The following is a 144,179-nucleotide window of genomic DNA, read 5'->3' as shown; positions in this document are numbered from 1 at the left end:
CAAGACTATTCCCAGGTATGTCATAGCTGGAGTGACATTGATGCTGGTTCCGCCTACTACCACAGCCATGTCCGGCGGCGGTGGGTTCCTCGGCCCGTGGAAGAATAGGGCCTCGGATTTCTCCAACGCGACGTTTAGGCCCAGCGCGCGTATCCGGCGAACCACTTGAGCGACGGAAGCGGTCGCCAGGATGACTGCTTCGCGGTAGGTCCTGGCACAACAGACGACTTCTGTGTCGTCGGCGTAGCAGATGACCTCTGCACCGCGAAGCATTGCGCCGCGGAGCACTGAGTCAAAACCGATGTTCCACAGTGTCGGCCCTACCGCCGAACCTTGTGGAACGCCACAGTCCACTTCTTCTATGTCCCATCCATTCTGTGTAGGGAACTGCACGGAGCGTTCCGAGAGATAGCTGCCCATGGTACGCCGCATGTATCTCGGAACGCCGTGGTGTCTTAATCCGGCTTTAATGGTTTCCCAGGGCAGGGAGTTGAAGGCGTTAGATATGTCTAGCGACACAGCCAACACTACCCCGCCCCGGTTCACCTCTTCCTCTGCAATGTCTCGGAGGCGCGCAACCGCACCGATCGTTGAGCGGCCTGAGCGAAATCCGAATTGATTCGGGCTCAGGTCTGGGCCGACGCTCTCGAGGTGTTTGACGAGTCGCGCCACAATCACCCGCTCGAGAATCTTGGCAATCTCGTCTAGTAAAACGATCGGACGGTACGCGGATGGACTATCCTCCGGACGCCCGGCCTTACGAAGAAGAACCAGTTTCCCGGTCTTCCATCGCCGCGGTACTCTTCCCTGGACTAAGCAGTTAGTCAAAATGGTGAGTACCTGCGGCTCCAACTCTTTCATGGACAGGAGCAGGACACGTCCCGGGACTCCGTCAAGTCCGGGCGCTGTGTTCTTTAGTCCCATTTTGTGGACCGCCGCCGCCAGTTCCGCAGATGTTACAGGCGGGATGTCTTCCTCAACTTCCCATGTCTCATCCGGTTGAGCCGCCACCGCTGGGTTCCGCTCGACCCCAGATGGAAATAGGGTCGAGACGACTCTGTTGAGCAGTTCCGGTTCGAGACTTTGGGTGATTGGCGGGGCAGCCGGACGGAGCCTCTGCCGTACCCACTTATAGGGTTTACCCCAAGGGTCCTCGTCGAGGGCCCGTATCCACTCCTGCCATGATGCGGCCTTTGCCTCCGTGATGCCCTTACGGAGGGCTTGGCGTGCTGCACGGTAGGCATCATATATGGCCTCCTCTTCTTCGGGAACCCTATTTCGCCTTCTGCGATAATGTGTGTAGCGGCGGCGTGCCGCTATGCTCTCCCGCCTCAGCTGGTCGATCTCTGGGCACCACCAATAAGTCTGGCGTCGCGGTTTGCGTGGCCCGACGCGTGGCATAGAGGCGTCGCAGATGTTACGCAACGCCTCATTCAACCACTCCGCACATTCTTCGACGTCGTCAGAGGGGAGTCGAGCCCACGACGTAACTATCGCGGCCTCCTCCAATAGCTCCCTGTTGAGCTTCCCCAGAGACCATCTCGGGCCGCCGCCGGATGACATTGCGCGGCCTAGCTCCGATATTCGAGCGGACACATCGAAGCGGATGTACCGATGGTCCGAGATGGTTTCCTCTTCAGCCTCAACCCTCCAGTTGGCGATTCGACCGGCAAAGTTCGGACTCGCCAGCGTTACATCCACAATGGACTCGCCCTGCTGTCTAATGCAGGTGCTAACTGCCCCTCGATTGACCACTATTAGTCCCGTGGACCCCAGCCAATCTTCCATCACTCGGCCTCTTGCATTCGTCGCCGAGGAACCCCAGAGCGAAGACTTCGCGTTGAAGTCTCCGGCGACGACTACAGGACCGGATGCTCCGCCTACGATGGGAGTCAGCCGTCCCAGAAATGCCTCAAACTCGGCGAGAGGCCTGTTGGGGGAGAAGTAGACCCCCACCGCAGTGAGGGCCCCCATGCTGGCGACGACAAACCCCTGGCCCTTGGTTGTCTTCCTTGATGTTGGAGGCACAATTCCGGGGCCAAACACTAGAGCGACCGTTGAGTCCGCGCTTCCCACCCAGTCATTTCTGGGGAGCATGCGGCACGGCTCCGACACGAACGCTAGGTCAATTGACCACTGCGCCATATTTTGAATCATAAGATCCTGAGCATGGGCGCAGTGATTCAAATTGCCCTGCAGAAATCGGTGTGTAGCCGTTATTGCTGCTCCATCTGGGCCACTCCGGGTTCAGTAGCCACCGTAGGTGTTGTGGTGGACTTCTGAGGTGCCTTGCTCTTTTTAGAGCGTTTCCTCTTCTTATTGGTCGCTTCTTTGCCGCAGACTTTGCTGCCAACGCTGTGGTCCGCCGGCTTTCCACTCGCCGCGCAAAGCGCACAATGTTGTGCATTTTCGCACTGTGCAGCTGCGTGGCCCGGCTGGCCGCAGCGGAAGCAGAGCCCGCTTCGGTCGACTTCATTCGGGCACGTCGCTCGGGTGTGCCCGGTCGCATGGCATTTGTAGCACCGCATAGGGCGCGAGGTCAGCAGCACTACGCGCACCACGGTCCACCCTACGTACACCCTTTTATTGGGCGCCGTGACCTTCTTCGCGGCTTCGACCGGGCACTTCACCCACGCCATTCCGCGTCCTCTTCGGTCCCGCTTTATCTCGCCGACCTTTACGTCGGCAACAGCACACTCACCTGGCAGAGCTATAGCTTGTGCTATCTCTGTTGCGTTGGCGGAGTCGTCGAGTCCATGAACTCGCAGCTCGACGCATTTTTGAGGTCGGGAGATGCGAACCTCTTCGCCTTCCATCACCTCTCTTAACTTCTCCGCCAGCTTGTCCGCCCTCTCTTTGCAGTCCGCGCCCGAGACCTCGTACAGACGAGCCCCGGTCACGGCCTGTTTGAACCTCATCAGAGGAATGTCCAACGCAGCAAAGTCCAGCCGCTGTTTAGCCTTCTCGAGGACGTCCTTGTAGGAGACGCCTCGCTTTTCGGCTTCAGGCTGCAGTGTTAGCACCACTGCTGCCGATTTGGGGACGCGGAGTTTGTCCCCCTTCTTTTCCTTCTTCTTTTTAGACACCTTTTCCTTTCTATCCTTCCCTTCCTTTGGTGCCTTTCCCTTCTTTCTAACCACCTCTGTCCACTCCTGTTGTGGTGCTGTCGATGTTGAGGGGGCGTCGCGTCTCGCGGCTGCCGCTTCTGCAGCGGCAGCAGACTTCTTAGTCTTTTTCTTCTTTTTCAGGGCCGGGCCCGGGTTGAGTGGAGGCGACAGGGTCGACACCGCGGGCTCCGATACCGCTGCCGTCTTCGGGGTCTTCGACGCAGACGCTGATGGTGCGTCTTGGACCTGCTCTTGCCTCTTGTCCGCGGCAAGGGGCGGCCGGATTCGCGGCTGTGGTAACAGTCGCGCCTCTAGGCCCTCGAGCCGCGCGTCCATGCGGGCGCTCGATACGGCTATCGCTTCCCGCACTGCCTTTGCCAGCATTTCTTCCAGCGCCGGCGCTGGAGGGGCGGGCGGAGGCCGCACATTTGTCAACTCACGTTTGAGCGTCGTGAGTTCTGCCCGAAGTTCTGCGAGGTCCCTGGAGAGGCGTTTGTTTGCCGCTTCCAGGGCCCTCGTCTCCTCTGTTTTGGAGTGCCGCAGCAGCTCCGCAGTCGCCTCTTGAATCGCCCTCATCGCATCCTTGAGGTGCTTAACGAAGGGGCCACTGAGGTTCTTGGACTTCGAGGCCACCATGCTGATCACCTCTAGGCTCTTGGTGATGGTTGAACCTAATTTGGCCGAAGTCACCTCCTCCTCTTCTCCGTCTGTCATTGTCACGTCCGAATATCTGGAGGCTTCCGACAGCCGGTGGGACCGTTGCTGTGGAAGCTCCTTTGCCATGTCCGAGACAAGCCGCTCTGCTTCTGCCTGTTGAGCCCTGCGCTCTTCCAAACGTTCAGCGGCAGCCTTCTCCATCTTGGTTTGGTGTAAACCAACGTATTGGCCAGTAGTGGGCGGCCTGCCCCTACCGCGCTTAATGCACCGCGGGGCGGGTGCGCCCTTATTCTTATCCAGGTCGTCTTCGACGTCGCTTCCGCGCCTCTTGCGGAAGTGCCGTCTCATCTGTTCCCTCTCCTTTTCGGTCTGAGAGTTGGTCGTCTCATGACCGCTCTCGCCATCGTCTGAAGTTCCTTCTGAGCCGAAGAACTTGCTGCTCTTGATGGAAGCGGGCGTTGTCGCCCGTGAACCTCCTTCCGCATCCTCAAACCGCTCTAAATGTACGACCGGTATACGAGGGTCAAGCTTTAAGGTGTCATTAGCTTGCCTCGTTCCTACTACCGTCGCCTTCGCGACCTCCTTCTCTCCCTCCATTGCAGCGGTGGCGCCCCCCGTATACATGGGCCAGACCCCCTCCTCTGAGGGGGTGCGGGATTCTCCAACATGGTTGGAACCCGCCCGGGGAATATTTTTCTCGTTGCAACTTTCCATGGTTCGATCAATTGGGGGTGAGTCTGCCCCACATCCTAGGTGCGTAGTCACCGACTCGCCATGCACCCCGTCACCGGACGTCACCAGCTTAGGGTTCGGGGCCCACGGGCCCATCCATCACACAATCACTCACTGAACTTCACACACAACCAAACAATAGTGTAGAGAAGAGTACAACATAAAGGAAAGATAGTGAAGAAAAGGTGGTGAAATACAGCATAAATAAAACAAATCAGAAACAAGAGAAGAGTATGCTACCACAAAGAAGAGAAAGATAGTGAAAGACCGGCGTTCAGCCATCCTGAGTGCCTCACCCCGTGTAAAGGGCGGGGCGGCGCACCCAGGCGCCCAGGGACACGAACGTGGACGGACCGGTATCGCCCCCAACCTAACCTAACCTAACCTAACCTTTTTTTTTTTTTTTTTTTTTTTTTTTTTTTTTTTTTTTTTTTTTTTTTTTTTTGAGGAGGGGAAATACGTTACGTATCCCCCGCCCCCCCGGGGGAGGGGGCGGGGGTATGTGGGACTCCCTACACAAGGTTTACCCACTAAAACCCCCCCATGCCCTCCTTCCAGCCGTAAGATGCGGGTACTTTTCTAAGACTTCCGCGTCCTCACGGCCGTTCGCCGCATCCGGCACTACTCCGTTGCGGCGGCTGGTGTTCTGCCGCCGCCTTTCTTCACCGAGAGCTCCCCGGGCATCTAGGGAGCTTTTCTCTCGGCGCCCTTGGTGCGGGCGGTGATCCCCCGATCAACCGCCCGCGGGCCTATTGCTCCACCTCCATGGCGGGCCGGGGCTGACTAACCCCGGCACCACCGGCTCCAGGCTCATGCGGCCGAGCCTTGTCGGAGGGAGCTCCTCTCCTGCGGCGCTTTTTCGTAGCGGGGGGCGGCTTCTTGGCTGTTAAACAGCCGCCGCTTCCCAGGACGTGCCCGCTCTCCTTGCCGAGTGCCTCGCAGAAGAAGCAGTTAGGTTGCTTCTCCTGGCACTCGGCGGCCTTGTGCTCCGGTTTTCCACAGCGGAAGCAATTCCGACTGCGGTCTACCGGGCACTGGCATGTCGTCGCCAGGTGGCCGATGTCAAGGCATCGGTAACACCGCATAGGCCTCGCGGCCAGCAGTGTCACCTTCGCCGAGACCCAGCCCACTCGCAGCCGCCCCAAGCTGATCAGCTTCTTGGCTGCCGCGACGGGGACGCTCAGCCATAGCGAGCCATCGCCCCACCTTCCTTTCTTTATGGGGCCCGACCTGATGGAGGTAGTCGGGCACCCCCCTTCTCTGGCAACCGCTTCTAGCACGTCGGCGGTTGTGGCCGAGTCGTCCAGCCCGGCGATGCGCATTTCTACGCATTTCGCCGGGCGACCGATCTTCACCTCTTCCGGGTCCAGCACCTCCCGCATCTTTGCGGCGAGGGCGTCCGCCTTCTCATTAGCCCCCTGACCAGGAATGGTCAGGACACGCGCGCCGGTTTGGGCCTGGCGGAAGCGGAACTCTAGCTTTTCGATGCCGAGTTCCACTATTCCAGCCGTTGCAGCGTCTTTGGCCTTCATTAAGACGTCTTTGTACGTAACCCCCTTCGCCGCGGCGCTCTCCATCAGCGTGACGGTGATTGCCGCGGTTGCGGGGGCACGAAGTTTCGCCCTTTTCTTCTTCTTGGGGGCGGCCTTAGCTGGAGTAGCCGCCCCTTTCTTCTTCTGTTTGGGCCTGCGCGGACCGACTGTGGTCCACGGGGCCTCGGTGGGAGGGGCGTTGGTGTTCTGCCCCCCCTTTGCCGCCTCCTGAGCGGCCATTGATGGCCGCTTCTTTCTTTTCTTCTTCTTGTTGGGCTTTGCAGCCCTCTTCTCCACAGGTGCGGCGGGCGGCTGTGAAGGAGCCGCCGCGCCGCCCGCCGAACTCTCGTCCGGGGCTTTCGCCGGTGCCGTCTTCTTCGGCTTCGGCGTCTTCTTCTGTGCCGCCGTTGGTGGGGCGCCGGATGATGGACCAGCACTGTCCGCCGCCAGCGGCGGTCTTCTTCGGGGCTCCGGAAGGAGCCTGTCCTCCAAGCCGGCAATCCTTGCATTTAGCATGCTGCCGAAGGTCTCAATATTGGAACGTGAGACCTCCGACAACATCTTTTGCAGGTCGTCAGCTGCGGGTCCAGTGACGCGACGGCGGAGCTCCTCCAACTCCCTGCGCATCACGTTCACTTGGCGCAGAAGACGGTCGTTCTGCGCCTCCAGTGCCCGCATCTCCTCCGTCTGACCGCGACCTCTCATCTCATTGACGGCCGCCTTGATGGACGCGACCGCCTCCTTGAGGGCACGCTGGTACGTCCCTTTCAGATTTGAGGACCTTGTGGCGACCATCGTCACCATATCCAAGGCCCTCTCCACGCCTGCCGCCAGGGCCGCGCCTGTCTCTTCCGTGTCCTCGGCCGGGGCAGGGCTTGCGCGAAGGGCGGCTCGCGCCTCCCTCGCCTCTCGCTCCTCCCGTGCCCTCCGGGCTACCTCCTCGACTTTCGCCCTGAAGGCAGCCCGGCGTTCCTCCTCCTTCTCCTTGTTCAGCTCCGCCTGAGCTTTTCCAAAGCCGACGTATTGGCCGGTTGTTGGTGGCCGGCCACGTCCCTTCTTTGCTTTGGGCACCGCCCCTTTACTGATGGGCAGCTCCATGTCGTCGTCCGAGTTGCGCCTTTTCAAGTGCGTCCTAGCCGGTATTGTGGGAAGGCCCTCGGAGTCCATCGATATGTCTGAGGCAGTATCGTCGGAGTCCGCGGGCCAGTCGTCACTGTCACGTCCGGTGGAATGGTCTCGTCCTTGTGGAGGCGGTATTGAGAATTCGCGCATCACGTCGCGCAGAACGACGCGAGGTGAGCGCGTCAACTCTCTACCAACCTCTTCGTCACGTCCGGTAGGAGTAGGAGCGTGGGGCTGCGTCCTGAGAACATCCCGGTACTGCAGCACAGGCGGCAGGTTGGGTAAGTCCCGGATTGGACAACCCCGCTCCTTCTTTCTTTGTGCCAGTCTCTTCACCCGCTCCACGCCGTTAGGCTGGTAAACGGAGAAGTCGACGTCCTCGTCGGTTATTGCATCCGCCACCGGCGCGGTTAGGTGCGCCGGCTTCGGACAATCGCGCGTAGTCGCGCCCTTTCCATCACTCACCGCCGCAGCGGCCTCCTCTACCTCCAACGTATTTTGTGCCGGCCCCGTATACGTCCGACAGACCCCCTGGTTAGAGGGGGTGTGGGATTCCCTGGTGTCCACCGGACTACCAAGACCCACCCGGGGAGTAGTTTTCAAATTACGTTCCGCCATGATTTGATCTTTAGAGGGAGATTCTGCCCTAGTGCCCTTGCGACGTAAGCCACCTGCTCGCCACGCATCCCAAGGCCGGGCACCACAAACCGGGGATTAGGGACCCACAGGTCCATCCATCCACAAACACACACACATATGTACACAGAAACACACGCTTGGTGTAAAGAAGAGTGTAAACAAAACGGAAAGACAGGGTAGAAAAGATGGTGAAAGGTAGTGAAACAAAAATAAAACAATACAAACGAAGAGTAAACTATAAAAAGAGAGAAAGACAGGAAAGACCGGTGTTCAGCCATCCTGGATACGTCACTTCGTGTAAAGGGCGGGGTGGCGTACCCAGGCGCCCAGGGACACGAACGTGGACGGACCGGTATCGCCCCCAACCTTTTTTTTTTTTTTTTTTTTTTTTTAGGAGGGGAAATACTTTGCGTATCCCCCGCCCCCTCGGGGGAAGGGGCGGGGGTATGTGGGACTCCCTACAAGAGGTCTACCCACTAAAACCCCCCCAGCCCTTCGTCATGCGCCTTGTGCGGGAGGGACGGGAACCGCGGAGCGACTACAACTCCGCCCCTCCCAGCGCGCAGCCGCAACCGGCACCTTCTTCACGCGGCTTGAGCCGCGTACCTCACCGAGAGCCCCCCGGGCTATAGGGGGGCTGTCTTCTCGGGACCCATACTGTGGGCGGGATCCCCCGATCACCGCCCACGGGTCTAGGCATCCGTCTCCATTCGGGCGGAAGCGGGCGGGGCCCGCACGCCGCTAGGTCTCGACTTTTTGTGTCGAGCCTTTTTGGTCGGCGCCTTGTCTTCTCCGGGGGCCGGCTTTGACGTCGATGGGCATCTACCCAGCTCGTGCCCCCTTTCGGCCCTGCCAGCGGCCTCGCACAGGGCGCAGTTTGGTGCTGCAGCCCCGCACTCCGCCGCCTTGTGCCCCGGTTTCCCGCACCGAAAACAAGTTCGGCTACGGTCCACCGGGCACTGGCACTTGGCAGCCACGTGGCCGGTGTCCTGGCAGCGGAAGCAGCGCGTCGGCCTCGCGGCCAGCAACGCCACCCTCGCCGACACCCAACCGATACGCAACCGCCCAGAGCTCGAGAGCTTCTTGGCGGCCGCGACTGGGAGGCGGATCCAACACGACCCGTCCCCCCGTGGCCCCTCTCTAATCGCCCCCAACCTAACCTTTTTTTTTTTTTTTTTTTTAGGAGGGGAAATACTTTGCGTATTCCCCGCCCCCTCGGGGGAAGGGGCGGGGGTATGTGGGACTCCCTACAAGAGGTCTACCCACTAAAACCCCCCCAGCCCTTCGTCATGCGCCTAGTGCGGGAGGGACGGGAACCGCGGAGCGACTACAACTCCGCCCCTCCCAGCGCGCTGCCGCAACCGGCACCTTCTTCCAGCGGCTTCAGCCGCGTACCTCACCGAGAGCCCCCCGGGCTATAGGGGGGCTGTCTTCTCGGGACCCATACAGTGGGCGGGATCCCCCGATCACCGCCCACGGGTCTAGGCGTCCGTCTCCATTCGGGCGGGAGCGAGCGGGGCCCGCGCGCCCCTTGGCCTCGACTTCTGTCGGGCTTTTTTGGTCGGCGCCTTGTCTTCTCCGGGGGCCGGCTTTTTAGCAGATGGACATCTGCCCAGCTCGTGCCCCCTTTCAACTCTGCCAGCGGCCTCGCACAGGGAGCAGTTCGGCCTTGCTGCCCCGCACTCTGCCGCCTTGTGCCCCGGCTTCCCGCACCGGAAACATGTCCCACTACGGTCCACCGGGCACTGGCACTTGGCAGCCACGTGGCCGGTGTCCTGGCAGCGGAAGCAGCGCGTTGGCCTCGCGGCCAGCAACGCCACCCTCGCCGACACCCAACCAATTCGCAACCGCCCAGAGCTCGAGAGCTTCTTAGCGGCCGCGACTGGGAGGCGGACCCAGCACGATCCGTCCCCCCGTGGCCCCTCTCTTATTGGCCCCGCCCGAACATCGCCGGCCAGGCACTCCCCTTCAAGTGCGACCGCTTCCATGATTTCGGCGGCCGTCACCGAGTCGTCAAGGCCGGCGATGCGCATCTCCGCGCTTGCAACCGGCCGTCCGACCTTCACTTCTGGTGGCAGGACTGTCTTCAGCCTCGCGGCAAAGGCATCCGCCTTCTTCTCTGCGCCCTCACCGGCGATAGTGAGGAGGCGCCCTCCAGTTCGGGCCCGGCGGAAGCGGACTTGCGGAATATCGAACTCCGCGATGTTCACCGCCCGCCGGGCCGTCTCAAGTGCCTTGGCGTATGTCAAACCCGCCTTCACGGCCGACTCCTCTATGGTCAGAGCAACGGCCGCAGTGGCGGGGACGCGAAGCCTTGGCTTTCTCTTCTTCTTCGGGGCGGCTGTAGATGGTGTAACCGCCCCCTTCTTCTTCTTACCCACCTTGGTCCAAGGGGTCTCAGTACGAGGGGAGCTGGTGTTCGCTCCCCCTTGTGCCGCCTCCTGAGCGGCCATTGACGGCCGCTTCTTCTTCCGGCCCTTCTTGGCCTTGGGCGCCTCGGGCGCGGCAGGGGCCTCTTGCGGGGCCACTGCGGCTGGCTGCCGTGTCTTATTTGGGGCCGGTTTCCCCTTGGCCTTCTGCTTCGGGGGCCCCGGCGTCTGTTCCGGTGGCGCCTCAACGCTTTCGACGGCGGCCGGTGTGATACTCCGGGCTCTGTCCGCCGCGAGCGGAGGTCGCAGTCGAGGCTCTGGGAGGAGCCGACTCTCCAGTCCGGCCAGCCGAGCGTTCAGCATGTTGCTGAAGGTCTCTACGTTGGAACGAGAGACCTCAGACAACAGCTGGCGCATGTCCTGCTCGGCCGGTTTCATCACCTGACGACGTAGCTCCTCTAGCTCTTTGCGCAAAGACTCCACTTCCTTCTGGAGCCGCGCATTCTGAGCCTCGAGGGCCTTCATTTCTTCGGTCGCTCCGCGGCTTCTCATTTCGGCGACGGTGGCGCGTATGTCGCTGACCGCCTCCTTAAGGAGACGCTGGAACGTCCCCTTGAGGTTGTTCGACTTCGCTGCGACCATGGAGATCGTTCCCAGCGAAGTCTCAACACACTGGGCCAGAGCGTAGTTGGTCTGCTCTGGCATGTCTTCTTCCATGGCGGCGGGGCTTGCAAGGAGCGAAGAACGCGTCTCTCGCGCCGCCCTGGCCGCCTCGGCTACCTCCTCCTCGGCCTGGAGTCGAAGGGCCTCCTCTTTCTCTCTATTGAGATCGGCCTGCGCCTTTGCCAAGCCGACATATTGTCCGGTCGTTGGCGGGCGGCCGCGTCCTCTCTTAGGTTTGGGCACCGCTCCTTTACTGAGGGGCGGCGCCATGTCGTCGTCAGAGCGCCTCTTCCGGCGCGTCATATCCGTGAATGCGGGCAAGCCCTCAGAGTCCAGCGATATGCCAGACATCTCACTGGAGTCCGAGAGCCAGTCCTCGCTGTCATGTCCGTGTAAGTCACGTCCATGTTGGGAGACTCGACCGCTAGGGGAGTCTCGACCAATTTCGTCTTTTCCGGTACTTGGAGGCGGCATTTTCACGTCGCGTGTCAAAAGAACACGCGGCAGATCCTTGTCGCCTCTCAGTTTCTTCTTCTGCATTAACTTCAGCATCCGCTCAACGCCGTTGGGCTGCGGCTGGCTGAAGTCAATGTCCTCATCCGTTAAAAGCTCCGCCGCCGGCGCGGTAATGGGCGCCGGCTTCGGGCTGTCGCGTTTCTTCGCGTTGTCACCTCCTCCTAACGCCGCCAAAATGGCCTTCTGTCTCGCCGCCTTAGCGGCCTCCGCCTCACTCGACGCACTTTGTGCCGCCCCCGTATACGCGCGGCAGACACCCTCTTCCGAGGGTGCACGGGATTCTCCATTGCTGGTACCCGCCCGGGGAGTATTTTTCAAATTGCGCTTTTCCATCTTGGTTTTCCCATTTAAGGCTGGGTCGACCTTGTGCCCTAATGACCTGGTACTCTCCGAGTGGCCATGCAGCCCATCGCCGGGCACGAAACTTAGGCTTCGGGGCCCACGGGCCTATCCGTCACACAAACACACACACACATATATACTCAGAAGCATACGCTGATGTAGAGAAGAGGTGAACAAAACGAGAAAGACAGAGTAGAGAAGGTGATGAAAAGACAGACAAAATAAAATAAACAGCAAACGAAGAGTAAACTATAAAAAGAGAGAAAGACAGGAAAGACCGGTGTTCAGCCATCCTGGATACGTCACGTCCGTGTAAAGGGCGGGGTGGCGTACCCAGGCGCCCAGGGACACGAACGTGGACGGACCGGTATCGCCCCCGCCCCCAACCTAACCTAAAAAAAAAAAAAAAAGTATGTGGGACTCCCTACACGAGGTTTACCCACTAAAACCCCCCCATGCCCTCCTTCTGACCGTCGTGGGGCGCGGGCACTTTTATAGACTTCCGCACCCCACACGTCCGTTCGCCGCATCCGGCACTACTCCACTGCGGCGGCTGGTGTTCTGCCGCCGCCTTTCTTCACCGAGAGCTCCCCGGGCATCTAGGGAGCTTTCTTCTCGGGGCCCTTCGTGCGGGCGGTGATCCCCCGATCAACCGCCCACGGGCCTATGGCTCCACCTCCATGGCGGGCTGGGGCTGACTAACCCCAGCACCGCCGGCTCCAGGCTCTTTCGGCCGAGCCTTATCGGAGGGAGCTCCTCGTCTCTTCCGGCGCTTGGTGCTGGGAAGCGGCTTCTTCACTGCCCCCCAACCTAACCTAACCTAACCTAACCTAACCTAATCTAACCTAACCTAACCTAACCTAACCTAACCTAACCTAACCTAACCTAACCTTTTTTTTTTTTTTTTTTTTTTTTTTTTTTTTTTTTTTTTTTTTTTTTTTTTTTTTTTTTTTGAGGAGGGGAAATACGTTACGTATCCCCCACCCCTTCGGGGGAAGGGGCGGGGGTATGTGGGACTCCCTACACGAGGTTTACCCACTAAAACCCCCCCATGCCCTCCTTCCAGCCGTGAGATGCGGGTACTTTTCTAAGACTTCCGCGTCCTCACGGCCGTTCGCCGCATCCGGCACAACTCCGTTGCGGCGGCTGGTGTTCTGCCGCCGCCTTTCTTCACCGAGAGCTCCCCGGGCATCTAGGGAGCTTCCTTCTCGGGGCCCTTCGCGCGGGCGGTGATCCCCCGATCAACCGCCCACGGGCCTATGGCTCCACCTCCATGGCGGGCTGGGGCTGACTAACCCCAGCACCACCGGCTCCAGGCTCTTTTGGCCGAGCCTTTTCGGAGGGAGCTCCGCGTCTCTTCCGGCGCTTGGTGCTGGGGAGCGGCTTCGCAGTGACGCAGCCGCTACTACCCAGCACATGGTCCTTGTCCTTGCCGAGTGCCTCGCAGAAGAAGCAATTGGGCTGCTTCTCCCGGCACTCGGCTGCCTTGTGCTCCGGCTTCCCACAGCGGAAACAGTTCCGGCTGCGATCCACCGGGCACTGGCATGTCGTCGCCAGGTGGCCGGTGTCGAGGCATCGGTAACACCGCTTGGGCCTCGCGGCCAGCAGTGTCACCTTAGCCGACACCCAGCCCACTTGCAGCCGCTTCAAGCTGACGAGCTTTTTGGCGGCTGCAACGGGGACGCTCAGCCAGACAGAGCCGTCGCCCCACCTTCCTTTCCTTATTGGGCCCGACCTGATGGAGTTGGCCGGGCACCCACCTTCTCTAGACACCGCCTGGATGACCTCGGCGGTCGTAGCTGAGTCGTCCAGCCCGGCGATACGCATTTCCACGCATTTCGCCGGGCGTCCGACTTTTACAACGTCAGGGTCGAGAACTTCCCTCAGCTTCTCAGCGAGGGCGTCCGCCTTTTCTTGGGCGCCCTCACCAGGAATGGTGAGGACGCGCGCACCGGTCTGAGCTAGACGGAAGCGGAGCTGGAGCTTTTGGATGTCCAGCTCTGCCAGTCCGCTGGTCGTCACCGCGTTCTTAGCCTTTAAAAGGACGTCACTGTATTTGACGCCCTTCTCCGCGGCGTTCGCCCCCAACGTGAGAGTGATCGCCGCGGTGGCTGGAGCACGGAGCTTGGCCTTCCTCTTCTTCTTTCTTGGGGCGGCTTTAGCTGGATTAGCCACCCCTTTCTTCTTCTGCCTGCGCGGGCCAACTGTGGTCCACGGGGCCTCAACGGGAGGGGCGTTAGTGTTCTGCCCCCCCTTTGCCGCCTCTTGAGCGGCCATTGATGGCCGCTTCTTCTTCTTTTTCCTTTTGGACTTTGTAGCCCCCTTCTCTGCAGGCGCAGCCGGCGGCTGTAAAGGGACCGCCGCGCTGCCTGCCGAACTCTCGTCCGGTGCCTTGGCCATTGCCGACTTCTTCGGCTTCGGCGTCTTCTTGGAAGCCGCTGTTGGTGGGGCGCCGGATGATGGACCAGCACCGTCCGCCGCCAGCGGCGGTCTTCTCCGAGGCTCGGGCAAGAGCCTATCTTCCAGGCCGGCGAGCCGTGCATTCAGCATGTTGCCGAAGGTTTCGATATTGGAGCGCGAGACCTCCGACAACATCCTCTGCAGATCGTCAGGTGCGGGCCCAGTCACGCGACGACGCAGCTCCTCCAGCTCCCGGCGCATCGCATTGACTTGGCGCAGAAGGCGGTCATTCTGCTCCTCCAGTGCCCGTATTTCAGCCGTTTGACCTCGGCCCCTCATCTCCGTGACGGCCGCTTTTATGGATGCGACCGCCTCCTTGAGGGCTCGCTGGTACGTGCCCTTCAAGTTGGAGGACCTTGTGGCGACCATCGTCACCATTTCCAAGGCCCTCTCTACGCTACCCGCCAGGGCCGCGCTCGTCTGCTCCGTGTCTTCTGCGGTCGGGGCAGGGCTAGCACGAAGGGAGGCTCGCGCCTCTCTCGCCTCCCGCTCCTCCCGCGCCGCCCGGGCTACCTCCTCGACTTTCGCCCTGAAGGCAGCCCGACGTTCCTCCTCCTTTTCCCGTCTTAGGTCCTCTTGGGCCTTAGCCAGGCCGACGTATTGACCGGTCGTTGGTGGCCGGCCACGTCCCTTCTTGGCCTTGGGCACCGCTCCTCTACCAAGGGGTGGCGCCTTGTCGTCTTCCGGGATTCGCCGTTTGCGGCGTGTCCTGTCCGGGTCTGTGGGCAAGCCCTCGGAGTCCATCGACACGTCGGATGTCATGTCGTCGGAGTCCAAGGGCCAGTCCTCACTATCATCTCCGGTATCTTCTCGTCCTTGGGGAGGCGGTAGGGAGAATTCACGCATCACGTCGCGCAGAACGACGCGAGGTGAGCGCGCCAACCCCATACCAACCTCTTCGTCTCGTCCTGGAGGAGGAGGTGTGCTGGGTTTCGTCTCGTGGACGTCCCGCCACTGCAGCACAGACGGCAGGTTGGGTACGTCCCGAATCGGACAACCCCGCTCCTTCTTCCTTTGCGCCAATCTCCTTACCCGTTCCGGGCCGTTAGGCTGGTAAACGGAGAAATCGACGTCCTCGTCGGTTATTGCGTCCGCCGCCGGCGCGGTTAGGTGCGCCGGCTTCGGAACCTCGCGCTTAGTCGCGCCCTTTTCATCACTCGCCGCCGCAGCGGCCCCCTCATCCCTCATCGCACTAGTTGGCCCCTCCGTATACACGGGCCGGCCACCGTCCGAAGACGGCGCATGGGATTCCCCGACCCCTGAGGAGTCGAGACCCACCCGGAGAATACTTTGACTGGTACGATCTTCCATGACTTCAACTCTCCGACACCCCGGGTCGCGGGCCCGTTCGTCACACTGCGGGCGCAGCCAAACGTACAACAACAATCACGCACACAAACACACGCCATACCGGCGTTCAGCCACCCCTCCCGTGTCACCGTGAAAATGCTCACGATGGCACGGGGGAGGTGCCCAGGGACACGACGTGGACGGACCGGTATCGCCCCCAACCTAACCTAACCTAACCTAACCTTTTTTTTTTTTTTTTTTTTTTTTTTTTTTTTTTTGCGACGGGAAATGCATTGACGCATCCCGGGGGAATTGGGGACTCCCCCACGGGTATGTGGGACTCGCTACGGCCGTAAAGATGGTAAGGCGGCCGCAGCCCTACCCACTAAAACCCGTCGGTACTCTTCCTCGTTCCACCTTGCAGGTTCACGGGAACGCGCGAGCTCAACTCCATGGCTCTGCAAGCGTGTCCGCCCGCGTGCTAATAGCAGGCTCCTCTTCGTTGGAGCAAATCAGCTCCTACCGCCGAACAGAGGCCCTACCAGGGCTTGCATAGGCAGTCCGTTCTCTGGTGTCGCGATGCGCGAAGAGTACACAGCGCATCGCGACCCTCTCAGGGGCTCGTTCGCTGGGCGACGGCATCCCCATACCGTCGCCCGAGTTCCCCATCTAGGACGGCAAGTTGTCATTTTGGATGACGCGTTGTCGCCTTGGCCTTCTTCGTCGTTGGGGGTCCAGCGCCTCCCTCTCTCTGTCACGCTCGGCCTCCTCCTTTGCGGCGATTACTTCTTCCGAGAAGTTCTCGACCGCCTTCCACTCCAGTTCACTGCGTAGCATGGCGCGAACCATAGCTGGCAGTGATATGTCCTGTCCAATCGCGGCCGTTAAGGCCGCGCGTTGTAGTATCCATGAGGGACAGGCCGTTAAGGTGTGCGCGGCCGTGTCCCTGTCCTCTCCACAGTGGTGACATCGCGTCGTCTCCTCCCTCCCGGCGATCTCGCACAGGTACCGACCGAAGCAGCCATGCCCGGTCAGCACCTGCGTGAGGCGGAACGAGAGTGCGCCGTTCTTCCGACCCAACCACTCCCTGAACACTGGGCGGATGGCCAGTATCAGGTCCACGCTCACTCGTGGCTCCGAGAGCCGTTCTTCCCACTCATCCAAGGCCCTGTCGTTGGCCTCTTCCCTCCACCGACGTACGGCGTCCGGGAGGGGGTTGCTGCCCCCCGCGCGGACTTCTGCGCTACGCCAGTAGACGTCGGCGAGGGTTTTGGCGTCCAGGTCCCATGGGACGCTTCCGGCTAGCAGGCACGCAGCATCCCGAGAGATGGTGCGGTACCCGCGCACTGCCCGCGTCGCCATTATTCGTTGTAGCCGTCCCAAGGCCTGCCTGTTCACAGCTGCCAGATCTTCAGCCCATATCGGCGCACCGTACATCACCATGGAGCGTATCACACCCATGTACAGGCGCCGACAAGTAAGGCTCGGGCCCCCGAGATTCGGGAGCAGCGAGGCCAGGGCTCCTGCTGCCTTTTTCACCTTCTCGGATAGCCGGCGGAAGTGCTCTTTGAAAGTCCACCGGCTATCGAGGACCAGTCCGAGATAAGTCATGGTGGACGCAATCTGGATCGAAGTTCCTCCAACTATTATTGCTAGGCCAGGCGGCGGCGCGTTACGGGGCCCGTGGAAAACGATAGCCTCCGTCTTGTTCAGCGCCACCGTCAGGCCCAGCGCCTGGATCCTGCGCACCACCTGCGCTACTGCTGCCGTCGCCAGGATTGTGGCTTCGCGGTGCGTTTTGGCGCGACAGACCACCGCAGTGTCGTCCGCGTACGCGACCAGTTCGACGCCGGGTAAGTTGGCACCGCGAAGCACATGGTCAAATCCAAGGTCCCACAGTTCCGGACCGAGAGCCGAACCCTGTGGGACGCCGCAGTCTACCTCCTGCTCTTCCCATCCATCTTCGGTAGGGTACTGCACCGAGCGCTCCGACAGATAATCACCGATGGTTCGGCGTAAGTATCTGGGCACTCGGTGGTACCTCAGGGCCTCCTTTATTGTTTCCCAAGGCAGGGTGTTGAACGCGTTGGCGATGTCCAATGAGACAACCAACACCACCCCGCCCTGAGAGATTTGCTGCTCCGTGATTAACCGAATCCGTGCCACCGCGTCTATTGTTGATCGACGAGACCGAAACCCGAACTGAGCATCGCTCAGGTTGGGACCAACGCTCTCAAGATGACGGTTGAGGCGTGCGACGATGATCCTCTCAAACGTCTTGCAGATCTCGTCGATCAACACTATGGGACGATAGGCAGACGGTTGGTCTTCTGGTCGACCGGCCTTTTTGAGTAGCACGAGTTTGCCCGTCTTCCAGCGACGTGGAACTCGCCCCTGTACCAAACACAAGTTCAGTACGGCGAGCACACGCGCTTCCATGTGCTCCATCGCTAGCACCCATACACGACCGGGGACTCCATCCAAGCCAGGAGCCTTATTCTGAAGGCTCATTTTATGTACCGCCACTGCCAGTTCTCCGGCTGAAACTGGGGGGATTTCCTCCTCCTCTTCGGGCTCCGCAGTTGGTGGTGCCATGGATGGTGGGGACCACTCGGCCCTAGGTGGAAATAGGGCCGAAACGATGGATCTGCAGAGATCCGGCTGCAAGGACTGAGTGAGCGGTGGGGCAGCAGGGCGAAGCTTTTGCCTCACCCACTTGTAGGGTCTGCCCCACGGGTCCTGCTCAAGAGTACCTAGGAATTCCTCCCATGCCGTCTTCTTGGCCATTCGGATGGCATCGCGCAGATTGTGACGCGCTGTGCGGTATCCATCGTAGATGGTCTCCTCCTCCGTCTCACTCCTGATTCGCCTTCTTCGATAACGCAGATAGCGGCGGCGGGCTGCCACACATTGATCGCGGAGACGCTTCAAGTCTGGACTCCACCAGTACGTCTGGCGTCTTGGTACGACCGGCCCGGCGCGGGGCATTGAGGCGTCGCAGATGTTGTGTGCCGCCTCAATCAACCACTCCGTGCATTCCTCTACGTCCTCTGATGGTAGAGGCGCCCATGACGCGACGGCTGCTGCCTCCTTGAGGAGGTCGCGGTCCAACTTCTTCAAGGACCACCTCGGGCCTGCACCAGGTGTAAATGTGCGACCCGGCTCCGTCGAGTGAGCTGAGACGACGAAGCGTATGTAGAGGTGGTCCGAGAGAGTCTCAGTGCGACTCAAGACCTGCCACTCGGTTATATGCGGGGCGATGGCTGGGCTGACCAGGGTGAGGTCCACTATGGACTCTCCCTGTCGCCGGACGCATGTACTGGACGCACCGCGGTTTGCCAGGACCAGGCCGGTAGTGGCCAACCAATCCTCTAAGAGTCGACCTCTCGCATTTGCCGCCGGGGAGCCCCACAGCGGAGACTTCGCGTTGAAGTCTCCGGCGACAACTACGGGGCGACTCGACCCCTCTACGACGGCGGTCAGGCGAAGCAAGAGCGCCTCAAACTCGGCGGTCGGCTTGTTGGGGGAAAAGTAAACCCCCACCACGGTGAGGGTCCCCAAGATGGCGACAACAAATCCACGGCCCCTTATCGCGTTCCTCGACGAAGGAGACATGATTTTGGGACCAAAGACTAAGGCGACCGACGAGTCAGCGTCTCCCAACCAGTCGCCTCTTTCCAGGACGCGGTACGGCTCTGCAATAACGGCCACGTCGATCTCCCACTGCAGAAGAGCCTGAACCCAAAGATCCTGCGCCTGGGCGCAGTGGTTCAGGTTGCCCTGTAGGAATCTTAAGGCGGCCGTTATTGGGCCTCCATAGGGTCCGCTCTGACACTAGGGGCCGCCGTAGATGTTGTGGCGGCCTCTTGAGGCGCTCGGCTCTTTTTGGGGCCTTTCCGTTTTGCTTTGGGGACAGATTTGTTGCAGCGCTTGCTGCCCACAATATGGTCCGCCGCTTTCCCTCGTGACTCGCAGAGCGCGCAGTGCGGTGGGTTCCCGCACTGTTTGACCGAGTGCCCGGGCTGTCCGCAGCGGAAACAGAGTTCACTGCGGTCTGTTCCTGAGGAACATGTCGCTCTGGTGTGTCCCTCTTCATGGCACCGGAAGCACCTCATGGTGCGCTGGGCCAGGAGGGTCACCTGGGCCACTGTCCAGCCGACGTAAATCCTGGCAGGCGACGCAGTCACCAGCTTGGCGGCCTCGACCGGGCACTTGACCCAGGCCAAGCCGCGCCCTCTTCTATCTACGCGGATCTCGCCGACTCTGACATCTGTGGGACGACAACCGCCCGATCTTGCGACGGAAGCTGCGATTTCTGTCGCTGTTGCAGAGTCGTCGAGACCCGTGATTCTCAGCTCCGCACATTTCTGCGGCCGAGACACTCGTACCACGTCTTCACCGACTATTTCCTTTAATTTGCCCGCAAGGGCGTCGGCCTTCTCCTTGCAGGCCGCTCCCGAGACCTCGTACATACGAGCCCCGGTCACGGCCCGCTTAAATTTGACCGCTGGGATATCAAGTGCAGCCAAATCTAGCTGTAACTTCGCCTTATCAATGACGTCCTGGTAAGTGACGCCATTTTTCTCCGCGTCCGGAAGCAGAGTCAGTACTACGGCTGCTGATTTTGGAGCGCGGAGTTGCCTTTCCTTCTTCTTTTTCTCCTTCTTCTTCAGCGTCTTTTTCTTGTCTTCCACCTTCTTCGGTGCCTTCCCTCTTTTGACTACCTCTGTCCATGAAGGAGAGGCTGGCTGTGTCGTAGCTACCGCCGTCGTTGCATCGCTTCTCGCGGCTGCAGCCTCGACAGCAGCAGCAGACTTTCGTCCCTTCTTTGTCCTTTTTGGTTTAGGCTCCGGGTTCGTCGGAGCCATCAATGTAGAGACTGATGGCTCCGGCGGAGGCGGGGTCTCTTTTTCCACTTCAGGTAGCTGCGGCCTTGCGACTGATGTGGAGGCAGCTCTCTCCTTCTTTTTGTCCGCAGCAAGTGGAGGGCGTAGGCGAGGTTCCGGTAGAAGTCGGGCCTCGAGCCCTTCCAAGCGTGCATCCATGCGGGCGTTCATCACGGAGACCGCCTCGCGCAGCGCTCGCTGTAATAGCTCTTCCACATTCGGCTCTTTAATAGGAGCAGACTGTGGTTGGGCGTCAGCGAGCCTGCGCTTGACGGCCTCTAGTTCTTTCTTCATGTCCTCTAGCTCTCTGGAGAGGCGTGTGTTCTGCGCCGCCAGGGCTCTCGTCTCTTCCGAAGCTGACCTGCTAAGAAGGCTAACGCTCGCTTCCTTTATGGTACAGGTCGCTTTTTTAAGGGCCGCGATGTAGGTGCCCTTAAGATTCTTCGACTTCTGAGTCACAGCGGAGATGGCGTCAAGGCTCTGCGTTATTGCCTCGCCAAGTTTCGCCGTTGTGATCTCGTCTTCCGCCATTATACAGTCTGAGAGTGAGGACTCCGAAAGCCGGTTGGACCGTAGGTTCGGGAGTCTCTTTGTCACGTCCAGTAGTTCCTTCTCTACCTCGACTTCAAGTTCCCTCTGCTTGATGTCGAGGAGATCCTTCTTGGCCTTGTACATGCCTACGTATTGCCCTGTGGTGGGCGGTCTTCCTCTTCCGCGTTTGGAGGAGGGCTTTGCGGCCGCTCCCCTGTTTTTCTCCGGGCTATCCTCGAGCTCACTACCGCGCCTCTTGCGCCGGAAAGTGTCCCGGGTCCTCTCCCTCTCACTGTCCACGTCCGGATTATGAGAAGCGGCGGACTCATCGCCGCTCTCGTCACTACCACTTCCGGGTCTCCTAAAGAACCCGGAGCCCATGCCGGTGGGTACGGGCGTTGCCGCTCGTGATCCACCCTCGCTCGCCGTCAACATTGCCAAATCGCATTGCCTATCATTGTCCGTAAGTTCGTTGCCAAAGTCGTCATTCCTCCTCCCCTCCTTCAAAGCATGTTTGGGGCCCCCAGTATACACGGCCCGATCCCCCGCCGAAGCGGGAGTGTGGGATTCTCCGGCGTTGCCGGTACCCACCCTGGGAGAATTATCCGCATGCTTGTATTCCATGTTTGTGTCAGTTAGGGGTGATTCTGCCCCGGCGCCCTTGGTACGTAGCCACCTGCTCGTAATGCATCCCACGGCCGGGCGCCATAAACCCTGGATTAGGGGCCCACGGGCCCATCCATCACTCATTCACACACAGATGTACACACGCAAAACAAACAATGGTGTAAAGAAGAGTGCAAACAAAAAGGAAAGACAGGGTAGATAAGATGGTGAAAGATAGTGAAACAAAAATAAAACAATACAAACGAAGGGTAAACTAAAAAAAGAGAGAAAGACAGGAAAGACCGGTGTTCAGCCATCCTGGATACGTCACTTCGTGTAAAGGGCGGGGTGGCGTACCCAGGCGCCCAGGGACACGAACGTGGACGGACCGGTATCGCCCCCAACCTAACCTAACCTAACCTAACCTAACCTAACCTAACCTTTTTTTTTTTTTTTTTTTTTTTTTTTTTTTTTTTTTTTTTTTTTTTTTTTTTTTTTTTTTTTTTTCCGGAGGGGGAAATGCATTACGCATACCACCCAGGCGCAGGGGGCGACCCGAGCGGTTATGTGGGACTCCCGTAGCTAATGAGACCACGGTATACCCACTAAAACCCCCCCCCCATCTTCCGCCACGCCGCATATTGACGGGGCCACAGGAACGATACACACATCTGCGACCCCGCCAGCGGCCCGAAGACACCACGATGGGCGCACAACATATGCGCCCTCCTCCTCGGCCCCCACCAAGGCTGTAGCAGACGCCCCCCGAGTCTGCTACTTGGAGGCCATGTGGCAGATCAGGTCTGTGGCTCTGCCACCGACCACACCTCGGCCGCAGAGGATAGGGCAAGCGGCGCACCGTAATACCTACTTGCCTCTTCCTCTGCGGCCCCACCAATGCCGTTCAAACGGAACGGCCCCGCCAGCTCGCAGGGGGGGTAGGGAAAGCGGCAACCTACCACAATGCCTCTCCCCCCCGCGATCCGTCCTCGGCCGCAGAGGATAGGGCAAGCGGCGCACCGTAATACCTACTTGCCTCTTCCTCTGCGGCCCCACCTCGGTGCGCATCCGCAGCGGACTCCTCCAGTCCGCTGGGAGCGCCCTCCTCGGGCCAGGCGGCGACACCGACCGGCCCTGGTTGCCTCTTCGCTTCACCGCGGTTGTCCAAGCCGCGGTTACTAGAGCCCCACCGCCACGACAAGGCGTGCAACCATCGGGGGGAACCTAACCTAACCTAACCTAACCTAACCTAACCTAACCTAACCTAACCTAACCTAACCTAACCTAACCTAACCTAACCTAACCTAACCTAACCTAACCTAACCTAACCTAACCTAACCTAACCTAACCTAACCTAACCTAACCTAACCTAACCTAACCTAACCTAACCTAACCACGGAGGTACCAGACTTGACCTCGAGATTGACATCGGTATTAAAATAGAACAATCAAAGTTTGCAGAAATAATCAGTGATAAGAAAAGTAGAAATAAATTTCTAAAATTTTGTAAAAATATTATAATTGCAGTAAATAATAGGAATAAATTATAACATTAAAAAAGATGTAAAATAAATATTTTAGACATATATGTTTGGCATAAAATATACACATAAAAAAAAAGAAAAAAAAAAAAAAAAAAAAAAAAAAAAAAAAAAAAAAAAACTCGCCAGTCTACACCCTAGTAGCCAACTCTAACAAAAGAATATACAGAAAATGAAGAAAACATCAAACATTGTATCTTAAAGAAAAACTATAACCTTGTATTTAGTATCTAAGCACCAATGAAAATGTTGTCAAAAAATTTGTTGTAAGAAGTTTACTGTACTTTGATGTCCGAAAACTGTTTGTGAAAATAGAATATCATCTGATGACTGATACCGTAATACCGTATACCTAATTGTAAAACATTGAAACAGACACTGTCGACACCTACATCCATTTAGAAAGAAAACTATCTCTGGCCCATACTCGCCAGGGGAACATTGCTAAAAAAATTCTAAAAAAAACCTAACCTAACCTAACCTAACCTAACCTAACCTAACCTAACCTAACCTAACCTAACCTAACCTTTTTTTTTTTTTTTTTTGATGCGCAGGGGAAACCCATCATGGGTCCCCCGGGTCGGGTATGTGCCTCAGTTAAGCTGAAGCACCCCGGGGGTATGTGAGACTCCTACTCACTAAAACCACCTGCGGTTCACCTTCAGCCGTATAAAGGAGGGATGTCCCGGATCTACCAAGAACAGGACTCCCTCCACGACCGGCCGGTCTACCTCAAAAGGGGACCGGACTTCCACCAAAAATAAGGGAACGCTTAGGCAAACTAAAGCGTTCCCCTCGGCGCCGGGACTAGCTTAGCCGGGCAGGTACCCATCCTGACCCGGAGCCCCGTGGGACGAGAGTTATTGGAGGTTCGCATAGCGACGCCTCCGCACTCCCGTCCTACGCCGGCGGAGCGGCAGAGAGGTGGGATCGTCCTCTCTGTCCCGCTCCGAGGCCTCTTTCTGCGACATCACAATTTCGCAGAAAGAGACCGCCGCCTGCCAGGCCTCATCGCTCTCGAGCATGCAGCGCACCATGCTCGGGAGCGAGAGGTCCCCGCCTAGTACTGCCACGAGATCGTGGCGCTGCACGGCCCAACGATCGCACACCTCGAGGGTATGCTGGGCCGTGTCCTCCGCAGCGCCGCATTCATGGCAGGCTGGCGTTGGCTCTCTCCTGGCGACCTTACACAGGTACTCACCGAAGCATCCGTGCCCGGTGAGCACCTGTGTAAGGCGGAAAGTGAGGGGTTTTTTCTTGCGGCGCATCCACGCCGCAAGAACTGGACGCAGTGCCTCGGCGGTACGTTGACCGTACCGGGTCTGCGCCAGATCCTCACCCCACCTCCTCAGCAACCACTGCTCTCCGAGTCTCCGGAACCGCCTAAGCTCCTCCCACGAAGGGGCTTCGCCATTCGACCTCCCCTCAGTGATGAGGAGGTTCAATTCGGCGAGCACCCTCGCCGTGAGCTCCCATGGCGGTTCCCCCGCCAGAGCAGTTGCTGCCGCCCAAGAGACTGTACGGTAGCCCCTGATGACTCTCACCGCTATGACCCGCTGCATTTTGTGCAGCAGGGCCCTATTACGCACGGTGAGAGCATCCACCCATATTGGGGCACCGTACAAAGCCATACTCCGGCACACCCCGGAGTACAGCTGCCGACAGGCTTGGCTGGGCCCTCCCACATTTGGCAGGAGTCGACCCAGTGAGGATGCCGCTCTTATGACCTTCGGTCCCAGCTGCTGGAAATGGGGACCGAAGGTCCACCTTCCATCCAGGGTGAGCCCAAGATACTTGATGGTGGGGCTCACCCTGATCTCCTCGTCTCCGACACGAAGTCGTGCACCTGGTGGAGGCCCCCTTTTACCGGGTCCGCGAAACATAAACATAAGGGCTTCGGTCTTCTCGAAACGGACTCGAAGCCCTAACCGTCTTATGCGGCTGACCACCAGCGATATTGCCGATTCGGCCAGCCGCGCCGCCTCTTGAAAAGTCCTCCCCCGGGCTGTAATAAAGGTGTCATCCGCATAAGCGGAGACACCTATCCCGGGGAGGAGGCAGCATCGCAGGACCCAGTCATAGCCAATGACCCACAGACCCGGCCCAAGTGCCGAACCCTGTGGGACACCGCAATCGACCTCCACCAACACCAGGACCCCGTCCCGGTTTTCCCACACGACCTCTCTGTCGGAGAGCCAATCTCCCACCAGCCTTCTGATATACAAGGGGACACCGAAGTACTCCAGTGCCCCGAGTATCACGCTGTGAGGAAGGCTGTTGAAAGCATTGGCTATGTCGAGCGACACCCCCAACACCACATCCCCTTCGCGTTCCGCCTCCTGCGTCACCGACCGTAGGTACCGCATGGCATCGACGGTAGACCGACCAACCCGGAAACCGTACTGATGATTAGACAGTTTCGGTCCCGGGCCCTCCTCCAAGTGCTGAACGAGTCGTGAAGCCACAATACGTTCCAGTGCCTTCCCGACCTCGTTCAGCAACACTATCGGTCTTACCGCCGACGCCTGGTCCGGTGGCCGACCTCCTTTAGGCAAAAGGACGAGTCGGCCTCTCTTCCATCCCTTCGGGAACTGCCCAGATTGAAGACACTGGTCAAACAGTTCCCGAAGGGGTTCCTCGAGATGCACGAGTGCCAATGATAGCACCTTCCCGTGCACCCCGTCCGGACCCGGCGCCCTCTTCTTGTCACGGAGACGGGACAGTACCATCTCCATCTCCTGATCGGTGACGGGTGGCGGAACACCCTCCTCCAAGGCCAAGTCCGGCGTTGGCCGAGCCATTTGAGGCGGAGCAAATTCGGCTGGGGGGGCAGGGAACAGTTCCCTGACGATGCTCCCCAGCAGCTCCGGTTGGAGCGATTCCGTCAACGGAAAAAAAAAAAAGTATACCCACTAAAACCCCCCCCCCCATCTTCCGCCACGCCGCATATTAACGGGGCCACAGGAACGATACACACATCTGCGACCCCGCCAGCGGCCCGAAGACTCCACGATGGGCGCACAACACATGCGCCCTCCTCCTCGGCCCCCACCAAGGCTGTAGCAGACGCCCCCCGAGTCTGCTACTTGGAGGCCATGTGGCAGATCAGGTCTGTGGCTCTGCCACCGACCACACCTCGGCCGCAGAGGATAGGGCAAGCGGCGCACCGTAATACCTACTTGCCTCTTCCTCTGCGGCCCCACCAATGCCGTTCAAACGGAACGGCCCCGCCAGCTCGCAGGGGGGGTAGGGAAAGCGGCAACCTACCACAATGCCTCTCCCCCCCGCGATCCGTCCTCGGCCGCAGAGGATAGGGCAAGCGGCGCACCGTAATACCTACTTGCCTCTTCCTCTGCGGCCCCACCTCGGTGCGCATCCGCAGCGGACTCCTCCAGTCCGCTGGGAGCGCCCTCCTCGGGCCAGGCGGCGACACCGGCCGGCCCTGGTTGCCTCTTCGCTTCACCGCGGTTGTCCAAGCCGCGGTTACTAGAGCCCCACCGCCACGACAAGGCGTGCAACCATCGGGGGGATCGGGGGGAACCTAACCTAACCTAACCTAACCTAACCTAACCTAACCTAACCTAACCTAACCTAACCTAACCTAACCACGGAGGTACCAGACTTGACCTCGAGATTGACATCGGTATTAAAATAGAACAATCAAAGTTTGCAGAAATAATCAGTGATAAGAGAAGTAGAAATAAATTTCTAAAATTTTGTAAAAATATTATAATTGCAGTAAATAATAGGAATAAATTATAACATTAAAAAAGATGTAAAATAAATATTTTAGACATATATGTTTGGCATAAAATATACACATAAAAAAAAAGGAAAAAAAAAAAAAAAAAAAAAAAAAAAACTCGCCAGTCTACACCCTAGTAGCCAACTCTAACAAAAGAATATACAGAAAATGAAGAAAACATCAAACATTGTATCTTAAAGAAAAACTATAACCTTGTATTTAGTATCTAAGCACCAATGAAAATGTTGTCAAAAAATTTGTTGTAAGAAGTTTACTGTACTTTGATGTCCGAAAACTGTTTGTGAAAATAGAATATCATCTGATGACTGATACCGTAATACCGTATACCTAATTGTAAAACATTGAAACAGACACTGTCGACACCTACATCCATTTAGAAAGAAAACTATCTCTGGCCCATACTCGCCAGGGGAACATTGCTAAAAAAATTCTAAAAAAAACCTAACCTAACCTAACCTAACCTAACCTAACCTAACCTAACCTAACCTAACCTAACCTAACCTAACCTAACCTAACCTTTTTTTTTTTTTTTTTGATGCGCAGGGGAAACCCATCATGGGTCCCCCGGGTCGGGTATGTGCCTCAGTTAAGCTGAAGCACCCCGGGGGTATGTGAGACTCCTACTCACTAAAACCACCTGCGGTTCACCTTCAGCCGTATAAAGGAGGGATGTCCCGGATCTACCAAACACAGGACTCCCTCCACGACCGGCCGGTCTACCTCAAAAGGGGACCGGACTTCCACCAAAAATAAGGGAACGCTTAGGCAAACTAAAGCGTTCCCCTCGGCGCCGGGACTAGCTTAGCCGGGCAGGTACCCATCCTGACCCGGAGCCCCGTGGGACGAGAGTTATTGGAGGTTCGCATAGCGACGCCTCCGCACTCCCGTCCTACGCCGGCGGAGCGGCAGAGAGGTGGGATCGTCCTCTCTGTCCCGCTCCGAGGCCTCTTTCTGCGACATCACAATTTCGCAGAAAGAGACCGCCGCCTGCCAGGCCTCATCGCTCTCGAGCATGCAGCGCACCATGCTCGGGAGCGAGAGGTCCCCGCCTAGTACTGCCACGAGATCGTGGCGCTGCACGGCCCAACGATCGCACACCTCGAGGGTATGCTGGGCCGTGTCCTCCGCAGCGCCGCATTCATGGCAGGCTGGCGTTGGCTCTCTCCTGGCGACCTTACACAGGTACTCACCGAAGCATCCGTGCCCGGTGAGCACCTGTGTAAGGCGGAAAGTGAGGGGTTTTTTCTTGCGGCGCATCCACGCCGCAAGAACTGGACGCAGTGCCTCGGCGGTACGTTGACCGTACCGGGTCTGCGCCAGATCCTCACCCCACCTCCTCAGCAACCACTGCTCTCCGAGTCTCCGGAACCGCCTAAGCTCCTCCCACGAAGGGGCTTCGCCATTCGACCTCCCCTCAGTGATGAGGAGGTTCAATTCGGCGAGCACCCTCGCCGTGAGCTCCCATGGCGGTTCCCCCGCCAGAGCAGTTGCTGCCGCCCAAGAGACTGTACGGTAGCCCCTGATGACTCTCACCGCTATGACCCGCTGCATTTTGTGCAGCAGGGCCCTATTACGCACGGTGAGAGCATCCACCCATATTGGGGCACCGTACAAAGCCATACTCCGGCACACCCCGGAGTACAGCTGCCGACAGGCTTGGCTGGGCCCTCCCACATTTGGCAGGAGTCGACCCAGTGAGGATGCCGCTCTTATGACCTTCGGTCCCAGCTGCTGGAAATGGGGACCGAAGGTCCACCTTCCATCCAGGGTGAGCCCAAGATACTTGATGGTGGGGCTCACCCTGATCTCCTCGTCTCCGACACGAAGTCGTGCACCTGGTGGAGGCCCCCTTTTACCGGGTCCGCGAAACATAAACATAAGGGCTTCGGTCTTCTCGAAACGGACTCGAAGCCCTAACCGTCTTATGCGGCTGACCACCAGCGATATTGCCGATTCGGCCAGCCGCGCCGCCTCTTGAAAAGTCCTCCCCCGGGCTGTAATAAAGGTGTCATCCGCATAAGCGGAGACACCTATCCCGGGGAGGAGGCAGCATCGCAGGACCCAGTCATAGCCAATGACCCACAGACCCGGCCCAAGTGCCGAACCCTGTGGGACACCGCAATCGACCTCCACCAACACCAGGACCCCGTCCCGGTTTTCCCACACGACCTCTCTGTCGGAGAGCCAATCTCCCACCAGCCTTCTGATATACAAGGGGACACCGAAGTACTCCAGTGCCCCGAGTATCACGCTGTGAGGAAGGCTGTTGAAAGCATTGGCTATGTCGAGCGACACCCCCAACACCACATCCCCTTCGCGTTCCGCCTCCTGCGTCACCGACCGTAGGTACCGCATGGCATCGACGGTAGACCGACCAACCCGGAAACCGTACTGATGATTAGACAGTTTCGGTCCCGGGCCCTCCTCCAAGTGCTGAACGAGTCGTGAAGCCACAATACGTTCCAGTGCCTTCCCGACCTCGTTCAGCAACACTATCGGTCTTACCGCCGACGCCTGGTCCGGTGGCCGACCTCCTTTAGGCAAAAGGACGAGTCGGCCTCTCTTCCATCCCTTCGGGAACTGCCCAGATTGAAGACACTGGTCAAACAGTTCCCGAAGGGGTTCCTCGAGATGCACGAGTGCCAATGATAGCACCTTCCCGTGCACCCCGTCCGGACCCGGCGCCCTCTTCTTGTCACGGAGACGGGACAGTACCATCTCCATCTCCTGATCGGTGACGGGTGGCGGAACACCCTCCTCCAAGGCCAAGTCCGGCGTTGGCCGAGCCATTTGAGGCGGAGCAAATTCGGCTGGGGGGGCAGGGAACAGTTCCCTGACGATGCTCCCCAGCAGCTCCGGTTGGAGCGATTCCGTCAACGGGGTCGACTGGACGCGGAGTTTATCCCGCGCCCTTTTATACGGTCGACCCCAAGGGTCATTATTAAGACCCTCTACCAGCTCCAACCATGCTGCCTCCTTAGCTCGGCTCATGGCCAGCTTCAGGGCCTCTCTTTTTTCCACGTAGACCCTGTGCAGCCGGCCATCCCGCTCTATGTCCTGGGGTCGGCGCCGCCTGCTGCGTCCATAAGCGCGACGCGCCGCATTACAGGCAGCGCGAAGGTCTGTCAGTTCACTCGACCACCAGTAAACCGCTCGACGTGGAGGGGGTGGACCATTCAACCTCGGCATGGCTGCCCGGCAGACGTTTGTGAGTACGTCTCCGAAACAGCCAGCCATTCCATCAACCCCTTGACCTTGCCACGTCGACGGAAGACACCAGCGGCCGACGATCGCGGCCTCCTCCGCCAGTTCCCGATCGAGCCTAGACAAGGCCCAACGTGGGAACCTGCTACGACCCCTGGACAACGCCGGACTTGACCTGGAGGGCGGAGACACCTCGAACCGAATATAACGGTGGTCCGAAAGTGTCTCCAACTCCGTAATCACCCTCCATCCTCCAATCCTGCGTGCGATATCTGGCGTGGCGAAGGTCAGATCTACCACTGACTCTCCATTCCATCGCACGCAGGTCGGGACCGTCCCGTGATTGATAAGAGACAGCCCCGTAGCCACCGCCCATTCCTCAACCTCCCTCCCTTTCGGATTCGTGATTGGGGACCCCCACGCCGAGGACTTAGCGTTGAAGTCCCCCGCCACGACTACCGGGAAAGGAGTCAGCCTGCTTATGAGCGGCACCAGCACATCCAGGAACCGCTCCAAAGCCGCCAAATTTTGATTCGGGGAGAAATAAACGCCTACTATGGCAATCTCTCCCCGGACCACAGCAACGTACCCCGGCCCCCTCATTTTAGGTATGAGAGGGGGGCCGACACCTTGCCTGGATACAACGGCAACGGAGCCATCCGTGTCTCCTGCCCAATGTGGCAGATGAGGCACAAAATACGGCTCCGCTACCACCACTACATCAACAAGCCACTCCGCCATCGACTGCAGGAGGAGATCCTGAGCCGCAGCGGAGTGGTTAACATTCGCCTGTAAGAAACCGAGATGTCCTGGCATTACTCTGACATCTCGGCCTCAGGCGCCTCCTGCTCTCTTCCCGACGGTCTTGGGGGGAGAGCTTTACCACGAGTGGATGGGGGGTTACACGCCTTCCCCGCCATCACGTGGTCTGACTTACGGCCAGCATCTGCACATGCAGCGCAATGAGGCTCCGATGTGCAGGTGCTGACCTTGTGTCCGGGCTTACTGCAGCGGCGACAAAGCTGGCTGCGGTCAGTCTTTGAGGGGCACATGATGGAGGAGTGCCCCATCTCATAGCATCTGAAGCAGTGCCTGGGTCGCATGCCCTCATGCTCGACCCTGACACGGCTCCAGCCGACACAGAAACCGCCCTTGCGCAGCAGTTCCTTACCCGCAGTAATCGGGCAGGACATTCTCGCAAATCCTATTCCGCGAGGACTGCGGAAAATATCTCCAACCCAGACCCGCTCGGAGTCACAGCCACCCTCTTTCGCCACCGCCGCTTTAATATTAGCTGCGTTGGCAGTATCGTCCAGACCCGTCAATTTAAAGCACGCAGTCAGGATGGGTCTAGAAACCACTGCCACATCTGACAACACAGAGGCCAGCTTATTCGCCAGCTGATCCGCCTTGTCACGGCTCGTCCTACCAGGGACCTCGATTAGACGAGCCCCCGTCGCTGAAGTCCGAACCCTCAGCGGCCCCAAGCCAAACTCCTGCGGGTCCACCGCCAGCCTGGCCTTTGTGAGGGCCTCACAATAGGACACTCCCGATTGTTGAGCCTCCGGACGCAATTTAACAATTATCGCCTCGGATTTCGGGAGTGTCAACTTCTTGCCCTTGGGGGCACTTTTCGGTGCCTCCTTGGCCTTTGCTTTGGGCTTCTTCTTCGCCCCCTTGCGACGGACGACCTCGGACCACCCTTCAGCCGTCTCCGACTGCTGTTGCGGTGCAACCACTACCGACCCATGCTGCGAAGGAGGCTGCTGCGCAGCCTCCGAAAGACTTTGTTCGCCCTGTGAAGCTCCATTAGGAACAGAAGGGCCAAAATTGGTCCATTCTGTCTCCTTAGTCCTCTTACCCTTGCCCTTGCCTTTGCCCTTCTTAGTAGGGGCGTTGGTGGGGGCAGGGCGCGTCTCAGGACGGACCGGAAGTGGAGGAAACTCCTCCCGCTCACGTGGAGAAGCCACCACAGGAACCGATTGATTGGAGGCTCTTGGCACCCCAATAATTGGCGACTTCTCTCTCGCCTCTCGCCTAGAAATCGAAGCCGTAGAGACCCCGCTGGCTTCTTGTGTCGCTCTCTTTTTGTCCGCAGCCAATGGCGGGCGAACAATTGGGGGAGGCGGCAACCTATCTTTGATGGCCGCAAGCCGGCCGTCAATCATGTTGCCGACCATACGAGCTATGCTGCCCTCGAGAGAACTCAGCTGCTCATCACTCAGCGTAGGGTTACGCTGAGCTACTGCCGCCTTCTTCGCCTCTTCGAAGTCGCGCCGGTATGCGCGGACCTCCTCCTTAAGGTTGGCCACCTCCCTCTGCAGCCGATTATTGTCGGCACGAAGACGACGCGTCTCCTCTACCTCTGTCCTCGTCGCCAAAGTCTCCAAAACAGACCTGATGACACCAGTGGCTCTACGGATCTTGCTAGCATATCCACCTTTGAGATTGGTGGATCTGCTAGCTATATAGAGGATGTCATCAAGCCCCCCAACAGCCGTGGACATCAAGTCATCAGCCGCCATTTGGTCCACATCTAGGTCCAAAGGACCCGGCCTCTCACATGCAATCTCCTTCACCGGAGACTTCCGGAAGGATTGCTTGTCCAACGAGGCCACAAAATCCTCCGCCTTTTGCGCCTCCTTCTCTGAAAGTGCCTGTCGGGCCGCCGTCAACAATTTGGCCGTCCCGCGGCCTCTACCACGCCTGGCAGCAGTGACCTTCTTAGCCCTGCCCAAGGCAGCATCAGTCCCTTCGGAATCGGAGGCGGAACGCTCCGAGTAAAGGCGTTTACGAGTCAGGTGTTCCGACTCCGACACCGAAACCGACGCAGAGGGCATCGCCCAATCCTCGCCTAGAATTTCTCCCAGGGAGATTCCTCCACGGACTGTGACTCGGCTCGTTGATGTCCCAGCCGCAGCCCCATAGGAAAGGGTCAAACCCCTCCGACCAGCACACCTATCGGAGTCCATTTCACTCCCGCTCCTACTCCTAAATTCCTCATCCCCCTTCTTCTTAGACCCCCCTCCTTGACTCCTACCATCACCCCCTGTCATGTCAACCTAAAGTCAACAGACAAAAATTAAAATAACCTACTCGTCGGACCTGGAGTATCACAAGGCACAATAATATGCCCTGGTGTACCACAAGGAACGACACTAAAAACAACAAAATAGAAAAAATAAAGTAAACCTAACCCTAACCACCAAAAAATAACACAAAAAGTAACCCACAACCAAAATACAACTAATAAAAATATATACAGAAAATAATAAAAGTTGAAAAAATCAAAAGTTGATTTACTCCGCCACCAGATGGCGTGGAGCAAAAATTCAACTGTCGAAAAATCGCCTGAGACAGCCTCTTTCCAACGCCACCAAGAACATGAAAATCCCTTGAAGGACATAGGCTCCGCCCAAGGAAAATCAAGTTCAACCTAACCTAACCTAACCTAACCTAACCTAACCTAACCTAACCTAACCTAACCTAACCTAACCTAACCTAACCTAACCGGAGTTCCGCTCCGAGCGTGGCCAGAGACACACGCAAAATCGCGCGCTCCGCATTTAAATTCAATTTACGCGGCCGAAAGTGCAAAAGTGCTTAGTGTGATATATCATTCGACGCGGAAAAACGTGACTAGTGTATCAGCGAAAACCGCGTCGAAATTGGACCAACCTACACGGAAAAAACTCGGAAAAACCCGATTTTTCGGCTACTTCCGGCATTCAGACGCGTGCGGCGCGCGATCTGTCGCGACGACCACCCCGTTTTCTTACTCCAGAAGACGTGCAAGATCCCTGAGCTGCTTCCCCCAAAAAACCAGATTTTTCTGGCAATTGGTTGAGGAGCAGCAGCCCAAAAACCAGGAGAGGACGCAGAGGTGCGTGCGCGGGGAAGTGCGGGGGAGGAAAGAAACATACACTACTCGAAGCGGGACAGCAGGGGCTATTCAGAGCCGTTTTCCGAATTTCAATCGGACTCATAGATCCGGAGATAAACGGCTCTCAAAAAGACTTAAAACTTAGGACACCTAGATCTCGCGATTAAAAGCGACAACCTAGGTTTTTTATGATTTTGTGCTGTGGGACACTGTGAGGACCTGCCGTGTGCAAAATTTTGTGGCGATCTGGCGTTTGGTTTAGCTGGAAAACCAAAAATACTAAAAAGTCTAGACCGTGACCTACGCGGTCTAGACTTGCAGGAGACCAGCGGACCGACCTCAGGAACACTCACCGGCAGCCAGAAACTCCAGGAACCAAGTTAAGTGGCAGTTTTATACATATTAGCAAGTGAAAAGGACACAAATTTTAACAGTTAATTTTAATTGACTTCTAGTAGGGCTAAGAAGCCCAAATTTGATGTAAATATAGATAGATATACATATTTTAAAACTAAGAAAGCCCCATTAAATTTAAATTAGTATTTTAAGTTTTATTTAGTATATAAGGAACAGCGAAATTCCATGTAGAAAAAATACGGAGGCCGTGCCACGCCCCCTACTAAGGAATTTCGCTTATTGCAGCCCTAATACTAAACGCACCTAAGAATAAAACAGATAAAATATAGATTGAATAGTACTAAATATAACTGCCAATTTGCCAAATTTCATTTAAATCTGTTCAGTAGTTTGGCAGTAATTACAATTCTACGTAAGTTTTTCGTGACGTCAGGATTGAAACTAGGTCACGAGAATTAGGGCTGCAAATGACGAAGTTTTCGCCGGTCGAGAATTAATTGTATAGTCTGTGTCTGTGTTGTGTCAGCATACTTTTACTTAAGTTAACCCATACTTACATAAAACATTTTAAGGATAAATAAGTTATAAACAATATATAATAGTACACAAATAATAATTCATTAAAATTCGGCCATTTAAATACTAAAAAAACCGGCCAAGTGCGAGTCGGACTCGCGCACCGAGGGTTCCGTACAAACCTGCAAGGTTTACAAAGTTCGTTCATTACGACAATCGAGTCATAACTATGGTATTTTTATTGCAAAATGAAATTCATAACATTACAATGGGGAAAGATGGAGGAGCATAAATTTAAGACAAAGATCTCTTTATCGTTTAAGTAATCCTTTATTTTATATTAACACATATCATTTATCTATAATATAACTGAAACACTTATACTAGCCTTGCAGCAGACTTGCGAAAGTTCTTTTATTAAAGTTATTTATTTACTAAGTTTTTTAGTCACTATTTAGAAATCTGGTTCAAAAATATTAATTAAGTATTAAATTTGAACCAGACCTGTAAATGGTGACTGAAAAAGTTATGAATAGTACCACATTGAACATTGAAGTTCGAAAAAACGTTATCAATAGTTGTACAACTTCGTGTAGTGCTACTGTTTATTAACGGAAACATGTTTATGGATGAAAAATATGTGGAAATTCCATTTTGGGGATTCATTCTAAAATCTATATTGAATAGTATAATAACTCGCGGTCATTGCTGTAACTACAATTATGTTTACAATCACAATTTTTTTGGTGGTATAACTACTTAAAATTTTAAGCTTTTCGGAATTTTTCTGTTACCTGTGCTGTAAGCTATTGCTTCTTACCAAATTTCGAGATTCTATGTCAACGGGAAGTGGTCTTTAGGTTTTAATTCCCTTGCGTGTAGTTGCGAGTTTCAAAATATGCGGTATCAATGGTTGTACTTTTGCGTTTTGCGTTTTTGCGTTGACTTAGAATTTTTTTTTTTTCACGGGTTAAAGGCAATTAGATCTAAGTATTTGATATGAATTTCAACTTGATAGCTCTACGCGTTCATGAGGAAAAAAGTAATAAGTTTATATTTATTAAAAAATATATATTTTGTAATGTAACTAAAAATTTAAGGTTTTCGGAATTTTTCCTTTATGTGTGCTATAAAATGTTGCTTCATGCCAAATTTCAAGATTCTAGGTCGACTGGAAGTACCCTTTAGGTTTTGATTCCCTTGCGAGTACTTGCGAGTTTCAAAATATGCAGCTTAAATTGCTGTTTCTTTTGATTGCGTTGACATAGAAGTTTGATTTTGTTACAGCTTAAAGGTATTATAGACTTGAGTATTTGGTATGAATTTCAATTTAATACCTCTACGCGTTTATGAGGAAATGGGTAGTAAGTTTAAAATTATTAAAAAAAAATATATTATGTGATGTAACTAAAAATTTATGGTTTTCGTAATTTTTCCTTTATCTATGCTATAAGACGTTGCTTCGTACCAAATTTCAAGATTCTGAGTTCACGGGAAGCACCCTGTAGGTTTTGATTCCCTTGCAAGTGTCGAAAATTTGCGGCATAAACGGCTGTATCTTTTGATTGCGTTGGCTTAGAAGTTTGATTTTTTCACAGCTTCAAGGGACAGTAGACTTGAGTAATTGATATAAATTTCAGCTTCATACCTCCACGCGTTCCTGAGAAAAAGGGTCTTGACAGACGGACGGACGGACAGACGGACAACAAAGTGATCCTATAAGGGTTCCGTTTTTTCCTTTTGAGGTACGGAACCCTAAAAAGGATAAAACAACATTAAAAATAAAAAGTATCTACATAAATAATACAAATAATACATTGACGAATTGAATTTAGCCTTAGCACTTAAAATAATACATAATAAATAATTGATTATTCAACATTCCCATCAGGTTCGTTTCCGCTCATTTGTTAAATACACCCAAGTAGTGATAACCTTATTTTACCGATAAGACAAACAACCAGCCTTCTGATAATTGACTCCGCCCACAAAGCAATGGCCGCCGTCGCATAGTCCGAGGTGTGACAGGGAATTTTGCCTCCTTTAAAAGTCCATAAATTAAAACACAATAATTAAATAGTAAAAATATCCTAAAACTAAAATTCAAATTCGAGTTTAAATAAAAATAGCATAATAAAATAAAAATAGCATAATAATTAAATTAAAATAACTAAAAATAGTAAAAACGCAAAGTTAATTAAATTAAAAACTAAAACATTTAACTAATTTAAAACGTTAATAATTAATATAATATACCATTCATAATATATAATTACTCATAAAATTAACATTAATAATAAATAAATAATAGTAGATAACAACTCTCAACACCCGGACTACATTCCGTAGATCAAATCCGATAACGCAGTCAACAACACCATAAGTGCGAGCGGGACAAGTAGGGCTGACGCGCGTGATATCCGTCTCGCTCACTGCCCCGCCCACCGACGCGCCCAGGGCTGCGGATCAAAAATTGTTTAACTTTAGTAAATAAAAAATTAAAATAATAAAAATTAGGAAATAATTAAAATCATTTAATTGCACTAATAATAATAAACTAAATTAAGTAAATCGCCATAAAAACATAAATAATAGGTAAAATATTAGATAAACTAAAAACAATATTTTATTAAAATTATAACATTAATTAAATTAAGTAAGATTAAACCCTAAAATAGCTAAATATATTTTTTACATAAAACGTAAATTACACAATTAAACACATATATTATAAAAGCATATTAAAATATACAGTAAATAGGACATAAATAGTAAAAGTATTTAATTACAGCACAATAGAAAGTAAGGAAATCTCAAAATTCCCATCAGGATACTCCCGCTCATTGATTGCGTAACACAATATATTCTCGCGTGTGGCAGCCCTGACACGCCCACTTGGCGTCAAGCGCTGTGTGTGGTCTGGTAGTTTGAGAGCCGCCATCGGGTGGATTCTGTAAAAATAAAACGGATATTATACTAGTTAAATAAATATAAACTTAAATAAAAGTAAGAATAAATAAATAATATAAAAACAAGTAATCAAATAAATCGGGTTAAAATCGTAAAATATAAACAGAAATAACATTGAGAAATAATAAAATCGCGGGATATTATTCTACAAAAAATTATAATTAAAAACAGATATAAATTAAACTACTAGGCTTTTTTAAAATATATTAAAAAACATTAAAAGAAACTAACTTAAGATAAAATAATCCGGAAGACTACCGGCTCTTGAACTATAACAGATCGAAGGCGATAAGAAACGGTTGCGTTTTTGCTATTTTAAAACCATAGGCACTTGAATATTTCTCAATCTGGTAGAATTATAGAACATTGCTTTTTAAAACTAGTAGGCGAAATATTATTTTAGTATTGACTAAGCATTAAGCAAATCGTAAAAAGTCTTGCTATTAAAAATTTTAAGGCGCAAACATTTTTAACGAATACTTAAAACTTTAGTTAGACGTAACCACGTGTGTTGGACACAAACCATTGACAAAGACAGACAGGGTACACGATTGTTAGTAAGTAGGTGACCTCGACCGGCGAAGGCCGTCCGTTAAACCGTGTTAAGCGGTATTAGGGTTCCGTACCTCAAAAGGAAAAAACGGAACCCTTATAGGATCACTTTGTTGTCCGTCTGTCCGTCCGTCCGTCTGTCAAGACCCTTTTTCTCAGGAACGCGTGGAGGTATGAAGCTGAAATTTATATCAATTACTCAAGTCTACTGTCCCTTGAAGCTGTGAAAAAATCAAACTTCTAAGCCAACGCAATCAAAAGATACAGCCGTTTATGCCGCAAATTTTCGACACTTGCAAGGGAATCAAAACCTACAGGGTGCTTCCCGTGAACTCAGAATCTTGAAATTTGGTACGAAGCAACGTCTTATAGCATAGATAAAGGAAAAATTACGAAAACCATAAATTTTTAGTTACATCACATAATATATTTTTTTTTAATAATTTTAAACTTACTACCCATTTCCTCATAAACGCGTAGAGGTATTAAATTGAAATTCATACCAAATACTCAAGTCTATAATACCTTTAAGCTGTAACAAAATCAAACTTCTATGTCAACGCAATCAAAAGAAACAGCAATTTAAGCTGCATATTTTGAAACTCGCAAGTACTCGCAAGGGAATCAAAACCTAAAGGGTACTTCCAGTCGACCTAGAATCTTGAAATTTGGCATGAAGCAACGTTTTATAGCACACATAAAGGAAAAATTCCGAAAACCTTAAATTTTTAGTTACATTACAAAATATATATTTTTTAATAAATATAAACTTATTACTTTTTTCCTCATGAACGCGTAGAGCTATCAAGTTGAAATTCATATCAAATACTTAGATCTAATTGCCTTTAACCCGTGAAAAAAAAAAAAATTCTAAGTCAACGCAAAAACGCAAAACGCAAAAGTACAACCATTGATACCGCATATTTTGAAACTCGCAACTACACGCAAGGGAATTAAAACCTAAAGACCACTTCCCGTTGACATAGAATCTCGAAATTTGGTAAGAAGCAATAGCTTACAGCACAGGTAACAGAAAAATTCCGAAAAGCTTAAAATTTTAAGTAGTTATACCACCAAAAAAATTGTGATTGTAAACATAATTGTAGTTACAGCAATGACCGCGAGTTATTATACTATTCAATATAGATTTTAGAATGAATCCCCAAAATGGAATTTCCACATATTTTTCATCCATAAACATGTTTCCGTTAATAAACAGTAGCACTACACGAAGTTGTACAACTATTGATAACGTTTTTTCGAACTTCAATGTTCAATGTGGTACTATTCATAACTTTTTCAGTCACCATTTACAGGTCTGGTTCAAATTTAATACTTAATTAATATTTTTGAACCAGATTTCTAAATAGTGACTAAAAAACTTAGTAAATAAATAACTTTAATAAAAGAACTTTCGCAAGTCTGCTGCAAGGCTAGTATAAGTGTTTCAGTTATATTATAGATAAATGATATGTGTTAATATAAAATAAAGGATTACTTAAACGATAAAGAGATCTTTGTCTTAAATTTATGCTCCTCCATCTTTCCCCATTGTAATGTTATGAATTTCATTTTGCAATAAAAATACCATAGTTATGACTCGATTGTCGTAATGAACGAACTTTGTAAACCTTGCAGGTTTGTACGGAACCCTCGGTGCGCGAGTCCGACTCGCACTTGGCCGGTTTTTTTTTAGACCAGTTCGCTTCCCTATTGGGGCGTCTGTTAGAGTAGTGACTTTGTATATACATTTTATATTGTGACGTCTGTTTTTACAGTTTTAATTTGTAATTTTATATATACATACTCACAAGATAATTGACCGGCTGTCCCCTATTGGGGCAACCGATTAGGATAAGTAGTGTAGTGTTTCAGTGTGATATATTTTAAAGTAAATTTTATTATTTTAGCTATACATTATATATTAATTGACAATTCAATTGACTGGTTGATTCCTATTGGGACAACAGATTAGTATTAGGACTTTTAAATATTTTGACAAAGAAAATTTTACACATTATTTACATAGACTCACTACACTTTTTATATTTTATATTTTTAAAAATCGACGCGTTTCCCCTGTATTTGATATAAAATGGCAACGGTCCGTACCCCGAAAGACGCGAAACCCCCCCAAAGAAATAAAAAACGATCCGCTCCCGAAATTCAAATACATGTCCCAAAAAATCCTCCTATCGTACAAAGCCCAGTCGATCCTGCAGAGGCTCTCCTGACAGAGACAAGTGGCACAATTAAAAATAGTATTTGGCTGCTAAACCAGACCAGAAACATGAGAGGTGATTTGAGGTCTGGTCTAGCAGACAATCTGGAAAAATTGGATAGAAAAATGGAGGAGATAAAGGAACTATTCAGGGGAGGCTCGGCAGGAAAAGCAAACGAGAATAACATAGAGAAGAAAGATATGGAGGTACAATGCGAACATAAATTAAATTGCGACGAATGCAACTGCCACGAGCTGTTGGTCGCAATGTATCAAAAATTAAAGGAAAAACTTCATGTAAATATGGAAGAGTTAAGGGATTTTATGGCAGGTAGGATAGACGAATATGTAGAGAAGTTAAACGATAGAATAACATATGAAACTAAGAAGGACACCGCTGAGGTAGTGGAGAGTTATGCGGCTAAGGCAGCGAAGGAGGTGGTGAAAACCTCACCTTCGAGATCGGGGCCTGTAACTGTCCACTCCTTAGCAATTACGGATAAGGAAAATGATCTGACAGGACAGGAGATAGTGAATAGCGTAGGGAAAATAATAGAAGCGAAAAAGGAAGGATTTCAGGTAGAGAGGATCAGAAAAGGGAAGGGGAGGAAAGTATTAATAGGATTTAGAGACAAAAATGAAAGAGACAGAGCAAAGAGAAAGTTAGTGAAGTGTGCGGGAGAGAAGTTTGAGGTAGAGACAGTAAGAAACAAGGACCCCCAGATCATACTGTACGGGGTGTTGAAGTCGAATACGGATGACGACATCTGTGACGCAATCCGTAATCAGAACAAACACCTCATACAGTACGTTCTGGACGGAGATGAGGATAGGGTACGCGTAAAATATAGAAGGAAAGGAAGAGACCCTCACACTGAGCATGTAATACTTGAGGTGTCTCCGGATATATGGCAGTGCTTCACCAAAGCAGGCCGCGCATATATAGATATGCAGAGAGTGAGAGTCGCCGACCAGTCTCCCCTAATACAGTGCTCGCACTGTCTAGGGTATGGGCATGGAAGGCGATTCTGCACCGAAAGCGCGACCCAAGTGAAGTGCGGCCATTGTTCCGGACCACACCACAAGTCGGAGTGTGAAGGGCTGAAGGCAGGTGTAAAACCCTGCTGTGTAAATTGTAAAAAGGAGGGATTGAACGCGGAACATAGTGCGTTTAGCGCGGAGTGTCCGATTCGACGTAAGTGGGAAGCCATAGCGCGAGCGGCGGTGGCATACGAACCAGAGGACGAAGAGTACGTGGAGCCCTCGTGGTTAAACAGTACTCAGAACACCTTTAACGTCACCGAATAACCGTCGCCGCTACGTGATATTGCCATAGTAATGCCATAAATATTGTTAGTATAAATGCTGGTAATTTGTAACAGCAATAACCGTTAAAGCCAAATCAACTTATAATTAGCTATTAATATATGAAAGTAGTGTATGTAATACATATATTTAAAAAAAAAAAAAAAAAAAAAAAAAAAAAAAAAAAAACGCAATAAAATCTTGTATGTATTTGTACTCCAAAATAATTAGCAATTAATATATGAAAGTAGTGTATGTAATACATATATACTTAAAAAAAAAAAAAAAAAAAAAAAAAAAAAAAAAAAAAAAAAACCTAACCTAACCTAACCTAAATGCGGTTTTGTTTTGAAGTAGGTCTCTTAAGATAACCTGACTTCGTTCGAAGAGTAACTACACGTACTATATTGTCTTTGCCAGGATGAGTGGCAGTCACTCTGCCATAAAGCCAGCGACAGGGAGGCATGTTATCTTCCTTAATGATAACAGAGTCACCAATTTTGAATTGGTGAATGGACGCTGAATTCGCTTTATATCGCACTAAAAATTTTGTGAGGTATTCTTGCGACCATTGTCGCCAAAAAGCCTGAAGCATGCGTTGAGCGTGCTGCCACCTCCTTAATGAACTTACATTTAATGTCTCTAGGTTCTGATTAGGAACTGTTACCAGTGGTTCTCCGATGAGAAAATGTCCGGGTGTCAAAATGGTGTCTGGATCGTCCTTGATCACAGACAACGGACGAGAGTTCAGACATGCTTCCACTTGAGCAAGGACCGTTGCCATCTCCTCGTAGGTTAGGGTGGAGTTGCCAACGATTCTTTTCAAGCGGTACTCTACCGATTTTACACCTGCCTCCCACAAACCTCCAAAGTTGGATGAATGGGGGGGGGTATAAAATGCCATTCACAATTATTGACTGCTAATGCTTCGGCAACTTCTGTGAGCAGCTGCTTCTGCTCAGTTATATAAAGTTTTTTGAGCTCAGTTGATGCTCCAATAAAATTCGTGCCATTGTCACTCCAAAGATTTGAACAATGCCCACGTCTGGCTACAAATCTCTTGAAAGCCTGTAAGAAGCCTTCCGATGTTAGGTCACTTACAACCTCTAAATGGATGGCTCTTGTTGCCACACAAATAAACAAAGCGATAACCTAACCTGCTCATTCTTATTTGGATTGGGCCAGTGTAGTCCACTCCACTGCGGCTGAACGGTCGAGATGGAGCGATCCTAGCTGTAGGTAGTTGACCCATCAAAGGTGTTTTTGAGATGGCGGCGTTTTTGACACATATGACACATGAACGGTAATGAGATTTTGCCATCTGTTTGCCACTAATGATCCAATATATCGTCTGAACGAGACATAAAGTGGCTTGCGGTCCTCCATGAAGAGAGTTTTTGTGGGCATCAGCCACAATGAGTTGAGCAAGGCGACAGTTTTTAGGTGTTATGATGGGATGTTTTCGCGTGAATGTTAACAAACTTAGACCCGCACAATTGGTCGCACGTTAGCTCTAAACATAACGCAGCTGACTGCGCCTCTCGCTGTCTAAGCCCAGGAAGGCTATAGGCTTCAGATTTGATGACTGGAACGTGAAAAGAGCTTATATAATTTGACGACCTCTGTGACTCAGCGGTTGAGCGCGTGGTAGCTCATGCTGGGGGTCGCGGGTTCGAATCCCGCCGACGGACCAAAAGTTTTCGATGACCTTAGGTCATGGGTGTGTATTAAATATTATATTGTGTATCCATACTAATATATTTTATCACGCTAAAACTAATAAGAGCGAAGAAATAGTGGAAAATGTGGAGAAAATGGGGGAAGTTATTTGAAAGGGCTTATCTCACGAACTACTGGAGCAATTTTTCTGTTATTTGGCACAGATAAGAAGTAGACCACGCGAAGGATCATAGGCTAATTTTTGTAGACTAATTTGACTGTGAAATATCTAATTTACGCGGGCGAAGCTGTCGGAACGTTATGTTTCGCGTGGTCACGACATCACGCGTAAACGGCTGGACCTTCAAGTATTAGCTTCATGGGTTGGACCCATTTTGCTGAAATTTGGTATAAAGATACTTTGAGTTCTGAAAAAGAACATAGGATACATTTTGTCCCGGAAAAATGTACGGTTACTACACAATATAAGTACTTTTATGATTTGCGCGTAAACTGTTCAATCTATTTTGATGGAATTTGGTATGGAGATACTTTGAGTCTCGGGAAAGGACAAGGAAATCAAGGAGCACTAATTTTGTCCCGGAAAATGTACGGTTCCCGCACAATAAACTTTTATGGTTATCGCCTAAACTATTCAATCTATTTTGATGAAATTTGGTATGACAATACTTTCAGTCTCGGAAAAGGACAAGGGATACTTTTTATACCGGAAAATATACGGTTCCCGCACAATAAACTTTCTCGCTTCGATTCTCGCCTAAACTATTTAATCTATTTTGATGAAATTTGGCATGGAGATTGGAGATACTAACAACACAATATACTTTACTGATGTGCGCGTAAACAACTCAGTCGATTTACGGGAACAACTATAAACTAAAGTCCACACGGACGAAGTCGCGGGCAACAGCTAGTGTTCTAATAAAATGAATGATAATTGCAGGAAATTGCTTTAGACAATCTTCCGAGAGCATCATAGGCCTTTCTTATATGACGGTGCTTTAATCGTCGACTTCTATCTACATCGTAATACAGTTCAAAGTAATCAGGATCAAAACTATGTTAAAAACTTGTCAAGTTACAATACAATACAATATTCACACAACACACTATAACAGCACATCTTATAGTAGCTAGCAATCACATTCCTAATTAAATACTGAATTGGGTCCCATTAGGAGCTGCAGGATAACTTCCACGATTAATGTTTGACTGTCTGACAGTTGCTTGCAGGCGTGAAACAAGTACTGTCGTGACAGTTTGAAGTACTTCTTAGGAGTCTTTTCGAAAGAAGAAAATATCTAAATCCGTTCTCGTTAATTTGTAACAGATCTCGCTGCTTAACGGTCACGATTAGTTTATTTTGTACCGAGTATTGCCCATACATCCTTGTTTGTGAGAAAACCCGCATGTGGATTACAAAAATCGAAACAGATTATTATTACATATCCTTAAAACTGAAGAAGACGGATTCCTACAATAGCCGTAAAGTATAAAATAAAAATATGAGCAATGTACATAATTTAACGAATGTTAGGCAGGAATTTATCACTTGATATCTTCCAAAACGACCGCTGGTCGTTCTTACGTCTATGACGACTTAAGACGTCCAAAAAAGCTAGCCAGGGACAGTCAGACATTATTATTTTTTGTTAATGAAGAAAGTCTGATTATTCCTGACTCTTGGGTCCTGTCCTCTACGATGACTGATCTGATGCTGGTCTGAGACTGCTGGCTGGGGGTGAGTGGACTGAGATGATCACCGCGATATGATGGTCGTCCGACTCAGATTCTATAAGTTGTCCAAAATAAAACCCAACCAATATGCCTTTATGCCCCAAAGGTGCACCGAAGACGCCCTCTATAGGTTAGTGAACCACATCAGAAAGAAGAAAGAGAAGGAGAAAATTTCTGTTGTGTTATCGCTGGACACAGAGGGCGCCTTCGACAATGCTTGATGGCCAGCTGTAAAGGTTCGGTTAGCTGAAGTTAGGTGTCTGGGGAACCTGAGGCGGGTGATCAGCGGTTACCTGAGTGGAAGGAGTGTGAAAGTGAGATGCGCAGGAGTGGAAGTGTGCAGTAGGCAGCAATGTATTTACCCGAATAATCATGTAATAGTCGTTTATCGTCAAATCGTTTTGACATATTTTTTCGCAAAAGCCTATTGCCCAGTTTTTGGTGTAAAATACAATTTTAAGTATTGTTATGGAATAAACACACAACTTTTTATATCTTTGTAAATATCCACAGAAAAATTCTGAAAAAAATTCACATGATGTATTTTGACTTCTAGATGCCAAAAATCGCATAACACCAAAAACCCCACAATAGCACATTGTCTGATTATTCGGTGGGGGCGTCGACATAAAAAAAAAGATACATACAGCCGAACGTATTACCTCCTCCTTTTTGGAAGTCGGTCAAAAAATCGCCTTCGTTGGCAACACTGCGCAGCGGCGCGGCTGCACGGTTAGTTGCAGTGCGGGAAGGGTGGACGAATCGCGTGCGCGCGTATTGTGATTTTATTACTTTAATAGTTTATCTACTTTTTTTTATTATAAAGAGGAAAGATTTTTTGTATGTATGTAATCGATAAACTCCGAACTACTGAAACGATTTCAAAAAATATATCATCATTCATTAGAAAGCTACATTTAAGAGGAGTCCACACCGCCCTTTTTTAACCCCCGACAAAAAAGAGGGGTGTTATAAGTTTGACGTGTCTGTCTGTCTGTCTGTCTGTGGCATCGTAACATCCAAACGGGTGGACCGATTTTGATCTAGTTTTTTTTGTTTGAAAGCTGACTTAATTGAGAGTGTTCTTAGCTATAGTTCATCATCATCAGCCTGCTCCGTGCTGAAAAATCGCGGTTCATCTGGTTCGTGAAGGGCCGATTAGCAACTTGCAGTCGTTTGGTGGGCTTTATTGCATTCTAGTTCATAAATGTCACGCATTTATGAATATTTACACATTGATGGAAAGTTGACCTGATGCTGCAGCATCACCTGGTAATCAATAGGATACCCAGCTCCTCACCAACTAAGAGCAATGGTTTCGTGTTTGGGCTCATTTTAATTGCGACAACTAGTAAGACGTAGATAACCAATAAATTTTTGCATGCTGCTGCTGCAGCATCACCTGGATTATATAGGAGCCGAGCTCCATGTGAACCCAAAGTGGAGATTTCATGTTTGGACTCATATTGACGGCCTCATCCAAAAGGACATTCCTAGATGGTATTCATTGGGATATAATATTATGATCCTGTTCTATCAACAGAAACGAATTATGCTGCACTATAACCAACACAAGTTTAAAAAGAATGAAATAAAATAAAATTAAGAAATTTAAAAAACCCCCGCCAAACAACTTTATACGTGGGAGAGCCATGCTTCGGCACGAATGGGCCGGCTCGACCGGATAAATACCACGTTCTCACAGAAAACCGGCGTGAAACAGCGCTTGCGCTGTGTTTCGCCGAGTGAGTGAGTTCACCGGAGGCCCAGTCCCCTAACCCCTACCCTATTCCCTTCCCTACCCTCAACTATTCCCTTCCCTTCCCTTCCCTTCCCTACCCTCCCCTATTACCCTATTCCCTTTTAAAAGGCCGGCAACGCACTTGCAGCTCTTCTGATGTTGCGAGTGTCCATGGGCGACGGAAGTTGCTTTCCATCAGGTGACCCGTTTGCTCGTTTGCCCCCTTATTTCATAAAAAAAAAAAAAAAAAAAAAAAAAAAAAAACTTTAAAAAGTAATGAAATAATATATTTTACTGACTTTAAGTTTAAATAATTCCTAAGTGTAAAGTGATATTTTAGTCCATAATTGTTGTCAAAGTGTGTCAGGGGACCGCAGCTAATGTAGATAGTTTAAGGGTCAGTTCACAGCGAACCAAATCGAGACAATCAGTGACATGGCGATACAAAATGCAAAAGACACTGTTGGCGGTCCCCCGACACACCGTGACAACAATTATGGACTAAAATATCACTTTACACTTAGGAATTATTGAAACTTAAAGTCAGTAAAATATATTATTTCATTACTTTTTAAAGTTGTTTGGCGGGGGTTTTTTAAATTTCTTAATTTAATTTTATTTCCATACAAACGTTGTCCCCTGTTTCCTCCCTGGATAATGCTAGTAGAGTTATAATTTTTTTCCGGAATATCTACGGCCACTACTACAATGTCCCTATGTTTTCTTTTTTTTCATAATTTAATTATTAAATAAGATATGAACGTTCAAAAACCCAAAAAAATTGCCAGATTTTCCGCTGTGTTCAAACATCCAGAAAACAGATTTGGCTAGATTATACAAAAAAAATAAAACATAGGAACACAGCTCAATCCTTTTTTAACCCCCGACAAAAAAGAGGGGTGTTATAAGTTTGACGTGTCTGTCTGTCTGTTTGTCTGTGTGTGTATCTGTCCGTGGCATCGTAGCATCCAAACGAATGGACCGATTTTGATCTAGTTTTTTTTGTTTGAAAGCTGACATAATCGAGAGTGTTCTTAGCTATAATTCATCATCATCAGCCTGCTCAGTGCTGGACAACCAGGGTTTATCTGGTTCATGAAAGGCCGTTAGCAACTTGTATTCGTTTGATGGGTTTTATATTTCATTCTAGTTCGTGGCATTTGTGAATATACGTATACACATATTAATGGAAAGTTGACCTAGTGCTGCAGCATCACCTGGTAATCAATAGGATCCAACTCCTCGCCAACTTAGAGCAGGTGTGTCGGGGGACCGCTAATGTAGATGTTTGATTTGAGATTTCACATAACATTATATCCGAACCGAATGGAGATAATCAGCGACTTGGCGGTTGTAGGTTGTAGTTTACTTGGCGGTCCCCCGACACACAGTGACAACAATTATGGACTAAAATATTACTTTACACAAGTTAGGAATTATTTGAACTTAAAGGCAGTAAATATTATTTCATTACTTTTTAAAGTTGTTTGGCGGGGGTTTTTTTAAATTTCTCAATTTAATTTTATACTATTGTCGAGACGTATAGCATGCGCGTCTGCTGTCGTACGCACCGAGCGCTCGCCTGCTTGCTTAGCACGGGGATTGAAATTTGTTTCCACTTTCCGATCTTCGTAGACAAAATATAACTATAGTTTTTTTGATACAAAATCCTACGTTTAAGTAAATAAGGTCGTAGATTCATTGTCAATGTTATTTTATTTTGAAGTGCATTTTGCGAACTGTTTTTATTACCCATTGTTTAGCGTGGGAAAATTGATAATTCCACCCTCAAAGAATCTACATTGCCAAAGTGCTAGACAAATTGTGTAACATTTTATAAAATGTTTATAAATCCGAGCTCGCAAAACAATAGGTCGTAAAAGTTGCTCGAAAAACTTACATAAAAAATGATTATTGTTGCCGATGAATCTACGACCTTATTTACTTTAAATCAGGAACTATTTTCCACGAAACTATAGTTATTTCTTGTTTTTATCTATTTCTTCTAGATCGACAATCCCGTGCTGGGACAGCATGTAGGTGTTGTGTTAAATTATCAATTAAAATAATATTATACAGGGTGCAATTAAACCTTCCTTAAAATTTTTTTCCAGGGCTTAGGTATCATTAGGTAAGTCCATTTAACCAAAAAAATTTGGTGGTATTTTTTTTAATGTCTGTCTGTCCGTCCGTATGTCACAGCCACTTTTCTCCAAAACTATAAGAGCTATAAGATTGAAATTTGGTAAGTAGATGTAGTCTGTAAACCGCTTTAAGATTTTGATACAAAAATAAAAAAATATTTAAAATTTTAGGGGTCCCCATAGATACAACTGAAACAAAAAAAAAATCATCTAACCTATGCGTGTGGGGTATCTATGGATAGGTCTTCAAAAATCACATTGAGGTTTCTAATATCATTTTTTTCTAACCTGAATAGTTTGCGAGAGAGACTCTTCCAAAGTGGTAAAAGGTGTGTCCCCTCCCCTCTAACTTCTAAAGTAGGGCATGATAAGTCTAAAAAAATATATTATGATGTGCATAACTCCAAAAACTACCAACGAAAATTGGTTCGAACGAGATCTAGCCAGTAGTTTTTTTTATACGTCATGAATGGTAAACCTTAATTTAACTTCCATTAAATCAACTGAAATATGAAAATAAATCAAAAACCTCTTAATTTCATAAAAATAAACCTTATTGCTACTGCGGAATCATTCATGGGCGAGTCCAACTCTCACTTGGCCGGTTTTTTAGGATAACTTTCGGAAGCTATTTCTCAACATTTTAGTACTGAGTGATTATAAAAGATAAAATACGTGTATTTTTATTTTTAACAAGGGTCAATATATCAAAATTTGACAGGAAGGTTTTATTGCACCCTGTATAAATATGTAAGCTGTACACAATTTTGAAATCACATAAAAAATATGAAAACCTTACTAAATCGAGATAAAAATGTGCAAGGTAGAACTTTTGAACGTGATTACGTTTAAAAAAATGTGTAAGTACTTTGTCTACTCTTTCTTGACAAACTGTAAAATGTAGGTTTGTATATTATTACTTTAAAACTTAGTAATTTGTAACTTAATTTATTTAGTTTTATAAGGAGCGTGAACCAGCAACAAGATAAACCTGTCAGGGATTTTTGTTGCTCTATATTAAAATGTATTGTATTTGTATCTTTTATATTATTTTGGTTAATAAATAAATAAAAATAAAATTTGATGTACTACGAATTTAACCTTATACAATTATACATATTATACATCCTTAAATATGAGAGTCCGACTCGCACTTCACACTTGGCCCGTTTTTGAGATAGAGACATAATGGCAAACTTAGAGAAGTACGTATTTGCCATACCTACTTAATTATGGATTCTCCTCAGGAAAGTTTCTGAGTTTTATCCTCGTAAAAACGAATTTGGCTCACTATAAAAATATGTTTGCATGAGTTAAAATATGACGACACGCGACATGATGTTATGTACATCATGTCGCGCGTTTTTTTTACACCTATACCTTTATACAATACCTATACACATACAGACAACATAATAATTAACTTAAATTCTAGTACTTGTTTTTCAATCCCACGTTGTATGGGGAAGGCCTTTTTCAAGTTGTACGTAGAGAGTTAATTTAACGGTTTTCTTATAATTCAAAGATTAGCGATGCGAAAATACTTTAAATATGATTTTCAGCGATTGCCAGCACCTTTCCAGTAAAATACTATTGAAATACCATATTGTAGGGTCACGGCAGTGCCCAACCAAGTCTCGAGTGAACGGGCACGGCCGTATCATACTTTTAACGAAGCTACTATTTACCTCTCCTATATTTTGGATCTTATCAAAGGTAGGGATTAAGATTTTCGGGCCAAGACTAAGTATTAGAACAAGCTTCACCAATCACCTCCAAATTACATAATATTGTATTAATAAGTATATCAGGAATTTTTAAAAACAGTAAATGGAGGAATAACCTTTACTATAAAACCTATGCCAACAAATCTTTATTTAATATTTTACATTTTTATTGCTGATTGCCAAATTAGTAATAGGTAATTAATCTTAATTGATGTTTGGCATACTTTATCCCTGTAATTAAAGTTTAGCGCCAAAGTTTTTAGCTAAAATTGTTTTTTTCTGGCTTACTATGTTTAAGTCCGAATTATCTTTGCAAATTAAGGTTTCCCTGTGGTCTAACTTACTGGAAAATCTCTCAAAGCGACGACGAAACGACAACGACAAAAAGTCTTTATTATATATATTCTATTATATATTCTAGTCACAAAATACAGAATTCATCTCAGATAACCATGTAGTTAGTTGACCAGATCAGACCACGTGGCAAATGCGGAAGGTTGCTTTTCATGAGTTTGGAATATTAATCATGGTGTCATTGATGTGAGGTGTGGGCCGAAGCTACGCGTGCAATGACCAGGAGAGGGACCCCGTGCTCTGCTTGCTGACCGGTCGTTGTAGCCTATGGCTGTCCCGTTCAAGCCAGACACGGGTTCGACCGGCGCGGAAGCCTAACGCGGCTTATGGTCAAGGCGACCCGGTTATGCTTAATGTCTGCTGACGTGGTGCGGAGGGGCGGGGAGTGTTGATGATGATTGATGTCCAGAAGGATGCGTGTTCTTGTCGGTGGTCATCAATTTAACGATGTTAGTGGCGGCCGAAAAGGAAGATCTTCCGACCGAGCGAGATAGCATACTCGGTCAGGCCGAAGCCCACTGACGTCATTTCAGACGTTGTATATATCTTGCCGTTCTCCGAAACTTCGATAGCGTGATACAGGAATGTTAGTCGAATTGTTGGTACCGCCACACGGCACACCACAATAGACATAACGACTTCTGTCTACTCTGGCCACACACACAATAAATTATCTCGCGCTGGTGCTGATAAAATAATTTTAGTGAACTCAGATGAAAAAAGGGGGGTTTTTTTCATCTGAGTTCAGTAAAATCACGTGTTTTGACAATTCCGCAGTGAGTATGCCATCCACAGCCAGCTATGGAAAGCCATCATTCGTCCTATTATGTGTTACCAACATCAGTCTCTCAAACAATGAAGAACAATCTGCCGCATTTGTCAGACTGCAATACTGGAATACAAAATGGTTTCACATCATAATTGATGAAAACTCCTTTGCATGAATATTTATAACAAATAATTGAAATAACAATGAAAAAAGCGTAACGACGAACAGTAGTAGTTAGTACGTAAATAATGACTTTAAATTGCAAAGAAAACTGATGAGCGTCATACCGCTGCAGGCCATAAAAAATTTTTTTTAGTAAAAATACTGTATGCCAAACATCGATCAGTATAAATAATTACTATAATTTTGACAATCAGCAATAAAAATATCTAATTCAAATGATATTTTCAGTTTATAAAACAAAATAATGATTTGTTGACTTATAATTGATGTTTTATGACAATAGATATACTTTGTGATTGTTTTAGAAACGAAAAATTCGGAAAAGTGTTTTAATAATATTATGCAATATTATTAAAACACTTATTATACAAAAAAATAAGCTGTCATTGTTCTATACACTGTCTTCAAAAAATCCTGACAGGTTTTTAGATAAGTATTCCAAAAATACAAATATGCCTAAGACTTTGTTGATGGGTGTATTTTATCAGCAACGGTCCATACAAGTTTCAATGTTTTGTTACTAACTAGTGGCTGACTTGCCCATCATCAAAAGTCCACGGTACTTTCAGCAGACTTAGAACCCTTTGAAGCTGTCCACACTTTATTTTGAAAGCCTTTGATCACATAATAAAGAAAACTATGGTCAATCGCTGAATGTTGATTGAAAACTATGAAGTAAGTTTAACAAGACTTGGCTTATATGAAATTTGAAAACTTTTTGCGATGGATAGATTGTTTGAAGAGACTTGGCTTTTTTTTCATTGAATAGCTTTGGTAGGATTTTCAAAATATTATGTATTATTAATAATAAATATTTTTGTGACAATTAGTTTTTAATGCACTTTAAACGAAACTTTTACTTTAAAATATTAATTAAAACTATACAATATGTTATAAAAATAAATTATTTGTATGTATGCCTTTAATAATTATCAAAAAAACGAAAAACCCGAAAAACTCGAAAAACCCGAAAAACTCGAAAAACCCGGGTTCCATTTTTGAAACCCGGGTTTTTTCGTGATTCCCAAAACCCGGGTTTTCGGGTTTCGGGAAAACCCGGTCTCGATGCCCTAATCGCATGCCTTTTAACTTGTCGCATAGTGTGACATGAAAAAATAAAACAACATTCTTATTAAGTATATTATTGCTTTATATAAAGATCGTGCCAGCACATCTTTTTATAACAGTTAAACTTTCAACATGATAGATATAAAGTGACACGAGTAAGCGTGTTTACAGACGCCGCTGCATACGCAATACACATCCTTGTATTTCTATGGGCCCTTTTCACACAGCGGTGCCGCAGTTTTCAACAAACATACGAGACTAGTCGGACCCATCACCCATGATCGCGCCGCAGAACCTGCGGAGGAGACACCGCAGGTTCTGCGGCGCCGCGGCGGCGGAAAACGCTGCCACTGCGGCGCCGTGTGTAAACACGCTAAGGCGGCCCCTAAAGTCTACACCTACGATAATTATAGTGCAATTAAAATTAAACTAACTCAAACTGTTCAATATAAATCCTATTATGCAATAATATTGCATAAAACGTAATAATAGGCAATAAAATTGATCGTCTCGGGGCCGCCTAAAAGTAAAAAGGGAGTTCTTAGCTTAGTCATTGACAGCCGTACTGCATATATTTTAGTATTATTATTGCTAGTATATTATTAAACCTACGACCGAGAACCATATTATAAATTATTATCAAAATTAGAAAAAATCTCCTATGAATACCACACATAGAAGAGCACTTTGTGGAAATATTATGTCTTCTTAAATCAAGCAGTTGGTAGACCTAGTGTTTTTCGAACTAATCTTTCAGCAATTTTGTTAAACTGCTCCCGATCTTCGCGCCACATTTTGGCTGCGTCCACGTTGGCCCCACTCTCGTCATTTGGCTCTGCAAAAGAAGTTGACGATTTTAGAATCTCTACATATTATTATAAAATAAAGTCGATGTTTTTCCTCATGTCCCTTTGTTCGCTTTAATATTTAAAACTACGCAACGGATTTTGATGCGGTTTTCTTCAATAGATAGAGTGATTAAAGAGGAAGGTTTATAAGTATAATAACATTCATTAAATAGTGGAGAAATACTGTTAATTTTGAGGTTTCTAATGTGATGTTGTAATGATAATGTAAATAATTACATTTTTTTCCGCTTACATTGCAAACGCAGGCTGAACTTTACGAGATTTGTCAAAATAATGTACTAAGTATATAAGAAAAGGTCTACAGAAAACTCCGCGATGGTATAATATGTCTATCTCTTATTGTATGCACACCTTAACAATTATTCGTCACTTTAAACTACGCTCCCAACGCTTTACTTCTGCGTTAAAATTGGCGGCCTCACCCAGATATTCATCATCATCATCATATCAGCCTATAGTCGTCCACTGCTGGACATAGGCCTCTCTCAATGAACGCCAAGATCACACCCAGATATTATTATAAAATGGGAAATAATAAAACGAGCGAATAAAAAATTACTTTGCGACTGATGATGTCTGATGACTGTTTTAATAACTTGAGCGGCATGAATTTGAGTAAGCGACTAATATTGATTTATAATAAAATCCAGAACGAGCTTACATAAAGTGGATTGTGATTAATCTATTTCAGATATTAAAATTCTATCCGAGCGACTGTATTACTAAGTGAGCGACTGGAAATACATAGCGGGCAACTTCAATATTAAAGATAGATTCAATTTTTCTAAGTAAGGTTATACATTACGAACTACTAAAAAGTTCACTTTGAACTTTTGTGAGCTGCTTTATTAATAAGATTATTGGTTACTGATATTCTATTTGAGGGTTTATATTTTATATTTTGATACGTGTTTTTAATGAAAATCTCGAGATAGAAAGGATTTGATACTTTGATTTAATGGTCCTAAAATATGGATTGTTCTATTTGTAGCACAATGTTGCAAGGAATCAGCTGGTTAGGGTTCTGTAAGGCTAAAAGGCTAAAGTTTAAAATCATGCCCAACTATTTTGGTGGTGAGATGGGTTGAGGAGGGATGGGTTGGATGAGGAAAACCCCACCTTTTTTTTTTTTTTCTTCTTGTTTCCCCTATACATAATACAGGACAATTATTACATGTTTTTTCCTGGTTACATTGTTATTGTTTATGTTCCTTACAACTATATTTTTTACATTTATAATTATTTCTTTCCATTTATATTAACATTATTTTCTTATAGTATATTTTCCTACATTATCTATACAAACAATATTCTGCTTTATACAGCGGTCTCGTATGATCACTGTGGTGACACGTGTATCCGATTCGTCGCAATTTTTTATTACAATATAATTTTTTATAAATTACATTTTTATGCAATAAGTGGTTTCCATTTTCGGTAATGCCAATTTTTATTCATTCTACCTTTTTTATGCCGATTTAATTACACTTAATAATAAATATTACATATTACAATGAATCATAATCATTACAATACAATAAAATAATAAAAATGACAAAATGTTTAATTCAATAATAGCCATGATAAGAACATAATAATAATAATATATATTGATTTATTGCATTTACATTTGTCGTATATGCTAACATATACATACAAAGTTTTTGCGCATCTTATAACAATACAATAAAATCTAAATATATATTATATATATATATATATATATATATATATATATATATATATATATATATATATATATATATATATTTTTTTTTTATATAATATCCCTTAATACATACATTCATAACTAGTATTTATATAATCCATAATTATTTTCTTTTTTATCCATTTATATTTGTCTAATTTCAAAATTCTAATTTCTATATTATTTTACATATACTTTTTGAATACATTTTCGGCTCATTATTATTGCTGCTTTAAATTCTCAATATCTATCGCCAACAATTTTCTAAGGCAATACTTGGCACTACTGTGCCCCCACCACTACCACTACTCCCACCCGAGGAGACCCTCCATTTATGAGAAATTCGCATTTAAAATGTGTTTACGAAGTGTTTTCAAGGCATCGCAAGGCTGCGGTGAGTGGGGGACGATATTAAATTTCTTCCAAAACTATATAATGGATTATAATATAGTTTTGACTTTTGGATACCTTGGGAGGTATCTTGATAAAAATTAAGTAAAATTATTAAAATTTACTACAGCTGTATAGTAATTGTATGGGTTTGGCTAATAAATATTTGGCTTCTTCTTCTTCCTTTTTTCTTAGTTGGCCTTTGGCTCTGATACATAATATTTTCATTATCGTTTTACTTTATCGTCATGTCTAAAGTCTAAGTCTAAGGAACTCCGTGTTGGCCCTATACGACTTTTTTGGGTTAGGTTAGATGGCTAAGGCGGGAGCGTAACGCAGCGAACCTCCCGCCTTAGCCATCAATTACGAAAATTTAAAAGTAGAGTAGCTCCAAAACGACGGGGCTCCTGGTGTGGGGTTAGTAAAGGGGGGATTAAATTTTTGTTTTAATGTGAGCTCAGTATACTCAGCTCGTTAAAGTATTTATCAAAGTGGTTTTTGTATTCGAAATACTTCATTTAAGATAAAATGCCGCTCAGTATAAAAAATACATTTGCCAAATATTGAAAAAAATGCAGGACGTAATGTTCACACTCAAACAGATATTAGGTCGCTCAAATATTATGGAGCTGCTCATTTTGAATTTTAAGTAACTCAAATAAATAATTTGTGAGTTGCTGTTCTGTTAATTTCTCGTCACTCACTCTCAGTCGCTCAAATAGTAAGTCTATAACCCAAATTTAGTAATTTTGACACTTAAAATAAAACCGTAATTTACAGACACTCAATGAAATACTACCCTTATAAAATTGCGCAGCTTCCTTTCAAGTAGGTAGTTATTAAGCGATCAATAATAATTTTATGCTTGTATTTAGAACGACACTAGTAATATGCAGTGCAGTGCAGCACACTCACCAGCCAGCATGCTGACAACTGATAGCAAGATCTTCTCAACGCTCTGTACGGGAGACCACCGTTCCGCGCTGCTCTCATACCCCATTGGATCGTCCCCCGGAGCATGGAGAATCGATATGCACACTCGACCATCGGCATAGACTGAAAAATACATTTATAAATTATTATACAGACTAGTTTATCCCACGGCTCTGCAAGCGAAAATAGATTATTTCATGGTTGACACTTCATCAGGATAAAAAGTAACCTCTGCATTTCAATAATCTTTAAAGAGGTATCAATACGCGAGTGAAAAACTTTAGACCCTTTTTTTTACAAAAAAATGTGGAAACATAGGTGCATGAAATTTTGTACAGATAGTTTACATGTAAGGCAATATTGGCTTGATGAACTATTCGAGCCAATATTGTTTTAAAATTGTGCTTTTATCATAGTACATTGATTTAATAAATAAAACATTACACACACTACACTGTGCACCATACCATCTTTTTAAATGACACTGATAACGGTTACCTGGTGTCTACTTTGTTTTATGTCACTTTAATTAATACTAGCTATATGACCGAGCTTTGCTCGGTATTCGATAAAACACGAATAAAATGACATTTTCTAAAAATGATTCCTAGCTAGATCGATTTATCGCCTCCGAAACCCCCTATATACTAAATTTCATGAAAATAGTTGAAGCCGATTCCGAGATTTTATATATATATATATATATATATATATATATAACGAGCAATTCTTGTATGTATATATATATACATACAAGAATTGCTCGTTTAAAGATATAAGATTAACCTTACGTATAATATAATATGGCTACATCATTATACTATCGTACTATACAATATTAGCCACTATTTTAATTATAGTTAATATTTTGACGATTGACTGCCGCACTCAGAGTGGAACATTACTTATTTAAATGTAATTAATTTTAATATTTCACAAAAGCCTCATTCATTATGTGTCAAACTCTTCATCAAATTAAAGGTGTATATATATATATATATATATATATATATATATATATATATATATATATATATATATATATATATATATATATATATATATATATATATATATATATATATATATAATTGTTTGTAAAACTAATGCTTAGTGTGTAAACTTCAAGAAAAAATAATAATTTTATTAGTTAATGAGCTTTATTGTGGACTTCCAGGAAGTTCTAAAGTGACAGCTGACAGCAAGCTAACGAACTTTACGAAATCAAAGTGGATGAATTTTGTTCCTGAATCCTGATATTCTGCGAAAAACCCGGTAGACCTGGATCCCAGAAGGATAAGACATAACTTACTTTCTGATGGATGAAACCATATGTTCTTAGTGGTGCCTCGTGTACTTAGAATACCTGCGAATTTGTGTAGCTCTACGTGTGACACCTGGTCAGGTACCAGGTACCAAAGTGGACTAAAAATTAGTCTTACTTTACTTATTTTGTTATGTCTTATATTTAAATATAATTTGTATAATATTATTCTGAATATTATCAAGCGCTTTAAAAATAATGACATTAGCGCGATTAAGCAAACGTACTCGTCAGGTTTATAATATTAAGTATAGATTTTTTTTAATTATTGCTTGACAAACTCAAGTCTCGATCTAAAAGACTATGAAAAGTACCAATAACAGGGTAATAATAGGCTCATAATCATGGGACGATGTATAGTATAATATGGTAGTGATGATGATGATGATGAATTTAATTTGCATATTAGCATATGCTTTCCGTTTTTAAAACAACCCCGAAACTCCCAAACTTGTATATTTTATAAATAATCAGGAGTTCTCTCAGCACCTTCCGAACCACGGTATACCAGGTATACCTCGGTGCAAAATCTTACTTGTTGGTAGCATATGCTTAGAATACTTCTCACGAAACCGAAGTCACCACATGTTTCCCTATAAATTTTGGGGAGTTCCCTCGATTACTTATGGATCCGTCATCAGATCACTACTTTTGTGAATATAATACCAAATTGGGATGATATCAAACGGAAATATTTGAAAATCGGTTAATAAACGGCGGAGTAATCGTTGAACATAAAAAAAACGAACATAACACCTCCCCCATTATGAAAGTCGGTTAAAATTGTAGCCTATGTGTTATTCTGATGTATAAGCTATATTACTGTAAAGTTTCATTAAAAGCCGTTCAGTAGTTTTTGCGTGAAAGAGTAATAAACATCCATACATCCATACATCTAAACTTTCGCCTTTATAATATTAGTAGGATATTAAATATAAGACACTAGATGTCCCGCGCGACTTCGCCCGTGTAAATTAGGAATTTTACAGAAACCGTACATTTTCCCATAAAAAATATTTCCCCCGTTTTTCCCACATTTTCCTGAGTTTCTTTGGTCGCGCACAGTGGATCGAAAATCGAGTTTCATAGACATAGGAACTTGAGTTTCCAGATGTCATTTTTTTAATCTGAAATATGTTCTCCTAGTTGTTATTACATAACAAAATGTAAAAAGACTCAACTACGTGTAATAATAAAGGAGTTATAATTTTTTAAAGAAATTTTTGTATGGAGCTGACCGGAAAAATGAGCATATCTCTGGAATCGCATGGTTGGCCGTTATATCCTCACACACTATTATAGTACTAATTATTACTCACATTTTGGTTTACACATTTAATTCATCAAAATTAAAAATATTTATTCTTTTTGTATTTGTTGCAAAAGTTTATGCTGTGGTTAAATGAGGTCTTTTTCATAATATTTTAATACCATAGGATCACATAATTATCCAAGTGCGAGTCGGACTCGCGCACGAAGGGTTCCGTACCATTATAGAGCAAAATTAGGCCATAAATTGTGTTTTTTCTTTGAGAGTCCCACTTAATTTTATATTTTAGTGTAATATTATAGTTAAATAATAAAGTACACATATAACTAAGGATTGTGTAAAAAATTCAAGAACCTATCTGTTGCCATTATTGATATCTAAGAGCAAAAAAGCCCAAAAAATCACGTTTGTTCTATGGGAGCCTCCCTTAAATATTAATTTTATTTTGTTTTTAGGGTTCCGTAGTCAACAAGGAACCCTTATAGTTTCGGTCTGTCCGTCCGTCTGTCCGGTCTGTCAGATCTGTCTGTCCGTCCGTCTGTCCGGTCTGTCAGGTCTCAGAGACTATAGGACCTACAAAGCTGTAATGGGGGCTACCGTTTTTTTGCTCATTAGATGGCACAACTGTCGACTAAGGTCCGAAGTATAGCTATTAAAGTCGACTTTATAATAATCTAGAATCCCATTTATTGATTTAATTAAATTTAAATAATATCTCCTTTACTTTTGCTATTTTATAATAACCATAAGGTTATTAAAAAATAGCAAATAGCAAAAATATACATTTATATTCTTAATTTCACTCTCAAAGCATTTACATTGATCGCTAAATAATACTTTTTGGGATAATTTTACGAAGGAGATCGCTTTTCAACAGGTAAATTGCATAAATAATAATTTATGTTACGAAAACCGCTAAAACTAGTACAAAACAGACGTTTTTGGATCTCGCGCGACACTAGCGCCTCTAGCGGAAAATTCACACACGGTAGCCCCATTTGGCATGAACGCACATATAAATGATGCCGACAAAATGGTACCTACAATGATATTCTACTTATACAGATCTGTTACGTCCATACTATTTTCCGGCTTAAATCTCTTCCGAACAATTTTCAAATTTAAAATTCCAAACATTGACAAATTTGACAGATAAGTGAAACAAAAGATACGAAAAACCATTTACATAAAAGAGACAGTTCTATTTTTAAACGTCGAATCGTATCGCTGTCTCTTTCTTCGCCTGAGCTATGACGAAAATTCGATTTTTTCCAGATTGTTCGAAAATATAATTGAAAATGTAAATAATCGAGGTATTTATTGCAATCAAGACATGTGGTAAGAGATTCCATGTGTTTTGTTTTCTTTTGAGTTATAATTGGTACATTTTCGAAACGCGCACGACGTCATTTTCAATTTATTTAGGTAAGACAAGACGCGGCACGCTCGTGACTGCGCTCGATGCAGACTAAACAACAGACGGCCCAATTGGGCCGTATTTGAATCTTCACAACGCGCGCGGTAGTAACATATCTGCTTTGAGTTTTCATCATAGGGTACCTACATGAAATCTTAAAAAAATATTTTTTATTGTCTTTAACTTCCCTACACATTAAGCGGGGATGTTTTTTTTTCGCGTCCACTCTATCGTATGGATAGATTTTTTAAAAATATTATGAATATTCATAGATTATTTTCCGATTTAGGGATCCGTTTGTGAAATATTAAGTTTTAAACTGGAAAAAAACGTAAAAGTCCTGTGTACCTTCTACCAGCTAAACGGTTTATTCTGGAAATGTAAAAAATTCAGAGAGAAAGAAGTTCTAAGAAGACTTCATAAGTTATTGAGTAATAGTCAACTAAGAATAATGTATTCGGCGAAGTATAAAGGAACTTTTCGTTCAAATTCCTTTGAAAGTAACTGATATGATATTTTTAGTATGTTATGATTGTACGTTCTTTGACCATACAAAAATTTTCAAAAACTAACGGTACTACGGAACCCTATATTGCGCGTGGCCCGACACGCACTTGGCCGGTTTTTCAGTATATATTGTTGTAACGGAAATAGATATTACATAATCTGCGTCCTGCGAAAAGTTCAACTATCTAGCTATATTACCGTTCCTGAGTTACAGCCTGGAGACAGACAGACGGATAGACGACGAAGTCTCAGTAATAGGGTCCCGTTTTTACCCTTTGGGTACGGAACACTAGTAAATAGTTTAAACGATCAACAACACTGTACTTAGCTTTCTTAATCATCTACTTATCAAGATTCATCTACTTATCAAGATTTCGAGCCAAGCGAAGCGCGCAAGGGCACTACGAGTACCTACCTTTTCTCGAAAGGTTTCGTCGTATTTTTGAACCCTCGTAACTTTGGTTTGAATAATGCTAGATAGTTGAAATTTTTAAGATATAATGACATGAAAAAAAAAAAAAATGTTTTATTTCTGAGTAGATTTTAAGAAAATACTTTCAGAATGTTAATATTAGCTACGGTGCCTACCACCGGTTCGGGAACTATCCCGGCGAGAAGAACCGGCGTAAGAAACTCGGTATAGTTATTAAATTCGCAAATTTTGAATATCGTAGCTATTATACTTTAGATTTTATAGGTGTCCAAAAATCCACAATTTGGTCACTGACTCACCGATCATCAAAACTGTTAGGGTACTTCCTGAAGTCTTAGAAAGCTGAAATTTGGTATGTAACAAAATATCGGAGTCGGAACCCTAAAAATGAACCAAAAGAAAAAACAACGTAAACCAGCTTACAAAAAGAAATGAAATCCCACCAAAACATTTTCATGTAAAAATGTTGCCAAGATGAGAACATAATATTATAGTTCGTCGTGTCAAAAAGTAGTGAGATCTCATGTAGAGCCAAGTTTCTAACCTTACATACTCAACCCTAAATCTAAAAACCTTAATTTTACCCTAAAGCACGGCAAAATTTTTGTTAATAATATTATAATGTGTCAGCCGCACGAGAAGAATCTAAAAACTCTACACATTAGTCAAAATCGGTGGCTTGGCCATTTTGTTATTCGCCAGTGCTTTGAACTTAATAGATACTAAACTGAACTAAAATACACAGTAATGATAAATGGCCAGGCCACCGATTTTGACTAATGTGTAGAGTTTATAGATTCTCCTTGTGCGGCTGACACATTATAATAATATTATCAAATATTTTGCCGTGCTTTAGGGTAAAAATAAGGTTTTTAGATTTAGGGTTGAGTATGTAAGGTTAGAAACTTGGCTCTACATGAGATCTCACTACTTTTTGACACGACGAACTATAATATTATGTTCTCATCTTGGCAACATTTTTACATGAAAATGTTTTTGGTGGGATTAATTATTCTACGTATAGTACGCGATAGTTTACTAGGTAACTAAAAAGAGTGAAATTATTATTTTTAACAAAAAATTAAAACCGACTTCCAAGGTAAAACAATAATAACATCCTTATAATATGAACTAAAAAGTATTAAATAATTTTTCCTATCTAATAGTGCCTTTTTCCGTATTCGGCTAAAACTCAACTATTTCTGTACTCAATCTTTATCATTTTGAAGTCGGTGCCAGTTACAAAAGTTTCAAATATTCTGGCAAACTGAAGATTCAGCTATATCTGGTACCGACTTCAAAATGATGAAGATTGAGTAAGGAATAGTTGAGTTTTAGCCGAATACGGAAAAAGGCACTATTAGATAGGAAAAATTATTTAATACTTTTTAGTTCATATTATAAGGATGTTATTATTGTTTTACCTTGGAAGTCGGTTTTAATTTTTTGTTAAAAATAATAATTGATTATTATGTAATAAGATTAGACAAACAATATTTTGTTTCAGATACTGATTTATTAACCAAAGGATCGTAAAGAAACAGAGAAATGATACTCTTAAATATAACAGATTTTTTTATTTGTACTACTGTGTAGACTAGGTTTAAGAAATCCTATTTTGTTACCAGAATTATATTTTGGTTACTGGGTTACTGTCCCATAAAAGCGGGCGCATATTTCTTTAATTTTTTAAATATTTTATTAGGACAATATTATGTTTTTGTGATGAAGACAAAAATAAATAAATAAATAAATCTATGGACGCTTCACACCACGTCAGTCTGGCCCCGTGGCAAGTACCTGATGGACTTGTGTTACAGGTACCAGACAACGGAAACATATTTAATACTTTTATACTATACATATATTTAAGATTTTTATTATATGATACACATATTTAATACACATCCATGACCCAGGAACTTTGAAAACTTTTTGTTCCGTCGGCGGGATTCGAACCCGCAACCCCCGGCTTGAGCTACCAACGCGCTCACCACTGAGCCACAGAGGTCGTCAATACTTCGTTTTTGCATTATATGTGTATAAAAAAATTATACAAGATAAAATAGACTCAAAATTGTAAAGATGAGAAAGAGTAGTAGTAGAGAAGAGGCCGAATAGTAACGTAAAGGAAACATTACCGCCTATATTTTAAGATTTTACTGTTAAAAATAGACAGATTTCTAATAACACAATTCAACATTGAATTTACATAATGTAGTAAAGGTAACAAAATAGGAAATTTTCTGCACCTCGGGTTTGTTTCAATAGATTTTGCTATTTATTAACATTTTATATCTGAAAACAACCCATATTCCAAATTTTGTAGACATTTACCCATATCTTAAAATAAAAAAATCGGTAATATTTAAACATTTATATTTTATCACATTTTCTAAAAAATGGTACAATTTTTTTGAGAAACGCTCTTTGTCATAGAACTCAGTATTATAGCTGGTACCGTCTTCAAAACAATGAAGATTGTGTACAGAAATAGTTGAGGTTTAGGAGAATTATGCCTAAGGCACTTCAAAGAGTAAGAATTATTATTTAATACTTTTTTGTTCATTATAAATTATTATTGTTTTTACCCTGGAAGTCGGTTTTAATTTTTTGTTAAAAATAATAATAAGTTATGTCGTTTGAAAACTTCCCGTGATCATTGAAAAAAAAACCATATGGGATTTTAATATCCATGTTTTTGGATTTCAAAAACAAAATAAATTTTTAGGTTGGTCGAATAGTCTTATTGTATCGTCTATTCAAAGGTGACAAGTCGGTTGTGAAAATGGAAATGGTAAAGGAAAATTTGTGTACGATAATTTTTTACAACTTATGAAGGGGATTATCGCGACTTTAGCGTATCGAGGAGATCACTTCTGTATTTAGTGATGCAGCACCATGTCTTAGGATTATAGAACGCTGGTATTTAGAAGTTTAAAGTGGAAACCCTAGCCTCGGTGACCAGCCACGTGAAGGTCGTCCAAAAACCGTCATAACGCAAGAGAACATCGAAGACGTTCGGCAGCTTATGCTCGAAAACAGTCATGTGATATACCGTGAAATAGAGGCATCCGTGGACATTTCAGGGAATTTCGAAAAAACAATTTAAGGCGTCGAATGATGCTGACCATGACAATGCATGTTCGCACATCACCGGTCACCGGTCAAAAAGGTCAAAAAGATGTATTTGTGAACCCAAAACGTTAAAATTTTAGATTCATTCTCCTTACAGTCCTGACTTGAGCCCTAAGGATTTTATTACAATTCACAAAATTAAGCAAAGTCTTCGTGGTTTACGTTTAAGCTCACCTGAAGAAGCTGTTTACGTGTACAAATCGGCCATTTTAACTACCCCACTTCGGAGTGAAATCAATGTTTTAAAAACTGGTTTGAACGCATGCAATTGCATATTAAATATCGAAAAAGAATTCTTAAAAACACAATAAATGGTGATAATCTATTAGATTGTCAGTATCATCATAATATTAATACGCGAACGAAAAACTTTGTAACCCTTTTTACGAAAAATGGGGAAACGTAGGTGCATGAAATTTTGCACAGTTATAGTTTATATGGTGAAGGAGTGCATCGAACTAATATTATTTTGAAATTATGCTTTTATCATACATTTTTTAAGTCCCGACACCGGTGTCCGATCCTTTAATGTCGTGATCTATGGCATATTTTATCGACGAATTGGCCCTCAATTTTTTTTTCTCTCTCATGGTTGTTGTGTGTGTGTGTGTGTAAGTGAATTATCACGCTAAGACTAATACGACCGAAGAAACTCAGAAAAATGTGGGTAAACGGGGGAAATATTAGAAAGGGTTTATCTCACGAACTAGTGGAGCAATTTTATGGCAATATTTGGCACAGATATTGAGTAGAACACGTGAAGGGTGTAGGGGCAAAAGCTATTTTTTATGGGAAAATGTACGGTTTCCGTAAAATTCCTAATTTACGCGGGGCATCTAGTGGATTATAGACTATGAACAGAAATAGATGAGATTTAGACGAATTCTGAAGGCACTATTAAAGAGTAAGAATTATTTAATATGTTTATGTTCATATTATTATTGTTTTTACCTTGGAAGTCGTTTTTAATTTTTTGTTAAAAATAATAATACTCACTATAGTTCATTATAAGAGAATAAAAATATGTGAAATGAGAATATTTTAAAATATCCCATTTACAGATCTACTAACTTAAGATAATACTTACTGTTGGGATGAAACATTTCACAGACAAATTGCATTTTAGGTGGACTCAGGGGGTAATCTGGGGGGAACACTAACTTTGCAGGGAATATGCCGCCTTCAAAACATGTTCCCTCGGGCCCTCTGAAATGCAAGTAAAGTGGATGTAGTAACCATTTAACAAAATGCATTGCTTGTAGCAAAAATCACACAGACATAACTAGGGCAAGACATTTGTACAAGCTTCAAATATTAAAACATAATATTATGGTAATAATATGATATTTTAATTATATGTAAAGTATATTTTAGTATCTTTTATTAATTAAATAATATTTCCGTTGTCTGGTACCTGTAACACAAGTCCGTCAGGTACTTAGCACGGGGCCAGGCTGACGTGGTGTGTAGCGTCCATATATATTATTATTCTAAATTATATTACTAGCTGTCCCGGCAAACGTTTCTTTGCTTTATAAAGTATTTCGCCCATATTATTTTATTGAAGTGACTAAATAAGTATGTCACCATTGCAACGTCCATCGCCATCCTCGAGTTGTAATAATTTACTATTATTTATTCAACAAATGCACTTTTCAATATAAAAACCGGCCAAGTGCGAGTTGGACTCGCCCATGAAGGGTTCCGCAGTAACAATAAGGTTTATTTTTTATGAAATTAAAAGGTTTTTGATTTATTTTTATGTTTCAGTTGATTTAATGAAAGTTAATTTAAGGTTTACCATTTATGATGTATAAAAAAAACTACTAGCTAGATCTCGTTCAAACTAATTTTCGTTGGTAGTTATTATAGTAATGTATATTATATATTTTTTTAGACTTATGGTGCCCCTACTTTTGAAGTTAGAGGGGGGAGGGGGGGAAACACATTTTACCACTTTGGAAGAGTCTCTCTCGCAAACTATTCAGGTTAGAAAAAAATTAAATAAGAAACTTCAATATGATTTTTAAAGACCTATCCATAGATTAAATATGTGTGCTCAGAATCAATACCAAATATCACAGAAGAAGAAGTAAGAAAGGCTTTACGTGATATGCCCTACAATCGAAGCCCTGGAGAGGATGGCATAACTACTGAAGTACTTAAAATCGGGTCACCTATTTTACTACCACATTTAACGAAAATTTTTAACTCAATACTTAAATCCGGTAAACTTCCAAGCAAGATGTGTAGTTCTAATATAGTACTGCTTCATAAAAAAGGAGACAAAAGTAGTATAAGCAACTATCGACCAGTCAATCTACCATCTGTATAAAACATTTATTAAAATAATATTAAACCGCATTGACCACAAATTTGATATAAAACAGCCAGCAGAGCAAGCCGGATTCCGTCATAGTTTTCTCTACCACTGATCACCTTCAGACTATTAACCAACTTCTAGAAAAACACACTGAATCCAATTGAAAACCCCTTTATTTAGCCTTTGTAGATTTTACTAAAACATTTGACAGTATAAAACATTCCGCAATTTTTTCATCTTTAAACAACCAAAAAATAGACCCTACATATTATATAGAGCTTCTCCAAATAATCTATGATAATAGCACCGCCGACATTAAACTTAGTACCACCGGTCCTAAGTTCAAAATTCTTAAAGGAGTGAAACAGGGAGACCCACTTTATCCGAAATTATTTTGCTGTGTCCTTGAAGAAATTTTCCGAAAACTGGATAACCAGTGGTCAGAGAATGGCATCGAAATTAATAAGAAAAGGCTGACCAATCTCCGCTTTGCCGACGACATAGTCCTTTTTGCTCCTACAGCCGCAGATCTCCAAGTTATGCTCCAAGACCTCAGCACTGCAAGCCTCGAGGTGGGACTTACAATGAACGACCAACAGCACGAGACGTAGGGTCGTGGTAGACGAGCAAGAAATACACTATGTCGACGAATACATCTACTTGGGCCAGTTAGTTTCTTTTGACAATAGACCAGGAAAGGAAGTCGATCGCCGAATCGAAAACGTCTGGAAGAGCTACTGGTCCATGAAGAAGCTGATGAAGGGAGAGCTACCAATCTCCCTGAAGCACAGGCTCGTCGACATGTGTATTCTGCCCGTCCTAACCTACGGTGCGCAAACTTGGTCATTGACCGATTTACAAAAGTCCCAACTCGGGGTTTGCCAAAGAGCAATGGAGAGCAGTATGTTGGGAGTAAGTCTTCTGGACAAAATAAAGAACACAATACTGCGCTCACAAACAAAAATCACGGACGTAGGAGTTAAGGCGGCTAAGCTAAAGTGGGATTGAGCTGGCCACGTTAGCCGTATGCATCCCGACCGCTGGGCAAAAATATCGACAGAGTGGGTACCCGAAGATGGAAGACGCAACCGTGGCCGGCCTCGGAAAAGATGGCGCGATGAGCTGGAGGCGTACCAGCCGGGCTGGCCAACGGTGGCGCTGGAGCGAGACAAGTGGAAGACCCTGGGGGAGGCCTTTGCCCAGCAGTGGGATAGCATAGACTAACAAAAAAAATCCATAGATACCCCACACGCATAGGTTAGATGAAAATTTTTGTTGTTGGTTTAAGGTTTATCATTTATGACGTATAAAAAAAACTACTTGCTAGATCTCGTTCAAACATCATATATTTTTTTTAGAATTATCATGCCCCTACTTTAGAAATTAGAGGGGGGGTGACACACATTTTACCACTTTGGAAGAGTCTGTCTCGCAAACTATTCAGGTTAGAAAAAAATTATATTAGAAACCTCAATATGATTTTTCAAGACCTATCCATAGATACCCCACACGTATAGCTTAGATGAAAAAAAATTTTTTTTGATTCAGTTGTACCTATGGGACCCCTAAAATATTTAATAATTTTTCCATTTTTGTATCAAAATCTTAATGCGGTTCACAGACTACATCTACTTACTAAGTTTCAATAGTATAGCTCATATAGTTTCGGAGAAAAGTGGCTGTGACATACGGACAGACGGACAGACAGACAGACGTCATGACGAATCTATAAGGGTTCTGTTTGTTGCCATTTGGCTACGGAACCCTTAAAAGTACCCAGTAGCCGATTCTCAGATGCACTGAATATGCATATAAAATTGGGTTAAAGTCAGTAAAGCCGTTTCGGAGGAGTACGCTATCTAACATTGTGACACGAGAATTTTATATATTAGAAGAAGATATTAAGTATATAAATTCTGAATGAAAATCAAGACTATAGCGTATTAGCTTTTAAAACTAAGTATAGTTATTTTGTATTGATAACTGTTAGTCTAAGAGCCTGTGGGAGATCGACCTTCACCGATCTGACAACCAGATGAGACATATTTTTTATCAAATATAATTTATAAACAAATATATGCCTATAATTACTTGCCTGGGCCTTTACGAGTATAAGTGCTCATGGCTATTTTTAATTAAATCGTTTTTAGGGTTCCGTACCTCAAAAGGAAAAAACGGAACCCTTATAGGATCACTTTGTTGTCCGTCTGTCCGTCCGTCCGTCTGTCAAGACCCTTTTTCTCAGGAACGCGTGGAGGTATGAAGCTGAAATTTATATCAATTACTCAAGTCTACTGTCCCTTGAAGCTGTGAAAAAATCAAACTTCTAAGCCAACGCAATCAAAAGATACAGCCGTTTATGCCGCAAATTTTCGACACTTGCAAGGGAATCAAAACCTACAGGGTGCTTCCCGTGAACTCAGAATCTTGAAATTTGGTACGAAGCAACGTCTTATAGCATAGATAAAGGAAAAATTACGAAAACCATAAATTTTTAGTTACATCACATAATATATTTTTTTTTAATAATTTTAAACTTACTACCCATTTCCTCATAAACGCGTAGAGGTATTAAATTGAAATTCATACCAAATACTCAAGTCTATAATACCTTTAAGCTGTAACAAAATCAAACTTCTATGTCAACGCAATCAAAAGAAACAGCAATTTAAGCTGCATATTTTGAAACTCGCAAGTACTCGCAAGGGAATCAAAACCTAAAGGGTACTTCCAGTCGACCTAGAATCTTGAAATTTGGCATGAAGCAACATTTTATAGCACACATAAAGGAAAAATTCCGAAAACCTTAAATTTTTAGTTACATTACAAAATATATATTTTTAGGGTTCCGTACCTCAAAAGGAAAAAAACCGGCCAAGTGCGAGTCGGACTCGCGCACCGAGGGTTCCGTACAAACCTGCAAGGTTTACAAAGTTCGTTCATTACGACAATCGAGTCATAACTATGGTATTTTTATTGCAAAATGAAATTCATAACATTACAATGGGGAAAGATGGAGGAGCATAAATTTAAGACAAAGATCTCTTTATCGTTTAAGTAATCCTTTATTTTATATTAACACATATCATTTATCTATAATATAACTGAAACACTTATACTAGCCTTGCAGCAGACTTGCGAAAGTTCTTTTATTAAAGTTATTTATTTACTAAGTTTTTTAGTCACTATTTAGAAATCTGGTTCAAAAATATTAATTAAGTATTAAATTTGAACCAGACCTGTAAATGGTGACTGAAAAAGTTATGAATAGTACCACATTGAACATTGAAGTTCGAAAAAACGTTATCAATAGTTGTACAACTTCGTGTAGTGCTACTGTTTATTAACGGAAACATGTTTATGGATGAAAAATATGTGGAAATTCCATTTTGGGGATTCATTCTAAAATCTATATTGAATAGTATAATAACTCGCGGTCATTGCTGTAACTACAATTATGTTTACAATCACAATTTTTTTGGTGGTATAACTACTTAAAATTTTAAGCTTTTCGGAATTTTTCTGTTACCTGTGCTGTAAGCTATTGCTTCTTACCAAATTTCGAGATTCTATGTCAACGGGAAGTGGTCTTTAGGTTTTAATTCCCTTGCGTGTAGTTGCGAGTTTCAAAATATGCGGTATCAATGGTTGTACTTTTGCGTTTCGCGTTTTTGCGTTGACTTAGAATTTTTTTTTTTCACGGGTTAAAGGCAATTAGATCTAAGTATTTGATATGAATTTCAACTTGATAGCTCTACGCGTTCATGAGGAAAAAAGTAATAAGTTTATATTTATTAAAAAATATATATTTTGTAATGTAACTAAAAATTTAAGGTTTTCGGAATTTTTCCTTTATGTGTGCTATAAAACGTTGCTTCATGCCAAATTTCAAGATTCTAGGTCGACTGGAAGTACCCTTTAGGTTTTGATTCCCTTGCGAGTACTTGCGAGTTTCAAAATATGCAGCTTAAATTGCTGTTTCTTTTGATTGCGTTGACATAGAAGTTTGATTTTGTTACAGCTTAAAGGTATTATAGACTTGAGTATTTGGTATGAATTTCAATTTAATACCTCTACGCGTTTATGAGGAAATGGGTAGTAAGTTTAAAATTATTAAAAAAAAATATATTATGTGATGTAACTAAAAATTTATGGTTTTCGTAATTTTTCCTTTATCTATGCTATAAGACGTTGCTTCGTACCAAATTTCAAGATTTTGAGTTCACGGGAAGCACCCTGTAGGTTTTGATTCCCTTGCAAGTGTCGAAAATTTGCGGCATAAACGGCTGTATCTTTTGATTGCGTTGGCTTAGAAGTTTGATTTTTTCACAGCTTCAAGGGACAGTAGACTTGAGTAATTGATATAAATTTCAGCTTCATACCTCCACGCGTTCCTGAGAAAAAGGGTCTTGACAGACGGACGGACGGACAGACGGACAACAAAGTGATCCTATAAGGGTTCCGTTTTTTCCTTTTGAGGTACGGAACCCTAATAGGATCACTTTGTTGTCCGTCTGTCCGTCCGTCCGTCTGTCAAGACCCTTTTTCTCAGGAACGCGTGGAGGTATGAAGCTGAAATTTATATCAATTACTCAGGTCTACTGTCCCTTGAAGCTGTGAAAAAATCAAACTTCTAAGCCAACGCAATCAAAAGATACAGCCGTTTATGCCGCAAATTTTCGACACTTGCAAGGGAATCAAAACCTACAGGGTGCTTCCCGTGAACTCAGAATCTTGAAATTTGGTACGAAGCAACGTCTTATAGCATAGATAAAGGAAAAATTACGAAAACCATAAATTTTTAGTTACATCACATAATATATTTTTTTTAATAATTTTAAACTTACTACCCATTTCCTCATAAACGCGTAGAGGTATTAAATTGAAATTCATACCAAATACTCAGGTCTATAATACCTTTAAGCTGTCGGAACCCTCGGTGCGCGAGTCCGACTCGCACTTGGCCGGTTTTTTTTTCATCACTTTCATTCTGTTGATAACCAAATGAATTTAGGAACAAATATTATAATGACCACCAAAAAATGCACTGATACCCTAAACTTGTTTACCAAAAAAAAGATAATTAACACCAAAAAAATAAAGTCCAAAATTACAATACTACCAGCTATTTTAGTCATGATAACACCTCAAATTGTAATCAAATGCCAAATAAAGTAAATGATCACCAAATATAGTAAATGACCACCAAATATAGTAAATGATCACCAAATAAAGTAAACGATCACCAAATATAGTAAATGACCACCAAATATAGTAAATGATCACCAAATATAGTAAATTATCACCAAATATAGTAAATGATCACCAAATATAGTAAATATCACCAAATCCTTGTGAGCAAATCAATGCGATATTTCTGTCCAAATAAATCACTACGATTGACAAAAAAATTAAGCAAATTATTAACAAAATAATCGGTCAAGTGTGAGTCGGACATGGAGGGTTATAGAGCAAAATTAGACCTAAAATTGTATGTTTGTATGGGAGTCCCCTTTGAATTTTTATTTTATTTTAATATTATTATTAATTATTGAAGTAAACATATAACTAAGGCATTTGCAAAATATCAACGTGCCTACCGGTTGGCATTATTGATATCGAACAAAAAAGGCCAAAAAAATCACGTTTGTTGTATGGGATCCCCCCTTAAATAATAATTAATAACAACAAGTACTATAAACATAATAATAATAATTATTTTGTTTATAGTACTTGTTGTTATAGCGGCAACAGATATACACAAGCTGTGAAATTTTCAGAAGTCTAGCTGTAGCGATTCTTGAGATACAGCCTGGAGAAAGACAGACGGACGGACGGACGGATTCCATTAGGGTTCCATACCCAAAGGGTAAAAACAGGACTTTATTACTAAGTCTTCGATATCTGTCTGTCGGTCTGTCTGTCTTCTCATCTTTAATAGGATTGCTAAATGAAAATATATTTGGTTATCATTTTACATTAAAATGCTAACATATAATGTTGGTGATCATTTACTACTTTTGGTTTAAGAATGAATTATTTGGAGTCATTTTGCATAAATCGGATAGCGAGATAATAAATCTTTGGTGATCATTTTACATTAAAATGCGAGTATAACGTTGGTGATCATTTACTAATTTTGGTGATCATTTACTTATTTTGGTGATCATTTACTATTTTTGGTTTTAAGATGTTAAATCTTTGGTTATCATTTTACATTAAATTGGTGGTCTGTATTTTGGTGATTGTTTACTATTTTTGTCTGTGAAAAGTTACTATTTCTGGTGATCACTTAATTATAAGCCAATGAATTTTATTTCACTGTTAGTTTCTAACACACATAATATGTCTCAGTAGGCTTGCCTATTCATATCTGTGTATAGCCATACCTGGCAACAGATGTGAACAGGTAAGTCAATATAGGTATTATATCGAAAGTTATATCAAATTTTAGATTATTTTATTACAAAATCAGTCATATAGACTTGCCTGCAAAAAATCATACTTAAAGTACTGTTGCCTAGCTAAAAACTTTTACTGCCGCACTCAGAGTGGAACATTAATTATAATAATAATAATAATAAAAGCCTTTATTCGACAATCTTACAAACTAAATACAAAATAATAAATCAATTATTGACACCGGTTAAGAGATTGTCTTGCGTCGTCGCATAGGCCTCCCCTAAAGCCTGCCATTTCTGTCTGTCCTGTGTTAATCTTTTCCAATTGGTGCCCGCAATCTTTTTTATGTCATCTTCCCATCTAAGTCTTTGTCTTCCTCTTTTTCTTTTGTTATATCTTGGGCACCATTCTGTCACATCCCTTGTCCATTTATCTTTACTACTTCTCATCATATGACCTATCCATTTCCATTTTAGTTTTTTAATTGATACTGTTACATCATTCACTTTTGTCTGTGACCTTATTTTTTCTAGTTTTATTTTGTCTTTTATCTTGATATTAAGCATACTGCGTTCCATGCTACGTTGGCATGTTTCAACTTTTCGAAAATTTTGTTTTGTTAGACTCCACGTTTGACAGCCATAAGTGAGGACTGGAAGGATACAGGCATCGAAGATTTTTTTCTTTCCTTTAAGTGGTATTTCAGGATTTTTAAAAATTTCTATAAGAGACCAGTATCTTTTCCAGGCTAGTTGGATCCTGTTGTTGACTTCTTTTGATGATAGGTCTTCTGGCGAGATTATCTGTCCCAGGTATGTATATTCGTCTACATATTCTATTGGATTACCTTTTACTATGACAGGTATTCTGTTGGAGTTAGTCATCAGTTTGGTCTTTGTGGGGTTCAAATGGAGCCCGGCCTTCATGCTTGCTTTTACCAGCTCCTCCAGCATTTCTTGCAAGCTTACTGGGTCTGTGGTGATCAATATTAAGTCGTCGGCGAATCTTAGATGATTTAGATGTACTCCATTGATATTAAGTCCATATCTGTTCCAATCTAGTTGTCTGAATATTTTTTCCAAAACTGCTGAAAAGAGTTTAGGAGATAGTGGATCCCCTTGTCTTACTCCTTTTTCTATAGGGAAAAGCTCACCTGTTTTTTCGGTTTGTATTCTTGCTTTCATATTCTTATAAATATTTCTCATTATGTGTATATATTTACTTTCTACTCCTTGGGTGCTTAAGGCTTCCCATAATTGTGAATGTTTTAAAGAATCGAATGCCTTATTATAATCAACAAAAGCAAAGTAGTATTTGATGTTATACTCGGAACATTTTTGTATAATCAATCAAATCAATTGTAGAGAAGTCACTGCGAAATCCCGCTTGCTCTTTTGGCTGGTTTTCATCCAGTATTTTTGTTATTCGATTAAGTAGAATTTTGGAAAATATTTTGTAAAGGTTAGACATGAGGCTAATTGGTATATAGTTCGCAATGTCGTGTTTGTTTCCTTTTTTGTATAATAATATAATAGTTGAAGTTGTCCATTGACTTGGTAAATATTCTGTTTGCAGGATTTCATTAAATAATTTCGCTAATATTTCTGCTAATATATCGCATGTTCCCAATAAAAGTTCATTTGATATAGCATCATCACCGGGGGCTTTGCCTTTCTTTTGCGTTTGAATAGCCTTCATAACTTCCTCTTTCATTATGATTGGAATATCTTGATGTTCAATTTTATTTTCTTTGTCTTGGATATAATCTTCTGATGGTGCTTCATCACTGTACAGTTCTTGAAAATATTCTGTAGCTACTTTTAATTTTTCCAATCTTCCTGTGTGTTTTTTATTATTCTTAAAATGTTTAATGCTCTCTATCCAAGTTCTACTTTCTCTTAGTTCTTTCCATGCTTTTCTTACTCCTGATCTTTCGATGTGGCAGTTTATTGTGTTGTTCCTTAGATTTTGTCTATGTTTTCTGATTTGTCTATTTATTTCTTTGCTGATTTTTTCTATTTCTTTTTTGTTCTTGAGTCTGTCCTTGAATAAATTTCTTCTGTAACTAATTAGCATTCTGGCTTCATTTCCTATTTTGTCTGATGTAGTTTTAATTAGCTTCATATTCTTTTCTACTTCTTTTAGATCTGTTTCTAAAGCGTCGTATTTGTCTTGGATATTATTAATATTAATTACAGTATTTAACCTCTCTTTAAGAGAATCCAAAATCGTTTTTGGAAGAGGTAGTATTATAAGTTTTTTATTGTGTTGAATGTGTCGCTTGCTTTTTTTTTTGGTGTATTCACATATAACTGCCCTCTCAGCATTCGATGGTCAGTGCTGTAGTTTAGTTGATTTACAACGTCAATGTTTGAGAACAATGCGGACTTGTTTGTAAGTATGTAGTCTATTTCGTTGCGGGTCTTGCCATCAGGAGATATCCATGTCCATTTCTTGCTGTATCTTTTTTTGAAATAACTGTTCATAACTTTTAACCTGTTTTCCACTGCAAAGTTTATTACGCTGCTCGTTGTCATTTCTTTTACCCGTCGAAAAAGGTCCAAGTACGCCATCTTCGTTTCTCTTTCTTTTTCCTATCTGACTGTTAAAATCTCCAAGTATAATAACTGTGTTATTTAGTGTTGGCATAACTTGATTAAGTTTATTATAGAATTCATCTTTAGTTTCGCTTAATGCAACTAAGCTTCCGTTGGAGCGTAAACTTGGACTATCGATATGGGTTTTACATGTCCGGGCAGTTTAATATTCAATATAGCTATTCTTTCTGATATTCCCCGTAATTCCAATATCTGATTTTTCAGACATTTTTTAATTATAAAACCAACACCGAGTGAACCAGTTTTTTCGTTCATATGGTATAAAATGTAATTGTCATATTCCATAATTTTTTCCCTCTGCTCTTCTCACATCGCTTAGGCCTATAATATCCCGTTTTAATGTGTCCAGAGCACTCTCAAATTCCATTAATGTTTCTTCGGTTTTCAAGGACCGTACATTGATTGTTGCTATATTTACTTTTTGCTTATTTCTTATGTTATATGTATTTTTTTCTGAAATCTGGTGTGGTAATAGTGTTGTATTTTTATTTTTACTTGTTGTCTTTGCATTCTTTATCTTTGTCCTGGCAAGCTTTTAGGGGTTGTGATCTATTACCCCTCGGTGAACAGCCGTATTTGGGATCTGCAAAATATTTGTTGTTGAATTTGCTGTACTGTTTTTATGTTTTGATTTCTCGTTTCCGATGTCGGCATAAATCTATAATTTTTGTTTATCTGACATTGAAAAGGACCGTGACCTCATGTAGGCAAATGCATCTGTTTTGTGCAACTTTGGTGGTGCTGTCATTTCAGTCGAATATTGATTGGGACGTGTTGGTGTGTTTATGTTTACTGGTGACATTGAAGAATCTCTTTTCCTTTTTTCGGCCTCGGACTTTTCTTTTATTATAATCTTGTTGTTTTTAATGTAGGCTATGTTACCATTTTCTCGTTCTAATTTTAGCTGTTTTTGCAGACATTTTCTTTGTTCTATTCTCTCTTTTGAAAGATCTTCTGTTATATAGGCATGTTGTGGCATACTTGTCTTGTTTTTCAAAACTTTGAATTAATTACTTAATTGTAATTAATTCAAAATTTTGACATAAGCATAATAATTAATTAAAAATAGCCATGAGCACTTTTTGATAGGATTTTTGATTCTAGTAGACTTATTTGTTTATAAATTATATTTGATAAAAAGTACGTCTCATCTGGTAATCAGATCGGTGAAGGTCGATCTTCCACGGTCTCCTCTACTATGTTGGGCCGACCGATTTTGTCTCGTCATATCTATGAAGTGTTTTCAAAAGCAATAAGGACACATCATAATTTTGTTTTATTGTGTTTGATGATATTGATACAATTTGTTGTTTATTCCTCCCATTTATCAGTAAAGGCTAGAAGCTATATTTTATTACGCTAAGGGCCTGTTTCACCACTTTCTGATAAAGTGCCTAATATTGCTATTCACAACTTTTTTGACAGATTCTCCATACTTGATCTGTCAAGTTAATTGGTGGATAGCCTTATCAGGAAGTGGTGAAATAGGCCCTAAGACTAATGGAAACGAAGAAATAGAGGAAAATGTGGAAAGAATGGGGAAAATTATTTGAAAGGGCTTATTTGAAGCGCTAATCTCAGGAACTACTGGTCTGATTTGAAAATTTCTTTCAGTGTTAGATAGCCAATATATCGAGAAAGGTTATATTTTATCACGCTAGGACTAATAGGAGCGAAGAAATAGGGGAAAATGTGGAAAAAAACGGGGGAAATTATTTGAAAGGGCTTATCTCACGGACTACTGGAGCAATTTTTCTGTTATTTGGCACAGATAAGAAGTAGACCACGTGAAGGATCATAGGCTATTTTTTGTGGACTAATTTATCTGTGAAATATCTAATTTACGCGGGCGAAGGTGCGCGGAACGTTATATTTCGCGTGGTCACGACATCACGCGTAAACGGCTGGACGCATTTTGCTGAAATTTGGTATAAAGATACTTTGAGTCCCAGAAAAGAACATAGGATACATTTTGTCCCGGAAAAATGTAAGGTTACTGCACAATACCTAGTCTTGCCATAAATACTGACACAAAGAAAAATATTTTTTTTTTCTATTGCAAATAAATTTTATTGCTTTTACAGTGTATTAGTTTAATACATAAATATAAAACAATTTAAAATATTAAAATTATTCAAATTGGCCTTCATTGGCTACAATAACGTCCTTTGAACATTGTGGCCAGTTATCATTAGAAACACGGACTCTTTCCATGGGAAAATTCTTCACTGCCAGTCGAATGGATTGTTTTAGTGACTCCAAATTATCACGACATTTACAGCAAGCCATACTCTCCAAAACCGGCCAAAAATTATAATCCGGTGGATTAAGATCGGGACTAGACGACGACCAGTCTTCAGCTCTGATGAAGTCCGAAACGTTCGTTTCCAACCAAGACCAAACCGCCCGAGCTTTATGACCCGGCGCCGAGCCTTGTTGGAAGGACCATTCTTGATTATTAAACTTGATGTTGAACCTTAGAACTTCAAGCATAAATAAAACCATTTTGTTTGTTAAAATGTTGCTTAATTGTAAAAAAAATCTCATCCGTAAACAAAAATTTTTTGTGACCTCCCTTTGCGTACCGCTTCAGTAGTAGTTTAAATTTTACCACCCTTTCTTTTTTAAATTATCAGTTAGGAAATAACCAGTACGTCTCTTGTAGGCTGAAAGTCCTTAGTCATCATTTCAAATACATGACATGGTTCTAGGTGCTATCTTTATCTCGTGAGATAAAATCTTTTACTTTCGAACCGATTTTTTTTCAAATTCTTTCCCTTACTGCTTTAACCACCTTTTTCGTACGAACACTGCGTGTCGGCCAGATCTTTTTCTGCCACAAGCAGAGGAGGTCTCATTGTACTTATTAATGGCCCGGTACACAAACATATTTTTACTAATACCAAGCGTATGGAGAGTTTTAAAAATGACATTGGACTCCACACCTACTTTGTGTGATGCAATCACAGCGATTTAGTTCTTTTGATCACCCCACTCCATTTCAATATCGCAAAATATTGTAAAATACATTGGCGCCAAAATGAGAAAACACAATAAACAAACATAATATAAAAATTACAGAATGCAAATTCAAATGTATATTAAATTTGAATTTGTTTATTTTTACTAGTGACAGTATTTATGGCCAGACTAAGTATACTTTTATGATTTGCGCGTCAACAATTCAATCTATTTTGATGGAATTTGGTATGGAGATACATTGAGTTTCGGGAAAGGCCAAGGAATACTATTTTTTTCCCGGAAAATGTACGGTTCCCGCACAATTAACTTTTATGATTATCGCCTAAACTATTCAATCTATTTTGATGAAATTTGGTATGGCAATACGTTCAGTCCAGGGAAAGGACAAGGGATACTTTTTATCCCAGAAAATATACGGTTCCCGCATAATTAACTTTTAAGATTCTCGCCTAAACTATTTAATGTGTTTTGATGTTTATCATGGAGATTGGAGATACGATTTTGAATCTGGGACAAGGAATGTTTTTTGTCACGGAAAAATGTCCGGTTCCCACACAATATACTTTTCTGATTTGCGCGTAAACGACTCAATCGATGTACGGGAACAACTATAAACTAAAGTCCACGCGGACGAAGTCGCGGGCAACAGCTAATCTTATATATAAAAATGGATTTTCAAATGTGTTAGTCGCGCTAAAACTCGAAAACGGCGTGTCACATTTCCAAGATTTGCGCTGCCAAAGCTGCCAAATCTTAAATTGGTAAAACTTTAGCAGCTCATATCTTCGAAATGTGACTCTTTACGTGGTTTTGTCTAAGATTATTTTTTGTTTGTATTGATGTTAGCTATCCATTTCTGAAAAAAATATTCGTGAACGCGAAAAAACACATTTAGCGAAAGTAGGTCGGCCAAAATCTTCGTACCCCTTTTATATGCATATTCAGTAGGTCTGAGAATCGGCTACTGGGTACTTTTTATATAGATAAGTGCATTTGTTCAATAAATAATAGCAAATTATTACAACTAGAGAATGACAGCCACCATTGTTTGTGCGACGGGATAGCCGCGATGGTCGTAGCCATACTTATTTAGTCACTTTAATAAAATAGTATGGGCGAAATACTTTATATAGGAAAACAACGTTTGCCGGGACAGCTAGTCATATATATAAAATTCTCGTGTCACAATGTTAGTTACCGTACTCCTCCGAAACGGCTTCACTGATTTTTATCAAATTTTATATGCATATTCAGTGAGTCTGAGAATCGGCTACAGGCTACATTTTATATTGATAAGTGCATTCGTTGAATAAATAATCCCACCAAAAACATCTCATGTAGAGCCAAGTTTCTAACCTTACATACTCATTACTCAGCCCTTAATCTAAAAACCTTAATTTCACACTAAAGCGCGGCAAAATATTTGATAATAATATAACGTGTCAGCCGCATGAGGAGAATCTAAAAACTTTACACATTAGTCAAAATCGGTGGCCTGGCCATTTATCATTAGTTACGGTATATTAAGTTCAAAGCCCGACGTATATTAAGTTCTTTTTGTAAGCTGGTGTCTTACTCCCGAAACTGATATCAACTTGATACGAATCAGGTGCCTTACTCCCGAAAGTGATATCAATTTGATACGAGTCTGATTTCGATTTCGTTTTTGATGTGATTGTAACGCGTAGGAATTCCGGAACAAAATCGTATCAAAATCGAGATGTTGCCATGGCATCTTGTCAACGTCGTTATGGCAACGTTGTATTGTTATTTAAAATTATTAGAAGGTTACAAAAAATATGAAATACTAGCTGTTGCCCGCGACTTCGTTCGCGTCAACATAGTATAATAACAAAGATGGATAGTCCGCTAACAAATATGAAAAAAGTAAAATATAACCTCCTCCTTTTTGGAAGTCGGTTAAAAAGTAGCCTAAGTTACACCTTACTGTCTACATCAGCTATCTACCAAAAAAAAGTCCCGGCAAAATAGCTCCAGCCATTTCAGAGATTAGCCAGAACAAACAGACAGACAGACAGACAGACATACAGACAAAAATTGTAAAAAATGTTGTTTTGGTGTATGTACCTACATACATTCATATGGTCCGACCGACGCACCTTACTTATTTATACGTAGGAGAGCCATGCTTCGGCACGAATGGGCCGGCTCGACCGAAGAAATACCACGTTCTCACAGAAAACCGGCGTGAAACAGCGCTTGCGCTGTGTCTCGCCGAGTGAGTGAGTTTACCGGAGGCCCAATTCCCTTCCCTATCCTCCCCTATTCCCTTCCCTTCCCATCCCTATTACCTATCCTACCCTATCCTACCCTCCCCTATTACCCTATTCCCTCTTAAAAGGCCGGCAACGCACCTGCAGCTCTTCTGATGCTGCGAGTGTCCATGGGCGACGGAAGTTGCTTTCCATCAGGTGACCCGTTTGCTCGTTTGTCCCCTTCTTTCATAAAAAAAAAACCTATAAAATATAAATGTTGAGATTCTTGGAAGAAAATCCAGGAATCGCAAAAGGGTACATGCGGGCGAGCCAAGCTAAGCACGATACCAAACTTAAATGGGACAGACAAGAACGGTAACAACTAGAGAGTTGAAATTTTCACAGATTATAGATATAAAAATATTAAAAACAAAATAAAATTAATATTTAAGGGGGCTCCCATACAACAAACGTGATTTTTTGGCCTTATTTGCTCTATATCAATAATGGCAACAGGTAGGTACTTGAATTTTTTTAAAAGTCCTTAGTTATATATCTACTTTAATATTTAATAATAATATTAAAATAAAATAATAAATTAAGGAACCCATACCCATACAAAAAACACACATTTTTGCCTAATTTTGCTCTAAAATGGTACGGATATAGGTTAACTTGGGTTTGATATTTTTTTGTTGTTTCAGTACTAATATTGTTACATACCAAATTTCAGCTTTCTAAGACTTCAGGAAGTACCATAACAGTTTTGATGATCGGTGAGTCAGTGACCAAATTCTGGGTTTTTGGACACCTATAAAATCTAAAGTAAAGTTTGAATATCGTAGCTTAATAGCTACGATATTCAAACACAGTTAAAAAACACAGACCAAACAAAAAAACCTCCCCCTCCTCCCCCCTTCCCTAAATCGTTGGGCATGATTCTAAACTTTTACCGTTATATAATTTCAGTTCCTACAAATAGAACAATACATATTTTGGGATCAACAAATCAAAGTATAAAATCATTAATTCTATCTCTGTTACCTACCACTTTTTTCACATATTATAAAATTGTTGTTCCTCTTATCCAAATGAAGCTACGCACAAAAAATTTGCTTGATAGTAATAAAAAAAATTTGTTCTAATTAAAAGTGTTTCATCAAATAGTTATTTCATATTCATTTTTTTTTTGTTTTAATGTGAGCTCATTATACTCTGCTCATTAAAGTGGTTTTTGTATTAGAAACACTTCTCCGCCGCCGCTCAGTATAAAAACTACATTTGCCAAATATTGAAAAAAATGCAGGACGTAATGTTTACACTCAAACAGATATTAGGTCGCTCAAATATTATGGAGCTGCTCATTTTGAATTTTAAGTAACTCAAATAAATAATTTGTGAGTTGCTGCGGGCCTAAAACGGTCACATTTAGCAATTCCTCTCAATCAATTCAGCAAATGAATTGTCAAAACTGTCAAATTGACAAATGTCAAATCAGTACAAAATACAGAAATGAATTGCAAGCAGAGTTGCATTTTGCGATTTTAGAAAAATGAATAATATTATGATTCATATCATGATTCTTCAAAGCGACCATTTTAGCCCCGCTGTTCTGTTAATTTCTCGTCACTCACAGTCAGTCGCTCAAATAGTAATTCTATAACCCAAATTTAGTAATGTTGACACCTAAAACTGTAATTTACAGTCACTCGATTAAATACTACCCTTTAATAACTATACCCATGTCATTATAACTTAAAAATTTCAACTATCTGGCATTATTCAAACCAAAGTTACGAGGGTTCAAAAATACGACGAAACGTTTCGAGAAAAGGTAGGTACTCGTAGTGCCCTTGCGCGCTTCGCTTGGCTCATCTTGGCGGGGGCACTCCCGTGCCCCCAGTTATAAAAAGTAAATAAAAACCTTTTCTCAGGAATAATGAATGTGCATACAAAATTTCATTAAAATTGGAGTTGTTTTGAAGGAGTCGTATCGAGTCGTCGACACGTGCCGTTCGTCTGTAAGCGCTCTTACTGATTTTTACCAAATTTTATCGAACTACTGGCGTGACGACCTCTGTTGCTCAGTGGGTGGGCTGTCGGTAGCTCAAGCGGGGGTCACGGGTTCGGATCCCGCCGACGGAACAAAAAGTTTTCAAAAAGTTCCTGGGTGTGTATTAAATATGTGTATCATATTATAAAAATCTTAAATATATGTATTAGTATAAAAGTATTAAATATATTTCCGTTGTCTGGTACCCGTAACACAAGACCTTCAGGTACTTAGCACGGGGCCAGACTGACGTGGTGTGAAGCGTCCATAGATATTATTATTATATATTATATTACTGGAGAATTTTTTCTGTTATTTGGCACAGACAAAAAGTAGACCACGTGAAGGATCATAGGCTATTTTTTGTGGACTAATTTGTCTGTGAAATATCTAATTTACGCGGGCGAGCAGCGCGGAACGTTATAATTTCGCGTGGTCACTACATCACACGTAAACGGCTGGACCCACTTTGCTGAAATTTGGTTTAAAGATACTTTGGGTCCCAAGAAAGGACAAGGAATACTAATTTTGTCCCGGAAAATGTACGGTTCCCGCACAATAAACTTTTATGATTATCGCCTAAACTATTCAATCTATTTTGATGAAATTTGGTATGGCAATACTTTCAGTCTCGGGAAAGGACAAGGGATACTTTTTATCTCGGAAAATATACGGTTCTCTCACTATAAACTTTTTAAGATTCTAAAAAAACTAAAGTCCACGCGGACGAAGTCGCGGGCAACAGCTAGTTATAAATAATAATCAAGGTTTTTCTTTAATGTAATTTCAATAATAGCAAAAAAGTAAAAAGCCGATTAGTCGGCGCTTTTTGCCGACTATTCGCCGACTAGTAATATTATAGTTCGTCGTATCAAAAAGTAGTGAGATCTCATGTAGAGCCAAATTTCTAACCTTACATACTCAGCCCTAAATCTAAAAACCTTAATTTTACCCTAAAGCGCAGCAAAATATTTGATAATAATATTATAATGTGTCAGCCGTACGAGAAGAATCTAAAAACTCTACACATTAGTCAAAATCGGTGGCTTGGCCACATTTTTACATGAAAATGTTTTTGGTGGGATTGATACTTACTAGAAATAATTTTTATGACAAAACAATGTTTGCCGGGTCCGCTAGTCTATCTATAAAAATCGGCCAAGTGCGAGTCGGACTCGCGCACGAAGGATTCCGTACTGTTAATAGAGCAAACATATTATACCAAAAATTGTGTTTTTGTATGGGAGCCCCTCTTATTTTTTTTTTAATTATTCTTAAATATTGGAGTAGACATATAATTAAGGCCTTTGTAAAAATATCAAGTGCCTACCTGTTGCCATTATAGATATCGAGCAAAACAGGCCAAAAAATCACGTTTAAATATTAATTTAATTTTGTTTTTAGTATTTGTTGTTATAGCGGCATATACACAATCTGTGAAAATTTCAGAACGGTAAAATTTAGCGGTTCTTGAGATACAGCCTGGAGACAGACAGACGGACAGACAGACAGACAGACGGACAGACAGACAGACAGACAGACAGACAGACAGACAGACGGACAGATAGACGGACAGACAGACGGACAGACAGACAGGCGGACAGACAGACGGACGGACAGACATCGAAGTCTCATGAATAGGGTCCCGTTTTCACCCTTTGGGTACTGAACCCTAAAAATGAATTATAAATTTTGTTAGTCTCGCCCAAGAATCTTATATTTAAAGCTTCTTGGTCTCGCCAAAACTCGAGAATGACTGAAACGATTTTGCTAATTTTAGTCTTTAAATATTTGTGGATGTTCAGGGAAGGTTTATTTTATGATTTAAGGCCCAGTAGTCCCTAAAATTAGAATTTAGGGACTTTTGACATTTGTCAAAAGTCACAAAAAGTTTGGACATTTGTCATAACATAACCTAAACTATTTGATATATTTGATTTGTGTAATATTGTAATGTCCTTTACGTCGATATTCGTACTAACAGACATCGATGTCCGATGGGCGAAATAAGAGAAAAACCGGCCAAGTGCGAGTCGGACTCGCGCACCGAGGGTTCCGTACAAACCTGCAAGGTTTACAAAGTTCGTTCATTACGACAATCGAGTCATAACTATGGTATTTTTATTGCAAAATGAAATTCATAACATTACAATGGGGAAAGATGGAGGAGCATAAATTTAAGACAAAGATCTCTTTATCGTTTAAGTAATCCTTTATTTTATATTAACACATATCATTTATCTATAATATAACTGAAACACTTATACTAGCCTTGCAGCAGACTTGCGAAAGTTCTTTTATTAAAGTTATTTATTTACTAAGTTTTTTAGTCACTATTTAGAAATCTGGTTCAAAAATATTAATTAAGTATTAAATTTGAACCAGACCTGTAAATGGTGACTGAAAAAGTTATGAATAGTACCACATTGAACATTGAAGTTCGAAAAAACGTTATCAATAGTTGTACAACTTCGTGTAGTGCTACTGTTTATTAACGGAAACATGTTTATGGATGAAAAATATGTGGAAATTCCATTTTGGGGATTCATTCTAAAATCTATATTGAATAGTATAATAACTCGCGGTCATTGCTGTAACTACAATTATGTTTACAATCACAATTTTTTTGGTGGTATAACTACTTAAAATTTTAAGCTTTTCGGAATTTTTCTGTTACCTGTGCTGTAAGCTATTGCTTCTTACCAAATTTCGAGATTCTATGTCAACGGGAAGTGGTCTTTAGGTTTTAATTCCCTTGCGTGTAGTTGCGAGTTTCAAAATATGCGGTATCAATGGTTGTACTTTTGCGTTTTGCGTTTTTGCGTTGACTTAGAATTTTTTTTTTTTTCACGGGTTAAAGGCAATTAGATCTAAGTATTTGATATGAATTTCAACTTGATAGCTCTACGCGTTCATGAGGAAAAAAGTAATAAGTTTATATTTATTAAAAAATATATATTTTGTAATGTAACTAAAAATTTAAGGTTTTCGGAATTTTTCCTTTATGTGTGCTATAAAACGTTGCTTCATGCCAAATTTCAAGATTCTAGGTCGACTGGAAGTACCCTTTAGGTTTTGATTCCCTTGCGAGTACTTGCGAGTTTCAAAATATGCAGCTTAAATTGCTGTTTCTTTTGATTGCGTTGACATAGAAGTTTGATTTTGTTACAGCTTAAAGGTATTATAGACTTGAGTATTTGGTATGAATTTCAATTTAATACCTCTACGCGTTTATGAGGAAATGGGTAGTAAGTTTAAAATTATTAAAAAAAAATATATTATGTGATGTAACTAAAAATTTATGGTTTTCGTAATTTTTCCTTTATCTATGCTATAAGACGTTGCTTCGTACCAAATTTCAAGATTCTGAGTTCACGGGAAGCACCCTGTAGGTTTTGATTCCCTTGCAAGTGTCGAAAATTTGCGGCATAAACGGCTGTATCTTTTGATTGCGTTGGCTTAGAAGTTTGATTTTTTCACAGCTTCAAGGGACAGTAGACTTGAGTAATTGATATAAATTTCAGCTTCATACCTCCACGCGTTCCTGAGAAAAAGGGTCTTGACAGACGGACGGACGGACAGACGGACAACAAAGTGATCCTATAAGGGTTCCGTTTTTTCCTTTTGAGGTACGGAACCCTAAAAACCTTTTGTTTTTAGTATTACACAAATCAAATATATCAAATAGTTTAGGTTATATAATGACAAATGTAGTACATTTTTTGTTTTTTTTCTAGAAAGTGTGTAATTTAGCCATAAAATGAGTTAACCCTCCATGCACCACGTGGGGTCTGACAAACCCCAGACGTGCAAAAACTTTTATAACTTTTTACAAATTGTGTGATTTTATTGACACTTTAAGTAGCTGGAGTTAAGAAAATTGCAAAGATATAATCCATGGATACGACGAGAGGTTCTCATAAGCGCTTTCACGAATTTTATGGCAAAATAGCCCCTGGACTACCAAAGAGATTATCAAGATCAATAAAGAAGTATTCAAATTATACCAGGAATATAAATTTAAAACTCAAATACGGTGAGCACAATAATGTACCCATTTTCTCACACATACCGTGCCCACTTTCATTGTAAAAAATGTACTGATTTCAACTTACCTGAATATCGTGTAGACTAATTATATTAAGTTAAATTTGTATTCTTTATAAAGTTCGTTTTAAAATTTTAAGAAGAATGGGAAATAAAAGATAACTTTTTAATTGTAGGAGCTGACCCAAAGAAGAGTCTATGTTTTACTTGGTAAAAGATTACTAAATTTTCATTTTTGGCTGTAAAAGATTAAAAATGGCAGATATTTAACTTAGTATCGTTTTTTGTTACAATTAAATAGACAAAAAATAGTTATTTGAAATAAAATAAAAAAATTTATACAAATTATGCATTCCTGGCCCAGATAAGTCTTGGGGTTTGACAAACCCCACGTGGTGCACGGTGTAACTTTTATTCAAGTGGTGCACGGGGGTTAATTATGAAATCAACAGCGTTAATAATAGTCATCTTTGAGATTTTTTTCTGTCGAGCAGAATTTACAAATTGTGTACTGATATATCTATTCGTATATAGTAAATTTTCTCAATTTTAAAACGGTACTTTTTGTTTTTTTTTCTAGAAAGTGTGTAATTTAGCCATAAAATGAGTTAACCCTCCGTGCACCACGTGGGGTCTGACAAACCCCAGACGTGCAAAAACTTTTATAACTTTTTACAAATTGTGTGATTTTATTGACGCTTTAAGTAGCTGGAGTTAAGAAAATTGCAAAGATATAATCCATGGATACGACGAGAGGTTCTCGTCAAAATAGCCCCTGGACCACCAAAGAGATTATCAAGATCAATAAAGAAGTATTCAAATTATACCAGGAATATAAATTTAAAACTCAAATACGGTGAGCACAATAATGTACCCATTTTCTCACACATACCGTGCCCACTTTCATTGTAAAAAATGTACTGATTTCAACTTACCTGAATATCGTGTAGACTAATTATATTAAGTTAAATTTGTATTCTTTATAAAGTTCGTTTTAAAATTTTAAGAAGAATGGGAAATAAAAGATAACTTTTTAATTGTAGGAGCTGACCCAAAGAAGAGTCTATGTTTTACTTGGTAAAAGATTACTAAATTTTCATTTTTGGCTGTAAAAGATTAAAAATGGCAGATATTTAACTTAGTATCGTTTTTTGTTACAATTAAATAGACAAAAAATAGTTATTTGAAATAAAATAAAAAAATTAATACAAATTATGCATTCCTGGCCCAGATAAGTCTTGGGGTTTGACAAACCCCACGTGGTGCACGGTGTAACTTTTATTCAAGTGGTGCACGGGGGTTAATTATGAAAAACAGCGTTAATAATAGTCATCTTTGAGATTTTTTTCTGTCGAGCAGAATTTACAAATTGTGTACTGATATATCTATTCGTATAAAGTAAATTTTCTCAATTTTAAAACGGTACTTTTTTCATGCTTAAATAATGACATTTCCTTTAGAAAAAACATTATTTAAAAAAACCATTTTACGTAGTTGCAACAGCCACTGCACCTTACCTCTTAAGAGAGAGGAGTCCACACCGACGTTTTTCCATACAAACGTTGTCCCCTGTTTCCTCCCTGGATAATGCCGGTAGAGTTATGATTTTTTTCCTGTATATCTATGGCCACTGTTAGCATGTCCCTATGTTTTCTTTTTTTTCATAATTTTATCATTAAAAACTTAGATAAATGATTGGTCTCGCGCGCGCGCTCGACTAAATACCGCGCTGTATAGAAAAGACAGATTTCTGAATGCGGCAACTCAATATTGTAGTGTGTGTAAAACAATGCACAAATATTGTTGTGTGCGTAGATAATCGGGTTGCCAGATACGTGACTGGTGCCCAATCAAGGGGAAAAATTAGTTGCTGTGGTCTTGTAATTTATTATTATTGTATAGTAAGTGCTGATTTTTCAATCACCAGATAAACTTTACCATTGGAATAAAGTCCATTCGAAAAGAATGCGATAAAATAACAAAGTTGTTTAGGTCAACGAAATATAATGGGTACAATATTGATGAGAAAACAATACAAAAACAATGGTAGGAAGTTTAACGAAAGTTAAGAATGAGTCATGAAAAAGTAAATATTAAATTTGTTTTCTCATTTGTTACTGTATTGTGTACATAAAATATAAACTGTATTTAAGATTTTTATTATAATATGATACTCATAATTCATATTTATTGATACACATTCATGATCCAGGAACTTTGAAAACTTTTTGTTCCGTTGGCAGAATTTGAACCAGCTACCCTAGCTAGAGATTTTAATGCGCTCATCCACTCAGCCACTATGTATATATAAAAAAAAAAGATATAATAAATAAATAAATAAAAATCACAATCTCAGAAAAATTTGGGAATTTTTAGTTTATGGTAATTGGCAACACTGAACATCAAGCGGTACTCCGATCCGAATTTTCAGGTTTATATTATTTTTCTGTGCTTATGACGATTTATATAATATTTACTGATGGTATGTGATGGCAGTATCTTTATTGTTTCTTGTAGTGTTAAGTCTTACTACGCAAACTGGCATTTTGCTACGGACGTAACTTAAAATTTCGGAAATTATCGACACATCTACCTCACCCGAAGCTTGCGGCGCGACTGGCGCGGTTACGCCGTATATGGCGTATGATTTGTTGCCGCATTTTTCAAGTACTCCGACGGTATCTAGTCGTAGCGCACGCGCGATACCAATCATTCATCTAAGTTAAAAAAGATAAGAACGTCCAAAAACCCAAAAAATGGCCAGATTTTCCTCTGTGTTCAAACACCCAGAAAACAAAACTGGCTAGAATATACAAAAAAAAATAAAACATAGGAACACAGCTCAAGCCTTGCTTTAATTTTTAATGAAAAAAGTACTTAAATCGGTTAAGTTTTGGAGAAGTTTAATCAGCGGATAACGAATCGAAGATTTTCTGTTCTTTTATTGGAACTTTTGTCGTGTTGTCTCTATCGCGCTCTGCGGTGGGAGACTTGAGTTTGGTGAGACAGCAATACATTTTCAAATACATACCGTTTTCTCTCGCCCTTGGTGTATCCTCTTAAGTGATACAAAGTTCACGGATCATTTAGTTTAGAAATAATTGTATAAATACTATTTATATTATTGGTACTTTTACCTTTATACTTTGCCTTAATACTTTTATTCAGGTAAAATATTCTTAAACTTTCTTATTTTCCATTTACATTAAATTTTATTTGTTATCAGAAACCATTCTCCATTTTAAGCAAACAAAAAAGAATTAGCAAATTTGGCTTAAGTATTCTGTTCTTGAGATTAGAGTTTATCGACACATTCAGCTGTTTTTTTTAAATTATAGATAATAAATAGTAATGAATGTGTTAATTATTATTAACCTGTTTGTTATTAAATCCTGTAAATATTTGGTCAGAAGTTCCGGTTCCGGTTCTAATAAGTGAACAGTGTTAGAAAGTCGTGCTAGTGTTTTAACTAAAACCGGCCAAGTGCGTGTCGGGCCACGCGCAATATAGGGTTCCGTAGTACCGCTATTTTTTTTTTTTATGGGCAATGAATATACATTTATAACGTGTTTTACACTACTAACAACATCTTCTCAGTTACTTTCAAAGGAATTTGAACGAAAAGTTCCTTTATACTTCGATGAATACATTTTTTTTAGTTGATCGACTATTACTCAATAACTTATGAAGTCTTCTTAGCCGTGATAGTTTTTCTTTTAAATTCAGCATATTTCCTACTCCCGTGAATTTTTTCACATTTCCAGAAGCCCGTTTAGCTGGTAGAAGAGGGGGACACTGGACTCTTAACCCTTAATTGGTCGCATGGGGTCAGATCACTTTCAAACCGAAAAAAAAAATGTGCTAGAGTTCCAGGAATGCAACGACGCTTTTGTTAGTTTCCTAACTCCTATTGATGTATCCTAATAAGTGGTAGCCGGTCAGGTAACGATGGTGCATGTGTCGCTACTCTCTTGAGCTCTGATGCGACCACTTAGGTACGTGACTTTTTTTTGTCACAAGACAAGTTACCTTTTTTGTAATATTATGTTTAATTGTTAGATTATTTTTGATATAATTTAGAATGATTTATAAATACATGAGTATGTCATTCTATTGACAACCTTATTTTATATAATTGCTCTGTAAAAATAGATCGAGATAGTAAAATACACTGCCGGCTGGAAGGTTTCTGAAGACAAAAGAGATTTTGCGTGCCTATAGCCTCCGAACTTCAAAACTATGCACCGATCTGTGACGGGCATGAATCGGTAGTCAAGATTTAAGAGCCTAGAGATCCCTAAAATAATCCCTGACCACTAGATGGTGATGATTATGAGGGGGTGATGACCAGAAGTGCGTAACAAATCATACAAATGAGGAAAATCTGGGGGCACAGGAGTGCCCCCGCCAAGATGAGCCAAGCGAAGCGTGCAAGGGCACTACCTACCTTTTCTCGAAACTTTTCGTCGTATTTTTGAACCCTTGTAACTTTGGTTTGAATAATGCTAGATAGTTAAAAATTTTTAAGATATAATGATATGGGTATAGTTATTAAATGCGCAAAGTTTGAATATCGTAGCTATTATACTTTAGATTTTATAGGTGTCCAAAAACCCACAATTTGGTCACTGACTCACCGATCATCAAAACTGTTAGGGTACTTCCTGATGTCTTAGAAAGCTGAAATTTGGTATGTAACATAATATTAGTACTGAAACAACAAAAAACTTATCAAACCCAACTTAACCTATATCCGTACCATTTTAGAGCAAAATTAGGCAAAAAATTGTGTTTTTTGTATGGGAGCCCGCCTTAATTTTTTATTTTATTTTAATATTATTATTAAATATTAAAGTAAATATATTACTAAGGATTTTGAGAAAAATTCAAGTACCTACCTGTTGCCATTATTGATATAGAGCAAAAAAGGCCAAAAAAATCGCGTTTGTTGTATGGACGCCCCCTTAAATATAAATTTTATTTTGTTTTTAGTATTTTTTGTTACAGCGGCAACAAATATACATAATCTGTGAAAATTTCAACTCTCTAGCTATTACCGTTCTTGAGTTACAGCCTGGAGACAGACAGATAGACAGACAGACAGACGGACAGACGGAAAGATAACGAAGTCTTAGTAATAGGGTCCCGTTTTTACCCTCTGGGTACGGAAACCTAAAAGAAATACACCCAAAAAAAAAGAAAAAATCAGCCAAGTGCGAGTCGGACTCGCGCACGAAGAGTTCCGTACTGTAAACTGTTATAATCTATATACAGTGTGTAACAAAAATAAGTGATAATACTTTAGGGTGTGTACGTGTTCCTTGTAGAGAGTTCACTGTGAAAGTAGCAGCGCTGAAAGACGAATTTTTTTTTTCACTTTTGTATGGGCAAGGGCCCGAGCGTCACGAGTTTCCCCATACAAAAGTGAAAAAAATGTTTGGTCTTTCGGCGCTGCTACTTTCACAGTGAACTCTCTACAAGGAACATGTACACACCCTAAAGTATTATCACTTATTTTTGTTACACCCTGTATATAACTCAAAGGTGACTGACTGATTGACATAGTGATCTATCAACGCACAGCCCAAACCACTGGACGGATCGGGCTGACATTTGGCATGCAGGTAGATGTTATGACGTAGGCATCCGCTAAGAAAAGATTTTGATAAATTCCAACCCCAAGGGGTTCAAATAGGGGATGAAAGTTTGTATATAATAATACTTCTTAACGCGAGCGAAGCCGAGGGCAAAAGCTCGTATATATTAAAGAACGTATATATATTATATATCATTTTTTTTTATGAAATAAGGGGGCAAACGAGCAAACGGGTCACCTGATGGAAAGCAACTCCCGTTGCCCATGGACACTCGCAGCATCAGAAGAGCTGCAGGTGCGTTGCCGGCCTTTTAAGAGGGAATAAGGTAATAGGGGAGGGTAGGGATGGGAAGGGAATAGGGAAGGGTAGGGAAGGGAATAGGGTAGGGGATTGGGCCTCCGGTAAACTCACTAACTCGGCGAAACACAGCGTAAGCGCTGTTTCACGCCGGTTTTAATTTCATTGAGACAGACAGACATCGAAGTCTTAGTAATAGGGTCCCGTTTTTACCCTATGGGTACGGAACCCTAAAAAATGAACTAAAAGAAAAAACGACGTAAACCAGCTTACAAAAAGAAATGAAATCCCACCAAAAACATTTTCATGTAAAAATGTTGCCAAGATGAGAACATAATAATATTTTAGTTCGTCGTGTCAAAAAGTAGTGAGATCTCATGTAGAGCCAAGTTTCTAACCTTACATACTCAGCCCTAAATCTAAAAACGTTAATTTTACACTAAAGCGCGGCAAAATATTTGATAATAATATTATAATGTGTCAGATGCACGAGAAGAATCTAAAAACTCTACACATTAGTCAAAATCGGTGGCTTGGCCATTTTGTTATTCGTCAGGGCTTTGAACTTAATATACCGTAACTAATGATAAATGGCCAGGCCACCGATTTTAACTAATGTGTAGAGTTTTTAGATTCTCCTCGTGCTGCTGACACATTATATTATTATCAAATATTTTGCCGCGCTTTAGAGTAAAATTAACGTTTTTAGATTTAGGGCTGAGTATGTAAGGTTAGAAACTTGGCTCTACATGAGATCTCACTACTTTTTGACACGACGAACTAAAATATTATTATGTTCTCATCTTGGCAACATTTTTACATGAAAATGTTTTTGGTGGGATATGTTTGTCAGTATTAGCTCAGGACCTACTTCCTACGGTGCTGCAAATAAAATCTATTAATCAAAGTGAATAATAGATTTTATTAATCTCGATCTTAACCATAGTAATATTTATGAGATTTCGAGACAGAGCAGTTTAGTTGATTGATTTTTTTAGTTGTATAGAAGCAAATGAAGGTTTTTGCTTATCAAGATTAATTATCATAAAGCATTCGAACAATTCACATAATTAATACTTCGTTTTATTCATTTCTTCAACTTAATTTTCATTTTTTTATTTGGGGTCAGTGCAGACTGGAGACCGACCGACCGACCGACGACTACTTGTGTGACTTTTTTGATGCGCCTAATTAAGGGTTAACGATTTTTTTCACTTTAAAAGTTAATATTTCACAAACAGATCCCTAAATCGGAAAATGGTCTATGAATACTCATAATATTTAAAAAAAACCTATCCAACGACACCCCACACGATGGGGTGGACGCGAAAAAAATATTCATCCCCGCTTGACGGCCATGCCACACGACGCGGTGCGGCACCGCACCGGTGTACGTCTCACCGGTGCTCTCTCACGTGGCCGGTAGTTCACCGGCCACATGATGAGTGCGGCACCGCAACGTACTGTACTGTGTGTGTAACAGTACTGTAGCAGCGATGGACTCGAGCTCGCCGCGTCCCCGCCTCATCTCGATTCGCAATTAAAATGAGCCCAAACACGAAACCTCTGCTCTAAGTTGGCGAGGAGTTGGATATCCTGTTGATTACCAGGTGATGCTGCAGCACTTGGTCAACTTTCCATTAATATGTGTATACGTATATTGCATATTCTCAAATGCAATCGCACGGCGCCGTCCGGTGCGCTCCGGCGCTGCACCGCACGCGCACCGGACGGCGCCGTGCGATTGCATTTGAGAATATGCAATATACGTATACACATATTAATGGAAAGTTGACCAAGTGCTGCAGCATCACCTGGTAATCAACAGGATATCCAACTCCTCGCCAACTTAGAGCAGAGGTTTCGTGTTTGGGCTCATTTTAATTGCGACAACCTGTAAGAAGTAGATAGACGGTAAATATTTACATGCTGCTGTTGCAGCATCACCTGGATTCTATAGGAACCGAGCTTCGTATGAACCCAAAGTGGAGGTTTCATTTTTGGGCTCATATTGACGGCCTCATCGAAAAGGACATTGATAGATGGTAATTACGTTGATGGGAATTATTCTGCACTATAACCAACACAAGTTTAAAAAGTATGAAATAAAATTAAATTAAGAAATTTAAAAAAATCCCCGCCAAACAACTTTAAAAAGTAATGAAATAATATTTACTGTCTTTAAGTTCAAATAATTCCTAACTTGTGTAAAGTAATATTTTAGTCCATAATTGTTGTCAAGGTGTGTTGGGGGACCGCTAATGTAAATGTTTGATTTGAGATTTCACATAACATTATAGTTTAAGGATCAGTTCACAGCGAACAAAATGGAGATAATCAGCGACTTGGCGGTTGTAGGTTGTAACTTGTAGTTTACTTGGCGGTCCCCCGACACACAGTGACAACAATTATGGACTAAAATATTTCTTTACACAAACTAGGAATTATTTGAACTTAAAGGCAGTAAATATTATTTCATTACTTTTTAAAGTTGTTTGGCGGGGGTTTTTTTAAATTTCTTAATTTTATTTTATTATATCAAAATCATAATGCAGTTCACAGATTGCATCTACTCACCAAGTTTCAATAGTATAGCACTTATAGAAGCCAGAATAAGACTCGAAACAGTAGGAAACAGATTTAAGATCGAAAGAGGCTCAAAACAGGGCGACCCCCTCTCTCCGAAACTATTTTCAGCTGTACTGGAAACCATCTTTCGCGAACTGGATTGGGAGAAGTACGGCCTTAACGTGAACGGAGAAAAGCTAAACCATTTAAGAAGAAAACCCAAACAACCTTTAAACAATGATAAAAGATCTTGATAAAGAAAGCAAAAAAGTAGGCCTAAACAGGAATAAGGACAAAACCAAAATACTTACAAACTCCAAACAAATCACTATAAAGTTGACGACCAACCTCTAGAATATGTAAAAGAAATAAGAAGACATCTACCTTGGACAATTAATCTCCCATGAAAATCAGACCACTAAGGAAATCAATGGTTGGAAAAACTGGGGGCCTACCATGAGCTCTTAAAGCAGTATTACTTTAATATTACTTTTGAATTTCGCATAAACAAACATCATCTCTATTTAGATAAACATAGCCATGTTTTTTGTTTGTGCGAAATCTGAAAGTAATATTACAGAAATACTGCTATAAGATGTCATGGCTGGTCGCTCAGAGAGATATTTAAATCAGACATGAGTTTAACTGTGAAAAAGAAGGCATTTAACACCTGTGTCCTACCCGTAATACAAAACATACGGCTGCGAATACGATCCTAGAAGAAGATTAACTTACTTAAATTAAATTGGGATTTATTTAATCATTGTATACAGGGTGTAACAAAAATAAGTGATAATACTTTAGGGTGTGTACGTGTTCCTTGTAGAGAGTTCACTGTGAAAGAAGCAGCGCTGAAAGACCAAAATTTTTTTTCACTTTTGTATGGGGAAACTCGTGACGCTCGGGCCCTTGCCCATACAAAAGTTAAAAAAAAATTTCGTCTTTCAGAGCTGCTACTTTCACAGTGAACTCTCTACAAGGAACACGTACACACCCTAAAGTATTATCACTTATTTTTGTTACACACTGTATTTACCTGATATTTGCCTAACCGAAAACAGGTTTCACTTATTTTGACTCGATAGTTATATTTTTCGAAATTATGAATATTTCTGGGCTTTTTAACAAATATCTGTTACACTTATTGAGTTATTATCATTATAAAACTTGCACTACTACAATCACACACTTTGTAAAATAAAAGCTATAGGAAATATTAGTATTTAATTGAATTTTTAAGTAATCATGAAAAACATTTTTTTTGGGACTTACGACCTTTACTTTCGTGCATTAATACGGGAACCGTTGTTACGCGATATTGTTTACTATTAGCTGCAGCGCAAAGCACAATTCATGTGGGCAAGATTCATGGAATCATTATAATATCACGATTGGAGGATAGCGGGATGTGTAGGCGGGGCCAGCGTGCTTTGATATTTTTGGCAGCCTGGTCTTAAAACATAATTTGGAACATAAATTATTAGCCTTTGCAACAAAAGCTAAATAAATGTCATGTACCGTCGAGGAAATTGATGCCTAGGCAGTTGACAGACCAATATCATTTGGTCGGATCGTGTCAATTCAATGCTAATTTGATCTGTCGGCTGGGTTAGACATAACGCGACCAAACTACTAGGAATCAACTTTTCTGATAGTACATGTGAAAAATTGTTTCTGTTGTTAAAAATATACTCGAATACCACGCTAAGCTCGGTCAAACAACTGTTTGACCGAGCTTAGCTTGAAAACATGAATAAAATAATATTTTCTAAAAATGATTCCTAGCTAGATCATTTTATCACCCCTGAAACCCCCTATATACTAAATTTCATGAAAATCGTTGAAGCCGATTCCGAGATTCCAATTATATATATATATATATATATACAAAAATTGCTCGTTTAAAGATATAAGATAAATAATTATTGTCAGTGTTGCATGTTATGACAATGTCAACAAAATCTTGATAAAATATTATGACTTATGGCTTACGTTATTAGGGCTTCCCATTCAAAGAAATTTTCTTCATTGACCGGCCCAGCTATGATACCCTCGGGTGGATTTATTGTTAGTTCTGAAACAAATTTTAAATCTTTTGTATCATAGACATGTATTTTAATTTTCCATTTTAATTATAAGAATATATTATTTGCCTTCATACTTCATACAATTAACACACAACAGTACCGCCCATAGATGTAAATACTAAAAAAATGTTAAAATGGGATGCCTGTCGACGATTTAGGTCAAGCCACAGAGAGTACGCTTCAAGACAATTGATTTCTCATACAAGCATTAGGTGCGGCTTTTTGTAGTGTCACCATGTAATGAATTACACACACTTGAGGTCACGCACACATTGAAATTTTTTTTTCAATTTCGTCCCCCGACACCCCTCTAGACGTCTTCTTTTCATACATTTAGCCAAGTACTGCGCAGCGGCAGTGCATCACTGGTTGCTAAATGGTTTTCATAAATATAAATAAAATCATATTTTGTAGATGGCGGGTCAGGATTCTTATGAACAGCAGCAAAAAAGACTTATAGGACTTAAGCGAAAACTCTTTTGTTGACGATAGCTCATTGACGGATGACGCCTATGGACACATAACTGTCGTGCTACATATATTTATATATATATATATGAAAAGTAGTGTCAAACTAGGAACAACAATACAAAAGAACTATCAACTTGTTGGTAAGACTATGAATACGCACCGCTCATTAACATTTTTTTGCCAATAACTTAAAATAAAGCTTTTAACAAACATTGTTAAGGAATTTACCAGTACCACATCTTTACGACTTATCTATCATTAAAACGTTTAGTACTGAAGAAACTATTACTACTTATGTACAAAGTCAAAGTTTATTTTAACAATGTTTTAAAATGTAAAATAATTAACAAGACATAACAAGTCATGTTATAGCATTCAATTTCATTTGATGGGAACGCCATATTGTTCTATACATAAAGGAAGTTTAAATAATACTATGAACAAGTATGTACGCAATAAAATAAAAAGTTTTAACATTTAAACAATGCACACAGCACAGCTATACATTAAATATTTGGAGCAAAATATTACGTTTGTATTCTGCCATGAGGCGCCGTAATGCCGATCCCGCCATCATCTGGACTGATTGTTTTATTATAACCTTTTACAGTAAATTAATTAAGTCATGTTATAGCATTCAATTTCATTTGATGGGAACGCCATATTGTTCTATACATAAAGGAAGTTTAAATAATACTATGAACAAGTATGTACGCAATAAAATAAAAAGTTTTAACATTTAAACAATGCACACAGCACAGCTATACATCAAATATTTGGAGCAAAATATTACGTTTGTATTCTGCCATGAGGCGCCGTAATGCCGATCCCGCCATCATCTGGACTGATTGTTTTATTATAACCTTTTACAGTAAATTAATTAAAACATAATATCATAATATTCCAATATCTTTTAAAGGTTAGATACTTTTATAAAATTAGAATTATAAGCAGTGAGGAGATGAGAATTGAGTGACGTCAACAAAACAGTGACCTGTCAGTGTCACGGGTCACCTGCCAAATGTCAATTGTCACTGTTTTTTTTTTCTTATTTTTATGGCACTTCGGCTGTATAGCCATGGCCAGTGTCGAGTATTATAAATGGCGGGAAAACGTTGTTGCTGCATACAATTTTCAGCATAGTTTCTTTCAAAAGTCTAGTCAAAGTCGAAGTAAAAAGTCAAGTAGTCAAGTCGGTCGATTCAATAAAGTGGACAGACGCTTTACTGAAACTTTCAATGGAGTTTTGGAGGGAACATAAAATAGTACGTTTCTGGATGTTGCATCACTTTCCCACACTTGTGCACGATAAGGAATATCTAATGGTTAATATCCTACCAATATTACACATTAAAAACCCAGTTATCACAATTTTAGGAAAATAATATTTACAAAAACACAACATAACTCTTTCACATTCCAGGCAAAAATGCCAATTGTCACTGTAGTAAAATCGTAATTGACGTTTTTTTTTTATTATGGCACTTCGGCTATATCGACGGGTGCAAAGTAAAAAGAGTCATCTACAAAACAGCAACTTTTCAGGAGAGCGCATAATAGGAAAAAATGCTCCCATTTTGTCAATTTCCGATCAAATTTATTGAAATTTTTATCATTGTTTCATTATTTATTAATGAATCCACATGTATATTTAATTTCTTCTAATTATGTTTAATTTACGAGATATTGTAGTTGTCTGCATCTACATTGCGCTTGAAAATATGACAACTGAGTTAACTACCACTTGGTCGTTTCTACGTGGGAATTAAAAATTATATTTATTAAAGTATTTTAACCGATTACCAGTACGATTATCAGTAACTACGTAAAGTGTAACACTTTATATTATTAAAATTATTATTAAAAGTAAGTTATATTATTATTTTATTTATTTATTTATTTTGTTCAATATTGTATACAATGATACTACAGAATACAAGAAATCTTGCCTCAAAAACTACAAAGAGTTTATCTGGACAAGATGTGGTCGCATTAGTTGAGTTTACTCAATAGATGTTTTTTAAGTTGCCGTCTATATTTACATTAAAATATGTAGTTAAACGTTTTACATCTTAAACACCCCAAGTTCAGAACATAATTGCGTAGATATCTTTTTCTACGTTGTCGATTCGGTGCAAGGTACACGATTTAGAAGGGAGTTAAAATATGAAATACTAGCTTTTGCTCGCGGCTTCGCTCGCGTGGAATTTGAAAATCGCGTAAATTGCAAATGTTCCCGTAAGCTCCCTTAGAAACAAGATGTTTTTCCAAGACCAAAAGTAGCCTATGTTACTTTTCATCCTTTCAATTAAGTTTATGCCAAAAAACAATACGATTTGTTTCTTCGTTAGAGCGTGAAGGAAGGACAAACAAACAAATAAATAAATAAACATACTTTCCCATTTATAATATTAGTATGGATATACTTAGGAATCATTCATTTACTTTCGTAAAAATCGTATTTTCTCACAACAAAAATGAAATTCTGTGTCAATACTTTAATTATTTTAAACTAATTTAAAAATTATTCAGTATCATTATCAGTACAGGAACTATGTTGTAAATTATTATAATTTAGGTAGAGGCTTATTAAGTCTTTGTACTTGGCACTTGTAAGCATGATGGATTCATTATAACATCATAAGCATCGCCGGACGTTTTACACCATCGGAGGGGTGCATACGATTCTTCAGAACACAAAATGAAATTTTATTTCAACGATTTCTCAATTGCTTCTCGTGATCACAGAGATCCCAAAACCGGTCAAAGATAAGTTAATAGAAAAACTTCGCGAGAACTTGCAAATGCCGGGATATGATGTTACGCAGGTTGCAATTTACCATTTCTGGACTGATGTAATTGTTTACCTAAATTTGGTCGTAATTTACGTCTCGTATCAATACACGTGTCTTTATTTCTCAATCGTCTTTTCTTTAGATCAATATTTACCTGACGTCTTTTTCTACCGTTTAACGAGGAAGGCGTAGAACATTCACTTGATGAATGGTGTTGTCTATAGAAGATTTAAAGTTTGAGAGGGACAATATACTCGATGGCCTGTTTGAGTTAATAAACTCAAGCAGGTTATAGATTATATGAGATCAAAGTGTCTGTTTAATAAAAAAGAATATATAATATTTTGATCTAATACTGATAATGGACGCGGCGGACTTGAAGTGATGAATGAACTGTATTCTGAGGGTGTTGGCGTATTTGTTAATTTGCTGAGATCGACAAATTTTCAAAATCATTTTATATTTCAGACTGAGAGTGAACTGGTGTGACTGGCCTAGAGTATTTAGATCATGGGGACTTATCTTACAAAGTTAACTTATATTCATTTGTCTTCATCGGTGACACATCAAGGTTTTCTATAAGATGTTCAATAATTTCATCGGGCAACACAGTATTTTGCTCGATAAATCTATCACTTATGTTCTGGAAACTTCTTTAAAAAGTCGTTTTGGACTTTCTGAACATGAAAAAACAGTAAAAAATAACAGTAACAAATTAGAAGTCAATTAATATAGCTAACAATAAGAATTAACATAAATAGGTACTCATAAACATAATAAACAATACTAATTTGCAAAAGTAAATTGAGACATCTAAATCACAATCGCAACGTAGAAAAAGCTATATGGCAGATAGCCGCTTATGCCGCATAACATGACCCCCGCGCGTCCCGCGTATAGACGACCAGCGGTAGTTATCCGCATTTACATCGTGCAATTTCACAAAACAAGAGTAGATGTCTTCTTTTACGTGACAAAAGTACCAAAAATAAGGTGATATTTGAATTTTTGTTTTTGGTATGTTGTAGAACATGATATTTTAAGCTAGTTTCTACAAAAAAACGAAAAACTCAAAATTGCAGATGACTTTTTTTACTTTGCACCCGTCGATATTATAACAATGGCCAGTAGGTCTACTACGAAACTGTTTTGAGACTCAAACAATCGGACGAGAATGCCGCGTCATGCTCTAACAACGTCATATTTTCACGTTTGTTAGAAGTAGGAGGCGGCATTCTCGTCCGATTGTTTTTTTTTTCAAAATCAAAATTGTTTTATTTCTGAATAAAGGAGAACATTCAGGCCCCATTTTTGGACCTTTTCTGAAACTGCCGGCCAACAAAAAAAATGTTCGTGTGTTTAGTACTAGTCATTTGGAGCAATAGTTAATATGGCAGCAAAGTTGTAGGATTACTCTAAGTCAAATAAAACAAGTTGGATCATTCGCCAATTTCATATAATTCCAGATCAGACTGAAAGTAGCTGGTATACATTACTATAGAGTTTAATTACAAAAGTCTCCTAATTCTCATGCAATGAAACTATAACACCCTCCAAACCTAGTACCCTTAGATGAATGATTGGTCTCGCGCGTGCGCTACGACCGCGCGCGAGACCAATCATTTATCTAAGCTAATACTGGTGGACGTATAAATTCAGCATACCGTGCGAAACTCATGTACCACACATAATACCGCTACCCAAAAAATCGATTCCCAATAGTTACTCTGATTATCGTCCGATCTCTATCCTTCCATTTCTCTCGAAAAATTTAGAACACTCTGTACATCATCAACTTCAATCTTTCCTTAACATGCACAATCTATTAAATCCACTACAATCAGGATTTCGTTTCGGACATAGCACTTCCACAGCCCTGGTGAAAATTGCTGATGATATTCGTCTTGGGATGGATAATCATTATTTAACTATACTTACACTCCTAGATTTTAGTAACGCTTTCAATTCGGTAGATCATGATATTCTACTGCTTCTTCTCAGCTCGCTCAATCTATCTCCTATCGTAGTTGAATGGTTTCGCAGTTTCCTTCAGGGACGCCGGCAGCGCATTAAAATTGACAACATATCGTCATCTTGGTGTGATATCTCTGCCGGTGTGCCTCAAGGCAGTGTGTTATCCCCTCTCCTGTTTTCCATCTTCATCAACTCTATTTCTCGTAAAATCTCCTCTTCCTATCATATGTATGCCGATGACCTTCAAATCTATATTCAGGTTCTGCTTCCCTTACTATCCCACGGTATTGCCCAAATGAATGCTGATTTAGAGAACATTCGGGAGTGGAGCAATGCCTATAGTTTGGTCCTCAATCCAATAAAAACTCAATGCATCGTAATTAGCAGCAGGCAGCTTATTGCGAAAGTAGACTGGAAGACTTACCTGACATTCTTCTTGATGGAAATATTATTCCCTACAGCTCCTCCGTGCGTAATCTTGGAATTTACTTTGACCGCACCCTCTCATGGGATTTCCAGGTCCAAGAACTACGCAAAAAGCTGAATGCTGCCACTGCATCTCTTAGGCGATTGAGCAATTTCCTGCCAGTTGCAACCAAAATAAAACTAGCCACTACTATACTTTTCCCAATTCTTGACTATGCTGACGTTTGCTACTGTGATCTAAACGAAAATCTTCTCTCTTTCCTTCAACGCCTTCAAAATTTGTGCATCCGTTTTATATTTGGCCTTCGCAAATTTGATCATGTGTCTGAAATCTGAATACCGGTCTCAGCTCAAGTGGCTTCCGATCAAGATGCGTCGAAATTCTCACGTCCTGCATTTACTTTACAATATCCTTTTTAATCCCTCAACTCCTGCCTACCTAAAATCAAATTTCAATTTTCTAGGTCATGGCAATCCTATTCTTCGCTCTGCAAAGAAACTTACGCTTGCCTTCCCTTCCCATAAAACTTCGTTCTATGATTCTCCTTTCACCATCTCCGCTATTCGTCTCTGGAACTCTTTACCTGATTCTATACAAAGCTCTGAATCCATAAATATCTTTAAGAAACGTGTCAAGAAACACTACTTAGACCTATTTCCTTCAATATGAAAATTTTGGTGTTAGTACTAATATTAATTAGGTACTTATCATAAAATTCTTATCTCCTGTAATTTTTTCATATTTTTGCCTTATTATATCTATGTAAAGTATAAGTAGTTTATTTTATCACATATTAAGTATTGTAAGTAATAGTTTTATACTATTGTTTTTTCAATTATTTTATATTGACGGTTGCCTAGTAGAAACCGCTTACAGCGGTAAGGCCGCCAATTTGCACATTTTTATAAATTTGTAAATTTTATTGTAATTGTATTGTCATTGTTTTATGTATCTTTTGTTGTGTTCTTCATTTTGTATGTTACCTTATGTGCAAATAAAGAATTTATAAATAAATAAATAAATAGTTATGGTGTGTGAACAACACCATATTGTCCGTTTCCCTATTGGGTAAGAGCAGTAATAATATGGAATGGCCTGTCTTCCACGAAGTGCTGGATCAGCTGTAATGTACATATGATACATTTTCGACGAAACGTGACGATATTGTATACGGCCTCGTAATACAAGAAGATCCCGTCCAGCCATCTCCCGAACTTCTTCCACAGGAACATCCCCGGCGAGTTCTATGATGAAAGCTCCATCTGGTTGGACGTGTACACCGTAGTAACTACGGGCTTGCTTCAGTTGATAGCTGCCCAAAGCAAACAGCGTCAATTCTTCTTCTGTCAGTCTAGGGAAATTATTGAATTCAAGCATATCGGATCCCATGGCCTGAAACTGTGCTCTCCGTCTATTATAATTGTTTGTTATAACAAGATCTGCCAAACTGTTTGGCATATTGATTCGTTCATGAATTATCTCAAGGAAATCGGTTGCGTGCACGTTGTTGTCAATAAGGACATGATAACTGTTCAGCAATGCTGCCGCAATTCGAAGTTATAACGATTTTATTAAGAAGTATTGGTCAGATTTGTAATGAGAGCCTGAGAAAAACATTTTTTCAAAAGGCAGAGAAAAAAAAATTTTGAGAGCCAAATGTCAATTTGTCAATAACTTAATATGCCATACCTACACCATAACATTAAAACAATTTTGATTTTGATTTTGAAAGGATCGGACATGGTTATAGGCTACGAATAATATAAACTAAGGAAACGTAACACCCATACTATTACCGTATTAGCCCGGCCGCACATTGTCTGAATTCTGATCAGAAACAGTTGAATTTCGCCGGACCGCCACCCCGCACACTATCCGAAATATCCGTCCGGCGAGTTCGAGCTCACTCGGCTCAGTACAAAATGTAAGAGACAGCGCGGACGTTCAACAGTTTCTGATCAGAAATTTCGGTCAATGTGCGGCCGGGCTTAAATTTGGTTCCTTTCGAACTGTCATGTAACGTCAGCCTTTATACCGCTCAAGGCCACCTAAATATTGCAAATGTATTGAAATGTGTACCTAAGGACTAAGGTACACTTTTTTGACAAGTATTGTGGAGCATGTTTTTTGACGGAGTTACTTTTCCTTAGTTTTTATTATTCGTAGGTTATAGGGCATGATTTGGAATCCCAGGTGTGAGGTTGGGCAATGCGAAACGATACTCTGCAGCCTCATCAGGACTTTTTTTTCCTTAAATTTTGGTTTTTCGTATGTTTAATTCCACGAAATTCATAACGTATTACCTGTGTAAACTGTAAAGGTAAAATTCCGTGCATCGCGACAGTCGTAAGCCGCGCGCGGCCTACGACTGTCGCGATGCACGGAATTGTACCTTAAGCGTAGTCCATAAGCTTAGCTATTAAATATGACCTTTTTTTATATTCATAGGATATTTACGTGAGAAGTATTGGTCAGATTAGTGTGAAAGCCCGGGAAAAACTAAAATGACTGCCATTTTACAACCCTGAGAGAGAGAAAAATTTTGAGAGCCAATTTATTGATGAAATATGCCATACATCACGGCATTAAAGGATCGGACACTGGTGTTGCGAGTTGCGACACATTGAATATGGCGCGTTTTCGACCGGAGGCACCGGTTAATTTGAAGTGATACTTTGACCGCGCGCTCTCCGCCCTCTTTATCGGAATCGGCTCACCGTACTTATAAAAATTTTTTTGAACAGAAGTTGTAGATAATTTTGTATTCTATATTATGGTAATAAATACAAATAGCAAAAAAACCAATAGAAAATGAAATATTTACAAAAAAAGTGCAAAAACCGATTTTTGTGACCTTTTGACCTTGAAATTTAATAGTTGCGCACACCCTACCATATGTAGGTTTGACTACATTTAGGGTGCCAATATACCATAGACATAATATATACTCAAATATTTACAGACTTTCAGCTGGGTATCTCGAATTCCGAGGTTCCTACGTAATTTAAGCCTAATTTGACTGGACCATCCATAGATAAAGTATTATAGTATAGATGTAGTCGTAGCCCGTCATCGCGTGGCCATTTTGTGCTTATTTTCATACAATTAGTGTGCGTTTATTTTCTGGAATATTTCTATTTGTCGATTATTTCGAAGCACATTATGATACAGGAAAGAAAGTCAATTAGTTCATGATATCGATTAACTATAGTTCAAGTGATGAGAATCCGTAAACACACGTAAAAAGCTATGCAATTTTTATAGCCAAATTATTAATTGATGTGACACTTTTAGCACTAATGCCTTATATAGCACGAATAAGGAATTAATAAACTTATGAATTATCTTTTTAGCTTACAAAAATACCGATTAAAAAGCCCAAAAAGCGTTGTTCAAAACTTACGTATTTAATGTTAAATCCACGTGTTTGAGGCATTCTTTGACCATTCTTATGGTTTATTATTTAGCGGAACCACAAAACTCATCAATAAATAAAAATAAAATAAAATAAAATAAAACGTTTTTATTTCGGTCTGTGGACCATATAGTGTTAGTAAACATTTTACTTAAAAACTATGTTAGTAAGAGTACAGCATTGCGAATTATAATAATATATTATGGTACAAGCACAAAATCACGTATAATATAACTATTATACGTGATATTAGTGTCCATAACTAGGTGGACGCGAGTCCAGTGCTGCATCATAGCACTGTCCACTTCCAGTCTCTCCGCAACTGTTCTCAGGAGGCTGTTGGCGCTGCCCCGAACCCGATGTATCAGGGATGCCACACATTTCCTTATGATAGCTGAGAAGCTATCCACTTCAGCTGAAGCTAGCATCCCTGAAGCACTGCAGTGTCGGGGCAGCCCCAGCAGCGCCCTGAAGGCATTATTATACTGTGAACATTTAATGATGAATGAGTTAGATATTTATATATCTAGATATATCAATATTTTTTTTACGTCCGTGTATCTAGCATTAAATGTTCACTAAAAACCTTTATTAACACTTTTATTACATGAAATATGCAGACCGACTCCTTTGTTATGTCCTAGTAAGTAGGACATAATATTACACGCTTTTGACGCTTATACACCGATATAAGGCTCTCTCCAGTCTTAGTACCACAATGGGACCATAAATGGTTTTATTTTTTTTAATGTTAAATTTATGTTTTTGTGAAATGTAAAATGTTGTAAATGTTCTTAAAGTTTGTAGGTTTCTTTTTGTTATTTATTACAATCAATTAATGTAATTGTATTCTAATGTAAGTTCATTGTATTTTTATAATGTATTCGACTGAAGGACCTGTATCCATAGTCAAGAATAAATTATAAAAAAATCACATGGCAATAGGTAATTGGCGACCCTTTTCGACTTAGCGCCCATTTTTGAAAACTGAAAAGTGTTGTAAATTGCAATTAATTTATTTGTGTAAAATACTGCAGATAACAATTTTGGATTGTAAGAAAATAGTACTTAGTTAGTATTAATTATTTTTATGTTGTATTATATATTTTTAGTACTTATACAATTATAATTATGTAGATTGTAGCGTGTAACAATTACGTGGTAAAGTATTGATAATATTATATTAAAAACTAGCTGTTGCCCGCGACTTCGTCCGCGTCAGCAAAATGTGATAACGAAGATCATAATAAAAAAGAGAGAATTTTTCCGAACAAAATATATAAAAAAATAAAATATATCCTCCTCCTTTATTGAAAGTCAGTTAAAAAGTAGCCTAAGTTACTCCTTATTACATCAGCTATCTGCCAAAAAAAGTCCCGTCAAAATAGCCCCAGCCGTTTCGGAGATTAGCCGGAACAAACAGACAGACATACAGACAGACAAAAATTGTAAAAAATCCTATTTTGGTATATGTATCGTAAGTACATTCATATGCATGTAGTAAGAAACGGTTCTTTCAATATTACAAACAGACACTTCAATTTTATTTATGTGTATAGATATGTATAGATATAAAAGGTGAATAATGGGTGAATAAAATTGATTAAAACAGCTACCTATGTAGTGATAATATTATTATGAAACGTCTACGATAATGGTAATGTAATTTATTCTTTATACAAGGGTACCTAATAATTATTGTGTTGGAAATTACAGCAGCATATTTTTTGCTGAATTAGTTTTTATTCAATAGCTATCGGAGAACACGGATTATTATTATTATTATTAATTTCTGAAAATATCCAGTTGGCTATGATTCTATTAAAACTTTATTACGCCAACAACTATTTCCTAGTGCCTAGTAGTAATCGGTGATCCTGATTATGTACTCAGTACTCGATAAAGCAATGAGTTTCTAAATTAGTAACCAGTGTTGCCAACTTTTTTTTTACTAACCCACCAAATTCAGCAGCGTAAACCACCAGAAACCGCTAAAACCTAAATGGCCTCTCAAACCACCAGAATTCCACTAAATAACGTAAAGACAACAACAACCTATCTGAATATAATTTGAGAATAATACAACAACAACGTCATTATTATTATGAAATAATTATTTTTGTTACTACAATAAGGAAAACTTTAGTTACCTATGTACCTATGTATAAGTAGGTACTTAACTAAAGATTAAAGATAAACGTCGTTAGAGGAATCATTGTCATTTACTTGTTCAGTTTGTGAAGAATAAATTTCTTTAGTTCTAATTTTTGTACTTAATACGGTATTTGGTATTATGTTGTTATTACAGCATTTGCCTTCGCGTGCTAACCTTGCAGTTTGCACGAAAGAAAGGCGATCAAACTTCATCCGGTTTCTCTGTTAAGTCTTGACAACATTCATCATGCTAAATAATCGCTCTATATCAGCGTTAGAATGCGGCAAAACGAATAAATATAATAATAATATAATTAAGTTTCCAGTGTGCGTCTTCAAGGGTTAGAAACATAATAAAAAAAAACTAGTGGTTTAACGTCGAAGCTACCACTAACTTAAATAATCTAATCCACTAAGAAATCCACTAGCCACTAAAACTAAATTTTTCCGATCTAGTGGAAATTCCACTAAGTTGGCAACACTGTTAGTAACATAGAATATCATTGTCAATATAAAGTATTAACCATAAAGTTAATATTATACCTAGTGGTATTAACATATTTAATTATCATGTCAAAATATTACAAAAAAGACGTAATATTATGTAGAGGTAGAATGTTTTTATTATCATGCACACAGATTGTATTCAGTATGTAAGTATGCAAATAATAAATTAAGTATAGAAATTAATTCCTGCACGGTCTTATATAGGTACTTAAATATTTTAGAATTTCACAAATCCATGGACCAAAATGACGAGTTTACCTGCAAGTTGTGCATGAAAAGTTTTTATAATGCAACTGCTTTATTGAACCATAAATACTCTCAACATGATGATGATAGTTCCGACATTGAGCTACAAAATATACTTCACAACGATACAGACAAGGTAATTGTACATCTAAAGTTATAAATTGTTATAATAATTGTATCCATGTGTATCTTATTATTTTATATCAGTTAAATATTATAATCCCAATATGGAATAGGTGCCAAATAAAAAAGTATAAAGAAAGAATTAGCTGTCCCGGCAAATGTTGTTTTGCCATATAAAGTATAACTAGCTATTTGACCGAGCGTTGCTCGGTCAAATAGCTAGTCATATAAAATGACATTTTCTAAAAATGAATCCTAGCTAGATCGATTTATCGCCCCCGGTTCGATCTCGATCGAATCGATCGGTTTATCTCAGTATCGATTTTCATGAAATTTATATACAAAATTTCATGAAAATCGATACCGAGATTCCAAAATTATATACTTATATATATATATATATATATATATATATATATATATACTCGGCGAAACATGGCGGTAGCGTTCATTGACTCCCTGTCAAAAACTTGTCATTTTCTATATAAACCGCAATTGACAGTGAAGTGTCAGATGTTGTCAATCGCGGCCTTGTATAGAAAAATTAGAAAATGACAAGTTTTTGACAGGGAGTCAATGACCGCTATCGCCACGTATAGTATATTATAATAAGTATATTATAATAAGTACTCGCCGAGTATAGTATATTAAATAAGGATGACACCACAGATATATGTATATCAAGATAGATACCGTATGTCGCTCCATTTGTATGAAATCGAGCGTGCCACTTTTTTCCTACTAACTGTGACGTACCGATGATATGAAACGTGACCCTTCTAGGCCAACGTTTCTATTTGAATTTCTACAGCTCATTAAGGCTTTAGGCATTTAGGCCTTTTTAAAATTCCGATTGACGTCCGATTCCGATAGCAGAGCAAAAACAGACTTTCGAAAGACGAGCATTGCTCGTCGTTTGGGAACGTGAATAGGCACGCGAAGTACATACCTACACATGCGGTATCTATCTTGATCTATGTGTGTGTATGACACTGAATTTTCTATCGGTATCGCTATCGCGTCGCACTGCGCACAATGCAATGGTGGCCGTCAGTCTCGAGTTGTAATACTTTACTATTATTTATTCAACAAATGCATTTATCAATATAAAAAGTACCCAGTAGCCGATTCTCAGACGGTCTACTGAATATGCATATTAGATTAGGTAAAAATCAGTAAAGCCGTTTCGGAGGAGTACGGTAACTAAAATTGTGACACGAGAATTTTATATAATACTTACTAGACGTTCCGCGCAGCTTCGCCCGCGTAATTAAGATATTTCACAGACAAATTAGTCAACAAAAAATAGCCTATGATCCTTCACGTGGTCTACTTCTTATCTAATAAATAATAATATAAGCCCTTTTAAATAATTTCCCGCGTTTTTCCACATTTTACTCTATTTCTTCGCTCCTATTAGTCTTAGCGTGATAAAAATATAGGTTGCCTATAATAGCCTTCCTTGATAAATGGGCTATCTAACACTGAAAGAATTATTCAAACCGGACCAGTAGTTCCTGAGATTAACGCGTTCAAACAAACAAACTCTTCCGCTTTATAATATTACTAGCTGTTGCACGCGACTTCGTCCGCGTGGACCTTAGTTTATAGTTGTTCCCGTACATCGATTGAGTCGTTAACGCGCAAATCAGAAAAGTATATTGTGTGGGAACCACACATTTTTCCGGGACAAAAATCATTCCTTGTCCCAGATTCAAATTAGTCCTCCAGCCCTATCTCCAATCTCCATGCCAAATTTCATCAAAATAGATCATTAAATATTTTGAGTGAGAATCATAAAGGTTTATTGTGCGGGAAACGTATATTTTCCGGGATAAAAAGTATCCCTTGTCCTTTCCCGAGACTGAAAGTATTGCCATACCAAATTTCATCAAAATAGATTGAATAGTTTAGGCAATAATCATAAAAGTAAATTGTGCAGTAACCGTACATTTTTCCGGCACAAAGTGTATCCTATGTTCTTTTTCGGGACTCAAAGTATCTTTATACCAAATTTCAGCAAAATGGGTCCAGCCGTTTACGCATGATGTCGTGACCACCTAGTCTATAGCCTTTCTTGATAAATGTGCTATCTATCACTGAAATAATTTTTAAAATCGGACCAGTAGTTCCTGAGATTAGCGCGTTCAAATAAGCCCTTTCAAATAATTTCCCCCATTTTTTCCACATTTTCTTCTTAGCGTGATAAAATATAGCCATTAGCGCGTTCAAACAAAGAAACAAACAAACTCTTCCCAATTATATATATAATACTAGCTGTTGCCCGCGACTTCGTCCGCGTGGACTTTAGTTTATAGTTGTTCCGCGTACATCGATTGAGTCGTTTACGCGCAAATCAGAAAAGTATATTGGGTGGGAACCGCACATTTTTAGGGTTCCGTACCTCAAAAGGAAAAAACGGAACCCTTATAGGATCACTTTGTTGTCCGTCTGTCCGTCCGTCCGTCTGTCAAGACCCTTTTTCTCAGGAACGCGTGGAGGTATGAAGCTGAAATTTATATCAATTACTCAAGTCTACTGTCCCTTGAAGCTGTGAAAAAATCAAACTTCTAAGCCAACGCAATCAAAAGATACAGCCGTTTATGCCGCAAATTTTCGACACTTGCAAGGGAATCAAAACCTACAGGGTGCTTCCCGTGAACTCAGAATCTTGAAATTTGGTACGAAGCAACGTCTTATAGCATAGATAAAGGAAAAATTACGAAAACCATAAATTTTTAGTTACATCACATAATATATTTTTTTTTAATAATTTTAAACTTACTACCCATTTCCTCATAAACGCGTAGAGGTATTAAATTGAAATTCATACCAAATACTCAAGTCTATAATACCTTTAAGCTGTAACAAAATCAAACTTCTATGTCAACGCAATCAAAAGAAACAGCAATTTAAGCTGCATATTTTGAAACTCGCAAGTACTCGCAAGGGAATCAAAACCTAAAGGGTACTTCCAGTCGACCTAGAATCTTGAAATTTGGCATGAAGCAACATTTTATAGCACACATAAAGGAAAAATTCCGAAAACCTTAAATTTTTAGTTACATTACAAAATATATATTTTTTAATAAATATAAACTTATTACTTTTTTCCTCATGAACGCGTAGAGCTATCAAGTTGAAATTCATATCAAATACTTAGATCTAATTGCCTTTAACCCGTGAAAAAAAAAAAATTCTAAGTCAACGCAAAAACGCAAAACGCAAAAGTACAACCATTGATACCGCATATTTTGAAACTCGCAACTACACGCAAGGGAATTAAAACCTAAAGACCACTTCCCGTTGACATAGAATCTCGAAATTTGGTAAGAAGCAATAGCTTACAGCACAGGTAACAGAAAAATTCCGAAAAGCTTAAAATTTTAAGTAGTTATACCACCAAAAAAATTGTGATTGTAAACATAATTGTAGTTACAGCAATGACCGCGAGTTATTATACTATTCAATATAGATTTTAGAATGAATCCCCAAAATGGAATTTCCACATATTTTTCATCCATAAACATGTTTCCGTTAATAAACAGTAGCACTACACGAAGTTGTACAACTATTGATAACGTTTTTTCGAACTTCAATGTTCAATGTGGTACTATTCATAACTTTTTCAGTCACCATTTACAGGTCTGGTTCAAATTTAATACTTAATTAATATTTTTGAACCAGATTTCTAAATAGTGACTAAAAAACTTAGTAAATAAATAACTTTAATAAAAGAACTTTCGCAAGTCTGCTGCAAGGCTAGTATAAGTGTTTCAGTTATATTATAGATAAATGATATGTGTTAATATAAAATAAAGGATTACTTAAACGATAAAGAGATCTTTGTCTTAAATTTATGCTCCTCCATCTTTCCCCATTGTAATGTTATGAATTTCATTTTGCAATAAAAATACCATAGTTATGACTCGATTGTCGTAATGAACGAACTTTGTAAACCTTGCAGGTTTGTACGGAACCCTCGGTGCGCGAGTCCGACTCGCACTTGGCCGGTTTTTTTCGGGACAAAAAACATTCCTTGTCCCAGATTCAAATTAGTATCTCCAATCTCCATGCCAAATTTCATCAAAATAGCTTAAATAGTTTAGGCGAGAATCATAAAAGATTATTGTGCGAGGACCGTATATTTTTCGCAATAAAAGTATCCCTTGTCCTTTCCCGAGACTAAAAGTATCGCCATACCTAATTTCATCAAAATAGATTAAATAGTTTAGGCGATAACTTCATTGTGAGGGAACCGTACATTTTCCGGAACAAAATTAGTATTCCTTGTCCTTTCCCGAGACTCAAAGTATCTCCATACCAAATTCCATCAAAATATTATATTGAATAGTTTACGCGCAAATCATAAAAGTATATTGTGCAGTAACAAAACATTTTTTCGGGACAAAATGTATCCTATGTTCTTTTTCGGGACTCAAAGTATCTTTATACCAAATTTCAGCAAAATGGGTCCAGCCGTTTACGCGTGATGTCGTGACCACGCGAAATATAACGTTCCGCGCAGCTTCGCCCGCGTAAATTAGATATTTCACAGACAAATTAGTTCACCAAAAATAGCCTATGATCCTTCACGTGGTCTACTTCTTATCTGTGCCAAATAACAGAAAAATTGCTCCAGTAGTTCGTGAGATAAGCCCTTTCAAATAATTTCCCCCGTTTTATCCACATTTTCCTCTATTTCTTTGCTCCTATTAGTCATACCATGATGAAATATAGCCTCTAGCCTTTCTCGATAAATGGACTATCTAACACTGAAATATTTTTTTAAATCGGACCGTAGTTCCTGAGATTCGCGCGTTCAAATAAGCCCTTTCAAATAATTTCCCCAATTTTTTCCACATTTTCCTGTATTTGTTCGCTCTCATTAGTCTCAGCGTGATAAAATATAGCCTATAGCCTTTCTCGATAAACGGGATATCTAACACTGAAAGAATTTTTGAAATCGGACCAGGAGGCCTACTACAACCTCTTATAGCAGTATTATTTTAATCTTACTTTATGATTTCGTACCATCACCTCTTAAAAGTAAGATTACTTTATGATTGTTCCGTCAAGACGTTTTGTGACGTCATGTCCCAATATCATTCGCTCTCAGCGTACCATGAGCTCCATTTTAACACCGTTTGACAGATGAGCAAGATTACTTTAACGTCAAACTAGCGATCTTAAATCCGCTGTGAAATATCAACTTTTTTAAGATTGTTTTGCATTTTTTATTGTTTTTTAGTAAAATTATATTTGAAAATTGAGTACGGTACGACTTTAAATTACGCATATTATGTATTAACAAGAAAAGTCTTAACTTTATTTGTATTTAAAGTTTACCATGTACATAAAAAACGGCTTTTGTTTTGAGATAACCAATGAATTAAATATTTACGTACCTTCTATTTACCTTATAATAGAAAATATCGAAACAGTCTTCAAAGTCGCGCAACTCACACACCACTTAAAACTTTTTTGTTTTAGCGTACCACAACAACACTTCAAGTCTTAATTGGGTTTCAGCATTAGTTTTTCAACAATTTAACTATTTGATTTAATTCCTATTGTTAACAATTTAGCGCTGAATCGGTTTAATTTATTGAAATATTTATGTTTAGTACCATTCAAATTCTCTACAGTCACTAATAAGTTTTTTCTACATTTGTTTAGACTAATTAGACACTTCATTTGTTTACACAATCGTGTGAGAGTGACAAAACGCTTTATAGCTGCTATCTCGCTTCCACCCATGACAATTCATTTGTTTACACAATCGTGTGAGAGGAACAAAGCGCTTCATAGTTGCTTATCTCGCTTCCACCCATTGATAAATGTAAACAAATAATTTGATATCGTTCGTTCTTTCCCATCACTTAGCAGGAATAAAACAAGATTGTTTTCATACACCTTAAAAAGTTCATGGTACGAATCAAAGTAAGGTTATTGTAATCTTACAACAAAGTGTTCTGGAAACATGATAGTTTTAGGAAAGGTTGTGGTAGGCCGCCAGTAGTTCCTGAGATTAGCGCGTTCAAATAAGCCCTTTCAAATAATTTCCCCCATTTTGTGGCCTGTTAGAGCTATCGAGCGTTCCACCATACGCTAATGTCATGTCAAATCGCCTAACACGGTGTTAAATTTTAATTCCTGCTGGGGAGGTCCGTTAAATATATATCAGGCCGTTATAATAGTCAAAACAACAACTTTTTAAAGACAATATCCAATATCAATAAAAGAATCTGTTTTGACTTTTGAGTGTTGCCGCCATGTTTCGCCACATCCTTACATATTATTTATTATTTTTCATGTTATGCATTATTTATTTTCATTTTGTCAAAATTTCAGCTCTCGGATTTTCCTTGAAATTGCAAATACACTGACTTGTATCAAAACTACCAAGCCGAAATAAGTAAATAAAAGTTTGTATCATGATTCATATTTTGAGCTATGACAGATCATAATTATTATCCTGGTAAATTAAAAAGAACTATTGTAGTGTAACAAATGTATGCGATCAGTGATATTTTAATTTGGTCGCATTATCTACCAGATGACGTATTATACGAATAAGGTGAAAATGACATATTGCAGCCAACATGTCGTATTAAACTTGTACTTACATTGCAATTTCGTCGCCTTATAACAAGAACGAACGAATTGAATGTTATTCACTCGTTGTTCACTTAACGTTTCATTTACTAATCCGCTGTTAAATTTTTACTGTGGGACATAAGTATTTTAACAGTCTGTTTAATTTTCCAAGGTCCGTTAAGTAATGCCTTGTTAGGATGTAACAAACAGAGGTTGGTGCAATTGGGTCTAAGTATAGATAACACAGTCAAATTAACTAGACGCACGGTTTGATGGCGTCATTATGGAGCTCGCATGTTATGTAATATATTTCGCTGCGTCAAATTAATGATATAACCGTGTTGTAGATTGATGTTTCATGTTTATGATGCTACTTCGTTGGGGATGCTATGCGGAGATTTTAGATTTTGTTCATAGATGACGTTCGATACCACAAATAAAAATTGACTTATGCTGATGTTGAGCAAGTTAAATAATATTTATATTAACAGCGAAGTCTTAGTTTTTTAATAATAACTTACCCTTAATTAGGACCCTGTTGGTCCTAAATAAGGGTAAGTAAGTACTTAAATTATTATTACTTAATAAAAAAAAATCTTATTACAGAAAACCGGTTTTCAATATAATTTTATACTAGCTGTCCCGGCAAACGTTTCTTTGCCATATAAAGTATTAAATGTCCCGCGCGGCTTCGCCCGCGTAAATTAGGAATTTTACGGAATAAAAAATAGCTATACTCCCTTCACGTGGTCTTCTCTATATCTGTGCCAAATATTGCCATAAAATTGCTCCAGTAGTTCGTGAGATAAACCCTTTCTAATATTTCCCCCGTTTTTCCCACATTTTCCTGAGTTTCTTCGGTCGTATTAGTCTTAGCGTGATAATATAATATTATAGCCTTAATACTCGATAAATGGGCTATCTAACACTGAAATAAATTTTTAAATCGGACCTGTAGTTCCTGAGATTAGCGCGTTGAAGCAAACATACTCTTCAGGTTTATAATATTATTAAGTAAGTATAGACTTTTTTATATTATCGCTTGACAAACTCGAGTCTCAATCTCAAAGACTATGAAAAGTACTAATAACAGGGTCATGATGGGCTCATAATCATGGGACGATGCATGGTATGATATGGTAGTAAAGCATAAGCTTTCCGTTCTTAAAATAACGCTGAAACTCCCAAACTTGTATCGGACTGGATTTCCCAAACCGCTCTTTTGCGCGGCAAGGCTGAAAACTATCTTATTTTTTCAAGATATCGTTTTCATTTTTTTATTTTAAAAGTAAATCATAACGCTTTTAATTTGGGCCTATCCTTATTTTTTTAAAATAATTATTATTTTCTATGAAAATAAACATAAATAGGCGATTTCCAATTTTGGCTTGACGCTGAACTATTTTACTCAATATCTAGACCGATTAACAGCCGCGGAGAATTTTTAAATTTTGGTGGGATTTACGAAACGTTGTTTCTACAAAATACCATTGATCTCATAAGCATAAAAAATATGCCATTTACCATATTCAGCCACACGCTAACCTATTTAGGAGGTGGCTGTGGGCTGGGTCGTACCAGTTTCCAGCCAGAAATGAAAGAAAACCGTTTTATCACAAAACCCCCGATTTTATGCAATTTTGGTGTACTAAAATTATCCTACTTGCGGCAATAATATCATGTTGTTATTTTGAATATCGGTAGAGTTTTGGTTTGTCGTCGACTGGGCTCGACGGAAGTTCGGCTCGCGACGGAATTTCGGCATAGTGTGTCGTCCATCACGTTCCGTCCGTATTTTGTATGCGTTTGAAACGCGGCGTAAACGCGGCGGAATTTACGCCGGCGTAATTCAGCCTAGTGTGTTTAGACACTAACAGATTAAAATTGTATAAACATTAAACTTACATAGGAATTCGATCTGTATATGTATGGCAATAAGGTGCAAAATCGCGTAAATATAAATAAAAATACAATTACGAAGTATTTTTTTACTCATAAATGCGATTGTGTTTCTTATTCCGATTACGTTGAAGATTGTTTTTCAGTTTCCTTTCAATTTATACTAGTGCAATTAGTGTATTATCGAAGCAACTTACATCTCAGATTCAAATGTGTGCCTTACGCTCTGGAGTTAAGGTTGAATTTGTTATGTTCAATTTTGGTGACATTAGTGATGGTGACCCTGACATGGTAATGATGATAATGATGATGAATGTAATTTGCATAGTAGCATATGCTTTTAGTTCTTAAAACAACGCCGAAACCACCAAACTTGTATCTATTAGGAATCTGGATTTCTCTTAGTATCTTCGGAACCATAGTATACCTTGGTGCCAAATCTTGCGTTTTGGTAGCATATGCTTAGGATACTTCTTAAAAAACCAAAATCACCATAATATTATGTTTCCTTACAAATTTTGAGGAGTTCCCTCGATTACTCCTGGATCCCATCATCAAGTCACCATTTTTATGAACATGGTACCAAATTGGAGTGAAACCTAATACAACAAAACAAAAATTTTGAAAATCGGTTCACAAACAGCGGAGTAATCGTTGAACATACAAAAAAAAATCTCCACAGCCGAACTTAATATCACTTCCTCCTTTTTGGAAGTCGGTTAAAAATACGAACATAACACTTTCCCATTTTGAAAATCGATTAAAATTGTAGCCTATGTGTTATTTTGATGTATTATTTGTATAAGCTATATTATTGTAAAGTTTCATTAAAATCCGTTCAGTAGTTTTTGCGTGAAAGAGTAACAAATATCCATACATCCATACATCCAATCAAACTTTCGCCTTTATAATATAAGTAGGATATAAAAAGTAGCTAGTAGCCGATTCTCAGACCTACTAATTATTAAGCATATAAAATTTGGTAAAAATCAGTAAAATCGTTTCGGAGGAGTACGGTAACTATATATTATCAGTATCTTATATCTTTAAACGAGCAATTCTTGTATATATATTATATATATCTATAAAATTGGAATCTCGGAATCGGCTCCATCGATTTTCGTGAAATTTAGTATACCTATATAGCGGGTTTCAGGGGCGATAAATCGATCTACCTTGGATTCATTTTCACAAAATGTCATTTTATTCGTGTTTCATCGAATACCGAGAAAAGCTCGGTCAAATAGCTAGTAAGATATTAAATATTATAAGCGTTAACTAATCATGTTATGGTCACGATTTACAATTCAGATCTTCGACTAGTCAATATTTTTCCAGATTGTAACAGCCTTTCTCAAACAGCTTAAATAGACCTGGGGCCAGTGACAGATTTTCATGACCAAGCCCCTCCCAACCGAAACTTCGTAAAATGAATAAGGGACTTACGCGATCGTCAGCTGCGACTCCGTGGTGGGGTGGGTCATTTTTTTCAGTCATTTCCTCTCATTTTAAAATTTATCAGAGTATAGTTTATGTAGTATTTTGAAAGAAAAACATAGTCACATTACACGGTGGATTACACGTCAGCTGGCTCCTTGAACATGAAAAACCAGCCAAGTGCGAGTCGGACTCGCGCACCGAGGGTTCCGTACAAACCTGCAAGGTTTACAAAGTTCGTTCATTACGACAATGGAGTCATAACTATGGTATTTTTATTGCAAAATGAAATTCATAACATTACAATGGGGAAAGATGGAGGAGCATAAATTTAAGACAAAGATCTCTTTATCGTTTAAGTAATCCTTTATTTTATATTAACACATATCATTTATCTATAATATAACTGAAACACTTATACTAGCCTTGCAGCAGACTTGCGAAAGTGGTTAAAGGCAATTAGATCTAAGTATTTGATATGAATTTCAACTTGATAGCTCTACGCGTTCATGAGGAAAAAAGTAATAAGTTTATATTTATTAAAAAATATATATTTTGTAATGTTACTAAAAATTTAAGGTTTTCGGAATTTTTCCTTTATGTGTGCTATAAAACGTTGCTTCATGCCAAATTTCAAGATTCTAGGTCGACTGGAAGTACCCTTTAGGTTTTGATTCCCTTGCGAGTACTTGCGAGTTTCAAAATATGCAGCTTAAATTGCTGTTTCTTTTGATTGCGTTGACATAGAAGTTTGATTTTGTTACAGCTTAAAGGTATTATAGACCTGAGTATTTGGTATGAATTTCAATTTAATACCTCTACGCGTTTATGAGGAAATGGGTAGTAAGTTTAAAATTATTAAAAAAAAATATATTATGTGATGTAACTAAAAATTTATGGTTTTCGTAATTTTTCCTTTATCTATGCTATAAGACATTGCTTCGTACCAAATTTCAAGATTCTGAGTTCACGGGAAGCACCCTGTAGGTTTTGATTCCCTTGCAAGTGTCGAAAATTTGCGGCATAAACGGCTGTATCTTTTGATTGCGTTGGCTTAGAAGTTTGATTTTTTCACAGCTTCAAGGGACAGTAGACCTGAGTAATTGATATAAATTTCAGCTTCATACCTCCACGCGTTCCTGAGAAAAAGGGTCTTGACAGACGGACGGACGGACAGACGGACAACAAAGTGATCCTATAAGGGTTCCGTTTTTTCCTTTTGAGGTACGGAACCCTAAAAAATATAATATAATATATTTTCAATGATTTCCTCTCAGCTAAAAAATTACCTGGTGATTAGGGCATGGTGGTATTGGGAATTTTTGCAATACCGGTATAATACCGGTATTGATTTTTCAAAAACCGGTTTTCCGGTTTTTCGGTATTTTTGCGGTATTTATCAAAAAAGCGCTAAATCCTTTATAATTTAATCGAATAAACAAAAAAAAAAACCGGCCAAGTGCGAGTCGGACTCGCGCACCGAGGGTTCCGTACAAACCTGCAAGGTTTACAAAGTTCGTTCATTACGACAATCGAGTCATAACTATGGTATTTTTATTGCAAAATGAAATTCATAACATTACAATGGGGAAAGATGGAGGAGCATAAATTTAAGACAAAGATCTCTTTATCGTTTAAGTAATCCTTTATTTTATATTAACACATATCATTTATCTATAATATAACTGAAACACTTATACTAGCCTTGCAGCAGACTTGCGAAAGTTCTTTTATTAAAGTTATTTATTTACTAAGTTTTTTAGTCACTATTTAGAAATCTGGTTCAAAAATATTAATTAAGTATTAAATTTGAACCAGACCTGTAAATGGTGACTGAAAAAGTTATGAATAGTACCACATTGAACATTGAAGTTCGAAAAAACGTTATCAATAGTTGTACAACTTCGTGTAGTGCTACTGTTTATTAACGGAAACATGTTTATGGATGAAAAATATGTGGAAATTCCATTTTGGGGATTCATTCTAAAATCTATATTGAATAGTATAATAACTCGCGGTCATTGCTGTAACTACAATTATGTTTACAATCACAATTTTTTTGGTGGTATAACTACTTAAAATTTTAAGCTTTTCGGAATTTTTCTGTTACCTGTGCTGTAAGCTATTGCTTCTTACCAAATTTCGAGATTCTATGTCAACGGGAAGTGGTCTTTAGGTTTTAATTCCCTTGCGTGTAGTTGCGAGTTTCAAAATATGCGGTATCAATGGTTGTACTTTTGCGTTTTGCGTTTTTGCGTTGACTTAGAATTTTTTTTTCACGGGTTAAAGGCAATTAGATCTAAGTATTTGATATGAATTTCAACTTGATAGCTCTACGCGTTCATGAGGAAAAAAGTAATAAGTTTATATTTATTAAAAAATATATATTTTGTAATGTAACTAAAAATTTAAGGTTTTCGGAATTTTTCCTTTATGTGTGCTATAAAATGTTGCTTCATGCCAAATTTCAAGATTCTAGGTCGACTGGAAGTACCCTTTAGGTTTTGATTCCCTTGCGAGTACTTGCGAGTTTCAAAATATGCAGCTTAAATTGCTGTTTCTTTTGATTGCGTTGACATAGAAGTTTGATTTTGTTACAGCTTAAAGGTATTATAGACCTGAGTATTTGGTATGAATTTCAATTTAATACCTCTACGCGTTTATGAGGAAATGGGTAGTAAGTTTAAAATTATTAAAAAAAATATATTATGTGATGTAACTAAAAATTTATGGTTTTCGTAATTTTTCCTTTATCTATGCTATAAGACGTTGCTTCGTACCAAATTTCAAGATTCTGAGTTCACGGGAAGCACCCTGTAGGTTTTGATTCCCTTGCAAGTGTCGAAAATTTGCGGCATAAACGGCTGTATCTTTTGATTGCGTTGGCTTAGAAGTTTGATTTTTTCACAGCTTCAAGGGACAGTAGACTTGAGTAATTGATATAAATTTCAGCTTCATACCTCCACGCGTTCCTGAGAAAAAGGGTCTTGACAGACGGACGGACGGACAGACGGACAACAAAGTGATCCTATAAGGGTTCCGTTTTTTCCTTTTGAGGTACGGAACCCTAAAAACATTAAAATCAACTTGTTTATTTAAAGTTTAACTGTTAAACACTGTTTTGTTCCTTATACTAAACAAATAACAAAAAAAATCTTCCTTAAGTACATTACAATTTAAACATTAAAATAAAAAACCGGCCAAGTGCGAGTCGGACTCGCGCACCGAGGGTTCCGTACAAACCTGCAAGGTTTACAAAGTTCGTTCATTACGACAATCGAGTCATAACTATGGTATTTTTATTGCAAAATGAAATTCATAACATTACAATGGGGAAAGATGGAGGAGCATAAATTTAAGACAAAGATCTCTTTATCGTTTAAGTAATCTTTTATTTTATATTAACACATATCATTTATCTATAATATAACTGAAACACTTATACTAGCCTTGCAGCAGACTATCGGCGGCGGCGGCGGTCGGTCGCGACTTGCGGTATCAATGGTTGTACTTTTGCGTTTTGCGTTTTTGCGTTGACTTAGAATTTTTTTTTTTTCACGGGTTAAAGGCAATTAGATCTAAGTATTTGATATGAATTTCAACTTGATAGCTCTACGCGTTCATGAGGAAAAAAGTAATAAGTTTATATTTATTAAAAAATATATATTTTGTAATGTAACTAAAAATTTAAGGTTTTCGGAATTTTTCCTTTATGTGTGCTATAAAACGTTGCTTCATGCCAAATTTCAAGATTCTAGGTCGACTGGAAGTACCCTTTAGGTTTTGATTCCCTTGCGAGTACTTGCGAGTTTCAAAATATGCAGCTTAAATTGCTGTTTCTTTTGATTGCGTTGACATAGAAGTTTGATTTTGTTACAGCTTAAAGGTATTATAGACCTGAGTATTTGGTATGAATTTCAATTTAATACCTCTACGCGTTTATGAGGAAATGGGTAGTAAGTTTAAAATTATTAAAAAAATATATATTATGTGATGTAACTAAAAATTTATGGTTTTCGTAATTTTTCCTTTATCTATGCTATAAGACGTTGCTTCGTACCAAATTTCAAGATTCTGAGTTCACGGGAAGCACCCTGTAGGTTTTGATTCCCTTGCAAGTGTCGAAAATTTGCGGCATAAACGGCTGTATCTTTTGATTGCGTTGGCTTAGAAGTTTGATTTTTTCACAGCTTCAAGGGACAGTAGACCTGAGTAATTGATATAAATTTCAGCTTCATACCTCCACGCGTTCCTGAGAAAAAGGGTCTTGACAGACGGACGGACGGACAGACGGACAACAAAGTGATCCTATAAGGGTTCCGTTTTTTCCTTTTGAGGTACGGAACCCTAAAAACGACTATCATTTACATATAAGTTTCCAGTGATAGAATCCAGACAGAGCCGGAGAAACTGGAAGCAGTTCAAAATTGGCCAACCTCTAAGAACAAAACCAAAGTGCGGGGCATTCCTCGGCCTATGCTCATACTGGCATTTTGTTAAGGGATTCTCGGAGATAGCCAAACCATTACATCGGCTGACAAGATAAACGACACTTTAGTTGGAATGAGACTTCTGAAGATTATTTTCAGAAACTGAAGAAACATCTGTGTGAAACACCAATCCTGGAGTATCCACAAACTGAAGGTCAGTTTATAGTCAACACGGATGCAAGCAACACGGCCGTGTTGCTTGCATCCGTGTTGACTATAAACTGACCTTCAGTTTGTGGTCGGAGGGGTGTTAGGTATCTCAAAAACAGGGTGAAAGAGAAGTAATTGTTATTGCATATTTCAGCAAATCATTATCTAAGCCCTCTGGATTCTCTCTAGAAACTAGTGTGTGACAAGAAGGGAACTCTTGGCTGTCGTAAAGACGCTAAAACATTTCAACAAATATCTCATCGGCAGACAGTTTTTACGGTGAACTAATCATGCAGCCTTGAAGTGGCTACTGCAATTCAAGAATCCAGAAGGTCAAGTAGCTCGATGGATTGAACATGAACAGCTCCAGGAGTTTGACTTCAAGACGGAACACCGCAGCGGAAAGACGCATGGTAATGCCGACGCACTTTCACGAAGGCCGTGTTCGGAAGACTGCAAACATTGTGTTAAGCAGGAATCTAACGAAGTAACATTAAAGTTAACGAGAACAAGTCCTTCGGGTCTCTGGGAGAATAATGCAATGATGGGAGGCTCAAGAAAGAAATGACGACCATCGGCACATCATCACATGGAAAAAAACTGGAGTGTACTGGGCGCAATGGGACAGTCTGATAGTTCAAAACGGAATACTCTACCGAAAATGGGAAAAGACTAACGGCAGATAGGTCTATCTTCAGATAGTTGTCCCAAGAACGAGAGTACCAGATGTTCTTCATGAAATACACAGCATAAGAGTCAGCAGGTATTTCTCTCCAAATCCTTCGAACCCTAGCACGTAACATTATTATAATAATAAATTTGACTAAGAAATATGCCAACACAGAACTCACACACACACAGCAAAATTATTATTTTACTAGCAGTTGATTTTGAGTGTATTGGTATACTTTCAATTGTTTCATAAATCATAATATTGTGTTGAAAACACGTGTGCGTATACAAAAATATATTAAAGCTAAAATACCGAAACGTATTTTTCTCTTTAGTACCGGTATTTAAAAATGATCTAAATGGTGCAGTATTACCGGTTTTCCGGTAATACCGATTACCGGTATCCATGCCCTACTGGTGATCTACACTACTATTATAAAGAGGAAAGATTTGATTGTTTGTTTCTCTTGAATAGGCTCCGAAACTACTGGACCGATTTGAAAGATTATTTTACCATTGGAATCCTACATTAATTCTGCTGAACATAGGCTACATTTTATTTTGGAAAAAATAGGGTTCCGTAAGATATTTGGGATTTTCGGACGCAAGGTGTAAAAAATCAACCAGAAATGTTACTTTTTTCGCGTACGCTGCCTAAACTATAAAAGATAGAACCATAAAATGTTCTAAGTAATTGTAGATCTTTTAAATATCTACAAAAAAGTCCGCGACACACTATACCTATCTATGTTGAGTGAGGCACAATAACAATTTTTTTATTAAAAAATCTTGAAATGTTTTTGGACTACATTTAAATGCCTTTATTTTACTCATGGCATTAATTCTTATCAAAATAAATTATTTCATTACTAAGTACAGTTAATGTAGATAGTATTTGGTCTTTGAATGATTAAAATTGGACGTTTGGTTTTAATGTTATGGCGAAATTAAAATATTACGATTTCTGCTGCACGTTGCGAATTGGGCGTCGTCAAGGCGCGCCGCGCGGGTGTGCTCGCCCGGAGAGTCCACGTTAATATTAATTATTATTACCTCGATCATGGGAATCGCAGACACAATAGATTTATAATATAATAGTTATGCGACAGCCGGGTGCCGCTTCATTGATGGGATAATATTACTTATAGTGCTTCATTAATTCATTACGTTTAGTGTAAACCATTTTTATGTTCCATAAAGATTGACTAAGAAAAAAAGATTGAAAAAAAATATTTAAAAATCAATGTCCACCCGTGCGAAGCCGGGGCGGGCCGCTAGTCGTTTATATGCTACTATGAATGAAAATTAATGTCAGCTTGCTGTAAGTATCTCAGTGGAAACTTTCCACTGAGATACTTACAGCAAGCTGTCAAAACTTTAATTTGAGAGTTATCAAAACTCTCAAATTAAACATACCGCCAAATAACATGAGAAATGTTATTTCCTCCCGGATGAAAAGGGGTTTGGGTAATATTGGCGTCATTTTCAAATTTCGCGGCGACTCACCAAACCGGCATATTATGAAAGAACATAATATCAAGGGGAGTAAACCAAAGACTTCTATTAATAGAATTCTTTGGAGTAAACTTTATTATGGGGGACTATATAGCTAAATTATATCGGAGCCGAGATAATAGGCATTATAAGTTCGTATTTTCAACTAAAAGTAAATTCAATCATAGCATGTATACTCAGGAAAAAAAAAAAAAACGGCATTATTTATTAGCTTCAAGCCTTCCTCGATATATGGGCTATCCAACACAAAAATAATTTTTCAAATCGAACAAGCAGTTCCTGAGATTAGCACTTTCAAACACACAAACACTTCAGCTTCATAATATTAGTATACAGGGTATAATAAAACTAAGTGATAATATTTTAGGGTGAGTACCGTGTATGAGTCTCGTCAATAGAGTTTTGTGTAAAAGTAGCAGCGCTGAAAGAGAACATATTTTTTTTCACTTTTGTATGGGGAAACTCTACGCCAGGGCGCTTGCAAATCACAAAAAAAATGTCTTTCGGCGCTGCTTCTTTCACAGAGAACTCTATACAAGGGACACATAATATATACTTACTCTAACTAAAGTATTACCACTTAGTTTTGTTACAACCTATAGATATAGATACAAGTACAATTCAATTCATCATTTATTTTTATTTTTAGTTATTCGTACATTTTAGAAGAATGACTTATAGTAGGGGAGGGGACGGTGCTATTTGTGTAGTCACTCGAGCTTTATGGAAGCTTCTGTGGGATAGTGCGTGGTGGCTACAAAGGAAGATCTTCCGACCGAGCGACGTATTATCTTCGGTCAGGCCGGAGCTCACGTGATACTTTTCACCTGTCGTAATAAATAATATACAGGGTGCAATTAAACCAGGTAGGCCAAATTTTTTTTGGGGCTTAGGTATCATTAGGTGAGTCCATTCAACCGAAAAAATTAGGGTGTTAATTTTTTTACAATAACATATTTTATCCCAAAAAAATCGATGCACAATGGTCGCTTCATAAGTTAATAATAATTACGATATTGCGACCGAGCTAGTACATCGCGCCGCACAGATATCCAGTCGAGACCGGTTATGCGTAGGGGTAAAGCGGGGGTGACGCGCGGGGTGGGAGGCGGGAGGCCCGCCGCCCGCCGGTCGCCGGCGACCGTTTAGTACCACGCGCGTAGTTGTATAGCTAACACGTAATTATTTTGTTTGTCACGGCCCCCCCGGCCCCCGCGCTTTATTAGTGTCTGTTACAATGTACCCTAACCACGATCGAGTGTTATGAAATGTGGAGGCATAGGTGGAGGTGCTACATTTTAAGTGGCGAAAGTTTACGCGAAACCCAGAGACTGTACGAGCAAGAAAGCGTTCCTCGTCTTCGTAACAGCTGATTGATGATTCTCGAATGCAGCAGCTGTACCCTGAATCTGAATCGCGAGACAATCAAAGACTCGGATTATGGACAGTTCGCACTTCGCAACACTTGCACACGCCTAGCCAGCCTCGAAGACAGCCTCTGACGAGGTTAAAAGTGACAAAGTTGTGCTTAACAAACTTTTAAAGTCTTAAAGACAATGTGCAAAACGCGCTAGACTCTGCTTAGAGCAAAACGGATTGCAGTTTGAACTCGTTTGAACTATGCTAAGTGTAGACAAGATGGAAGTAAATAAGATTTAGAGGTGGGTTGTTTTGATTTTTATTTTTTAATTAGTTGTACTGTGTACATAAGTTAATTGAATTTTTTAAATACGCCTAAATGCAAAGGATGTGGTTTAGATTTATTATAAATTTCTAAAGTGCTTATTTTTCGTAATTAAAAAGTTATTATTTTCCATTCTTTTGATGTGTATCAATTAATTTTATTCTAAACATACCTGTCTACGCCCTTTACATTTGACGGTCCTAAGTTCGTCAAAGTATGAAGGGAAAATTCGCAACTTATGATAATAACGAGAATGCAGTGACGGATTAGCCCTTAATCAAATTAAGCAATTGCCTAGGGCATCACATCTGAGGGGGCACCAGAAGAGTAAAGGTTCAAAGACCGATTCTAGTTGAAATAAGGACAGGCATGGATTGCTTAGGGCATCAAGTAGTCTTAATCCATTACTGCAAGAAAGTCAATGGAAGAGCGGGGCGGGGCCGGGCCGCGCATGTGTCCATATTTTGTGGTGTTTGGTAGGATAACTTTCGGAGGCTATTTCTCAAAATTTTAGTACTGAGTGATTATAAAAGAAGAAATACGTGTATTTTTATTTTTAACAAGGATCAATATATCCAAATTTGGCAGGAAGGTTAAATTGCACCCTGTATAGTTGTGAGCCATTTTTTCACTCACTGAGCGTTTTCGGTCTTTGAGCGTAACATATATACCGACGCGCTCAGAAAACTTCGATAGCGCGATGCAGGAATGTTATGCGAATTGTGGACACCGTCACACTTCTTTGGGGTATACTAAACATCCCCTATCTTAATCTCACAGATCGGATGACATTTCAATATTCAAAAAAAAAAAATTTATCCCACCACATGAGAAATCTGATTTCTATTTCATGATAACTAGACACATGTCGGAAGCCTATACAAGCTTAATGTAACACGCGCGAGCTACTCCCGAAATCCCCTCTTCCTCTCCCCTACTATAACCAACATACAACTACGCGCCGTCATTTAATGAGTTTTTTAACTATTTGTTTTTCTTTTGCAAAAAAATGCAAATCCATTTTTTCTCGAATTTCTTAGAGGGCCGTTTTGATTTTTTTATATTTTTTGTGTAAGTAAATAGTTAATATTCTATAAAACATTCCTGCAGCTCCACGTGTATGAGTGTAAGTAGATTAAACCGGGAAGTAGATTAAAAGCTAGACTAAAAATTCTGCCGAAAGGTGGCGTCCGGCGTCATAACTCATACTGAACTATGGCCAAAATTCGCTATGGAAAAATAGTGGAAATAATCGACATTATAATAATATGGGAACAATACCCTAGAGTCATTTTACCTACAACACATTAATACACAAAGTCGGACGAGAGTTAAACCCAGTGTGAAAATATGTATGAAAAAATATTCATATTATATTTGACGCGGACGAAGTCGTGGGCAGTAGCTAGTGAGAAATATATTTATCCAAAAGATTAATATACCCTTTCTATACCTGTATACCTGTTTTTTAAGGATAGCTCCATAAAGTAACGTTAATTACTATTGATTTTGTGAACATACGGCGCAAAAATAAATATAAGTACTAAAATAATCGTAGCTCAGCTCCGATATTACTTAGAACAATTTTTATTACTAATATATTATGTTTCTCTGATGTAGTGCTACAAAATAGTATTGGTTTAATCCCTGGCCGCTGGAAAAAAAAAATTACGCCACAGGTCCATACATGGTCCATACAAAGTTACTCAATTCCCTTTATCAGAGAATTGTTAAAATACTCTAGTAAGTTTACAATAAAAAAATCAGCCAGCTGTAAGTCAAGGGAAAAGTCGTCAGCTGATAAGTTTCAGTTTCAGTGATACTGTTACGTTACACCTTTCAAGGTACCAGCTGACAAACTTTTCACTAAGATACAGCAAGCTTACATTAATTTTCATTCATAGTACTCGTAGATCGATATAAACGATCACCAGGTAAATTTTTAGCTGAGAGGAAATCATTGAAAATATATTATATATTTTTTCATGTTCAAGGAGCCAGCTGACGTGTAATCCACCGTGTTATGGTCAGCTGACTATGTTTTTCTTTCAAAATACTACATAAACTATACTCTGATTTTCAAATGAGAGGAAATGACTGAAAAATTTTTTTTTCTTCATCTTTGGTAGGCTGCCATTGCCACACACGGAGTCGCAGCTGACGGTCGCTAGTATTCATAGTATAATTCCCTTATGCATTTTAAAAAGTTTCGCTCGGGAAGAAATGATTGACCAAAAATTTGGGCCATAATATTATTCAAGACATGCGTACCTACAGGAGTCAGAACAACGTTGTCGAGTCCGCTACTAACTGAATAAGATGCGTCACTCAATTCATACTTTAAGTTGATATAATATTTAAATAATAATTTAATAAGTATAGCAAAACCAATGGGCATTGTCCAAAAAAAATCACATGTACTTTTTATATTTTTTTTCGTTAAAATAGGGTATTTTAAGAATATAAATTAAATAATTTTGAAATTCATTGGCTGGTTTTTTCTCAATAAATTTTTAAAGTTTCGCTCTGACGTCATCACCGGCGGCCAATTGACCTCTGTAGTGTTTTAAATTTCCTTTCAATCTTATTTATAATGGCTGGTTCGTCAAATGCAGGTTCTTATTATGTGAAAGCTGATACGAGAAGCTTACCAAAAGTTCGAAATGTAATGTTGGTCGAATTTATTGCTTATTTAACGCCATTGAAGGTCAAACTAAGGTTAAACATATTTGTTCAAAAATATAGGTAACTAATGGGTATTTTTTTCTTTTATATACAGAAAAACGATCACTGACCTTATTCCTCGAAATGTTTTTGTAATGAGCAAAATTAAAAAAAAATGGACAATCCCCATTAACGTTCCCTCTGTCTTGGGCCTTGGCCTAATCGCTAATGCTTAGTTGTTGCAGTGTTTAGGGGATAGGTATTAGCTATAATTAATTATTATACGGTCTCTTTTTTAGATATTTGATGGTCTTTGCGGCTTTCAATTCTACCCCCACGAAAATCAAAGCACAGACTATACGACGATCGAAGACAACATTACACGACGCACTTTCAGCGTAGACACGAGCTACATCATTGTAAGAATAAGACGTGAAGATGACAATGGGAGCAAAGAGGACCAACTGGAGGATGGCTTGAGAAAGATGCAACCAAAGTTACCGGTGGATTTAAGGTATTTACAATAATATTATTATTATGTTTTTATTCAATACGGGATTTTCCCTTACCATTACCATTGAACGTAGTGCTCGCTCTTAACCCTCAAGCTTAAGCGCTTGAGTTAAGTTGAGTTAACCGAAGCATCATGCCTAGGATAATTAATAATTATTATATGAGAACAATATTTATTTATACCTGTAAATTATTTAATAATCTTCTTTCTTACAGTGGACCGTTTACATGTACCCTGCCTTCGGTGATGCAGCCAGATCGTACATGCCGGCAGATATTTGTAAACTGTTGCGACTACTCGATGCACTATCGGGACCAACACACAAAGCGGCGAAAAACCGCCCTCAGATGCCAAGTGTGCGAGAAACGTTTGGACAGGGCGTATCCTGACAGTACTCCCCAGGTCGAAATCTATACCTGTCGGACCTGTGACCAAGTTTTCCTGGATAGCTCCCAATTGGATAATCACGCCAGAATGATTCACACCAAAATAAAACCATATCAATGTCCCTTATGCTCAAAAAGATTCACCCAGCAGGGCGGCCTGCACCAGCACATGCGCATGCACTCTGGTATACGCCCGTTCGTTTGTGTCTTTTGCAACAAGGGTTTCACTCAGAAGGCTGGTTTGGACCAGCATTTGCGCACCCACACCAAGGTCAAGCCTTTCAAGTGTGTGATATGCGGCAAAAGCTTCTCACAGTCCATCCATCTGAGGCAGCACATGCGAACGCATACAAACATACATCCATTCGAGTGCCAAGTTTGCGGAAAGCGATTCAAGCAGAGTAGTCATCTGAATTTTCACTTGAGATCACATGGAGACGTCGGCTACGTGATGACGGACCAGTATAACCAGACAATACAGTCCGAACCGAATCACCTCGACTTTTTCAACCTTTCCAACGTCCAACCAGTGAGAGATGGGGATACAATGTACTATGCCGCCGAAATACCAGAATACAATGCCAATTATTATACGAATAGTATATAAGGTCCTCGACGACTTAATAATATTATTAAATATTAACTGTACGCGAGTAGTTGGAATTAATATTTAGTTTCTAGTACGAGTGAGTACTTAGTTAATATAATTTTTTAATTTATGTAGGATATTTAACGTAATATAATAAAAATACCCGAAACAGTTTGAAATATTTCTAGCAGTTTGTAGGTTGGTTAGGTTGAAACTGTACCAGGACACTATGAGTTTGAAGAAGTGGGAACCGACGCGACGGGTTGTCGTGTCGGTCAAAGTTCGTGACTCCGTTATCGATTTTCAATCGTTTTGCGAAAGTAAACTATGTATTATAATGTATACTTACCATGGTAACTATACATTATATCAAAGTTGTTTGTATAATATTTTATTCGTGTTTACTATATTTTGTCGTTAAGGCGACGCCTTGATAATTTGGCTGCAGCGATATAGATTTTTCTCAGCAATGACTAAAGCTAAGAAATTAAAGTTTAGTGTCAGTATTAATCATGTCTTTGTATTTGAATTACCCATAACATAACACGATTGCTCAACTTTTATAACACAGAATAATCAATCAAAAAGACCTCTGTAAAAAAGGATTCCTGTTTTGCCAACAGAGGAGAGTGATTTAAGCTTCCAAAATTTGTACATAGATTGGTTCAAGCATACACTTTAATTTGCCCATAGCTTATATGAAATGTATTTATGGTTTTTAAATTACGCGGCAAAAACCATTTTCTCGCTGCGCCCTTTCCATTTTTTGCTGTTCCATTGCTTGTTTTCGGCATCTCATAGAAAACAAGCAATCTAAGACATATCCAACACGGTTTTTTTATTTTAACGCCTTAAGTAAAAAACCGTGTTGTATATTATGTTTTAGATTGGAATGGAACAGCAAAAAATGGAAAGGGCGTAGTGAGAAAATGGTTTTTGTCGCGTAATTTAAAAACCATAAATACATTTCATAATTATAAGCTATGGGCAAATTAAACTATATGCTTGAACCAATCTCTGTTGGCAAAATAGGAATCCTTTTTTAAAGAGGTTTTTTTTATTGATTATTCTGTGTTATAAAAGTTGACCAATCGTGTTATGCTATGGCTAATTCAAAGACAAAGACATGATGAATACTGGCAATGAACTTTAATTTTTTAGCTTTAGTCATTGCTGAAAAAAATCGATATCGCTACAGCCAAGTTATCAAGACGTTGCCTTAAACGCGGCGTCTCCTTAATGAACGACGCCAGTACTAACTAAAGCCTAGCTGTGGTCTAGTTACTAGACCATTAATTATTGCAACTCAAATTTTCAGTAAATAAATAATTTTAGTATCTCATTAAAGGCTTTATTAGTAGTGTAGAAAGTTCTGTGTATAAGTTTTTATCTTATGATTTCTTTAATTTTTTGAAATGGTACGGGAGCCCTAGAACATTTTTTTTTTTATTACTTGCAAGCAAATTTTTTGTGAGTAGCTTAATTTTGATAAGACGAACAACTTTTTTATTTTCGAAAAATCTCGATAGTGGTAGCCAGAGATAGAAAGGATTTCATACTTTGACTTGTAGCCTAGTAAACAAATGATTCTGCTTGGAAAAGTCGAAAGCAGAAATTTTGGTAATGAAAGGGCTTAAAAAGTTGAAAATTTTATTATGTGACGAAAAATCTCTAAACCATGGGAGAAAAAAGATAATGAGGGTAGAAGGTAAGAAAAAATCACATAAAAACACCTTATATTATTGCATCAGTTTATAGTGTTGCTGGTAAGGAATGACTTCTGGAAAGTAATCGTATATGGCAAACTTGAGCAAAGTGTTGTATTTTAGTATATTGTTTCATATTTTTAATAAATGTATGGGAAAAAAATGAGAAAAATCAAGTTTGTTGTATGAGAGCCCCCCTAAAATATTTAATTTATTTCGTTTTTAGTATTTATTGTTATAGCGGCAACAGAAATACATAATCTCTGAAAATTTCAACTCTCTAGCTATTATCGTTCTTGAGTTACAGCCTGGAGACAGACAGACGGACATACAGAAGGACAAATAGACGGACAGACAGATGGACAGACAGACGGTAAGGAAGACGGACAGACATCAAAGTCTAGTATTTTGCCCGTATTATTTTTTTGAAGTGACTAAATGAGTATGTCACCATGGCAACGTCCATCGCTATCCCGTCGCACAAACAATGGTTGCCGTCAGTCTCGAGTTGTAATAATTTACTATTATTTATTCAACAAAGAACAATAGGACAAAACGTCCCCAGTGCTGTAGCAATTCTTTACCTACCTTATATTAAGGATCATAATAATCTCATCATTTTATTGTATGACAGCTCAAGTGTAACTAGTCTAGGAAGAAAGTTATACTAGAAAGAAGTTTTGTAAAATTCTTCTATTAAATAGTTAAGTACCTAGAAAAACACCGTTTAGCGGCGACGTAGAGACGCCAGACATTGCTTGGACGTTGCCATGGTAACGTCATTAGCCACGTCGCACACAAGGCCTTTTGTAAGATTTAGGTGGACAAAAATATTTTATTCATTTAAATACGCAGTAACATACGTATTTATGTTTATTTATACATAATCACAAAAAATAAATACCAAAAACAAAATAAAATTAATATTTAAGGGGGGCTCCCATACAACAAACGATATTATTTTAACCTTTTTTGCTCGTAATCAATAATGCCAACAGCCAGGCACTTGAATTGTTCATAAAGGCCTTAGTTATATGTGTACTTTAATAATTAATAATAATATTTAAATAAAATAAAAAATTGAGGGGGGCTCCCATACAAAAACACAATTTTTGGCCTATTTTTCCTCTATAACGGTACGAAACTCTCAGTGCGCGAGTCCGACACGCACTTGGCTGATTTTTAAAATTAATAAAATAAGCAATGTGAGAATAAAAGAAACAACCATTAAAATGTCAATTTTATTAACTAAATAACTCACAAAATAAAGAGATTCGGTTTCAGGTAAATCTTGTTAATGACATAGTCAATCGATGATGATTGTGCTAATGCTAGATATCCTTTGGTTTGAAGGTGCAAAAATAACTCTCTTCGGGTGATTAATGTTTAATTTCGTTGCCCTTCCCCCGAAATTCCTGTTAAAAAAAATTATATAAAAAAAACTTGCAAGTATTTGCAGCTAATTTATCTTATATTCGATAGCCCACATGTTTCTCCAAATATGGAAAGTAAAATTATTCTTTAGCGTTCTTTACCAAAGACTATGTGGGACTATATGGCAAAAAGTATCCATTTTTTAGCGATTCAATTGTAACTAAGGATTATGATTTATTAAATTATTATTTTTTTGTTACTTAAAACTATAATCAAAAGTACTTACCACAAGCTTGATTATCCATATTGAAATTATTAAATAATTCGGTTCCAACCACAAAATATTTCACTTCTAAAAGCACAGAAAACACAACCGCTCAGAATAGTCGTAAGAAACAACTAACTCAACAAGTTTCTACCTCCTATTGTATTATTTACCCGGCGTGTGGTGACCGTTTTTTTTGTCTATTGTGTAGTCAAAAGGTAAATGAAGTGTTTGGCAAAGAAAAAATAGCTTAATTTACATATACCTAAAATTCTTTTTGTCCAGCTAGATACCTCAAAAGGCCCTGTGTGCGTCGCGATGGCGTCCCGGTGATGTATGCTTTTACTCCCTCAGGGCTCCTATAATAAGTTTTTCAGTCTCATTATAGTTTAGTGTTAGTAGCCATTCAGTCAACATTTTCTTGCACATTTTCCTAGTTAAATGAAATATATTTAGGATCCTGTTTATTTTTTTCTAAGTATATCTTCCAATGCCACAGAAGAAGCGGTTGGTAAAGCGGGTACGAAACAGAAATCCGGAAAGGTCAGGATAACGTCTTTTCGGTTTAAGGCTTAGAGGCAGAGAAGGGGTGTAAGATATGAGGCTGTGTTGCTTGAGTATTGTGTGAGTAAACAATTGTCTTACTGTTAAAACTTTGCTCTTTTTGTACAGATCTGCTGTAGGATATCTAAAAGGTAACGAGTAGGAGACTTTCAGGATAGCCCTTTGCGCTTGTTCTAGCTGCAGCATGATGGATTTGAGCGCACCGCCCCACATCGTAATGCAATATGCTAATATAGACTGAAAGAGGGTAACGTATACCATCATCCTCAACCTCTCGTCTGTCACCTCTCTTAAATTTCTAAATACAGGAATTAGCTTTCTTATGCGCGATGTGAGAGTATCGATATGTGGACGAAAGCTAAGGGACTGGTCTAGTATAATTCCTAAGTATTTATTTGTGGATGTTTTTTGTAGCGGTTCACACGAGCATTGTAGAATGTTAGGATAAGAACAAGTGTGTGCAATAATACAGTGTAAAGAGTTTGTTGGTGGGGTATTTTTTATTGAAAATGAAATGTATGTTGTTATACTAGCACTAAGCGTTAAGATGTTACTACGTAGCCATTGCGATACTATGTCAAATCCACTCTGGACTGTTTTGTACAGATTTGTTACAGTGTCTGAGTGAAACAGCAGGACGGTGTCATCTGCAAAGGTGATGATTTTTCCCTGTTGTAATTTGAGCGCGCAGAGATCGTTAATATAGATGAGGAAGAGAGTTGGAGCGATTGCACTGCCTTGGGGAAGGCCGTGGGTAGTGGTTAGTTCAGTGCTTGAGTATCCATCAATATTAACGCTCTGTGTGCGATCAGTGAGAAAGTCAGTGAATAGTTTTAGAATTATTCCCCTTATACCAATTTTTCAAAATCCCCAAAACTTTTTTCCCGTCGTCTAGTCTTTTTATTATATATAGTATGTAAGTTCGTGAACCGCATCTTCTGTTGATTTGCCTGCGCGAAAACCGTACTGTGAGTTAGATACGAGGGCTGCTATTTATGTATCCGGAATTAAAAAAAGAAACAAACATATATCATTTAATATGGTTTTATTGCTTTTCAAAATATTCGCCGCGATGATCGACACACTTTTGCATACGCTGGAACCAATTTTCATAGCACTTTTTCCATTCTGATTGAGGTATCTCCAAAACGTGCATTTTGAACGCATCAACAGCCTCTTCGCGGCTCGAAAAACGTTGACCACGTAATTTGTTCTCCGCGTATGGAAATAAAAAGAAATCGTTAGGTGCCAAATCAGGGCTGTACGGCGGATGACCAGTCAATTTGATCTTTTGACCCTCCAAAAACTGAGTTGTTTCAGCTGAGGTGTGACAGCTAGCATTGTGGTGATGTAATATGATTCTGCGTTGTCGGTTGTCCTTTCTTATTTCTTTAAAGACTTCTGGTAAACAAATGGTCGTATACCATTCAGAATTAACCGTTTTACGATTCTCTAATGGCACTGTAGCCACATGTCCATTAATTCCAAAAAAACAGGCGACCATTTGCTTCAAAGTACTTTTTGCACGAGTAACTTTTGTTGGTTTCGGCTCATCTTGGAACACCCACACCGTTGACTGTTGTTTAGTTTCGGGGTCATATGCATAGATCCAAGATTCATCACCTGTGTAGATATTATAAACGGCTTTTGACGTACCACGGTTGTATTTTTTTATCATTTTTTTGCACCAATCGACACGAGCCCGTTTTTGATCGATTGTCAAGTTGTGCGGAATCCAACGCGAACATATTTTTTTTACAGCCAAATGTTCGTGTAATATCTTATGTATGCTCGTCATACTTATGCCTAAGGACGCCTCTATCTCGCGATATGTAACATGACGATCACGCATTATTAGTTCCCACACAGCATCTATATTTTGTGGGACAACAGCTGTTTTTGGGCGACCTTCTTTATTTTCATCCGTGAGCATAGACCGCCCACGATTAAACTCACTGTACCAGTGATAAACAGTGGTTTTTGATGGTGCTTCATCTCCAAAAGTTGCGGTGAGTTGAATAAAGCACTGTTGTTGATTTAGCCCACGCCGAAAAGCGTAGTAAATCATTGCACGAAAATGTTCACGCGTTAAATCCATGGCAAATGAAGACACGCAATTTTCAAAATGACGCCACAATGGCAAAATAATTGACAGTCACATGAAACAAAATGTATTCTTCAACCAAAGAGTTCTATTTTCAAATGTTGTAATTACTTTTTAAATATTGTTCTTGTAAGTGGCCAGTTCCGGATACATAAATAGCAGCCCTCGTAATAAGTTGTTATTTTCCAGGTATGATGTTAGTCTTTTATTCAGTAGACGGTCTAGTATTTTCGATAGTGACGGTAACACTGCGATTGGCCTGTAGTTGGTAACCTCATCTCTGTTCCCTGCCTTTAGTTTTTCTGTGTAAATTATCCTTGTGCTTTAGGCAGCGGAGAAGTCCGGGAGTAACCCATGGTTTCAGTAGCTTTTTACGGTTGGAAAGATAAGTCAATTTAGTGTTGGTGTCTATGATTTTTTTAATGGAAGCAACTAAAAACTCTGTTGCCGGGTTGGGATCTTCCATGAGATATATTGGAGAGAAGTCAGCTTTAGATATTTCAGTGGATATATTTTCGTAATCTATTCGGGTAATGGTTTTTCTAGTAGCTGGTTTCGGAGTTTGGTTTGAAAGGAAGAGTGTGATGGTTTTGTGATCGGTAATCGTGGAATGAGCGACGAGTGCTTTGGCCGGAAGCTTAGTTTTGATAATTATATGATCCAGGCAGCTGGTGAGTCTGGTTGGCAAGGTATGAGCGGGGAGTAGTGCAAAGGAAGCTAGCAACGTTAAATATTGCATTTTGTTTGGGTCTTGAGAGTTCTCTGCTATGTTAATATTTAGACCACCAATAATCACTACATTTTTAGAGCGATCAATTTTTGTTAAGGTGTCAGTCAAGGAGTTGAGGAACGGAACAATATCGCCCATGACTATTAACAATGTCGGATGTGCAAAATCGTTTTTATTTTTTATTTCATTAAACATGCCCTTATAACCAAGGCTATCATTAGCTGAAAAGAAAAAATCTATATTATGCTTAGTTTCTGAAATAGCTACTTTAAAAATGTCGTATATTACTAAGATAGTCCGCTAACAATGTCGGTTAGTCACTACCTACGTTGTAAACGGGACGCGGGGGCGAGTGAGAGCGCTGGATGTGCCACTTCCGACTAGGTTAACGGAGGGAATGGACCTTGCGCTGTCACTTGTTTCTTTGCAACCTTAGTTATATTTTTTTAGTTTTCGACGCCATTTTTAAACCCTACAAGATCAGCACAGCTAATCAAACTAAGTACTCAACGAAATTAAGAAAAATATAGTAATAGAGAAAAAAATGATGATGGTAATATTATGATCGAAGCTAATGCTAGTGCGGAAAATGGTATTTTCTATTCTTTATTATATTTTTTAAAGAGTTTGAACAGAAACAGCTTATGTTTTATTGCTTTAGATTTGATTATAAGATAAACACTTACCTTCATTAACATTTTATCGTAGGTCATTTAAAATTATCGGATGTGCCACATCCAACGTTCTTAACCGGTTTTTCAAATGTGTAAAATGTCGGTTGTACCACATACGACATTTTTAATCGGTTTTATAAATGGATAAATTGTCGGTAGTACCACTTCCGACATTGTTATGGGGATTTATAAATTGGTAAAATGTCGGTAGTATTACATCATAATCATTTCACATATATTTCTAATTTTTTTTAAATTTGATTGTCACTTGGAATTTGTTTCATATCTGTCGTTGCTTACCGACTTTAAACAATTTTCACAAGGCTCCAAAATAGGTCATTTTTGTGCGAAAATTAGGTTTTTGTTGGCACACATACATAATGAATGAATACATATAATTTTTTAATTCAATAATCATGTTTTGGTGATCTGGGGCCTTACTCCCTGAACTCCTACTCCCTAAACTGATATCGATTTCGATTTTCGATTTCCACTGTTTTTGACACTTTAGACATCTAAAATAGAGCTTTTTTAGATGTCTAAAGCATGTCTAAAGTGTCAAAAACCGTTGAAATCGAAAATCAAAATCGATATCAGTTTCGGGAGTAAGGCACATGGTGTCTAATAGCTGGTTTTCTCGGCATTTTTCTAATACATAATAGTAATAAAACATATTAAGCTATTAAATATAAAATTAAATATTATTAAAGCTATAAAATTAAAAAAAATATATACTGTTAAAAATCGTAAAAAAAGATATAACAAGGACCTTATTTCACGCTAGGTTTAGCTTCAGTCACAAGATTTCCATGAGCATCTGTTCCTATGCTATTATTATTATTTTCTCAAATTCGTTGAGTAGCTAGTTTGATTAGCCTTACTGATCTTGTAGAGACAGATTTACTCAGATTATGTAAAGGTATGATTCGGATCAAGGCAGCATGCAGCGGGTCGCCGCGAACCGCGACCCAAACAGCCACTGCTCACTATGAAGTTGTATGGAGGACTAAACAATCACGGCGAACCGCGTCGCGAGACAGAGAGACCGGTCGCCGCGTAAAATAGCATACCGATGTCCGCGACCCCCGACCCGAGACTGTCGCCAAGCCACTGCTTTGTATGTGTTTATATGGACGACATTCCGATTACCGCGACGCGCGACACGAGACCGGTGGGCGTGGCGCGGCAAATTTCGATGAGCGCGACCCTGTCGCGTCGATAGCAGTACCGCGACAGCCGCAGGGCAGCTGTGGTAGATATTCTATTTAGAAACACGCCGATTAATCATTTTTTGGTCATATCGAAACCGAAAATAAAATTTTTCGTATAATATAAGCCATGGAGGTATCAAAGTATGTAGGTATGAACTATAATATTATTATAACAGCTACTTCTCTCATAGTAATCTATACTTCCATATTAATATTATAAAATGCGAAAGTATCTGTCTGTCTGTCTGTCACGCTTTCACGCCAAAACAACTGAGCCGATTTGTAATGAAATTTTGTACACAGATAGTCTAGAGCCTGAGAATGGACATAATCTACTTTTTAACTGGAAAAGGGGGTTGGAAGGGGGACAGGTCAAAGGTTATACAAAGCTTTGGGAATTGTGTTTATTAGATGGATTCTGAGGAAAATTTGCAGTAATGTAGGCTTCATTTTATCCCGATTCCCGGCATTGCCACGGAATCGGGAAACACCATGCGAAACTGAAGTCCACGGCGGACGGAGTCACGGGCAACAGCTAGTATTTTATATGTGTATATTGTGTTAATTTGCTTCTTTACTCGGGGTTCCCTACGCAAATGGCAATAAAATCGGCCGACGTTTGTTGTTGCTGTAGCGCACTGCGCAACAAAGCCTTAGTAATAATAGCGCTAACGTTGCGGACAATCACAGCCTATCTTCCCCTAGACTTTTAGAACAGTCGGGCATGATCAATTCCCAAGAATCCCAATCCTTAGGAGTCCCTTACCTAAGAAACTCGAGTCCAATTCAGGATAGTTCAAATTTAAACTCTCAATGTTACAATTTTATGTACGAGTACATACCTTAAACAAATAAAAAGCTTTTCGGAACTGCTAATGATTGATGTGCCTTTTCTTTTTGGTTTAATGTCGTTATCTATTAAACTTAGAACAAAATAAAATTGCTCGTGGCTTAATCTGCAATACATTCTAAATTTTTCCTCATTACACATTAAGTTACGTGCAATGACTATAATATTGTAGCACCCTTCTTCGACCCGCGACGTAAAAATAGGGTCAACCTTTCTCCTCTTTTCCGGAAATGATAAAAAATACAAAATAATTTCGTCATCCTCTTCATCTGCCAACAGTTTTTGGATAATTTCTTCCCTTAATACTAAATTCCCTGCCATAATATTGTAAAATAATTCACAATTATTGTTTTGTTTACACTCGTAGTTATGGTGGAAAAATGGTCAAAGCTTCTGTCTGCGCACAATATCACAAAATTGTAGATCGCAACATAGTTTGAAATGCTACCTAGTTACGTAGTTAATAATGTTGCATTTTGTTCAAATCATGTACTTATTTACGCGGCGCACTTGCATGCCGCGGGTCTCTGCGGCAAGCGACGCTGCCGCGCTGGCCACGTGGTTATTATAATACTACTTAGTGACTTAGACAAAAATGATATCTATAATCATGTCAATAAAGTATCATTTTAATTAAATTTTTGTCGGTCGCGGCTACGCGGTCGCGGACATTGGTAAGCTATTTGCTGCTCCGCAGCAAGGGACCGGTCGCTTACGCGTGACGCCGTACGCTTGCCTCGCAGATCCGAATGGTACCTTTAAAGTAAAATTATTCTCAAAAAATACCATAGACTAAATAGAGAATCTCGGATGAAGAACACTGCTTTTGATTAATTAATCTCATAAATATTAATCTAAGTTTTTAATGAAAACGAAGGCTGTGGTAGTACGTAAGTGACCTAAAAATTAAGAAATTTTTAAGAACTACCTGATTCCGCAAACTTCGATTCGCTGACAAATTAATGGACCTGCAAAACAGTCAGTCCTTTGTCAGTATTTTTTGTATCTATACTAATACTAATAATATTATAATTCTGCAGTTTGTTAGTTTGTTTGTTTGAACGCGGTAATCTCAGGAACTAGTGGTCCGATTTGAAAAATTCTTTCAGTGTTAGATAGCCCATTGATCGAGGAAGGCTATAAGCTATATTTTATTACGCTAAGACTAATAGGAACGAAGAAATAGAGGAAAGTGTGGAAAAAACGGGGGGAAATTATTTGAAAGGGCTTATTTGAACGCGCTAATCTCAGGAACTACTGGTCCGATTTGAAAAATTCTTTCAGTGTTAGATAGCCTATTTATCGGGGAAGACCATAGGCTATATTTTATTATTCTACGACTAATAAGAGCGAAGAAATAGAGGAAAATGTGGAAAAAACGGGGGAAATTATATGAAATTGCTTATTATCTTAAGATTTTTAAGAACTACTGGAGCAATTTTTATGTTATTTGGCAAACATAAAGAATAGACCACGTTAAGGGACGTAGGCTATTTTTTTGCGGAAAAATGTACGGTCGCATGAAATTCCTAAACTACGTAAGCGAAGCCGCGCGGAACATCTATATTTAATAAAATCGTAGGAAAGTCAATGCTGTACATTGAATATTTTTGTACAATAAAATATAATACTTGGGACGT

At 40.6% G+C, this 144,179-nt stretch overlaps 6 protein-coding genes, 1 long non-coding RNA gene and 1 pseudogene across 9 annotated transcripts; 1 reads left to right on the top strand and 7 right to left on the bottom strand.

Annotated features, from left to right (window-relative positions):
* LOC121738770 overlaps positions 1-4,478 on the bottom strand; it is a 5,396-nt pseudogene extending 918 nt beyond the window's left edge.
* Positions 4,479-9,270: 4,792 nt separating this feature from the next.
* LOC121738769 lies at positions 9,271-11,670 on the bottom strand. Its single transcript, XM_042131004.1, has 3 exons — positions 10,167-11,670; positions 9,736-10,061; positions 9,271-9,492 (listed from the first exon to the last, which is right to left on the bottom strand). Exons 1-3 carry the CDS (start codon positions 11,668-11,670, stop codon positions 9,271-9,273), a joined length of 2,052 nt encoding a protein of 683 aa, XP_041986938.1.
* Positions 11,671-16,098: 4,428 nt separating this feature from the next.
* Positions 16,099-21,470, bottom strand: LOC121738768. The gene is made up of 3 exons (XM_042131003.1): positions 19,263-21,470; positions 16,677-19,209; positions 16,099-16,523 (listed from the first exon to the last, which is right to left on the bottom strand). The coding sequence occupies exons 1-3, from the start codon at positions 21,468-21,470 to the stop codon at positions 16,099-16,101; spliced, it is 5,166 nt and encodes a 1,721-aa protein (XP_041986937.1).
* Positions 21,471-29,658: 8,188 nt separating this feature from the next.
* On the bottom strand, positions 29,659-31,017 carry LOC121738767. Its single transcript, XM_042131001.1, has 2 exons — positions 29,715-31,017; positions 29,659-29,670 (listed from the first exon to the last, which is right to left on the bottom strand). The coding sequence occupies exons 1-2, from the start codon at positions 30,777-30,779 to the stop codon at positions 29,659-29,661; spliced, it is 1,077 nt and encodes a 358-aa protein (XP_041986935.1). The 5' UTR covers positions 30,780-31,017.
* Positions 30,779-33,019, bottom strand: LOC121738766. Its single transcript, XM_042131000.1, has one exon. It carries the CDS (start codon positions 33,017-33,019, stop codon positions 30,779-30,781), a length of 2,241 nt encoding a protein of 746 aa, XP_041986934.1.
* Positions 33,020-53,881: 20,862 nt separating this feature from the next.
* LOC121738669 (ubiquitin-conjugating enzyme E2 G2) lies at positions 53,882-99,741 on the bottom strand. 2 transcript variants are annotated; one of them, XM_042130883.1, is made up of 5 exons: positions 99,614-99,741; positions 98,255-98,336; positions 66,247-66,365; positions 57,053-57,193; positions 53,882-54,005 (listed from the first exon to the last, which is right to left on the bottom strand). In XM_042130883.1, exons 1-5 carry the CDS (start codon positions 99,657-99,659, stop codon positions 53,884-53,886), a joined length of 510 nt encoding a protein of 169 aa, XP_041986817.1. In that variant the 5' UTR covers positions 99,660-99,741; the 3' UTR covers positions 53,882-53,883. The 2 variants fall into 2 exon arrangements, with proteins under 2 accessions (XP_041986817.1, XP_041986816.1); XM_042130882.1 differs by lacking the exon at positions 99,614-99,741 and adding an exon at positions 99,352-99,472.
* On the bottom strand, positions 77,012-77,500 carry LOC121738670. The gene is made up of 2 exons (XR_006037320.1): positions 77,385-77,500; positions 77,012-77,085 (listed from the first exon to the last, which is right to left on the bottom strand). It is a non-coding gene; the product is annotated as an uncharacterized LOC121738670 (long non-coding RNA).
* Positions 99,742-108,435: 8,694 nt separating the features above from the next.
* On the top strand, positions 108,436-133,081 carry LOC121738668 (zinc finger protein 383-like). Of its 2 annotated transcripts, none has more exons than XM_042130880.1 (4): positions 108,436-108,502; positions 110,314-110,474; positions 131,872-132,086; positions 132,302-133,081. In XM_042130880.1, the coding sequence occupies exons 2-4, from the start codon at positions 110,328-110,330 to the stop codon at positions 133,077-133,079; spliced, it is 1,140 nt and encodes a 379-aa protein (XP_041986814.1). In that variant the 5' UTR covers positions 108,436-108,502; positions 110,314-110,327; the 3' UTR covers positions 133,080-133,081. The 2 variants fall into 2 exon arrangements, with proteins under 2 accessions (XP_041986814.1, XP_041986813.1); XM_042130879.1 differs by lacking the exon at positions 108,436-108,502 and adding an exon at positions 108,999-109,020.
* The last annotated feature ends 11,098 nt before the right edge of the window (positions 133,082-144,179 follow it).

The sequence above is a fragment of the Aricia agestis genome, chromosome Z, assembly GCF_905147365.1.
Source record: "Aricia agestis chromosome Z, ilAriAges1.1, whole genome shotgun sequence".
NCBI lineage: Eukaryota > Metazoa > Arthropoda > Insecta > Lepidoptera > Lycaenidae > Aricia > Aricia agestis.
Note: the sequence above shows the minus strand (reverse complement) of the source record. Positions and strands in the feature narration are given on the sequence as shown.

Coding starts and splice junctions, on each gene's coding strand:
- LOC121738768 (XM_042131003.1), bottom strand. CDS start 21,470: ATGGAATACAAGCATGCGGATAATTCTCCCAGGGTGGGTACCGGCAAC. Junction 19,210..19,262: donor CATCTACGGCGGCCCCTAGT/GTCAGAGCGGAC, acceptor AGATTCCTACAG/GGCAACCTGAACCACTGCGC. Junction 16,524..16,676: donor CCTCGCCGACGTCTACTGGC/GTAGCGCAGAAG, acceptor CCATCCGCCCAG/TGTTCAGGGAGTGGTTGGGT.
- LOC121738767 (XM_042131001.1), bottom strand. CDS start 30,779: ATGCCAGGACATCTCGGTTTCTTACAGGCGAATGTTAACCACTCCGCT.
- LOC121738766 (XM_042131000.1), bottom strand. CDS start 33,019: ATGACAGGGGGTGATGGTAGGAGTCAAGGAGGGGGGTCTAAGAAGAAG.
- LOC121738669 (XM_042130883.1), bottom strand. CDS start 99,659: ATGATGGCGGGATCGGCATTACGGCGCCTCATGGCAGAATACAAAC. Junction 98,337..99,613: donor CCTCATGGCAGAATACAAAC/GTAATATTTTGC, acceptor AATTTGTTTCAG/AACTAACAATAAATCCACCC. Junction 66,366..98,254: donor GAATGGGAAGCCCTAATAAC/GTAAGCCATAAG, acceptor CTTGCATTTCAG/AGGGCCCGAGGGAACATGTT.
- LOC121738668 (XM_042130879.1), top strand. Junction 110,475..131,871: donor TTCACAACGATACAGACAAG/GTAATTGTACAT, acceptor TCTCTTTTTTAG/ATATTTGATGGTCTTTGCGG. Junction 132,087..132,301: donor AAGTTACCGGTGGATTTAAG/GTATTTACAATA, acceptor TCTTTCTTACAG/TGGACCGTTTACATGTACCC.
- LOC121738769 (XM_042131004.1), bottom strand. CDS start 11,670: ATGGAAAAGCGCAATTTGAAAAATACTCCCCGGGCGGGTACCAGCAAT. Junction 10,062..10,166: donor GACCCCTTGGACCAAGGTGG/GTAAGAAGAAGA, acceptor CTCTGACCATAG/AGGAGTCGGCCGTGAAGGCG. Junction 9,493..9,735: donor GGGAGTGCCTGGCCGGCGAT/GTTCGGGCGGGG, acceptor CGGTGCGGGAAG/CCGGGGCACAAGGCGGCAGA.